Source organism: Leptinotarsa decemlineata, unplaced genomic scaffold (genome assembly GCF_025532065.1).
Source record: "Leptinotarsa decemlineata unplaced genomic scaffold, Ldec_3_MD MMD2_tig00003798_RagTag_RagTag, whole genome shotgun sequence".
NCBI classification, from domain to species: Eukaryota; Metazoa; Arthropoda; class Insecta; order Coleoptera; family Chrysomelidae; genus Leptinotarsa; species Leptinotarsa decemlineata.
In genome coordinates, this window is record NW_027412596.1 from 1,823,679 (window position 1) to 1,967,857 (window position 144,179).

Here is a 144,179-nt window from a genome sequence, read left to right on the forward strand (position 1 = left end):
AACACCTCACCACTAACTCGAATACCATCCACATCATCCCGCGATCATCCCAAACATCACCCCCACCACTCTCTAAAATTATAAATGTGAGTGAATACGGAGATCGCCAGCCAGTCGTTGCTAAGACTTCGAGATATAACCTTCGTCCTCGCAGTCAACGCATATACCACTGATGATGTCTGCCGCAGTAGCATACGAAACGTTCAGTACTATAAGTTCCATTCGACCACGGCCTACCAGCCTGGATTTAGTTCTCTCTAACCTGACCACGGCTGTGAAAGCCATGTTCTCATGAAGAATATTATTTAGATATTACATATTTTCAAGTAGAGAAAATCAAAAGCAAAACCTTACAGGTAATTTAGAAAATCTTTCTACTTGCCATTTTCATTTTATTCAATTAATTATAGTAAAATGTTTAAAGCAACACGAGAGAAGGGTCTTTCATTAAGCGCTTCCTATCTTTAAATTTAAATTGAACAAAGTGTATGGGAGATATCATCGAACTTTTCAGAGACCTATTGATGCCATTATGTATGGAATATAATATTGTTCAAGTGTCTGTCACGGCTTCTCTGAGTGTAGCGCATCCGAAACGTTCATTTTTTCATGACTCTGACGCATAAATCAGGCTCAATTTGACCGATGGTATGGGTTGTGTTGGCTTTGAGAACCGCTATAATTTGTGGCTTTTTCACATACACCTGCGACTTGTGAAAACCCCAGAGAAAAAGTCGAACGGGTCTAATTGCACGATTTCGGTGGCCAGTTCACATCACCTCCACATGTGATGATCATGCCCTCAAATCGCTCGTGTAGAATATCTAATGTGGCATGAACTGCGTAGCACGTAGCGCCGTTCTGTTTGTTCTCAAAGAAATATGGACCAATGACGCCGCCAGCCCAAAATTCATTCCATACAGTGACTTTTTCGGAATGCATTGAACGCTCTTGGATCTCATGTGAATTGGTATCGTACCAAATTAATTTTGTTTGTTTGCTTACCCATCCATCCAGAAATGGGACTCATCGCTGAAGATGATTTTCGATGAAAATTAGGGTCAGTTGTCAACTGCTCCAGAGCATATTCATTCAGAACACATTCATTCCTAGGTCAGTTGAATTTTGTACGGATGCAGGCCTAAGTCACGACGCAAAATTCACCAAGTTGTGGTGCGAAAGGCCAAGTTCTTGTGAGCAATGCGAAATCGACTGCATCGGATTCTCCTACATACTCTCACAGACAGTGGAAATGTTTTCGGCAGATCTTGCGGTTCGTCGACGTACGGGTGTTGGTCGATCGTTCACTGAACCAGTGGACTTGAATTTATCCACCACATTGCGGATAGTCCTCTCGGTAGGACGATTATGGAGACCCATTTTGATAAAACAATTTTATTATTTGAACGTGTTGTTAAATGCTATATTCATCCATGGTGATTTGGCAAAATATACTGAATAAATGACAACTAATTTGATAGATGTAGCTTCAACAAGATGTCAAAGATGTCAAATTGTCAAAGTTCGGAAGTCCCTGTTGAAACACTTGTTATATTCTGACACAATTTGTTGTCCAATTCAACCTAGCATATCGAATAATGTCATGATAACTAGTAAAAAACGATTTTGGAGAGGTTTTAGGAAGATAATATCTTCTGAAAATTACAATTTAATAGGTATTCAGGTACTACCAGCCATTGAAGTAAAAATGTTTTCTCTTGCACATAATGAGTTATTCATATGCGTTATATCAGAACTTACTATGGTAACTCGTACTCTATAATTACAATCCAGATGAGACTTACCATCGAAATATGTTGGTGTGAAATAATCCCAGACAGGTTTAACAACAACCTCATTCGGCCCTTTTCCGTTTAAGTATAATTTCAAGAAATGCAACCCTGATTTCCTACCCTGAGTATACAATAGCGTTTTGAAATGGTAAACCAGTACAAATTTAATATATCTCACTCTACTTATTAATTCACTAATAAAGGATAGAAATACACTAAACGTGTATTGATTTGTTTCACAAACGGAGAACGCTATAAAACATCTACTTTTAACAACAGACTCAGAGTGTCATGAACGAATGATGTAAAATCACTGATTCTTCTAAATAGTATGTAAGATTCAAAAGTATTCTGAAATCAATTTGTCAATCATCTTGACACTTTTTCAAATTCCTAGTGAAAATGGTCTCCTTTGAACGATGAATTTTTTAATTCATTTTGCATCATTTCCCGCCCTAAATTCAAAACTTTACAGAATGAACTTTGACCTGAATATACAAATGTCATACCTCAAATCTTGATTTTCGGGTTAAAATTTTTGACAAAGAATAAAATAAACGTTTCATTTTTTAATACAGATTAATAGATTAAGCAATTGTCACAGTGATCAGAATGTCCGACACATTTATTAAGAACGAGAAATTTGCCGAAAATTTAGCAAATGGAGACATACAAAACTCAGAATCTATCAGTGAGAACAGTGAAGACTGCAGTGAAAAAAACCAGGAGAAAAAAGTAGAAAATTCCGTCGATGATCCTAAAGAAGAATGGGTTGGAAACTTACAAAACTCTGAATCTATCAGTGAGAACAATGAAGACTGCAGTGAAAAGAACCAGGAGAAAAAAGTAGAAAATTCCGTCGATGATCCTAAAGAAGAATGGGTTGGAAACATACAAAACTCAGAATCTATCAGTGAGAGCAATGAAGACTGCAGTGAAAAGAACCAGGAGAAAAAAGTAGAAAATTCCGTCAATGATCCTAAAGAAGAATGGGTTGACCTTCTTGGAAGTGAGGCAATAATGAAAAAGATTATCAAAGAAGGACTTCCAGACTCAAGGCCAGAAAGAAATGAAATATGTAGAATTAATTATGTTTGCTGTCTGGAAGATGAAACAGTAGTTGAAACTGCCGATAACTTTGAATTGCAGTTAGGAGAATCAGATGTAAGATATTTTCAAATAAAAATTCTTAATTTGATACTATTTCGTCTTCAGGTGATACAAGGTTTAGATGTTTCTTTGGGATTGATGAATCTGAATGAGAAATGTAGACTGAAAATTGAACCTAGACTCGCTTTTGGTAAAAAGGGCTTGCCACCTCATATTCCTAGTGAAGCTGTTCTGATTTATGACATCGAATTGGTTGCTGTTGAAAAAGAGCAAGATATTGAGGAAATGACTATCGAGCAAAGAAAACTCAAAGGGTAAGTTTGCATTTACAATAATCTGTGAAACAAGAGTTAACTAACCGATTGGCTAAGGTCGAGCTAAACATAAGCATCAAATACGTGAATGGGGAACCAAAAATAACAAAAACCGTTAACTGTGTCTAACCAGGAGCAACACTCACTTCTTCATTGCTATTATCAGAATACCCGAGGCTTAAATACCAAAGGTCTTTGAGATGTGTCTGTATAACAACATTTTTCCAAAAGTGAGAAATAGTATAACTTTATATCAGCATGGTTTCATCATTAACGTTCAACAATAACTAATCTTATGTTTTTTACACAAATGGTCAGCACTGCGTTAGATAAACAGCTACAGGTGGATACAATCTATACAGTCTACTCAAAGGCTTTTGATAAATTGACCACCAAATTCTTCTGAATAAACTTTTTTCTGTTGGTTTCGATAGTCAACTGTTGAATTTACTACAGTCTTATCTTCAGAATCGTACGCTGTTTGTAGAATACAAAGGACACAAATCTAAAGAATTCACTTCAACTAGTGGTGCTCCTCAAGGAAGCTCCTCTTCTATTTTCATTGTTTATAAATGATATTGTTTCAAATATATCTAGTAACATATTACTCTTTGCTGATGACTTGAAGATTTTCAGACCCATTGAATCAACCGAGGACTGTCTTATTCTGCAAAAGGAAGTTAATTCGATACATGAATAGTGCATACTAAAAAAGCTTCCACTGAATATTCAAAAATGTAAATTTATGAAATACACCCTCAAGCACAACAATATACAGTTTTACTATGCAATAAATGATATCACTTTAGAACAAAGCACTGAAACTAAAGATCTGGGCATTATATTCAATAAGAAACTTAGCTTCACGTCACAAATTAATCAAATCACATCTTCTGCAAAAAAATGCTTGGCCTTATCTTCAGGACAAGTAGAGACTTTCAAAACCAAGAATGTTTTATAACACTCTTTAATGCATATGTCCGATCTCGTCTGGAATATGGCTCCCTAATTTGATCACCTATATACAATGTGCATATACAGCAACTCGAATCTTTTCATAGAATCTTTATGAAATACATGGCTTACAAACTGGATGAAGCTTACCCATCCCAAGGAATTGATAATAGAGTGTTGCTAAATAGATTTGCCCTCTTATCCTTAGAAAACAGAACATATTATGCCTGTATCTTCATATATAAATTGATTCATAATCTGGTTGACTGCCCTGATTTGTTATCTCAAATAGATTTTCACGTACCGAGACGAAGTAGTAGAAACGAAATTTTTTTTCTATTTGCCTTTGCCTAGGATCAAAGTGTTGATAAAATCTCCAGTTTATAACATCTGTAAAATTTATAATAGTTTCTGTTCAGAATGTAATATTTTTGTTGTTACATTTGAACGCTTCAAGTATATAATTCGTAACAAGCTATTTTCTATGCAAGTCGAACTAGAATCTAATTTCAACCCATAAGTGAAATACTGTGTTTCAACTCTCTGCACACTGCCAATTCTATTAGAATTCTACAGTATATGTTTTTTTATTATTATTATTATATGTATCAACATGGCGGGCCGAGCAGGTTATTCGTCGCCAGCTCCTACAGAAAACGAAAATTTTACTTGTAAACATTGCTCGAAAAAAGTAGTAAATAAAGTGAAGTGTATCAAATGTAATGATTACTTCCATCCAAAGTGTCTCAAGCAATCTAGTGACCAAAAAAAAGCGGAATGCAAGCATGAATCAGATAAACAAGCTGATGACCTACTTTATTTATCTGAAGAAGACTTCCTAAGAGAGGAAAATAAATTACTTATAGTAAAACCAATAATGATTGAGAGTAAAGCGCGTTGTCATATCTAAATTTTACGTTACCAGTTTATAGCAGAATCAAAATATAGTAAGCAGTAGAGTTGTAGGTTGTGGCAAATTATAGATAATACACAATACTAGTACGATTAAAAGGTATTATTTATGACAAAAATCAGTAATGAGCTTGTAATGAGTAATACTTATACATTTCCTGATTACCGATCAGTTAAAATTCATTATTTTCTGTATAGTGTTAGATATTTATTACAACTAGTGGCAACGCTGTACGTAACGATATTTCTGTCTTTGTCACTTTACCGTAACTTCCATCTCATCGTTGCAGTCCTCACTAATGTACTTGCAGCCATGAGCGTATCATTGGTTTGTAAATTATACAGCGTGAATTGTACGTTTTACAGTTAAGTTAGTCAGCAATCGACGTGTTGTGATAACAATTGGTGAAAATAATAGTGCTAATAAGTGTTTAAGCGTTACATAATTATATTTCTACACCGTTCTCAAACTACTCAAAAAATGGGAGACATGGTCGGGCCTTCCACGTCGAAAAAGGTAAAACGGTCGGAGTCTCGGTCAGTAAGAGAAAAACAAATTGTACTGCGAGTATTTCACTGTCTTGAAAGAGATCATCAGCCACCAAAAGATGACTTTGTGCATATGTGCTGTAATTCTACGTGTGTACCTCCGAATAACCAACCGGGCATTTCTACATCATTAAGTTCCACAATTACAAAAGATAAATTAGTTGATATGTGCTCTGATTATACCGGTGTACCAAAATCATCGATTTATAAAATACTAAGAGAAGCAGAAATTCATGGGGACGTACAAACGCCAAAAACTAGTAGCGGACGAAAAAAAAATCACAGTTGATGAAGAAGCCAAAACCAGTATACGCAGAACTATTCACAGTTTATTTTTCAGAAATGATCTGCCCACACTACAAACAGTTCTGGAGGCACTTAGCGATCATGAATTGGTCCCAAAAATGGGTAAAGAAACTTTTAGGAAACTTGAACACGAAATGAAATTTACGTACGGAAAAGTTGACAGGAAAAGCATTCTCATTGAACGTCAAGAAATAATAGCATGGAGAAGAAACTATCTAAGAAAAATTGACGATTTTCGGAAGCTCAAAAAAAAATTGTACTTCATGGACGAGACATGGGTTAACCAAGGACATACGGTCAAAAAAGTATGGCAGGATGGTAATATAACAAGTGCACGACAAGCCTTTATTGAAGGTTTGTCAGTTGGGTTAAAACAGCCATCTGGAAAAGGTAGTCGTCTGATAGTTACGCATATAGGAAGCGACAGTGGATTTTTACCAAATGGTGAATTAATATTTAAATCTAAGAAAACAGGCGACTATCAGGAAGAGATGAATGCGGAGGTGTTTGAAAAATGGTTTGAAGGCATCATTCAACTTGTGGAACCTGGGTCTGTCATCGTCATGTACAATGCCCCATACCATAGTCGACATTTAGAACCATTACCGAAACAATCATGGAAAAAAGCAGCAATTCAAGAATGGTTAATTAATAAGAACATCCAATATAACAAAGATAGTTTAAAGGCAGAACTACTTCAGCTAACAAAATTACACACAGACAAATATAAAAAATTCGCAGTGGATGAAATGGCGTTAAGTCGTGGAATTACAGTTTTAAGGTTACCACCATACCACTGCGAATTAAACCCAATAGAATTAATCTGGGCGCAAGTAAAAGGATATGTGGCACGAGAAAACAGAACATTTAAATTAGTGGACGTGCAACATCACCTACAAGAAACTATTCGAACTGTTTCTGCAGACGACTGGAAGAAATGCATGCAGCATGTTTTAAAAGAGGAGCAAAAAATGTGGGACGAAGACAACCGTATTGAACACAATATTGAACCAATCATAATTCACTTTGATGATAGCGGTAGCAACAGTGACGAATCTGAGGTTGAAGATTAGACGAAAATTTGTACATTTACATTATATTCTATTATCAAAAATTTGTAATTTGTATTTTCTAGTACCCCTGACGATGAGTTTGAGTTACTCGAAAGCTTGAGAATAGTTATAAAGAGTTCACTTATCAATTGCTGCAACCCAATAGTGAAAAAAAGTTATATATATATATATATATATATATATATATAGTTTTTTATTAATATTGTTAATTTATTTGGTACCTACTATAATTACCACGATTATTACTTCGTTTTCATAAGGCCCACCTAATGACTACAACGATTAGGTAAATTACGATATTGCAAAGTTTTAATGAAATAAATAAAAAATGTGTATGAATATTTTAACTAATTGTACTAAGAATTTTTCTTTCATTCTTAACCCTCTCAAAAATTAATAAGCACGCCCCCGATTTGCTGTCAACTGGGCTTACTTCTACTCTCAATCATTATTGGTTTTAGTATAGGCAAATTTCTGCTGATAAGGAATCCATCATTGTAGACAAAGAACGAGTCATTATATTACTGGAAGAGAAAATTGCATTTTTGGAAGACAAATTCATTAAAGACAGACCAACCCAAACCATAAAACATAGTATGACAATACCAACAAAAAATGAAGAATCCAATAAAGAAAAACAAATCCCCAAGAAAACCAAAATAAATACCCAGGAAAATCACATTCAATAACATATGGATGTATTAGACATTGTGAGAAACCACAACATACAGAGTGTCACAATTAACAAATCTAAAATTGAAAATAAGTCACAAACTGAAAATCAAATAAATGCTCTAGAAAATGAACAAAGGAGGTTTATGACAGATATTATTCATATGAATGATGATTATAATGAAGGTTTTCAAGAGGTCACACATAGGAGTCGTAAAAAAAAATAAAATAAACATTGGCAGTGGTGAAGGTGATAGTAATTTTCATGGGCATGATGATCAATACAAAAAGATATGGTTATTCATAACCAAAGTACCCGATAATATAAAGGAGGAAAACATAAGAAAACATATAGAAGCACAAACAGAACAATCACTAGAAAACCAAGTAATCGAAGTAAAAAAACTACAGACACTAAGTACAAGGCGTAACAATCAATCATTTATGATAGGTGTTGCAAAGAGTCTGAAAGAGAAGGTATATGATCCTAGTTTCTGGCCAAAAAATATAGGTTTTGAGCGATTTAACTTCAGGAGAGGCAATCATCTTCTTCAGAACCAAAATACAAAAAACAGAAATCCACACCAGCCTGTTACTTTTTTAGAAGGAAATCAGTCACAAAATATTCCCATGTAAAAGAATTTCTAATGCATCAAAATGTTCAGTCTTTAGGAAATAGCATCAACATGATGCATAAGGTCATTGAAGATCTGAATTGTCCTGTAGTGTGCATTACAGAACACTGGCAATCACAACATAATATCAAGAATTACAATTTCAAAGATTACATTCAAGTCTCTAGCTATTGCAGAAGAGAAGGCCAACACGGAGGCTCAGCTATATATGTATCCAAGGAGATCGTTAGCAGTCCAATCGACGAAGTGAACGTCTTAGCTGAAAACTATGTTTTTGAGTGCTCCAGTGCAGTCTGTAAAATTGGTGAAATAAAGTTCAATGTAGTTTGCATCTACAGGTCCCCATCAAGTGAAGTTAAATTGTTTATAACTAAATTTCAGACCATGTTAGATATTTTATATAGAAAAAACTGTATTTATTTTATAGCAGGTGATTTTAACATAGACTCCCTTTCTCTTACAAGCAATACCTGTAAAGATTTCATAAATCTGTTAGCTACTTATAATTCCATTTTAACCATCAACAAACCGACAAGGGTTACCTTCCATTCCAGTTCCTGCCTAGATAACATAATCACGAATCTCGAAGGTGATAAAAAAGGGATAGTTATCGAAATAGGTATATCTGATCACTCAGCGCAAGTGTTGTTATGTGACTTAAACAAAACCCAATCAGCAACAAAAGTTCAGAGACGATATTATGATTCCCAATCAATAAGTAAATTTTGTACAAACCTAATTTTCGAGAACTGGACAAATGTATACAGTGCGAAAGATACAAAAGAAGCTTTCTCAAATTTCAGTAAAACTTTCAATTTTTACTTTGATCAACACTTTCCAAAAACGCATAAACACCAGAAACGTATTGAAAGTAAAGTTTTCAATTCACCTGAGATTACACAAATGAAAAACCAACTTGTCTTTTATCAATCCATTTCTAAAATTGATCCTGATTATAAAAATGCATATAAGTAGATAAAGAGAAATTACATCAATCACTTGGAATCTGCAAAATATGACTATTATAGAAATAAAATTTTTGAGTCGGATAATAAATCCAAAACGATGTGGCAAATTATTAGAGAAGTGACAGGTGTATCCCAAACCGTACAATTTGAATACGATAATTCACGCGAGGTAGCCAATAGCTTCAACAAATACTTCATCGAATCTGCTCCTAAACTCTTGTCAACACAGAAGGATATTGGTAAGGTGAATGGCTTTGAAAGATCTACAGCTTATTACAGCAACACTCTGTTCTTGTACCCTGTCACGGAAGATGAGATACTCTCAATAATAAACAAAGTGAAGAACAAGAGAAGCACAGGTATTGATGAAGTACCCATACACATACTGAAAAGCTGTGCTCATGAGATTGTATGTATTCTGACCTTCCTGATCAATAAATCTTTTGAGGAAGGAGTTTTTTCGGATGAACTGAAGATAGTGATAGTGAAACCACTTCACAAAAAAGGGGATAACTCGGACATTTCCAACTTCAGGCCAATCAGTCTTTCAACATGTATATCAAAAATTTTTGAAATAGCAATGGTAAATCGATTAGTCAAATTTTTTACAAACTTCAAAATGTTTTCTAATAATCAGCATGGCTATCTGAAAAATAAGTCAATTGAAACTGCTTTGATGTATCTCAGCAATGAAGTCCTAGAAGCAATGGACAAAGGAGATCTATCATGTGGAGTTTTCATGGATTTATCTAAAGCCTTCGATTGCATAGATCATGACATTTTATTATGGAAACTCTATAAATATGGAATTCGTGGAAAATCGTACGACTGGTTCAATTCATACTTGAAAAATAGAAAGCAAATAGTAGAACTCAATCAAAAAGACAAAACGGCAAGATCTGATGCTTTAGATGTGTCTATGGGTGTCTCACAGGGTAGTATTCTCGGTCCAATATTATTTATTATATTTATCAACGATATTAATGAGGTTATAGCAGATATAAACACTGCTCACATGATCAATTATGCTGATGATACCAATCTTCTATTAACAGGTGCGAACTTACCTGATATTATAAAAAAAGGTAGCAAAATAATAGAATAATTCAAAGATTATTTTTTAGAGAATAAGTTAGTTCTGAACGATGGAAAAACAAATTGTATCATGTTCAAAGTCAATAACAGTATAGAAACACCACAAAACATAATTATGCACAATCAAAAAATCATTTGTAATACTTCAGTGAAGTTTCTAGGCATATACATTGATGACACTTTAAGTTCCTCGGTAACATACGCCATGAGAGTTCTAAAAAAAAATGTTGATCTTGAAGCACTAGTTGCAGTATATTATGCGAATTTTTACTCCGCTATGAGACAAGGGATAATCATCTGGGGCTCATGTCATGGGTTTAATAGAGTTTCCCTATGTCAAAAAAAAATTATCAGAATAATCTTTAATATAAATACAAGAGATTCCTGCAGAGGAGCCTTTAAGATCAACAAACTACTTACTGTGTCAGCAATCTATATATATGAATCGATAAAATTTATTATCAATCATCCAGGCCATTTTGACATACATCGCAAAACGCATATTTACGAGACAAGACAAAAAAAAGACTTCTCATATCCCATCCATGCAAAATCCCTATATGAATGTAGCACTATCTACGCTGGAATGAAATTTTATAATAATCTTCCGAAAAACATAAAAGATATTGTCGTTGCTAACAGATTTCTGAAATCGGTAAGAAAATTCTTATGTAATCTGGAGCCCTACAATACTGATGAATATTTTCTGGCCTGTGGAAATGTATGAAACAAAATTTTATTCAAAATTGCGCTATGTATTTATAGAAATTATCTCTACTTTCAGTAATCATGCGCAATATGACGCACATTTTAATATGTTTGTAATCGTGTTTGAAACTTGAAGCAATTCATTTTGAATGCTTCATTTTTAGATTTATATGTACACATATTTGATATCTTTACAATTTTCCTTTTGACGTATTTCTCAGACAAAAATTTTCTGCCACTCCTGTGAATGATTACAAAATACTCTGTTGAAATAAATGTATCTATCTATCTATCTATCTATGAATGTATCACTGTTTGTATATACTCTATTACTCTACTGATTTTATATGCTATTCGTTATATTCCATTGTACTCATACTTAGTCATAGCTGTGAACTTAATTATATTTGTTTTGTAATTGGGATTACTCCTGTTAGACAATTAACCCTTTTTTTTATCACTAAATGTCAAATTAATATTTATTTGTACATTTTAAATTTTGTTCGTGAATGAGTGAATAAGCACAATACAGGCATTTGTATGCCTAGGTGTCATTTACTCATTCAGAATGAATTATACAATATGAATTATTTTATATGTATAGTTGTACTTTAGAATTGAGTTGAATAAATTGAATTGAAATTGAATTGAATTGGATATAATATGAAAAACAGAATATTGAGTAACTATCAAGTATTCTATTTTAATAAAGTTATGTTAACTACCTCTGATTTGACTAGAATTTTTGGAACAATCATTGATTATAACCTAAGTTGAGAAGAGACGATAGTTTGTGTAATAAACTGTTATAAGTTTTTTTATATTAATAATTCTCAAAAATATTCTGAACATGAAATCCTTTTTACAATTATACTTCGTTTTTGTGTACTCTAATTTTTTCTGCAATGTTATGTTTGGGGTCAGGTATCGGGTATCTCAAAAAGATTTGTCAGCAAAAACCGTTTCACTTGCCTAAAGTTTGGTATTAACTATTCTGATTCTTGTAGGGCTATTTTTGAGAACAATGCCATCGTGGTGTGATATTGTGTACATTTAAAGTTGGCGGCACTCTCAAAGGCCAAAAAAACCAATACATAGAAATGAACCGGCTGCGAAATAGTCCACGTGGACTGCAGAATTGGCGGTTCGTATTAGATAATTTTTACTAACCGTGTTTTATGATTGGCCGAAGAGTCATAAAATTAACTTTGAAGTCATGTTACGAATAAACGAATAGAAATTGGGGAATGCGGGGGATGATTGTCGTGACTTGAGTGTTGAAATTCTATATTGGTGCAGTTATAATTACTTAAAATTTTTGTTACCTGTTTAAAATGTGGCGTCCTTGGACAAGTACTAATAGTAATAATGAGTGTGATAACAACGCAGACTTTTTCCAGTATAATAATAATACTAATTATAATAATAATAAATATGCTTCATTGTCCAAAGAGAAACTCTTATTTACAAAGCTTTGGTGAACATTGCATTTCTTAAGAAATAAAAAAACAGTAAAGTACATGAAATCAGAGTATAAGTTAGTAGATTAATAAAAATATCTAGAGTCCCAACATAAGAATAAAAAATAAAAATTTTGAATGTCACATTTTCTGAATAACATTTGTTATATGCAATATAAACAAAAATAACATACCTACACGAATATATAAACATATATACCTATATTCATACACACACATATACAGATACAAACACAAAAATATTTTTTTTAAATGCCAAAATGATTTATAAAAACACAAATGTATGTAAAAAATATGATTAAAAGGTATCAACATAAAATTCTTGCAAACTATAATAGGGCCTCTCGATAAGAAAATCTTTAGTTGATTTTCGAAATTCATTACAGTTTACTACGCATTTCAGGTAGTTTGGAAGATGATTATACATCTTGAGACCATTATACAATATAGAATTTTTAGTTAAAGTAGAGTAAGGTATGGAAAGACTTAAATTTAGGGTCTGACGTGTGGTGTAATCAGAGACAATTGAGAGAAGTTCTGTTCTATGTTTATGCACTAAACAAACTTTCCAAAACGAATAGAGCATACAGTGATAAAATTTAATGATCTTTTCTGCAGAATAAAAATCGACTCGAGTCGAGTTTGATTACTTACCCCCGGAAGGGGATCCCATATTTCTTTTTCTTGACTGACGACTTGTTTATTTTTGTAGAAATATCATTCCACGATATTTCTTCATTGTTGACTAGTTTCGGTCATTACATCATTTTCAAAACTAACTAGGTTACATTTAAATCTGAGTAATTTATACCTACCTTGCCTATCCTATCATAAATAATTTTATACCTACATTTTCTATACCTGTAATATCGATGAACATAACAAAACAAAGCTTTTGATATAATATGTAGGTTTTGGAAACTGTATTATAGGTTCAGGAGAGGACTATTGTTTGGATCAAGTTGTTCCTTGAGGATAATATAATTAGGATTTTTCTTTGACCTGTTTATTTCCATAGATTCCAACAGATTCATCATTTTCCCTTTTTCGCATGTGTGAAGGATCTTTAAATTATCTTTATCTATTCTATGTTTCAAATTTTGAAGATGTTCATACATTAATGATTTTTTATCTGAAATAACATGTTCATGGTACCTTGTATCAAAATTTCTACCAGTTTGGCCTGTACATATGGCGGGACATTCACCACATTCTAGTCTAGTCGACTATGATAGTCTAGTCTAGTCGACTAGAATGTGGTGAATGTCCCGCCATATATACAGGCCAAACTTGTAGAAATTTTGATACAAGGTACCATGAACATGCCATTTCGAATAAAAAATCATTAATGTACGAACATCTTCAAAATTCGAAACATAAAATAGATCAAGATAATTTAAAGATCCTGTATCTAATATGTCTAATGGTTTTTAAAATAGTAATATTAACACGAAGAAACTATTTTTCGGTGAGTAATTTAATTATGAACTCATTATTTCTTGTAAAATTGAAACAACAATAATCCTATAAGTTTTGTGGGAGGTATGTTTGTGAAAATTCATTGTTACAGAGCCTTGAAGAAGAATTTAATTGAATTCGAAACGTTGGCAAGAAAACAATTGTTTTTTTAAGAAAAAATTGATTGTAACCCAACCAATCTTTCTTCAGCTAAATATTTATGTTTTTCAACTTGGTTGATAAATTTGTTCTCAATTTCAAGATTCAGTTTTATATTGTTCAAAAAAGTTATTTGAATGGAGATATAAAAAAATTAATTGAAATATCCAAGGATCATTCACTCACTATCATTTGGAAGTAACGAAGATCATCAGAGGGCCATAGACAATATATTTTTACAAGTTGATGATCAAATTATATAGTGATGCAATAAAATGCTTGGGTTTGAAGATTGATCACAATTTCAAATTTATAAAACTTGTAAGTAATATTATAGGATGAACTCATCTCTCAATAACTTTTGTTTATTTTTGTTTTATAACCATATACCAATTTGTGAAATGTACATAATACTGGTTGAGTGGAAAATTAGTATAAATTAAGACAATTTATTATTATACTTTCTTGCTTGAAGATCATAAAAACTTGTCTTTTTTAAGTTGATCATTGAGCTGAGGCCATTTCTCAGTTCTCAATTTTTTTCATCTCCTTATTTATTATTTATTATCAGTGAATTCTCATTTTTCAGAATAAAACACTGCAAAGTCATCTGCAACCTATATTTTTAATATTATCAACGAGCAAATAGAAAATTGGGGCCAAAAATGAACCTTGTGGGACACTAAAAGTTGAAACTGTTTCAAAACGTTCACAATTGATCATCACTACATATTCAGATTCATACTAAGAATACATTTTTATAAGCACCGGTAATATCATTGAGAATTTTTAAGAATTCCATTATATTTACATAAGGTGGTCTCTAGATTATGCCAATTTTGAGCTTTGGATCTGTTGAAGTTATAATAACAATTAGCTAGGAATTCTTGTTTGATAATGTTGAAGTCTAAATATAAATTCTGAATAATCTTCAATTTTAATAAAAAGAGCTACATTAGGATACAGCCATGTATTGATAAGTGTTAAAATATCAATGACGTCTTTCTTTAGATATATATTCACCTGCATCAGTTCATTTCTAATACTTCTTATATTCACGTATGAAATGGATAAAGTCTGAAAGTTCATAATTTATTTGAAAATGGTATTTGTTTGGTTTGATATTTGATCATTGAGCCATTTTTGTCATTTGCAATATGGCTAACATTTTTCTACATTTCTTTCTACACATTTTTAATCTTCGTTATGGTGTCCACATAGACGGCAATTTGGTTAATTTCAGAAATTCTTTAAAGAGTGGTTGAATCAATAGCATTTAAAATATTACGTTAATCTGTTATTATTATAAGCATTCAAATTTTGCCAATTGATAAATAATTTTCCTTGGTTTTTTTCCCATAATCGTGTTGAATAATTTTCCGTTTACTTCCGCAAAACAGTATCTATATGATTGAATAGAATTGGCCGATACTTGATGAAAATCCATACTAAAAAAATAATCAATACAGGTTATTGTATGATTTTCACTATAAAGGGTTTTACAAAAACCGCAACACGTATTTTGCTATACAATAGCTTCCTCAAGCAGTTTATGCTTGAGGAAGCTATTATGCTTACTGCTACATCAACTCGATTTTGCACCACTTCATAACTTACTGAACAGTCTAAGTAAAAACTCACCTTCCAACAGTAGAACGAAAGACATGAGAGTGAGTAAAAATTCCAAGAACGACCAAGAAGTTATCATCAAAACGGGCACTCCATTCGGCCCGACGTGGTTTTATAAAATGTTACATACATGAGAACAGAATGGATTGAGGGTAGACAGCAAGATACGTTTTCTTTTGAACGGTCTTAGTGATGAAATGCTGGAGTGAATGGATTAAGGTCAACTAAAGTCGAGCATACATCGTGCCGGAGATCACATTACTGAGAATTTTCTTCCTTTCCCACGCGGCTTCTTAACATTGGAAAGTGAAGACTGTTAGGGAAGCACTTGACGAATTCATCTCCAAAAACAGATAAGATGGAATAATGTCTTTGTCTGTATATCGTACGGAATTTCTTGATCGAGTTTCTTACGATTTTTTGTTAGTTTTAGTGTATTTTCATTTCTTGAATCATTGTAATGGAAACATCTTGTGAATCTTTTAAATTATGCAAACATCAACAGCCATCTGCGATATGGTGTTCTTAACTGTGCTACATGTACCTTTTGGTCGCATGTTTTGGTTTCGTAAAAATTTGCTATGAGAATTGTGGCAGGACCAGAATGGAGGCAGTCATGTAGAGAGGAAAAAATCAATTTATTGTGAAATTTTTACTAAACAGTTTTACAAAAACGCAACACGTGTTTCGCCATACAATGGCTTGGTTGGACGTGTCTTTACTAACTATATTCTACATATTCAATGCTTTATATAACTGATTTTACAATTTGAAGTACCTACATTTCAAGTACCTGAGTTTTACATGACCATTTATTATTTTATGTGTACCTGTGTTTGTAGTGAATTAAGTTACCTGAGCTTATGTACTAGTTTCCACATTTGAAAAAATATTTAGTAATGAGGAGTTATTTAATTCTATTTGATCATTCAGTAAATCACCCGAATTCTTAAATCTATTGATTTCTCTAAACATTCTGGAAGATTGAGTTTCAAACTTTTCTCTACCAAATGTAACACATAGTATTCATGATTGTTACGTATTTATTTGTAATTTTCTACTACTATTGGTATTATTATTGTTGGCATGGAGCGACTCGATTGAAGTATGCTTATCCATCTGAATCATATCAATAGAGACCTACCTACGATCTCATGCTACTTTAATCACTATTTTTTGCTAATTACTTATTTCGCCGTGTGTGCTCTAGACTCTGTGCCATCTTCAACTGGTTGGTAACTCAGTTTAACTTCTCGTTTTGTGTACAATACAGTGAAGCTGAAGAAATAACACTCCAAGAAAGTGCCCTTTCAGACGCAGGGATTTGTGCGAGTAATTCGGTGAGTTCGCTTTATGTCACAATTTTAACAGTCCACTCTTCTTTCATTTTTATTATTTTTTCGAGTATTCGAAGACGCGACAATGATTGAACTGGTGTCCTTCTGTAGTTTGCAAATGTGGAATTGGTCTTTCTATTCACGAAACTACTTCTATGTTCTTTAGTTCTTTGGGAACATGTTCTCCCTGTTTAGCCAATATATATTTTTGGGCAAGAGCCACAAGTCAACTTATATACTCTTGATCTATCCGACACCGATGTTTTTTCTTTATTGTTTTTATTGAATTTACTTAAACTATTATTCGTTCTGTAAGCTAAGTCTACATATTCTTTCATAAAACAGCTGATATTATTGGTGGGTTCACCCAAATATGACAATATCCTATAGCTGCCGTTATCGTATCTTGAATTTGGGTAGACCTGGTCCATGGCTTGCTTTTGTAGTTTTTTGAAAAGAATGGAGACGATAATATTTACCTTATAACCGTTATTGACCGCGATTTGTTTGATCAAACTCAGCTCTCTCTGGAAACTACTCTCAGACAGTGGAATATTCAATAGGTGAAGCATATAATGCAGCTACATAATGCTAGTAAGGGTGTGTGAAGGATTTATGTATGATAATGTCCGTATAATATGGTTTGCGAAAAATTGCAAAATCATATTTATTGTTATTTTTTGTAATACTCAAGTCAAGGTTATTTATTGAATTATTTACCTCCCTTTCAGTGGCGAATTTTATTGACGGGTGAATGGAATTGACATATTCGACAAACTGCCTATCTGTACCAGTAAAACAAACTTAGATATCATCTTCAAATTGTAAAATCAGTTATATAAAGCATTGGATATGTATATTTGTTTTTTACATGTGTCTGTATATGTGCATGTATATATGTATGTATGTATATATTCATCTCATATTTTTATTTATTTTGATAAGGTGCTTTGATTGTGACATATATCTTGTAATTGACCTGCTACAAATAATTTTTCTTATAACGTAGTCAATAAATGAATTATTATTATTATTATTATGGTTAGTAAAGACACTCCCGAAGAAGCCATTGTATGGAGAAACACGTGTTACGTTTTTGTAAAACTGTTTAGTGATTTCACATTGAAGTATTTTTTGAATACACTAGTTATGTATTTTCATCAAGTATCGGCCAATTCCATCATATTTAAGTGATCGAAGATTTCAACTGTGACAGGCTTGTTTCTCTACGAACTTTGTATATATGTATACAAACATAAAGACTAATTCATCAACAGAACAGATCATCAGTATATGCCACAAGATCCACAAATCTTCTTGTGCCCAGAACTAACCTATATCATTTATATTTGGGATGCAAAGTTTTTAACAACCTTAATGACTCTAACAAAAAATCTCTAAATATTAATATTTTCAAATCCAGACTTAGGGCATTACTTATTGAGAAAAATTGTTACAATATTAATGAATTCATATCATAATTCTATCTACAAGAGGGTGTTCATTTAACTTGTTTGACAACCAATTTTTATATTTGTCCTATTGATCAAATAACATGTATCAATTGTATTATGACAATTTTAACGTTTTTCAAATGTATTCTTGTGTATCTGCTTTCATTTAGTTTCTGTCTTTTACAAGAATTTTTATGATTCTATATTTTCATAAATTTTAGTTTGTTTCCTCATATTTGTAACTTATAAATCATGTCCATATTCTGAAAATTCTTTTTAAAATCATTTTTTTTGTTAATATACTGAGATGTTTTTGTCAGTTACTGCTTGGATGCATTGATAAATCATGCTTTTCAACTGAAAAATGCAGATGTATTATTATTATTGTTAAAACCATTGAATTTAATCCTCCTTATAAATGCTGGATGTTGTTGAATTGTCTGCCAGACATTTAGTCTGGTTCACATGTACTCGATTTAGCTGTTTTTGGTGACATTTTTCAACCCTATCCAAAAATTACGACCAAGGTGTCATTCGATTCGTATTTTTGCCTAGAAAATTTAAGGAAAGGTCCGAGAACGCGCCGATAAAAATTACAAAAGTTATAAACAATTAAATGAAAAAAAGATGGGGCTTTAATTTTTTCTTAATATCTCGGAAAATTTTCAAAATTTTGGAAATTTGAAAAAAGATTTGAAAAGATCAATGAATTTGCGTAAAAAAAGTCCCGACTCCCGAAACTGTATCTCGATTATTTATAATTTTTACAGAGCCCTGAAAATAGAGCCAAAAGCGGGTAGTCTGGCTTCCGCGCGCCTTTCGTCACTCTGACATAAAAACAAAAAAAAAATATTTAAACATATTAAATGTAAATATTAAGGAATGAAAAAATTCATGTAATGTTGGGATTCATCAATAAACAATAATCCGCAGTCAAAACATTTTTATCCCAATTTTAACGTTAATTATAAATTTGTTAATTTATAATTAACTATATAATAATCTATAATTATTTAATTAATAACTAAAACCCTGGCATTTTTTTCCTTTGGTGAAGTTATCCTTGATAGGCAAAAAATAGATTACCGTTGCCAAAATAAAAAAATTTGTTATTTTCTATTTTTTTATTAACAATTGAAAATTATAATTTTATAAAAAATAACAATTTTTTTATTTTGGCAACGGTAATCTATTTTTTTGCCTATTAAGGATAACTTCACCAAAGGAAAAAAATGCCAGGGTTTTAGTTTAATAATTATAGGGATTTTTATATTAACTTTCAATTCAGAAAAAGTTATTAATTAACAAATTTATAATTAACGTTAAAATTGGGATAAAAATGTTTTGACTGCGGATTATTGTTAATTGATGTATCCCAACATTACATGAATTTTTTCATTCCTTAATATTCACATTTAATATGTTTAAACATTTTTTTTTGTTTTTATGTCAGAGTGACGAAAGGCGCGCGGAAGCCAGACTACCCGCTTTTGGCTCTATTTTCAGGGCTCTGTAAAAATTATAAATAATCGAGACAGTTTCGGGAGTCGGGACTTTTTTTACGCAAATTCATTGATCTTTTGAAATCCTTTTTTCAAATTTCCAACATTTTGAAAATTTTCCGAGATATTAAGAAAAAACTAAAGCCCCATTTTTTTTCACATAATTGTTTATAACTTTTGTAATTTTTATCGGCGCGTTTTCGGACCTTTCCTTACTTTCTAGGCGAAAATACGAATCGAATGACACCTTGGTCGTAATTTTTGGACAGGGCTGAATAATGTTACAAAAAAAAGTACATGTGAACTAGAGTAATTCTCATGAAAAAACTAAAGGGTGCGTTAGTCATTGAATGTTTTTCCTCCATAGATAATCGAAGAATATTTATCTAGATGAGATATCTGTTATTATGTTAAACTGTGTGCTTTTTTCAGTTTGAATTTGTATTCTCTATTTCTATATATCTTATGATCGTTTGTGTATCACTGATATTTCATTATTCGAGTAGTAATTTATGCGTTCAGTACTTAATGCGCGCCTCTCGTTTTGACTTGTCCTATCTATGGCTTAGGAGTTCAATAAACATTATTATTATTCTAAAGGAAGGTTGGTTGGGTAACAGGATCAATTTTTTCTTGAAAAAACAATTGTTTTCTTGACAAGAAAAAATTGATATTGGATATTTTTAGAGTCTTCAATATTATTTTAGGAATAAAAAGAGGCAGAGAGGAAATTGGTGGTACTCGAGAGGAGAAAATAATTTAGCCATACAATGTTATAGAAGAGCCTTGGACTATTTAGATGAAGTAGAGGGAGGTATTACTGGACCACTGTCAGAAAATGCCAAAAAAGAAGTAACTGATGCAGATTTGCAAAGTTTACTTGAGGATAGAGTGAGCGTTTGTAATAACATGGCTGCTGCACAAATTAAAATGGAGCTCTATGAAGCAGCACTCAACTCCCTACAGATTGTGCTAAGATGTCAGCCTGACAACTTGAAAGCACATTTTAGAAAAGCAAAGGTAAACTACCAATATTTAGTATCTAGTTTCAAAATGTTTCTCAAAGAATCCATTTGCATATTTTAATTTCCAGAACAGGTGGAAATAGGTATCTGCGAGTAATTGAATATATTCATTTGAACTTGGTTGTGTTATTCTAAACCTTTATCTCATTTCATAGACATACAAAACATTTAGTTTCCAAAAGTATGTATCGTCAACTTGGTTGGTTGGTGTTTCAGATTATTTTATGCCTTTCTGCCATGTTTTTACATTATTTTTAGTTTTAAGATCAATTTTTGCTGATCTGGTTCAATATCAGTGATTCGATCCTTCAATGGGGGACTAGCAACTAGTTTTTCATCTTCTATGTATATCGATTAGAAATGAAGTGCTATATCTATCTAACTTTTTGATTCCAAAGTTTCACATCATTGAGAAGAGTAGTAGGTTTTTACTAGTTTTAAATGAACAATAATGCAAGAGAGGACGACTAAAACTTCAACAGTTTCATTTAAATGTATTTTTGATGTTTTAACACTGTTTTCAAATAATGTTATGATTTCAGGTATATATAGGAAAAAATGATCTGCCAGCTGCAATGAAATGGCTCCAAAAAGCAAAAGAACTGGCACCAAATGATTCTGAAATTCAAAAAGAAATAACTGTAGTAGGTAAATTACTAGAAAAACAAAAAGCAACTGAAAGAGAAGTCGCCAGACGAATGTTCAACGGACCAAAAAAGGACAAAGACTTGGAGAAGATTATTTCTAGAAAAAGCAAGGTACAATTTTTTTGTAGACATCAATGCAAGTATTGTTTCCTCAAATTTTTTCAGGTTCGATATTGGGCAACTATAGGTGCTGTTATTGCCGTAGGTGTAGGGTACGCAGCCTATCGTTTTAAATAGTGAAAAGATTTTGCATTTTTACTTGTTTTAAAATTGTAGGTAATTTTATCTTGGTATTTTAGGTTATTTAGATTTGTTTTATAGTGATCTCAAAAAACTCTTTTTTCAAACGTCATAAAAATATTCACTGAGTTGATGTTTTTTTAGGTCACATATAGACAGATTATGTTTTACATTAATTTGTTATATCCTGTTATTTTATTACATTTTCATGAGACAGTAAGGTAGTTTAATTCTCCTGCAGTTTATTTTCATAGAATTCAGACAAGGTATCTGTAGAGTAGGGAGGGTGAGTGTAAGCCCACAGCACTTAGGCCACATGTGACCCATTGTATATCCTCCCGAGGAGTTTTCCTAGATCATCGTACATCCTGTCCTTTCCAGGAAGGTGGACAGGTCACTGGGAGACATCTCCTTCATATCGGCAGGTGTAGGCCAAGACTCGCCGAGGTGTTTCCTCAGTTGACAGTGGCCAGTCAAAAATCCTACTGTTAGGCGTAGATATTTCATGGTCATCGCCCGATATTTCTTCGGCGCCAGCTTCCAGGGTCGCCCAAGGTGATCCTGACAAGATTGCATCCTTTGATTCCATTCCATCTCTTTTCAGACAAGGTAATATAAATAATAAAATAAACATCGTTATTCATATATGTTTTTTGCTTACAAATATTTCGTGACCTCAAAAAAATTTATGAAATAGTTCTCTCAGGGACATTATCACTTCTGTTCAACCAGGGAAGGTTCTTAGAAAATGTCAGGCATTTAACACCTCATTTTCAACATTTTAATATGAAGAAACCTTCAACAAATGGAATCGCATTATTCAGTATTTTTATCAATTTTGTATTTTCATTGAAATGCTCCCTGTGGATATCAAAATGTACATTTGAAATATATTAAATTTAAAATGACTTCCCAGTAGTATTTTTAACATAATAATTATTAAGTGAAGATTTGACTGATAATTTTCTACAGTATGTCTCTTGATCTTCAAAAACATGTGAATATTTTTTAAATTGAAGTTGTATTCAAATTTTTTTCCTGTGAATACGTACTTGATTATAAAACAGTTTTGTGGTGCAAGTCATATATTACTGAAAACAAAAATAAACACGATTTTCACTTCAATCCCGATCCTCCTGTATATTTTTTGTTTGAAGTCCCATTAAATTTGTTTTATTGTGTATAGTTCTCAAAGACGTATAAACAAATGATTGCTCACTAGAATAACAAGTAATTCTAGTTTTTGAAAAAAACACATTTTTTTATTCAATAGAAAAATTTGAAAAAATTATTTGCAATTATCAGAATCCTCATATCTCGATTATTATTCCTTATTCATGAACGAATGATTTATTCATTTCATAGCTTAGTAGAATCAAAAATGGTTTTCGAAAAAATAGACATTTTTTTTGTTGAAAATTTATTTGAAAATTAAATCAGAACTAATATGCAGAATGTATCTTTAACTTTAACCACCCCTATATCTTTTGATTGAGAAGGTTTTCATAGATAGATATTCTTTAAATTGAATGGTCGGAGTCTATGAACATAGACTTACACAGCCAGAGTCGTGATTGAAGAGAAGAGAATTCGGACTGGGGAACCGTGGTTGAATGGAACCCGAAGTACCAAACTTCGTCTATTATTGCGGCAACATCAGTGATATGTGCGTTGACTGCCAGGACGAAGTTCATGTCTCGAAGTCTTAGCAATGAACATCGCAGGCCTTGCAAAAACGTTTTGCTCCAGGCTCTTTTCAATAAAGTGGCCCCACCCGAAAACTTCAAAAAATTCTCATGCAATAGTCTGTTTTAAGCATTTTTCATGAAGTCATTTCACCCCAAAATATGCCGATGTAAAGATTGAGACAAGAAAGAAATATGATTTATGATAATGGTCTAAACTCTACCACTTTAATTTTTCAATCAATGAATCATCAGTAAAATTATTGAAATTTAGGTGTATGTCTACAATTTTTCCCAAAGGCCAATTGTTTTTTAGTAGCTTATACATGACTATGACAATATCTTCTTTTACTACGTTTTTCTTTTCTTGAAACCACATGCATCTCTTAGTGAGTGTGGTATATATTCCCTAGGAAAGTTAAAACTTCTTGTTTGGCTGCTTATTCGTTAAAAATCTTTTTCAGTCATTCTTTCACCGATCGTACCACGCGCTCCCAAATTCCCCTATATGTGGGCTTGCTGGTACAATGAATTTCCAATCAATTTCCTGAGATACCATCTTTCTCTTGATCAAATCTTAGTCTAAATTTTTAATTATTATTTCAATTCTCGATTTGCTGATGTAAGATTTGAACTATTGTCGCTCCAAATTGATAAAAGCTATCCCCTCCTAGAAATGAATCTCCTAATTGCTAAAATCGCTAAATCTGTGGTGAGAGATTCTGAGAGCTCTATATGGATAGCTCTAATTGAAAAATATGTAAAGAAAACCCCTTATACTTTTTCTTTTTTTCGTCCAATTGAAACTTCCGTGGTTCCAAAATAATCCATTCTAGTATAGGTGAATGCTTCAGGTGGTTTCTGCAGTCGTTACTCTAGAAATTGTCCCATGCAGGAACTTGAGGTTTTGTTCTTATATCACAAAAATTGCAAAATTTTATTGTTTCAATTACTAATTTTCTGGCATGCAGTATCCAAAATCTTTGCTTTATTTCATTTAGAGTTTTTTGTAAACCTGCATGAATGTTTTTTGAATCGTAAAATTGAATAAGTAATTTAATGAATGTGTGTTTACTGTCCAGTTTGATTGGCCTTTTTGCTTGAGAAGAGAGTTCTGTAGAGTTATCTGTTCTTCCCAAACAGATATCATCCAGATAGGGTGACAATTGATGAAGTTTGCTTGATTTATGTATAGATCTATTTCTCATAAAAGACGGTATTCTTCTGAAAAACAATCCTCTTGCACTTTCCTATTCCAAATTTCTTCTGCTCTCTTCAATTGTCAATTCTTGTTTTTGGAGATTGTTTACCCCACATTTATTTTTGTTACGACAAAATTTCATTTTAATAGATGTTGTATCGTACCTGGAATATATAGATGTTCCCAAACAACAAAAACATATACCGTTACTTTTTACGAAATTCCATTTTTTGTATATTAAAAGATCCAAAAAAGTTTTGCATTTATCTATTATATGTTTCTTTTCACACATGATACATTTGTTAATTAAAGTAATCTTATCTTGAGAAGTGACAAGAGCTTTTTGGAATCTCTCTTTATGAGGCTGATTTTGAGAGAACTTACCAGATGCCTGATTTGTAGAAGGCTTACTCACATTCATAGATTGGGCGTAGCTTGCTGCGCTATTTTTTTCTGACTTACAAAACAGCCACTTTTTAAATTCTTGTATAGTGCTCTTACCATTTTTCTCAAGTTCCTTTTCACCCCATGAAAGCTGCATGTTGTAGGGTAACTTTTGTAGAATTTCCTCCAGAAGTTGAGGGTAATCCACATAGTTCTGCATGTCCATGATTTCCAGGGTAACCACTAGATTTGACACATCTTTCGCAAAATGTGTTCAAGACATGAAATCATTATTTTTCATTGTAGGAAAGTTTTTTGCTTTATTAACCAGACTCTTCACAGATCGCCGTATCTACTAATGAAAATGCCGATAATTGGTTTGATTAATGAAGTAGATAACAATAATTCCTCAACTGATCGTCTAGCATCCCCTTTCTAAACTTTTCTCAACCTACACATATTTTCCTTATATGTTAAACCTAATAACTTAGTTGTTGAAAGAAATTGTTGATAAAAACTTATCCATTCAATAGTTTCCCCAGAAAAATTCGGTAAATCTTTGTCAATTGATTGTCTCGCCAATAACTGCTTGATTTCTGCATCTGAAGCCTATTCATTTTTTCTATGATGTGTATATTTTGCCCCTGTGCTATTTTCAAACGAAGCCCTTGTACTTATGAATATTGTCAATTTGACTTATGTAAAACGACCTCTTATCCGACATATTCTTGACATGTTCTTTCGTATTTTGCAACCAATTACGCACTTTCACTTCATAATCAACTGAAGAAATCTCGTCACCTCCCAAATGAAATTTCTCACTTATTCTAGCTTTTTCTAATGCCAACCTATTTTCAATCGTTAGCTTTTCCATTTCGAACTGCTTCGACAACAATATAGTCATTTGTTCGTCATCTTTTGCCCGGACTGTCATGAGTTTTCTTCTATAAATACTTGCAATGTATCTCACAGATAAAGATTCTGAAACCGAGTTAGATTGGGCACCATCATTTTCACTGCTTCTACTGGACGAGAATACAGATAACTTGTCTTCTGTGGCATCACGTTCAGCATTGGCAACTTTCCTAACATCTCTGATTGTGACATCCTTTTCATGACTCTCACTTTCTGCTTTAGCAGTTTTGCTAAGTGTTTCTATTTTGCCGTTATCTAGGCTGAAGGACCAGCACAATGTTTATATTTACCTAGAAATGTGTTCACTATTCGTATATCTGCTCGAAGACCAGCACAATATTTATGGCTTCTGAATGTACTGTTATGAATAAAATGCAAGTTTTCTTCCTTAAAAACTTTTCTACTTGTCTACAAAAATTGTCATTCAACTATTTTTTACATGTCAAAAACATACAAAGTAATTCAAACTTAAAACTCGACATATCGGTACATTATTATATAATTTTCATTCAACCAAAACTTTTTACTTATTTTTTATCACAAGTGAGATATATTGGCGCGAGGCCTGGAGCGCCCACTCCACGGCTCTGTTTTCAATAACTTCTTTCGTCTTTTCAAGAAATTCAGGAAACCTTTCCTAATTGAGAGAAACAATTGTAATTTGATACAAACATCTGTGATTGCTGAAAACTGTGATTGGCTTGGGTAAGATAACTCCATGGATTGAACTTATTAGTCATACGCGAATTAAATGAATCGATCCAGTATTATATTTGGAAGACGATCACGTTTCATGGGTGAACTGAAGAGTCTTTTGAGACATCACTCAATCTCATCCAATAATTTTCCTTCTGGAACAATTTTCTATGTACCAAATGTATTGAGACTGAAATAACTAGCTGTTGCTTGTGACTTTGTTCACATGGAATTCAGTTTCCTCAGATCTACTAACAGCACAATTTTGTAATTTACTTGTTTTATAGGAAAATTTCTTTACTATAACTAGACTAGAATGAGAGGTAAATGAGAAAAACGTATTTGCTTGGAAAACTCTGTTCCAGTATATTTAAAAAAAAAAGTTTTCATAAAAGCATACTTAATGAAACATGACAACAGTTAATAAATTATTTTTTATTATATAAATATAGGTCTCTATTATTTTGAAAGGTGATTGTTATTTTAAAACATGTGGTGCAACAGTAGTCAAATAGTGAACAAAAAGTTAAAAATATTTGATTCTACACTCTTCAAGAAATAAGTGCATAGTGATTTGGCACATTGGTCTTATAAAAAACGACAGAAATCTTGGCGTTTGCCCTTATTTTTGATGAAAGATGAAAATATGACGATTTTGTGCATTTAATTTAATTAACTACAGCCATGTGTGATGTAATATCATGTAAAATGCAGTTATGAAGTACTAAACCTTGCATAATTTCTGTCATAACCATTTCTCACTTCTACTCATATTGGTCTTCATGTAGAAATTGTGCTCAGCGTACAAAATGATAAATATTTCAATATTTGTTATACTGTTCGGGTTGCAAAAAGTAGTTTCTTGAAAACATTTCAAATATCTTAGTATTTATTCCATGCAAGCATATTCTTTGTGGATTTGTATTTCAACTGGAAAGTGAGAAAATATGTTTTCATCACAAGGAACGACACACAGCTATTTGACGCGCCATTAAATTTCTTCCAGAGTTTTTAAGTGGCTGAAGCAGAAACTCTTCGAGTATCTGATTGACTACCAACCAAAATGACAATGAATGAAGAAAAAAGTATTAGCTTTCTTGATACCTCATCCCAAATCAAAACAAAATTTGGTTTCAGAACGTCCAAAAGACACAAAGACAATGCTCACTCAACTTTGAAAATTTTACTCACAGCTGAAATAGGTTTTTGAATGCTTCAATAACAAAATACTCCTACTAAAACTTGAAAATTATGGACTTAGGTACTGCGGTTCAAATAACTAGTTATCAAGTCTAAACGGAAGGTAAGTTTCAACAAACTTGTGGCCATTCCACAAGGTTCTTTTTTTCGGCCAACTACTTTTTTTACTGTATAATCTGGCTGATTATCCATTGGAGGAAATTTCACAATTTCTGCAGATGACACATCGATACTATGGTAAAATGATAATCCAAATACCTTACAAAATAGTTCAGAAAAGGACCTATTGAAAGTCAAAGGATTTTGTGATGAGAACTTCTTTTATTGTATCTGAAACCAATATAGTTATTTTAAAATGTGTGCGAGTCTCATTGTTTTTCAGCAAAACACGCCTTATATGGAATTGAAAATAAAAAATTCTACCATAACTACAACTTTTTCTAACAATTTGTAGAGGTCCGCTGAAACTTTTGAATTGTATAAATCATTACCAGCTGACTGACACTGTATTGTATGACGTTTCTTGTGAAATGATACTACATGACAAATAAAATTATCGGCAGTTTATTAAACCCTGAATAATTTCTATCAGATAAGTTCAATTTGAACAGAAACACAATATAAAATTCTCACAATGAAGTGTAAAGCTGATCGTTAATTTGCATTAATTATCATCAAGAATCAGAATCATTTATTCATCACAAAATAATACATATTGTGTGGTGAAAACTACAGAATATGTAACTTATCGGACTAGTCAAAAAGATTGTATATAAAATAGATTGACTAAAATTGATAAAATATAGACAATATATATATATGAAACAGCTGTCTACCGGTAGCTCTTAAATTGAAATCAATATGGGAGTGATCAAGAAGTACTTATCTATTTATTTTTTGATTTTCATGGAATTATTTTCCAGCAGCTTGACTGCACCTTTCTAGATTATATATGTATATATATAAATATATATATATATATATATTGTATATATATATAGTATATATATATATATAGTATATATATAGTATATATATATAGTATATATATATATATATATATACATAATATATAAAATTTGACAACGAATTCAGTTGAGGTTTGTACAACTATAATTTTAAAATAAAATCAGGAGCCCAGAAACTCTTTTACGCTATAGAAAGCTTTATCACTGAGATATGTTGATATTCTAGTCCTAACTGCTGACTTGCTACCGTCCATCAAGTCTATCAGAAAAAGGAAATATTATAACCAATCTGCTGAACAAACTTGAAAGATAAAGAAATTTATATTGTGTTCATCTACATTTCAATGCCATAAAAACAAAATTGCTTCCTGATATGTCTATGACAGAAAGTGTTCTATGCAAACATAAATCAGTTTAATCATATGATTTTATGAGTTATATGCTTTCTGATAAAAATAGAATCAAAATATTCATCTTTAATCAACAATTCAAAACTACCAATGATTACAGAAAGAACAAAATCTGGACTGCTAGGCCAAAGAAGGAGATAGTTACTGGAAGTTAACATATACACCACTGAAGATGTCTGCTGCGGTAGCAAATGAAATGTTCAATACCACAAGTTTATTTTGAGCACAGCCTACCAGCTCGGATTTTGTTCTTTCTATTCGTTACCCTGGCTGTGAGAGCCTATGTTCTTATATTAACAGTGACTATGTTTATCTTGACAGCATCATGAGTATAGATAGCGAGATTGAACCGTTCAGTTATATTCAACTAACTTGGAATTTCGAATATTTTTGCCCAATATGACAGTGAGAATGTTGAATAAAAAAAAGTAAGTCAAATTGAATTGAATACTGAAACCAAATAAATAGTAAGGCTTTCGGTCAGGTTCCATTAAACTTGTCGTTTTTTGGGATTGTTAACTATTAATTTTTTTGCCTCAAATTCAAATTCTCATAAGTTTTGTATTTCACACTACACATCTGAAACGCAAAATAAATAACATAGAGATATTGTTTTCAAATGGCAAACAAATGACAAAATATTTCAATATTGAAAAAAAACGTGGATACTTATTTTCCCATAGAGCTCTTTGTTTAAATCTATTTTAATTATAAATACCTAAATCATCTCCTGATGATGCTAATTTGGTTAGCGGAACGCGTGTCGAGCAACGTTCTTCGAGAAACAGTATTTTTATTCTGGTATGAGAAAAGTGTTTTCAATAGATTAATTTTACACCATAGATTACAAATTCCTACTTATCATAAATATAAATTACATATTCTCCACTAAGAATTACGGGAATACTGGAAATCAACAAAACATACAATTCGTTCGGAATATCAGTGAGTTGATATTCTATATATAGAGACTTTAGAACAGACAACACTTCAGATTTGAATAGTAAGACAGGGTGATCAAAGGCAACATTACTTTCAAAGAATGTAAACTTTCACGGCCGGCGATATCTGTGCCAAAGCTATTTTCGCTCATAGTCTGAAGATTTTTATGCCTTAAGTTTCGTCTATTACTGCGGTAGACATTATCAAAGGCGATGAAGTAACGGTCGAAATGCTCAAGTAGTTCCTAATGCGTTAACTATGATGCTGCTATTTGACTTTGGTTTTATATTATTATTAGTGTTTTTTCTTAATTGCATTACCTGACTTTGTTAATGTTCATTGCCTCCTCTTTTCTATTGAAATTATATCTGTTTTTGAATTTCTATTGCCTGTCTATTTACTTTTGGATAGTAATTTTGAGTTTTTAGAGTATTACTGTATCTTCAAATGAGACAATGTGAGTTCCTTCTTTAAGAGCATGTTCGGCTACAGCTGAAGTCCTTAGCTGACCTTATACTTTCTCTGATAGTTTTTCTTGGCCTGAGTAATAGTTTCATGTTGTGTTTCTCTAAAATTCTCCCAATCCCGTCTGTAAAATTTTTAACATAGAGAAGGAAAAATTATTCCCTTAACACGCCTAGCAGGGGGTCACTTTGGCGTTCTCTTTTCTGAATCATATGGCCTGCTTGAATCCTACTTCGCAGTACCCATACCCATTAAAAACATTTTTTAGATAATTGAGTTCCTCAGGAAGACTCTCAGGTTCACAGATGCATTGTGCTCTCTCAGTCATTGTTTTAATTACTCTTTCTTTTGTAGTGTCTGGTGGTTAGTTTTTATTCAGGTACCTGTCTGTGTGTATTGGTTGTTTGGTCCAATGTATCATCTTCACGTCTGTTCCCAAGAACATCCAAGAAGGCTATTATAGTCTCTTGGGTTTTACTTACCATTGTGAATTGGATTTTTGTGTTGAGAGAGTTTAGATATAATAGAAAGTCGTTTAGTGTCTAGTAGTTATCAACATGTATGTACAAATTTATTTGTGATATTTACCTTTCCAACTCTATGTCTGGGCCATGGTTTGTAGAGTTTGTGAAGAAATAACGCAGTCAAAAAAATGTTTTAATGGCCACTTGCTCTCTACGGTTCGTTGTTCAAAATTTTCCATGAAAAAGTTTGCCATCCCCAGATTTAATAAACTGCTCATTGCGGTACCATCCGTTTATTTGGCCACTTGCTCTGAGGCCCGTTGTTCAAAATTTCCCATGAGAAAGTTCGCTTATCGCCAGATTTAATAAACTGCTCATTGGGTTCCATCCATTTGTTCGTTAAAAACACCATCCTACTGAAAATTAGTTGATGATGAACTACAAGCGAACGGGGCGAATATATCTGCTGGGAATACTTCGCCGATTAGCCTTAATTTGAACCATCGTGTACAAGGAAACCACGTAGAAACTCTCTAGTATGTCTCCAGAACCTTACTTCCCGAGTCTTTAATAAATGACTGTTTTTTCTACGAGCAGCTGCAGTAGATTGTCAAGTATTTGGCCAGCTCATAAGTTGGTGAACCTATCACATTCACGATAGGTCTAAGTGTCACATTCTCTTTATGGTACGGAGGTACGAACCCGACTGAGTCTTTTATATGTCCCTGCAGATCACAACCAAAAATCCTGGAAAATAACTTCGACACAATATTACTTTCATAAAACAGTTGCTTTAATGCACGAAAAGGCCATTACAGAGTTTTCACATCATGTCTTAATTTTTATTTGCTAAGAGATTTTTTACATTTGTAACCTACAGCTTTTGAAATCATTGAATCATCAAATTCAATTCAATCACCACCACCCTTAAAGCGAAATATTGGAGAAGTATTCATACATATGGAATGGTATTACCTTTATCTTTTCATTAACAGACTTGCCAAAGAATGAAAAATTCTGTTTTTGAATCTGATAGGGGACACTGAATTGTTAAATTTTCAGTGAATTTATTTTATTTGAAAATTTAATTTTCATTTTTATATCCACACTTTTGTAATATAAGCTTTCTATTACATGTATTGTTTTTTTACAGTAAGTATGACACGAGTAAATCACATGAATTTAAGTAATTTTAGTTTTCTCTGTAATATTTCCTTCATGAATTTATTACCATTTATTCAGTTCAGTAACTTGTATGCCTCGAATAAATTGGATTGGATACAATTAAATCAAGTAGACTAATATTGAGAAGATAAACCTAGCCACTGCCTTCAGTTTTTTTGTCAAAAACCACTTTTTTCATAGTGACATGGAGATGTACATTCATTTAGTGGACTATGTGAATGGAATATTTGAATTCAATTGGATTTTTCAAAGAAAATGAAAAGAAATTACTTTTTAGCAAACCCTATTACAAAACACGATTTTTTCAGAGGCAACTTTTAACCTGCATTTTTATACTGATGTCTGGATATCAGTAGGTGACTGCTTTCTTTGAAGTTCTATGTAATTCACTAATTTTATTTATATTCTGTTTCATAAATATTTTAGATTTACAATGATACACACATTTATAGATATTAATACCAATGAAACCAATACAGTGATGATACGTGATACAATTTTTAGTGACCAAAACATGCGAAATTTATAAGTAGGTATCATTAAAATAGCGACCCACAGTTACTCATTAACGAAAGAAACACTTTCTCCCTTCTTACAATTGTATGCAAATAATTATACATACCTGCAATTTTAGAATTTGTGTTATTAGGTTAGTTTTGACTAGATAAGAACATATGACTTGAAGTTGTAAATATAATCGGCACCAATGCATATCAATACCTCAATTATTACCAGAACAAATTTATTATTGAATCCCATCATAAACTTTAGATATTTTTTAACGACTTTTAAATGCTTGGATACAAGTTTCACCTTGTATTTTTTGTTAATAGACTAGATAAAAAATAAGGCATCTTGACCTTCCCTTCAAACAGGTGGAGGTTCTTTGACAAATTCACTATACATTGTTTTACCAGCCATTTTCAGAATAGCCTTGCTCTCTACATTTCCATCAAGAATACCAACTCGTTCTCCCTTCTCTTGCGGTGTTGGTGGAGGCTGTCCCAATCCCCAAACTTCAAGGTGTCTGAATGTGAATTCCTTCGAAAGAGACATCTGTTGATAACCAGTATAGGTTGTGCACGATTGACTTGTTTCTCCTTTGCCATATTCGCTATCTATCCAAAGACCCCAGTAGCCATGTTGACCTCCCATTGCCTTGAGAAAATAAAGATTCTCATATAAAGTTCAAAAATACTATTTGAATGGTATGCATTCTTTCATCTAAATTTTATTATATATATGGTTAACAGAAAAACTCGATACTGTTTTTGAAATAGAACACCCTGTATATTTCCACATTTTTGTGTTGATTTTGAACAGTTTTTTAGATAAACTGTTTCAAACAGAAAATGATGTGGTTTCTTTGTCATTCATTACTTATTTTTGAAATTTAACAGATTCCATTCGATATTCCTTCATCAGTGACAAAACTTCTCTTCAAACAATTTTATTAACGCTGATACACGAACTGAAAAAAATTTCATGAATTAGTAACTCCCCTCTATTTGAAAATTTCATATCTTCCATTTTGTTACGGGGTTGGATTAAACCATATTTTTAATGAAACCCCCACACAAATCAAATCTAATGGATTGCCACCTGGTATTCTAGGAGGCCAATGAAAAGTTTCATTAGTACCAATCCATCTGTCTTTGAAGATTTCAGTTAAAGCTTCGCTTACTGAACAATAATTATGGTGTGGAGCACCATTTATTTGGTACCATTCACGTTCTCTTCCTGGTCTATTGAATTGTCAAGTAGGGTATACATATCTCCCTTTCAGCCTTGTGTAGAGAAGCATTTGGAAATGCATAAAAAAAAAACCAAAACTGTCATGCTATTGCTATCATCATTCACTCTAAAGCTTTCTAGCTTTCTGCCAATGATTTTTGGACGAAAGGTCCCACTCAACCTACAGTTTTTTAGTAGTCGATTTATAACGTTATTATTCGGCTCTGAAAGTTGTGGATATTTTTCATGAAATACTCGGCATGTTCTACTTGCAATTCTATTGCACTCACCATAAATAATATATAATCTATCTATCTATCTTCTTTCTTTTTCTATCTATATATATTTATATATATATATAGTGTTACACATAAAGTTCGCGACATATGGAAGCTTTTTTTATTAACAGATATAATGAAAATTTTACTTCACAGTTAGTTTGCGCTTGAAAAATGAGGTAAAAACAGCCTCTTTACTTTTGCCATGTGCTACCCTAAAAACCTGTCAAATTTGACATTTTTTTCGGAAATCCTCAAAATTTCGAAAAATGCTAAAAAAAAAGTTGCCCAGTTTCCAATTTTATATCCTTGCTCAAAATTTGAACTCTCTACTGTCACTTCGACTTTTTTCCAATTTTTTTAATTTTCAAATCTTTCGCTCTATCGATTCGAACGTAACATGATTCAAATTTCATAATTTTGACCAGAAAATACCTGCATTGTCCTGTTACAAAAAAAAATAAATAAATACACCTCCAAAAATTTGTCTCTGTTTTTGCAAAGTTCATCTAGTTTTTTCATTTCATTGTTAAACTGATTTGGATTTTCAATGTATGGACTTTAATATGTTAGTAATCGAATAAACGCATTTCTCTTCATTCTTATTACACTCGTATTCCTTTTTTTAGCAGATTTGCATCCCATTAGCTGCAGTTGAGTTCAAAATATTTTGATGCAGGAAGATAAAACTTATTTTCCTCTTGAAGATGATCACTTGGTGATCGAAACAAGTGTCGAGGTGTAAAAATAACGATTTGGTGCTGGGAAAAAACTCCAGTAATATTCAGCAATTATTAGGTCTAAAAGAGAATCATATCATTTCTTAGAAAATTCCAAAAACAAATATTTGAAAGTTAGTAAATCACGAACGAAATTCTGCTAGTAACTCAAATGTCACCCCAAATAGTATCAGCCCTGATGAATTTAATATATTCTTCTCCAATATAGCCGAGGATATAATCAGATCCTTGCCATCCTGTAATATCAACATAACAGATTGCTATTCTAACCTCCCTACACCTCGAGAATCTTTTTTTATGTTACCTGTGACCCATGAAGATGTAATGCACTCCATTAAAAAACTCAAGAGCTCAAACTCTTATGACATATATTATTTAAATAGCCTTATCATCAAAGAAACTCTAAATTATCTCATCGAACCGTTAACCATTCTTATAAACGGCTGTTTTCTTGAGGGTTTTTTCCCAGATGTATTGAAATTTAGCAAAGTTATACCTATTTTCAAAAAAGGAGATCCTTCATCACCTGACAATTACAGACCTAGATCTATTATACCCATCTTGGGAAAAATAATAGAGATCATAGTTAAAGAACGTCTGATGAGCTTTATGAATAAATATAGTATTCTCCACAAACATCAATATGGCTTCATGGAAAACAGATCCACAACTGATGCAGTTATGGAAATAATACAAAATGCAATAAACAATGTGGAACGTGGCGAACACATCTCTTTAACGTTGTGGGATCTGAGCAAAGCATTTGATTGTGTTAATCAAAATCTCATAATCAAAAAACTTGAATACTATGGAATCCGAGGAACATCTTTAAATTTCTTCATATCCTATCTCTCTTCAAGGAAACAAGCAGTTTATTTGAATAGTACTCTGTCGGATACAAAAATTATGTCTCATGGCATCCCTCAGGGGTCTGTTCTGGGACCTACATTATTTTTTATCTACATAAATGACATTTTCGACTATATGCTTCCCAAAACAATAATTTTCTTTGCAGACTATACGACAATGCTAAATGAAAGTTCAGATATTGACGTTATATTAAAAGTAAACCAAGAACTGGAAGAAAGGGCGGAAAAATGGTTCTCACGAAACAAGTTGAAGCTAAATAGAGATAAAACTCAAAATATTATTATATCATCAAATAATCGCTTAACAAATAACAATCATGTTAAACTTCTTGGCATAACTGTCAATGATTCACTAAAATGGGAAAATCACATTGAAATGTTGTGTAAAACAATCCAGCCAACTTTATCTACTTCTACTTCGTAGGCTGAGGAAAGTTCTGAGCACCCAAACACTAATAACCTCCTATCATTCATTATTCCACACTCACCTAACATATGGTGTACTCCTATGGGGTAGGTCTTCCTATGCTCTCAGAGCATTCCGTATGCAAAAAAAAGCTCTCAGGATTATAGCAGGTGTCCCACTTAATGAACATTGCCAACCACTTTTTGTAAAATTCAAAATCATGCCATTGCCTTGTATTTTCATCTACCACACACTACTTCAGATTCACAAGTATAAAAATAAATATTTGTCCCATTCAGACTACCACAATTACACTACCAGAAATGCACAAAAACTGATACAATCCCCGGTCAAGCTAGAAATGTCAGTGTGTAATTTGCTGGATATCAAACTCTACAATGTTTTGCCTTCTGATCTAGTATTGTTGTGTATATAACTGTATTCAAGAGGAGGGTGAAAAAATATCTTATAAAAAACTGTTTATATAATTTGAAAGATTATATGAACTGTACATATACGGAATGATTTTAATATTTTCATGTTTTAGATGTTGTGCTGAACCATCATAAATTTTACTGTCTTTTTTATTTATACACAACTTTGTACATTGTACCATTTTTTCCTGACTTGTTATAAATGTAATTTACATATAACATGATCAAATAAATCTATCTTTCTATCTATCTATATATATATCTTCTACCATTTGGTGGATCGGTGCCCCGTCAAATTGATACCACAAATTTCGTCTAACACTTTGAGGCAGATTATCGAAAACTTCAGACAAACTGATTCATAATGAAATTTCTGTACATGCCTGCGTTCAAATTTTCTCTAAAAAAATATGGTCCAATTATTTTGTTATGTAATAACCTACACCAAACATTTGTCTTGAATGAAAATTGGTGACGGCATTCTATTACAAAATTTGGATTATTAATGGACTACTAGCGACAATTTTGGAAACGACAGTTCTGTTTGACGTGAAGGTTGCCTCGTCTGTCCATAAAATCCTGTAGCGAAATGAGATGTCATCTTCTCTCTTACCTTGGAACCAAAATGAAAATCCTACTCGAATATCGAAATTTCTTTCTTTAAGAGTGTGTATGAACTTTAGCTTATAGGGATGGAATTTATTTTTGTGCAAAATTCTTCTCACAGTTTCTCTGCCAACCCCTGTATCTTCACTAATACTCCTAATATTAGTTTTTCGGTTTTCAACAACGCTCAAAAAACATTGAGTTGTTTTTCTTCATTATACTTTATTAGATTATGTGGTTTCTTGAAACGATTGTCCTCAGAGCCAGTTTCTTTGAATGTTTTCAATATCCCTCCCACGGTTCTAAAGTGAAAATTTCTTCCTGGATGCCGGTGATTGAAAATACAAGCAACATATCGATATGGCACATTCTCATCACATAAAAGAACGATTTCCACTTTGTCCTGTGTGGATGACATTGTACTTACTTGTGAATTATAATTGTACGAAAATCTGTACACAAAACAACTCGATTCATTAAATGCAATAATTTGACATTAACCAAAACTAAAAATTTGTTTCAAAAGCCTACTAAGGGAAAATTTTATTTCGATTTGATCAGTACCTACTATTTTCTTCCCGACATGTTGCATTAGTTTTGTAATGTTTAAAATCACGAAATTTGATATTATGATTATTACAAATCGTTAAAATGAAAGTCTTGAATAGTTATGAAACTGTAGGTCAATGTTTAGTTTACAGAAAAGTATATTTCGGGTTAGATTGTAATTAAATTATTGGCCAGGAAAATAATCAAACTGAATAATAATCAATTAAAACAAGGAATACGAGTGTAATAAGAATGAAGAGAAATACGTTTATTCGATTACTGACATGTTAACGTACATACATACATTGAAAATCTGAATCAGTTTCACAATGGAATGAAAAAACTATATGAACTTTGCAACAACAAAAACGAATTTCCGGAGGTGTATTTATTTCTTTTTTTAATTTGTACTCATTTTTCAAGCACAAACTAACTGTAAAGTCAAATTTTCATTATATCTATTAATAAAAAAAAAACTTCCATATGAATGAATTGTCTGGTTTTTCTTATAATGTTATCCATATTGGTACTGAGAACTAGGGCAAGTGTCTTACATCGAAACATTGATGTCTATCAGTGAGGATGACAGAGTACCATGTAAGTGAAATTTTTACTTTTCATTTAGTATATTGTTTGAGAATCCTGTGAATCATATGTAATTCAATTCCATAACGAATATTTGTAATACAAACTGAGTAGAGAAAAGTATTTTTGTATAATTCATATGAAAGTATTTGTTTTTTTTCTTTCGTGTAATTCAATGTTTATATGAAAGTAGGTGTTTCAGAAGGGTTTTTTCTTCCAGTTGGTATGTGAAAGTTACTTCTTTGCATGATTTACACATCTATGTATGTTGTTTAAAAAATATGTTGCTGTATTGTATTGAGTTACTTATTTTGCAATTGATTGCTTTCTTCCTTTCTTTGGAAGATTCCCACTTTTTTTGTATTAAGACGGAGTAGTAGTATTGAGTTGTAATATCCACAAATAATAAATAGTGAAATCATCTAAAGGATATGCGGTTGGTTACCTCGTTGACAGGCAGATGGAGCGATGAAAAACCTGTTGTTTGTTGTCCACTTCAGCTTAGTTTGAGGAATGATACTCTGAAGGAATTCGATTTTCAATGATAGACACTACCATACACTGACGAGTGGCCAAACAACCCAAAATCGGTCTGCAAGTGTGTTCCAATAATTGAAAATCTATTGCGGCAATTGTATCGCTAACAGCACATGCAGGAATAACTTCAGTGAAGAATCCTGCATTGACACCTGTCGGATATAATACAACGTCGTTCGTGGTATTAGCCAGGGGAGTAGTTGCTCTCTGATAGATCTCAGTTCATCAACCTACCGTGTAGGGAAGTGAGACTGGCCTGAACAAATTATTCCTTTAGATATGTGTTTAAAATATGTTTTTTCCGTTAACCAGCTATCGCACCCCTACGAACGACAACCCTCAGAAGTTGAAACTTGTGTGAGTGGACTAACGAGGTCTTACCTTTTAACGAGTGATTCCCAGTCTTCAAATATACCACTGACTATATGTGAAAAATAAATAGTGGTATGGTTTGGTAATTTAAAACAGAGAAAGGTTCCGAGTTGCTACGACCGGAAATCTGAATGACAAAGTAGATAACATATTGGAACACACAAATCCTTATTTGTAGGCACCGATAATAAAAATTGATTCTGGACCGATTCTATTTTATTTATATGTACAGAATAATGAGACCACACAGTTGATGTATATTTTAGAATCGATTCAATATAGGCAAGATATACCGTTTTCAGCGAGGTTATGTTCGGGGCAATATAATTACTACTAATAAAATCCAGTAGTTGTAGAGACTAACTAATTATAGAATTCATATGAGAAGTATAGGTTAGAGTTTTGTCAAATAAAAGCCAGCTCATGAGCCTCTCATTTGAACAAAATATTCAATATAGTGATACACACGTTTACATACTAGAATGTTTGAAATACAAACTGAGTAGAGAAAAGTATCTTCTGTATAATTCAGTGTTCATATAGAAGTATTTGTTTCGAAAAAAAAAATTCTTTCGTGTAATTCAATGTTTATATGAAAGTAGCTGTTTCAGGAGGATTTTCTTTCAGTTTGTGTCTGAAAGTTACTTCTTTGCATGATCTACACATCCATGTATAGAGTTACTTATTTTAAAATTGATTACTTCCTTCCTTTCCTTGGAAGATTCCCTCATTCCCTTGTTTTTTGTATCAAGATGGAGTAGTAGAAAGCCAAAAACTTTCTTTCCCAAAAAAAGCATCAGAAACTGTTGATATACATTCAATTTGTCCTATCTGCTGATAACCAATAAGTATCTGTAGTTAGTTCTATTGAAACACATAGGGGTCCACACTTAACTGAAAAGAGACAGATAGAACCACCTTACAAAAGAGAACATGTCATCTTTATCCCCCACTTTCCATAGATAAGACAAAGAAGGAAAATATGTATTGCTAAAAGTCTAGGCTCTAAAGTTTTATGACTTTGAACATCATATTTTTCTACTGAATTGATGTGTTTGGTTTTCACTTACTAATCCTGAAAAATGAGAAATTAAACTTTCTACGTTTTTTACCACTTTTATTTGTAACTCACGTTATTGCAGTTTCGTCCTATATGGACGTCCTATAAGAACGAAACTGCAGTAACATTAGTTACACTAGAAAGTTTCATTTCTCATGATGATCTTGTACCACATAGTAACGGCTACGTCCATCAATTTACTTACTAATCCGTTTGGTAAAGTCTGCTGATGCAAATTGAGATATTGAAAATGTTGATTGTACCCTGTAGATGGAAATACTCTCATTCGTGGCGCCAATGTGAATAAGAAGCTACTGTCGTCTCCATAAAATTTCGGACTCAACTCCCAGTTTGCTGGCGCAAATCCACCAAACATGTATCCATTCTTATCCTCTACTATCAAAACTGAAGGTCCTTGATTGACTATTCTTCCTGAAAGAAGTGAATTGAGTATTGAGAATGAGTTTATTGATACTGTAAAAATTAAGTTTTTTTCGTCTTCAAATGTTACAAATATTATATTCAAAATTTATAAACACAATTTTTACAATTTGGTATAATCTACTATCTACAAATTTGATATTAACTATCGATAAATAAATAATTATTTCAATAAATATTCCATGTGGGAATTAAGGAAACCTTTCAAAAATTTTAAATTCAGAATGATGCAAAAGTATCTGCCTGTTAAAACTTTTGTTAAATCTCTGTAGTTTTATATTTCCATTATTGACATCATACTGATATTCTAAAAATTTAAATGTACTGAAGTCATATGTAGAGGTCTATGCATCTTGCAAATGAAGGGAAAAGTTTCTAGGGATTGATACAAAAATAAACATTAAAATCAAGTGTTACTAGGAAAGTTCATATTTCAGATTTTAACAGAAGTTCCCATTCTCGATTTTATAATTCGAAGAAATAAAATAATAAAAATAACGAAATATATATATATCATTAAATTCAACTTTAGATAAAACGTAAATTTATGAAATAGTAGATTAATTGTTTTATATTTAATTCAACCCTACGTTTTGGTTAATAAATATTTAATCTATTTTATTGTAATTATGATATTGCACAAAATATATAACACTAATTGTAACAAAACGTTTGGTACCTAATACCAAAACAAGAAAATTTCAAGAATAAGAAAGAATGAATTATTTTTCTTATTCCTAAAACCATTTGTATCTTATTTATTCAGGCTTTTGTGACTATATTATTTGAAATTAATTACAGGGGATGCACTTCCCCGGCCCAGGAATTATAAATATCCTGAACAAACTCAGAACTGGAGCCCGCCAAAAGGACCTGTGAAAAAGAAGGTGGTGAGTTATGAAAAGATCAAATGGACTGTTAACTTGTTTCAAACATATATGTCGCTGGGAAAAGATGGCATGTATCTAGTGAAGCTGCAAAAAGGACCAGAACTTGGAGACTGATTAGGGCCACCGACATACCCCTGGGAAAATTGAAAAGGATTCGGCGAAGGCCTTAAGATCATTTGATTTAAAAACATCAGAAAAATTACTTAACAGACATATTAGGAACATAGCATTGGCTAAGAGACCACTAGACCGAGACCAATATGAGTACAGGTCACGCATTTCAACAAAAACGGCATTATGTCGTTTCTGTTGACATATCGGAAAAATCAGTATGTGCTTACAAGAACAAGGAAGTACTTGGGGAGGCGCATGCAGTAGGCCCTGAATATTATAACAAATTGGACCAAGGAAGAAGGGCCGAATATAAGCCGCATTCACCAAGAGAACCAAGACAGAAGGCCTCTAAACCTTTAAGGTGAACAGATACAGCTGTAGGAGGCGGTAAAATAGTTGGTAATTATAGTAGATCCCAAGCTGACCTTGAACCAACATCTGAACAGAGTTAAAAATAGGTGGAGGTAGCAATGATGCTGGGGAAGTCAGAGTCGCACAGGCACCGCTCTGAGAGCGCCTTAAGGATTTTTCTGTCCTGTAGTACTTGTGTTTTGTCCTTAAAAACAAAAAAAAATGGGCCTATTCAGACTGGAAAACCCACCGACCTATATGGGATGGGTCAAAACAGAAATTTGGGAATATGTGAAGGAACTAACATCCAACATGTTCTCAGACCATATGTCGCAACAAACTACGCCGTTGAAGTCTTAGAATTCGAATATTGGAGAATGAACAGTTATCCTGGCATAAACACCACGGGTCAATAACCGATCATACCAAAATCTTAGGTATGTAACCAGATTGGAAAACGGGCCTAAAAGAAACAAAGTGTTCTGGGAAAACACACCTGGGAAAACACACCTGGGAAAACCTTTATAAAGGGACCGTCCGAAAAAAGAACCGGAGAACAGCTTCAACAAAGCAGCAATCGTCTCAGAATAATTACAGGGGTACTCACAGGACATTGTTCATTAAGTGGATTCCTGAACAAAATAGGGTTGTACAACAGAGACCACAAAGCTTGTGCAATAAAATCCAAAACTTGCTGTGAGGAGATCATCAAAGAGAAATATTTTCCCGATTCGAAGATGACAGATGATTTGTTCATAACTGAAGATTTTTCTCTGCTGAAGCAAATTATATCCGACAAGTGCACTATTATCGAGGAAAAGGAAACTCTTAATAACATTATTGAATGAGAAAATAAGTTTTCTAGAAAAAAAGTTACAAAACTACGAAAATAATACCAAATCTATTACAAATAAACAAATGATATAGGACAAAGACTCGAAACAAATCGCAAGTGAAATTCTGACAGTTCAAACAATGTAGAAATGTAACGATATCATTAATTTAGGAGGCGATTTTCGAAACGGTGCAGGTGCAGTTTTCTACCATCCTGAATCAAGTCTTACTGGAAATGACAATTCAAACTGGCAAACGGTCCAATGGATAACATCTCTCAAGCGCAAGATTGGTCAGTCAGAAGATGATAGTAAATTCAAAGGGGCTAAACCCAGAATTTGGATGTATATTCATAGAGTAGACGAAGAAGTTACCGAAGAAGATATCAAATCATTTCTGAAGATAAAAACAGATGACAATAAAGATCCCTTCCTGGTGAAATTTGTCAAAAACGAAAATAAATTTAAATCTTTCATGGTAGCAAGTACCTACATAAAAAATCAAGAGACTTGAGGACAGATAATGATTATTTGAGTATATCTCACATAAATACACAATGCCCATCAAATAAATTACTGAAAATTTACTCATTTCTAGTTGATTACGATTTCGATATCCTGTGTGTCAATACACTGGCAATCGAAAAATAATCTAAAAACTATCATTATTCCTGCAGAAAACAATGGGCGCATGGAGGGATCGCAATTTATCTAAAACGAACAACGAAAGCAACATATTTAGATGTTTCTGCATTTTGCGAGAAGCTACATGCTGAATTTTGTGGTTTGAATTAGTAGATTCAAAATTATTCATCATAACCCTGCATAGACCCAGTGGCTCAGTTGTTGACATTTTGTTCATCGTGACAGCAAAGTCATATTTTTTTATATAATATTTAATAACGACTTCAAAATTAAAATTAACTCTTTACCTACAAATTAATTATTATGTCTTGTAAATTCTTATGGATTAGTATATACAATTGATGATTATATCAGAATTTCTATTCGAAAATCGAGTTGTTTGGACAATATTCTTACTAATTTTTGCTCAAGCCTTTACAAATCTGGGATCCTGGACCCCTGCCTCTCAGATCCTGTTGGTCAATTTATAATAATTTGATGTAATTCCCAATAATTCAGTAAATCACACTTACAGTAGGAATATTACAAACTCTGGACTGAAATTATTCAATGAAGAATTATCTCAAATAAATTGGAATGATTTAAATTTTAATTCTGATGTTGACCTTATAGCTTCCTTTTTGATCTAATGTTTTTATGGGCTAATAGAGAAAATATTTCCACTAAAAAAGAACAAATTTAATAAAACGAGACAGTTTGTGCCTTGGTTCAACAACGATCTGAGATCACAAAGGAACACACTGGTGAGTTTAAAAACTGTATGTGATTCTACCAAAACCCCACGGGACAACATATTTAAGCGTTACAAAAAACACTATGAAAAATAGTTAATTTTAAGTAAAAAAACAGATTATGATAAGTATATCTCAGATGCTGAAAATAAGGAACAATTCTAAGTGTAAACGCGACGTTGATTACGTTCAATTTTTTCCAACGGGACCGAAGATATAATTAAATCTTTACCACATATACCCACAACATTTTCGAGTTACAGACATTTTTCCCCTCCGTCTTCCTCTTTTTTCATGCTGCCTGTAACAATTTCTGATGTCAGAGAAGCTATATTATCTCTGAAAAACTTCAGTTGCCTAGATATCCATGAACTTAGTAGCAGAATATTAAAAGGAACTATCGATACAATTGCTGAGCCTCTAACAAACCTAATTAATCAAATCTTTGAAACTGGTAAATTTACAGATATTTTCAAATACTCCAAAATTATTCCACTTTTCAAAAAAGGGAATAGAGACGAAACTGATAATTATAGACCCTTTCTGTCATCTGTATCTTTTCGAGATTGATTGAAATTATCTTAAAACAAATGTTATCCAAGTATTTCGAAGACAACAAGTTTTTTAGTACTGAACAATTTGGTTTTCGTACAAATCACTCAACGGCAAGTGCAATAATGAGTCTTGAAAGAGGTAATCATATGGGCATTACTCTCTGCGATTTGTCTGAAGCTTTCGATTGTGTCTCCCATGAAATCCTTCTTGAAAAACTCAGCTACTATGGAATCAGAGGTATCACTCTCACACTTATTAAATAGTATTCGACAAATCGTTTCCAAGCTGTAATATTCAAAAACAGATTGTCCAGCTTTAGAGACGTTGGTGTCCTATACGATTCGGTCCTGGGCCCACTGTTGTTTGTAATCTACATATTTTAATATCTTCCTTCCTTCTTGTTCCCAAACGAAAGTGTTCTATATGCAGATGACACTATGCTAATTTATTCCAATGAGGAATATGATTCCCTAGAAACCATATCGGAAGAAATCAGTCGTTCATAGCTAACAAACTGAAATCAAATAACAATAAATCACAAACCTTGATAATCTCTACCAGGAAACCCATGGCAGAGAATGAAAATGTGAAGCTTCAAAATTTTTTTCGGATGATAAGCTAATCTGGACAATAAGCACATCAGGCAACTAAATTTGAAACTGTGGCATTCTCTTTTCAGTATGTGATAACTCAGACATTGCACAAATATAAGCACCCTGAGATCACTTTATTTTTCTTGAAATGTGAAATGTGTAAAGCAAGTTTTAACTATGCTCAGGAAATCATAACTTTTTAATAATTTTTCAATTATTCAAATAATTGATTATATGATTGTTGACTTATACTCAAGTTCGTGTTTGTGATGTCCATTATGTCTGGAATAACATATTAATGTATTATTCTATTTATGTTATTGATATATTTACCTGCTAAAGCAGGTTATAAAGATCATTGTCGTCCTCTTTTTATTCAACTCGACATTATTCCACTTCCAACACTCTATGTCTACAAAGTGTTACTGGAGATCCATGAAAAATGTTGACAAATATGAAAGACATGATGAAAATCATGCATATGAAACGAGATCCGCAAGTTTATTGAACCTGTCTAGACATAATCTGACTATCAGTCAAAGAAATTCACTGAACTTAAATCTTTATAATCATCTTTATTCATCTGTGTCACTCAACCTCACTAAATTTAAATTTATTATCAAAAGCTTTCTCCTCCAACAATGTTTCTATAATATAGAGGAATATATTGAAATGGCGGGATCTTTAAGTTACGAAAAGCCTCATTAAATCAACTAACCTACGAATTTCACTAGTTCGGACTTCCATTGTCTACTATATAAAATGATATGAAATCCCTGAAACAACTAAAAAAGAAGAATTAAAAATGAGATAACTGAAAATAATAATTATATTAACCAAAATAAACCTGAAATGAAATAATAGTGAAATAAAATACAAGTGAAAATAGAACAATTGAATAAATAAAAATAAAGAAATGGAAAAAGAAAGAAAATAAAAAGTGAAGAGATTCCAAGTCACGTTAGTTCACGACGTTTCGATTGTTAGTATCTACAATCGTCTTCGGGTGATGACTGGACTGATTCCTCCGAGAGATGACTATTTATAGGTCGTTCGAGTACTTTCACTTATCCCCGCTTTCCATTTTCCGCTTCACTGGTTCCGTGGCCAACTCCCGCCAAAACGGTCATCTCCCACGGAACCAGTGAAGCGGAAAATGGAAAGCGGGGATAAGTGAAAGTACTCGAACGACTTATAAATAGTCATCTCTCGGAGGAATCAGTCCAGTCATCACCCGAAGACGATTGTAGATACTAACAATCGAAACGTCGTCAACTAACGTGACTTGGAATCTCTTCACTTTTTATTTTTATTTTCTTTCTTTTTCCATTTCTTTATTTTTATTTTTTCAATTGTTCTATTTTTACTTGTATTTTATTTCACTATTATTTCATTTCAGGTTTATTTTGGTTAATATAATTATTATTTTCAGCTATCTCATTTTTTATTCTTCTTTTTTAGTTGTTTCACGGATTTCATATCATTTTATATAGTAGACAATGGAAGTCCGAACTAGTGAAATTCATCATGAAACATTGTCAATCACCTTCAAACCAACTAACCTACATTTTAATTTTAGCAACATATTTAAAAGATTTTAAATTTAGAAATCACACATTAAAAGGTAAAACCTCGTTAGTCCTTAGCTCGCACAAGTTTCTCAAATTCTGAGAGTTGTCGTTCGTATGGGGGCGACAGCTGATTAACGGAAAAACAGATTTTAAACAGACAGACAGATTTAAACTTATATTCTTTATTTATTTTTCATAGTAGATGAATTTTATCTCTGATCAAGGATTTCTGTATTTGTGACTTGCCTTAAATGTACAACTGTACGTAAAATGGTCAAGTAAAGTAATCTACTCTACTCTATTTTCACAAAAAACCTTTTCACTACTATTTCACCATTTTTTAACTGTGACTTGTCACAAATGTATTTTGTGTACAAGAGGCAAACAATATATGGACAACTCGAATTGTGTCCAGAAGAATATGACATACAGCCAGCAAGAGACTTGTACAGAGTAGTACAGGAAACAAGATCGTTTGAAAGGGTCTCATGAAAAAGATGAGGGAAAAGCTCAACAAGTCCTTGATGATGCAGTGTTTTCCTGAGACCTAAAGGAAACGGATATCAGACGGTTCTCAGGAAGCGAAAAAAGAATTACAGCAAGAACTTGTATATATAAGGTATAGATCAGTACTAAAAATAAGATTGATATTGATATTGAAATGTTCACGTTTGTTTCGGGATTACAAAATATTAACACAGATTTTTATTGAAATTTTTCCAAAATTTTGATTGTTTTATAATAACATGGACAAAATGTATCCATTCTTTCTGGCACCCATGCTTATGGTTGAATATATTCACAGAAATGACAAAATTTGATTAAAAAGTCCAAGGACTCTTTCACGACCCCACAACCACAATTTAACAATACATCATATGAGAAAAATATTTTTAGCATTTACTTACCTATGAGTGTTGAAAAAGACTCTCCATGAATTTCAGAACTGAAAAGGAATCTCCATTCCAACTGATACTGCTGAGGAAGATGCGCATTTATGAACACAATCTGATTCAAATCAAGAAGACTTGGGTAAGAAGGAATCAGATCCAATCCTCGACAAAATGGAACTAAGCTACGATCTTTCTCTTTTTCATTGACGTGAACCTGTTCATCGACAGGCACTGATCCTAAAATAAATAAGATACATGACAGAGGCCCAATGAGTTGAAAATTGTATGACCTAACTTGAAACATGAATTCTAGATTAAAGCTTCATTATTGGGATTTCAATTTATACATGCAGCAGATCTCAGGGTTTAGGGATTGTGTGTTGACTGATTAAAAAACGATGTACTTGTGTAGGTATTCTTTTTTTTCATCCAATACGGACCTATTTGATTCATCTTTGGAAAAATAATCAGCCTGTCACAGCCTAGTGTAAGCTGTTAACAGGTTTTTCGGTTTATATATATATATATATATATATATATATATATATATATATATATATATATATATATATATATATATATATATATATATATATATATATGTTTAATATACTTTTTTCCGTTAACCAGCTTACCTTTTAACGTGTGATTCCTAACACGGGTTGGATGATAGCAAGTAAAAAAATCCAGCGTTCAGCCTGCGGCTTGAACCATCGACTCCCACATCGGCCGATTGATTGAGTGAACAAAGCACCCACGTCGAACCGGCCGGCTACCGACCGACTATAGTTGCAAAAATATTTCTCCGAAGACATTGACAATGAAGGGAAGCTTTTGATATTTTATAAAAATCACGACTTGAAATATGGAAGTAGTTTGAAAACTCCAACACCATCATGTTAGCACTGAAAGTTTTCGACAAAAACATAGGCAAAAATTTTAAAAAATCTTTGAAAAAAAAATTTATCAAGAATATATAAAAATATCTTCACAAATGGTATACAACAAATGCGATTTGTTGTAATTATAGGGAATATATCTTTAATTAGTTTGAAGGTGGTTGACAATGTTTTGTGGTGTATTTCATCAGTTCGGACTTCCATTGTCTAATATAATATAAATTGATTTCAAATCCCTGAAAAAAATTAAAAAGATTAATCTAAAATAAAAATTTTATTAAAAAAAAACTGAAATTACAAATAAATAACATACAAACAACAACCAAAAAAAATTGAAATGTTAATAAAAGCTGAAAATTAAAAAATATTATTAAGAAAAATTGAAAAATAAATATTAAAAGATTCCAAACCAAATTACTTATTCCTCTGAGATCCATAAGTCCAGTTAGCACCCGAAGATGATTGTGAATACTAACAATCGAAACGTCGTGACGTAACTTGGTTTGGAATCTTTTAAATTTTATTTTTCAATTTTTGTTAATAGTATTTTTTAATTTTCAGCTTTTAATAATATTTCAATTTTTAATTTTTTTGGTTGTTGCGTGTATGTTATTTCTTTGTAATTTCAGTTTTTTGTTTAATAAAATTGTTATTTTCGGTTAATCTTTTCAATTTTTTTCAGGGATTTCAAATCAATTTATATTATATTAGACAATGGAAGTCCGAACTGAAGAAATATATCTTTAATTTAGATAGATAGATAGATAGATACATTTATTTCAACAGAGTATTTTATAATCATTCACAGGAGTGGCAGAAAATTTTTGTCTGAGAAATACGTCAAAAGGAAAATTGTAAAGATATCAAATATGTGTACATATAAATCTAAAAATGAAGCATTCAAAATGAATTGCTTCAAGTTTCAAACACGATTACAAACATATTAAAATGTGCGTCATATTGCGCATGATTACTGAAAGTAGAGATAATTTCTATAAATACATAGCGCAATTTTGAATAAAATTTTGTTTCATAAATTTCCACAGGCCAGAAAATATTCATCAGTATTGTAGGGCTCCAGATTACATAAGAATTTTCTTACAGACTTCAGAAATCTGTTAGCAACGACAATATCTTTTATGTTTTTCGGAAGATTATTATAAAATTTCATTCCAGCGTAGATAGTGCTACGTTCATATAGGGATTTTGCATGGATGGGATATGAGAAGTCTTTTTTTTGTCTTGTCTCGTAAATATGCGTTTTGCGATGTATGTCAAAATGGCCTGGATGATTGATAATAAATTTTATCGATTCATATATATAGATTGCTGACACAGTAAGTAGTTTGTTGATTTTAAAGGCTCCTCTGCAGGAATCTCTTGTATTTATATTAAAGATTATTCTGATAATTTTTTTTTGACATAGGAAAACTCTATTAAACCCATGACATGAGCCCCAGATGATTATCCCTTGTCTCATAGCGGAGTAAAAATTCGCATAATATACTGCAACTAGTGCTTCAAGATCAACATTTTTTTTTAGAACTCTCATGGCGTATGTTACCGAGGATAGTTTATTGCAAAGGTTATCTATATGACTACTCCAACTTAAAGTGTCATCAATGTATATGCCTAGAAACTTCACTGAAGTATTACAAATGATTTTTTGATTGTGCATAATTATGTTTTGTGGTGTTTCTATACTGTTATTGACTTTGAACATGATACAATTTGTTTTTCCATCGTTCAGAACTAACTTATTCTCTAAAAAATAATCTTTGAATTGTTCTATTATTTTGCTACCTTTTTTTATAATATCAGGTAAGTTCGCACCTGTTAATAGAAGATTGGTATCATCAGCATAATTGATCATGTGAGCAGTGTTTATATCTGCTATAACCTCATTAATATCGTTGATAAATATAATAAATAATATTGGACCGAGAATACTACCCTGTGGGACACCCATAGACACATCTAAAGCATCAGATCTTGCCGTTTTGTCTTTTTGATTCAGTTCTACTATTTGCTTTCTATTTTTCAAGTATGAATTGAACCAGTCGTACGATTTTCCACGAATTCCATATTTATAGAGTTTCCATAATAAAATGTCATGATCTATGCAATCGAAGGCTTTAGATAAATCCATGAAAACTCCACATGATAGATCTCCTTTGTCCATTGCTTCTAGGACTTCATTGCTGAGATACATCAAAGCAGTTTCAATTGACTTATTTTTCAGATAGTCATGCTGATTATTAGAAAACAGTTTGTAAAAAATTTGACTAATCGATTTACCATTGCTATTTCAAAAATTTTTGATATACATGTTAAAAGACTGATTGGCCTGAAGTTGGAAATGTCCGACTTATCCCCTTTTTTGTGAAGTGGTTTCACTATCGCTATCTTCAGTTCATCCGGAAAAACTCCTTCCTCAAAAGATTTATTGATCAGGAAGGTCAGAATACATACAATCTCATGAGCACAGCTTTTCAGTAAGTGTATGGGTACTTCATCAATACCTGTGCTTCTCTTGTTCTTCATTTTGTTTATTATTGAGAGTATCTCATTTTCTGTGACAGGGTTCAAGAACAGAGTGTTGCTGTAAAAAGCTGTAGATCTTTCAAAGCCACTCACCTTACCAATATCCTTCTGTGTAGACAAGAGTTTAGGAGCAGATTCGATGAAGTATTTGTTGAAGCTATTGGCTACCTCGCATGGATTATCGTATTCAAATTGTACGGTTTGGGATGCACCTGTCACTTCTCTAATAATTTGCCACATCGTTTTGGATTTATTATCCGACTCAAAAATTTTATTTTTATAATAGTCATATTTTGCAGATTCCAAGTGATTGATGTACTTTCTCTTTATCTCCTTATATGCATTTTTATAATCAGGATCAATTTTAGAAATGGATTGATAAAAGACAAGTTGGTTTTTCATTTGTGTAATCTCAGGTGAATTGAAAACTTTACTTTCAATACGTTTCTGGTGTTTATGCGTTTTTGGAAAGTGTTGATCAAAGTAAAAATTGAAAGTTTTACTGAAATTTGAGAAAGCTTCTTTTGTATCTTTCGCACTGTATACGTTTGTCCAGTTTTCGGAAATTAGGTTTGTACAAAATTCACTTATTGATTGGGAATTATAATATCGTCTCTGAACTTTTGTTGCTGATTGGGTTTTGTTTAAGTCACATAACAACACTTGCGCTGAGTGATCAGATATACCTGTTTCAATAACTATCCCTTTTTTATCACCTTCGAGATTCGTAATTATGTTATCTAGGCAGGAACTGGAATGGGAGGTAACCCTTGTCGGTTTGTTGATGGTTAAAATGGAATTATAAGTAGCTAACAGATTTATGAAATCTTTACAGGTATTGCTTGTAAGAGAAAGGGTGTCTATGTTAAAATCACCTGCTATAAAATAAATACAGTTTTTTCTATATAAAATATCTAACATGGTCTGAAATTTAGTTATAAACAATTTAACTTCACTTGATGGGGACCTGTAGATGCAAACTACATTGAACTTAATTTCATCAATTTTACAGGCTGCACTGGAGCACTCAAAAACATAGTTTTCAGCTAAGGCGTTCACTTCGTCGATTGGACTGCTAGCGATCTCCTTGGATACATATACAGCTGAGCCTCCGTGTTGGCCTTCTCTTCTACAATAGCTAGAGACTTGAATGTAATCTTTGAAATTGTAATTCTTGATATTATGTTGTGATTGCCAGTGTTCTGTAATGCACACTACAGGACAATTCAGATCTTCAATGACCTTATGCATCATGTTGATGCAATTTCCCAAAGACTGAACATTTTGATGCATTAGAAATTCTTTTACATGGGAATTTTTTGTGACTGATTTCCTTCTAAAAAAGTAACAGGCTGGTGTGGATTTCTGTTTTTTGTATTTTGGTTCTCAAACGAACTCAAACGTTCAAATATTGCAACAATTTTCAAGTTTTATGAAAACTAGATAGTCATCAAAAAATGTAAAATTATTAAACATAACTGAACAATCCATCATTAATGAAACGGGAATATTATTATTTCTTGCAGATGAATATAGATTTTTTATTATTTGTTCATGTAATAAATACAACTTCTGACTCCAATACAGCATGGTTTCCGGTGTAGTAAATCAACTCAAAGTGCCCTACTATCTTTGTATTATGACTCAGGCACGTGTCCCGCTGTAGTTTTTATGTGACTTGACCAGAGCTTTTGACTGTGTTAACCATGCCACGCTATTAAACATTTTGGATCGTTATGGAATAAGGGGAATTCACATTCATGGGTTTCATTTTTTATCAGCAACACAATGCAATATGCTTATTTGTTTTCAACATTAGAAATGAGGTCGGCCCAATAGGGAGTACCCCAGAGATCTGTACTTGGGCCACTCTTATTTCTATTATATATCAACAATAGAAAAATACCATATTTTGCAATTACTGCCTATGCAGATGATACAACTCGGAATGCTATGTTTGATTCCAATCTTGTTAACTTTATATTTCTAAATTCATTAGTTCCTTAAAATAATAGCATTTGTTTCAGATGGCGCCACAGTACGAGCTATTTTCATGGCAAAAACATCAAGAACGAGCGTCAAAGTACTAGATGGCGTGCGAAATGGCATCAAACGAGTTTATCACAGCCACTGTGTTACCATCCTTTTATCTTTATACTATGATATATCTGAATAGAGCATGCGATATTCTTACATAACTGGAAAAATCTCCTATTACAATGATTGAATCTGCAGTTAATTCAATTGCAATGAAGAATAAGAATGCAAGTGATTTCTATCGCAATAAAGAATTAGACCATTTGTTGTGGTCTATTTGCCGCGTCCATTATTGAGTTAAGTAGGAAACTTGAGGGGTTTCGATTGTTGGGTTCATGTCGAGCATGACCAAGATACCACAAAACACTCGGAACGTGCGCACATATTCCTAAAGTCCTGGAACCAGTTTTACAAGTACAATAATATCCTAATATGGGCTCGTTTGGTTCATCATGTGTTTTTTGTAGCAATTTTCGTTCCAGCTGAGCATTGGCACCTGTTATTGAAACTGGGGTGTGAAAGCTGTTAATGAGTGCACCAGCGATTTGATATGAATCGCTAAGATTGTAGACGTGTGGCATTTCGATCGTTTTAGCAAAAAAATTAAACATACTTTTCAAATGTCCATTCTCTAAACTCATTGAAATGGACATCACTAATCAGCTCTCATCATTCTTGTGGAGTCAGAGACTGTTATCCAGAAATCAACATGGATTCTGTAAAAATATGAGCACAGAATCTGCTCTGTGTGACTTTCAAAAATGTCTTGTAGGCAATCTTGATAAGGGAAAATATGCTCTGGGTCTTTTCATTGACTTTTCAAGAGCTTTCGACTTAGTCAATCATAGGCTTTTATGTAGTATGTTAGAATCGTATGGAGTTAGGGGGATACCGCTAAAATGATTTGAATCATATTTAAATGGCAGACGTCAGGTTGTTAGACTGAATGGAGTTCTGAGTAGTTACCGTGAAATAAATCGAGGTGTACCTCAAGGATCTGTATTGGGACCTTTATTGTTCAATATATTTGTAAATGATATAATCCGTCTGATGGAAAGAAACCACGATAGAAAAATAGTGTGTTATGCAGACGATACCAATTTACTAATTTTTAAAAAAAACAGACATGCTACTGAGTAAAACTGAGAAGATTTATGAAGATATCATTCGTTGGTCTGAAAAGAATTGTCTGTTACTGAATCATAACAAAACAGTCACAGTATTTTTTGGGCGCTCCAAAGAAAGATCACCTGTGTTATTCAAAAATACAGAAAAACAAATAACTTATAGTGATGAGGTGAAACTTTTGGGAGTAATTTTCGACAAACATATGCAATGGGCAAGTCATAGAAGTATTGTCTAATAAACTGAGAAGTAGTTGCTACAGCATAAAGTATATGAAAGACCACTGCAGCAAAAATGTACAGTGCATTGTAATGTGCAATGTACAGCTTACGCTGTACTTTGCACATTTTCACTCCCACATGAAGTATGGTATACTGAATTGGGGAAATAGTGCCGGTATGAATCGGATCTTCATTCTTCAAAAATACGCAATTCGAATTATGGAAAGTATTGATATGAGAACCACTTGTCGTCAATACTTTATAACTTTTGGTGTATTAACAGTTTACAGTTATTATATATATATATATATATATATATACTGGAAGCTTGCACTTATATCTATATAAGAATAAAAATAAGTTTGCAATAGATAACAATCATCGCACATCTCAGTATCAAAGAAATTTTTATTGTATTGGTTGAAAGCTCTATAATATTCTTGATGATCATATAAAATCATCCCCCAATGTTCACATTTTTAAATCAAGACTGAAAAAGATCCTACTTAGTAAGTGTTGTTGTTCCATAGACGATTTCTTTTTATGATAATCGTTTTATTTTTAAACTATATAATTGATTTTTTATATATATATATATATATATATGTACATATATGTAAATTTGTATTGTTGACATGTCTTTGCTCAATGTAATGATGTACCTAACTGAAATATTGACGTTATTCATCATTTATGTAACCTTTGTGCATTCAAATGATAAAATGAAGGAATATTATTATTATTATTATTGCTTCATGTATCCATGTAGTTGTCGTCACTAATTAAGATTTATTTGCTTCCTCAGTGGAAAGCCGTTGCTGCCCTCGTGGAACAATCGCTGGCATTTCATATTGTATGCCAAGATTATTCAGTAAGGATATGGCATCTCGATAACTCCGATCCACAACAAAAATTTCACCTTCATTAAACCATCCCCTTATGTCTTCCTAAAAACACTTTATTGTGAGATTTTCACTAAACAATTTTACAAAAACGCAACACGTGTTTCGCCATACTTGTCTTCACAAGAGTGAAGACACGCCCGAAGAAGCCATTGTATGGCGAGACACGTGTTGCGTTTTTGTGAAATTGTTTAGTGAAAATCTCACAATAAAGTGTTTTCAGAATATGTTAGTTATGGATTTTCATCAGGTATCGGCCGATTCCATCATATAGCTAAATATTGTTTTACAGGTATACTATTGGATTTCAGCAAATCCAATCAGTGATATGAAAAAAGGTAAGTATTTTAATTTTGCTATTTGGCATGTTTTACAAGTTTTTGTGTAGTCACGTTTTTCCATATAAATCTAGCTTTAATTTTGTAATAGGTTTTATAATATCCATCATGACCTCCTGAAGGAGCATAGTTGTGATACAATATTAGAATTTCGTTTATCATTTGCTTGCTTTTAATTTGATATCTGCCATCTTGAACTTTTTCCAAATTGTGAGTAACCAAATTACACCAAGAAAAGTATTGAATATTGTTGGGAGTTTCAATACGTAATCTTGATATGGAATCTTTCAGTTCTTTTCCATTTTTATGATTGACCTCCATATCGAAACTTCTCAAAAATATTTGCCATCTTGCTAATCTATCTCTCAGATCTCCAGTGGATAAGAGTTGGGTTAAGGCACGGTGATCGGTGTTACAGAATAATTCATTTCACATTTTGAAAATCTCTTCCAATAACTAGTTTGGCTTCCAGGTCTCCCTTATCTACACTGCTTCTATCATAATTGATCAGAAATATTTTGTTTTCTGGATCCCTACATTTTTACAATAAGTGTTTATTATTTCACCATAGCAATAAAAATATATAAAAAGAGGTGTACAGAGTGTTCATATACTACACCCAGTATTTGTGATCTTTATTTGATTACGATATTTACGTTTGTAGCAGGTCATTTTCAACAAGTTCAGTAAGTACTTACTGGTACGTATGCTTATATTACTTACACAGATTCAGTAAAAAATTTGTAAAACCAGGTAATATTCTTATGTTTTACCATTCCCAATTTAAAACTCACAAATATAAATAAAATTCATAGTTTAAAATTCACAATTTGAAATTCACATTTAAATTCGCAATAAAATTTACAGTTAAAATTATCACTTAATGAATCAATCAATCAACCATATATTTCATTCAAAGACCCTATTGGGTAAAGAACATGTCAATGACAATGAACAATAAAGGAGTTCTTATCCTAAAAAAGAAACCTATAGTTTTACAATCAATATGCACAATCACAAATATATAAAAACATACACTAATTCACTATTGTTTCATATCAAAATACTCAGCGAGGTCGTAAAACAAATTAATTTGTAAATATTTTTTCATGACGCTTCGGAATCTGGATAGTGTGGTCTCATTTCTAATATTTCCTGGCAATTTATTGCAAGCCTTTATATCCATGGAAATTGGTCCCTTTGACACCAGATCAAGATTGTCAAGTGTGGGATAGATATTGCTGCTAGCTGTAGTTTGATATGGGTGTACATCATTATATCTCGGAAATGTATTTCTGGTTCTGTAGATATAACATATCCCCATAGCTCCCCATAGCATTATGCCATACATCAAATTTGACTGAATGGGAGTGAGAATTCCTGTGTCAACAGCATGTAAGGTAATGAGTCGTGTAGATTCATAAAAAAAAATAACCATGAGAATTAGTCTAGCTCGGTTAGCGATACGCACATCGAGATACAGTATTTTTGTTCTGGTGACAAAAAATTGTTTTTTTTAGATTCATATTACGCCTGAGGTTCCAAATTCTACTTATAAAATTAAGTTTTGTTTGAAGGAAAATATATACCACGGCGTCACTCACAGAAATCTTTGCAATTTCTGTTGCAGTTGACAGTTGGATATGTTAAAAAAAAAATTAAAATACATAAGGTAATAGTTATTAGGAAAAACAAGCAACCACAATCTCTTTGCACCTATTCAATGAAAATAAAATGTCATATCCATGATAATTTTCAATTATCTCATTCTATATGCAGATGCTCCTAACAGAACATATTGCAGTTGAAAAAGAGGGGCCATTTTACGTTATGAGACGGTAGCCTTTCGGGTTGACGTGGGTGCTTTGCTCCACTCACTCAATCGACCGCTGTGTGAACCGGTGGTTCAAGCCGCGAGGCCGGACGATCGATTTTCACTTCTTATCGTCCAACCTGTGCTAGGAATCACACGTTAAAAGGTGAGACCTCGTTAGTTCATAGCTCGCACAAGTTTCGACTTTTGAGAGTTGATGTTCGTAGGGAACACAGCCGGTTAACAGAAAAACAGATTTCAAACAGATTTTTATTGGCTACAACTTGCTGTCGAATTTATTGCAAACTCAATTGGTGGATTTGAATTTTTGACATTTGTCATATGTATTGTTACGTTTTCCCAATGAGTATAAGCTGATAGGGTAACCTCTGGAAGAGTCTCGAAGCGACGTGACGCGAAGCGCAAGTCGAGTTGATTGCGAAGCGCTAGTCGAGTTGATCGAGAAGCGCGAGTCGAGTTGATCGAAATTTTCAGGGAAAATCGAGTGGTATGAGCCTTATCAAAATTGTTTATAAATTAACGTATTCAAAAAACACTTTGTGAGATTTTCGCTAAACGGTTTTACAAAAACGCAACACGTGTTTCGCCATACAATGCCTTCTTCGGGCATGTTTATAAATATAATTATCAAGTAATTTTAAAGACAAATTTCAATGTATTACCTGATTTCTCACTGCTGGTCACCCCTGACTTCTCCTTGTGACTAATACTAAAAAGGTACATTGAAACAAATAGTAGCAACTGCCCAAGTAGAGTTGAACCCTGGAGCCACACTTCAAGGCATCTTCTTGTTATAGTCTCCCCAGTTGCCAGTTCGTGGATAAGGTTTTCAGCTAAGCGTTGTATATTTTGAGGTAAGGTAAAACACCCCCGAGAGAACCAGCTCTTGTATTGTTTTGTATTACACAATTTTTGTATTTTCATATAGGAGGCAACTATACTTTCTACATACTGCAAGACAAAGTTCACTAAAGGTTATGGAATAATTCGTTTTTCTGGCATGTGCTAGCTTTTAAAGAATTATTAAGTAAACTTATGTATTTCTGTCTTCTGATCACAAACTTAAAGTCAAAACGTGCTGGCTAGTTTCCTTTCGTAGATATGGGTTCCTGAAAGTTGAGAAATCAACTATTTCAGGAACTTACTTGTTGGTAATAAAAATGACACCTTCTTTTTACGATCGTTTGACAAGGACATTTATTCACTGACCATTTATTTAACAAAAAACTCAGCTCCTGGCGAAACAAATATTGTCAGAAAAGAGGAGGAAAACCGGATAAAATATTGAGATTTTCTCTTCGAACTCCGCAGACTCTATCCAGATCACTCTGTCATGGTTATTCTGATTATTGGAGTCCTTGGTGGAATGATGCCCTCTCTACTCTTGAATCTTGGTCATTGGTTGATAATGCTGGCGCGCCCTCCCGAATGTATCGGGGCTTCAGGGGATATGGCCTGACCAGCGCACACTAAGGTGAAAAAAAAAATAGCCCTAAGAGTGCTATAGTAAAGTGCTATTTATAGTAAATCAAACAATTTTGACAAACACTCAAGAATCTGTCAGATTTCTTGGGGTGTATTTGGATGAATTTCTGAGTTTTAAAATCCACTGTGAAAAACTAGTAAACAAATTGAATTCCTTGAATTTCCTTCTTTTGAATCTTTGAGATTTTCTCAATAAGGCACAGTTACTGGCATTTTACTACGCCCAAATTGATTCAAGGCTGAGGTATAATATATGTCTCTGGGGAAATTCCACCTCGGCATCGGATGTTTTCATTAGCCAAAAACGCATATTGCGTACTTTGGCACATATTTCATTTAGGGACTCGTGTAAAACTATTTTCAAAATGTGCGGAATATTACCTCTCCCATGCATTTACATTTTTGAAATGGCTGTTTATGTTTTTAAAAGTAGACCATATTTCGAATTGAATGAAGATGTTCATGGTTATGACACTCGTAGTAAACAATTAATGTCCATTCCATTTGCGAAAGTGAATATTGCATATTTTGCTCCCAATTACATGGGGCCACGAATCTTTAACACACTCCCAGATACCATAAAACAACATAAAAATGTGATACATTTCAAAAAAGACTTGAAACAATTTTTATTAGACAAATGTTTTTATTCACTTTCTGAATTTTTAACACAAAATTAAAATCATTGCATGTGCCTGTCTTATCTTGTATCTGTATTTTATATATATTTATATTTTTTAACAGAACCCTTAGATTTAGTCTGGACAATTCCCATACATGTAACTGTCGACGGGAAATAAAGATTTATTATTATTATTATTATTATTATTATTATATTACCATCTACGGCACTTTTATGGTATTGACGAGACACCGGTGTTGCCCTACGCTCCGGGGGATATTTAATCCGTTGTGGGGAACGAGAAGCGCCGAATTTGTTGGAACTATTCGTTCCCCACCCTCAGGCTCATACAAGCTAATAAGCCTGATGTAGTCCTTCTCGACCAACAGAGCAAAACGATATTTGTCGTGGAGTTTTCAGCTCCTGGCGAGACGAATATCGTCAGAAAAGAGGAGGAAAAACGGATAAAATATCGAGATTTTCTCTTCGAACTCCGCAGACTCTATCCAGATCACTCTGTCAAGATGGTTGTTCTGATTATTGGAGTCCTTGGTGGAATGATGTCCTCTCTACTCTAGAATCTTGAAATCATACCGGCTTGCCGCACTAAGGCAAAAATCTTAGCCGCACAAATGCAGAAGGCTGTTATTCTTGGCTCACTGCGCTTGTTCAGGGCACATGATTCTCGGACCCAATGATCACTTACCCCACGGTGTGGAGAGTGGTCATTGGTTGATAATGCTGGCGCGCCCTCCCGATTGTATCGGGGCTTCGGGGGATAGGGCCTGACCAGCGCACACTACGGTGAAAAACAAATAGTATTAGTCTTTAGAAACACACAGTTTTTAGACACGTCAATATAATTTCCAAAATAAGTTTGAGAAGATAAGATTCATCAATACAGTTTCTAAAAAATGCTTGTAGATACATTAGATCTACAAAAAAATACAAGTTAATAACATAAAATTCCAATCTTATAAAAATTGACACAAATGTAAAGCCATGAGTATTTCACAAATTATAAATCACATAACTGACATCTATTAAAGTTGAGTACAAGTTCAGGAGGTGACCACAAAAGTGTCTCTTTCTTCTTGAATAACATCAAAAAAGTGATCAATTTCATATAATGGATGTTTGGTTAATATTTTCTTCAATAAGTTTTTGAATCTTCTAAATGGCAAGTTACAAAATTCGACAGATAAGGCATCACCTTGTGTATTAGAACTTTCCGTTTGTTTTGGTAAGCAAATTGTTATTTTTGTGGGCAGTATTAATCCCCTTTTTGCTAGTTGTTGGTATTATGTCCTCATTTTTTTCGTCCATTGTTTTTAATATTAAGTCAGAATATTGGTTTTGTGAATTGAATTTTCCTCCTTTTTTGTTGCATCTTGTCAATTTAGCCTCAACAGGAATTTTTTTCATTTAGTAGTGGAATTAACTATTTTTTATCTTTGATGAGTATCCATGTCAAATATGATTTATAATAATAATAATAATAAATCGACTTTATTCATCAAAAATAAATTAGATAAACAGGCGGATTATCAGCATAAGCTGTTTTTCAAATCAAATTTACAAAAGTATACAATAAAAAACTATAATAATAACAAGTATATTATTATAGAAGATAAATTAACCAATACAATAATAAACACAATAATAAAAGCTTGATAAAAATGAATAATGAGGGTTATGCAAAAATCGACATACAGAGCACCAATTACCAGGATTTAAGAAGTTTCAAGCGTTTTTTAAATGTCATTATCGTGTAAAGTCTGAAGTCACTGGGCAACTTATTATACAGTTTAGCGGAAATATAGGAAAAACTACGAGTAAAAAGTGCCGTGTTGTGTTTGGGAATGACCAAGACAGAGCCATTTCAAGTATAATAGTTGTTAGTCTGGGAAAAACTAACAAGTCTATTATATAAATAATCAGGTTTATTTGTTAATAGTAATTTATGTGTATTTGTGAGGATATGTAGAGTGCGTAGTGTTTCAAGCCTTAACCATCCGGAGTCATCCAACCTACTAATGATGTGATCAAATTTACGTATACTGAAGGAAAATCTCAAACAAGAGTTTTGAATTTTTTGGAGGCGAAGAGAGTCGTATTGAGTAAGTGCAGGTCCATATATGCAATCGCAATATGATAATTTAGAAAAAATTAAAGTTTCGCAAAGCTTAACTTTGAGTTGTGTAGAAAGAATATCTCTATTGGGAAAAATTTGTCTGAGAATGTTATAAGACGTTTCACAAAGATGACTGATATGTTTAGAAAATCTCAAATCGGAGTCAATCCACAAACCCAAGTTTTTGCATTCAGAAGTGAAAGGCAAGGCAACATCATTTATGTGGATCTTGATGAGGTTGGAAATCAGGCTCATTTTAGATTTGGACCCAAATAACATATATGATGATTTTTTAGCATTCAATTTCAAGTTATGTGCGCACGAGATGTTATACAGTGAATTGAGATCTCTATTTATCAGTTCTTCTTCATTCGAAGTGAGATACTGTCCGAACCTACAGCGTTGCTTCTGATTTTATTTAAAAACTTCTGTACAGTATGTTCGTCAACGGAAGAGAACCTGAAAGAATCTGCAGTGTTCTTAGTTTGGTACTTTTCAAGAAGCGATGATTGAAATTGTGTTTTGTCAGGGAGGGTAATATTGCAAAAGAACTGATTGTTTTTATCTAGATTTTTCAGGTTAGGTGGTAGTTCAGGGTTTGACTTCTGACGCAAGATGTCTAAATTAAGTAATGTGCTCCGCGTTGCCTTGGCATTTTTCTTCAAAAGAACAAATTGAAGATACGCTTTTTTCTCTCGACGAATAGCAGATGTCGTATAGTTCCTCAGTTCTTTATAGCTATCCCATGCTACAATGGTTTCAGTTTGCTTATATTATTTAAGCATTGATATCCGCCTAGTCGAGCACAAGCGGAGTTACCAACCGGAACAGACTGAGAAGTCTGCAATCGCTGACCGTACACTGTCCAACAGGGAACACAAGATCCTTTTCGAAAATACCGAGAGGCTAGCAACGAAGGCGCCAAAACGAAGCCATAACACCCAAATCACGCGGGAAATATGCGCAAACCCGCCATTACAGAAAAATCAGTACTATAAATGACATGACAGAAATGATAGCTTCAGGTTCAGTTGATACGTCAAAAATAGTACTTCGACCACGGCACTGAAGATGACTGCCGTAGTTGCAGTTGAAACGTTTGGAGATTGTAACTAAAGAAGACCCCGGCAAAACCTGGAAACCAACCAAAACATTTCTATTTTGTTTATATGGATCTCATAGGCAACCACATACATGAGCAATACTCCAATATCTATCTAACCACCAAGGAATAATAAAGGGCTCTTATGGAATTGACATTAGTGAATTCTCTTATGGTCCTGCACACAAAGCATTTTATTTGTCGTCCTATTGATAACCTGCTCATAATAGGCATCTGTTCTTTAACAATATTAATCAACATTCCTATGGAACAAGAAGAAATGACTTCCTGCTCCCTATACATAGGTTAACCATAACAGAAAAAACTCCTCATTACATGTCAATGAAGCTGTACAATAAATTGCCTAATCAAATCAAAGATTTGAGGAGCATAAAGAAATCTAAGAAAGAAATAAAAAAATATTTAATAGATTTAGAACCATATAGTGTTAGTGCCTATTTAGACTAAACCGAATTATAGAAATGTATATATTTTTTTTTTGGCATTATTTCATTCTATGTTGTCTGTGTACAAGCTGTAATAGTCGGCATATTTTTGAAATAAAGATTATTATTATCATTATTACTATTAATGAGGATGAAATCAATCTTGGTGTCAAAAAGAACACCAAGGTCCCGAACAATGTTTGCCCTTGTGAGAAGTTTGATCATCAATGTTGACCAAATTGAATATGTTCAAGTGATGATAAAAAGACATAGAATTGAATTTATTTACATTCAGCTCCATATAGTATTTGAAGCACCATTCGACAATTGAGGTGAGGTTCTTTTGAACATTCTCACAGTGTTGTTTAATGATAACACAGCTAAAGATTTCAAGATCATCTGCAAGATTAAGATATTAATCAAGAAGGGGCCTAGGTGGCTTCCTTGTAGCACTCCTGACGTAATGTACATCTCCTCAGATCTGAAACTCTTGACTTTCACATACCAATTTCTATCTTCAAGTTTCCTGAGCAATACTTTATGATTAACTGTGTCGTATGCCTTGGAAAAGTCTGTATAAATTACATCCACTTGGTACTTTTGTTCCAAGGTATTCAGCACAAATTGAGTTAACGTTAGCAAATTTGTAGTTCTTGATTTACCCAGAAAAAACTGTGCTGCTCTTGTATAATAAGTTGGTTCAACGGATTTTTTATTTGATCACAGGTCAAATTCTCTAAAAATTTTGGAATTGCACTTAGAATTGTGATCGGTCTATAATTTTGTGTATTTGCTTTATCCCGACTTGAATATTGGGGTGATAAAACTAGATTTTCAAGAACGTGGAAATTGCCCTGAGTTCAGTGATGCAGTAAATAGTAGGAACAAAGGTTTTGTCAAGGTAAATCTACATTTCTTCAATAATAAAGAGGCTATTCCGTCAGGTCCCTGATCTATGTTCGGATAAAATTGATATAATTCATTCAATGCGGTTTCCAAGTTGACGTTACAGATATTCATATTGATAGTTTTTTTGTACTTCGATTCTAATAAATAAGCATCAGCAGGAAATCTAATGAGCATTAGCGGAAAATCTCTTGAATACACATCTGCAGTTGCACAATGATCCAGATATAATTCCTGACGAGAGCTGGATGAAAGATAAACCCCTCTGATAATTAGTTAATTGCCGTAAGCATATACGTTGACAGAAAATTGTTCCACATTATCTTTGTTGATATCTATGAAGTTTTTGGAAAAATGCTTCTTCACCACTACAAGAACGCCTCCGCCGCGAAATTTTTGAAGCGTTATTATCGACCGATCTTTCCTATATATATATTGTATTGAAATGAACCAATTTTCTCAACATGGATATTTTCATAGAGCCAGATTTTAGTTCTAATAGAATAGAATAGAACTTTATTGCGCCCATAAAAAATACAAATATTTTGGACAAGTCACCTATTACATTGCACAGTTACATAAAAAAGCTGTAAATGTAACAATAAAATTTAATGTAGAGTATAAAATGCATTTTAAAAATTCTTAACGTATAAAGAAACAGGAATAAAAAGGGGAAAAGATGCACTAGGTATCTCCAAGCGAATCCTTAAGAGTAACATTGAACTCACTCAGAGTATACAGGCTCATTTTAGTGAGAAGTTTTTTCACTGTATTTCTGAAAAGTCTGAGTGGCAGATGTTTGATTTTTTCAAGAAGTAAATACCTCCAATACTTTGGTAGTATATGCGCAATATGTTCAATTCATTCTGAGAGCTACCTGTAGTTATTGAAAGGTCAGATTGTTTTCTCCTTTTTCCTTCCTATTATTGCCAATTATTGCCAAAGTTGGATTCAATGTCACTGATGAATATATTAAAAAGAAAGGGACCAAAATGAGGTTCTTGAGGGATTTTAGGTGTAGTCATAAATGTTTTTGAAATTAAACTACCGATTTTGACACTTTCAGTATGGTTTGACAAATAGCTCTGAAACCATTTTAAAATATTTCCAGTGATTCCTATTTCATTTGAGACAAGGGTGAATGAAATGTTGTATTTATTTGCTGGAATAAACAAACATATACTTTTTCTAGGGTAAAAATAAGTAGAAATCTTAAAATGTAGCAACATAATTTTCATTTCTTGACTTTGACTTTCAACGATATTGCAACAATAAAAAAATTTTACTGAAGTGATATTTTTTCCTGAAATAGTACATTTTTCAATAATTTCAACTTTTAAGTGACCCCATCGTTGAAAGTAGACCTGGCATCAAGTTTTGTCTTCAGACTCATGATCAGTAAACAGAAATACATAAGACTCAAGTCCAATTAAAAACGAGCGAGCTGGAAAAATTGATACTCACTGTTTGATACTATTACATGTAGGATTTGAAATGAAGTCTTAAATAAAATATTTCAAGAATGATTACAGAACTAACCTCTTTAACCAAAGTATAGGGAATGTCACTACCCTCACTCTCTGGCTTTCCGAGAGACATTAACAATACTTTCATTTTCTCATCCACTGTGCCCCTGGTACAAAAAACAAACAGTTCGGCAAATCTCTCCAAATCCACTGTATTTTGTCTTTGATCTCCTATTCCAAACAAGTAATTATTAAGGTATTGAAGTAGTCTTGCATCCATTTGGGAACCCCATATTTTCTTGAAAATAAAACCTATGAACTGAAAGAACATATGCACATTGATATTCTTACTGCAAGTTCCTCTTCTTTGATTCTTTCTGAGTTTTTGCTGGCCAGCTTGAATGAATTACTAACAATGAGTTGTTCATCTTTGGACAGAAAAGAGCACTTTGCTGCCAGTTTTTTACTGCTGTTCACTCCCATGATTTTTCTCTAATTGTTTTCTATATACATCTATAATTTACCATTTATGAAGATATATGTGGCCCTTCATCACTTATTGTAAATTACACGTAAATGATAAAATTTCTCAAATACAAAAATGATTTTTTGAATAAAGTACAAAAAGACCTGATGTCCTCAAGATTGACTACACTTAAGCATCACCGAGCATGAGCACTGAAAGATAAGTAGTTATGTCAGCTGATTATGAGTATGTTCAGTTTTTAAATATATAAGCGATCTCATCTGTTCACCTGGACTTTGACAATTATCCGGTATCGAGCAGTCGTACTTATAAAATCCGAACGCACCTATTATTGATCTAGGCACATTTTCGCGATATCAGAATATAAGGTGAATATACCAACAAACATGGAGTTCAGAAAAAAAAATAGTATAAAGACGCAATTTTTGTCAACCTGAATAAAATGATTTACAATTGATAATTAGTTCAAGACTCTGTACATAAACATTTTTTAAACTAAGTAACTTTCACAGAGCTTTATGTCGCACGCGACAGATCTACTCCAGCATCAAAACGTCGCCGTCTTTTGAATAATGCTAGAGAGCGATAATTTAGAATTAAAGATGAACTTGCAAAAAAATGCATTATTTTATGATATAGAAAAGTCCGAAGAAATATTAAAAGAAAGATGATTTTCATAATAGCCATGTATTGAAAAACAGCCTCATATACAGTATGTGTCACATATAGAGCTTACATTAGGAGTTTGACATGAAGGATATGGAGGAGTGAAGTTATGAAAAAGTTTCGTACTGTAATAATTGACGATCGGGTCTGAATTAGCGATCCCTATATAATGATATAATAATTATCTTAATTATACTCGCACAATAAAAATACACCCCCTGTATATGGGATCGTTCAGTCGAAGGTATTACTTTTGAATTTAGTTTGATAGATAGATAGATAATATATTACCTTTTTGTGCCATTTGTACAATGTATAGGTTTGTCACATAGAATAAGAAATATTGTACAGTAAATAAAAATTGTATCACGCAAATATCACAAGAAACAAAATACATTATTACATCATATTAAAAGATTAGAGTCATCAATTTTCATGTATGGTTCATATACTCATTCAGATCATAAAAACATCTATTCGAAAGAAATTTCTTCAATTCCACCTTGAACTTTTTTGGTGAAAGTTGCATTAGGTGATTTGGCAATAAATTATAGAGGTGAACACCCGCCCATTCTGGGGATTTTTGTAGTAAGTGTGATTGAGTTTTGATTGATATAAGTGATGATTGTTTCGTGTTCTATACTGATGTTTTTGAGCATTCGATGTAAGCTTTGTTTTGTTATTATGAACGAATATAAGTATTTTAAATAGGTAAATGCAAGTGGTAGTCAGAATTTTATTTCTTTTAAAAGTTCCTCTACAAGACTCACCAAAATCTAAGTCGAATATTAATCCTATTATTCTCTTTTGTTGCCTGAAAGCACGCACCCATTCGTTGGCTTGACCCCAAGAGATAATATTGTAGCTAAGTGTAGAATACACCATGCCAAAGTAAACACTCATGAGTGAATGTCTGTCAAGAGTGTCTTTCAAGGCATGGATAGCATAAAATGATTTATTGAGCTTGCCACAGACTGTGTTAATTTGTTCATTCCATTGAATGTTTGAATCTAAAACAGTTCCTAAAAATAGAGTTTGTTGGCTACATTTAACAGTGTAACCATCAAATTCCATCACATCCATTGTGTCAACTCGTCTTTTTGTGAACTCCATTATTTTTGTTTTTGAAATGTTCACCAATAGGTGATTAGCCAAACACCATCGGGAGAACTGTTCAATGACATTTCTGATTTTCGAAATTATTTCCTCAGGAGTGTGTCCGCTGACCACAATCGTTGTGTCATCTGCATACATGAATAGCCTTCCCTTCTTTATATAGTTGGGAAGGTCATTCACATATAGCAGAAACAACAGGGGTCCAAGAACACTCCCCTGAGGAGTTCCATGTTCTATTTCATGTTTTTCAGAGGTATAGTTATCAATTTTCACTACCATTTGTCTTTCCCTTGTGAATGACATGAGCCAGTCGTTAATATGACCACGTATTCCAAGAGAATTTAACTTGATTTTTAAAATTTCATAGTTTAGGGTGTCAAAGGCTCGGGATAAGTCAAAGAAAATTCCATATACTAACTTATTGGCATCCATTTGGTCATAAATATATTGTACGAGTTCAGTAGTGGCTGTTTCCGTACTGAGGTCTTCGCGGAAGCCATATTGGCATATTGTCAATGATTTGAATTTATAGTCTATTTCAAAAGAGTGTAGAGTAATAAATCATGAAGTGTCATAAAATTTGCCTGAATTTCGTTGTCGTCCATGGGCGTAGGCAAATCTTAGGATTATTAAACTTAATAATTAAAGTAAATTAAAAATTACAGACATAGATAATAATAAAAGGCCATTTTTGGGAAGTAATTTGGTCTAAAACTAAGTACCTACATGTATTTAGGTAAGTAAAATTTCTTAAAAAAAGATTAAGATTAATTTTAGTGGTTCTTGTAAACTTATTTAATATGCAATTTGGGTTCATATACTTGAGCATGATTTCTCAAAAAAGGGTTAACACTTAGTTCCGAGGTGCCATGTCATTATAATAATCCCTTTTTGACCCTGCCCACCAATCATGCAATACCTATTAAACCCAGGTAATTAAGAAAAAGGGTTTAAATATATTGTAATGGTGTCTTAAACATTCGAGTTATAATAGTAATTGTTACTACACCAATTAAACGTACAGTGATATTGTGATATAGAAATAGTGAAAAAGTTATAAAATGGGGACATTTACTCCAAAGAAAAGAAGTGTAAAAAATTCTCCGCTATCTGTTTGCGAAAAAGTTATAATTTTAAATGTATATGATTGCATAAAACACGATCAGCCTAGTTTGTCTGTGCAAGAAAGTGTTGAGCGATGTGCCCGAATGACTGGAATTGGACAGTCCACGATTTTTAAATTATTGCGAGAAAGAAAGATATCAGGCCAGGTAAGTCCATGCAAGAGAAAATCAGGAAGACCAATAAAAATCTTAGATGAAGACGTGGATAAACGAAGGTTATATAGTCAAAAAAATGTGGCAAGATAAAAATATAACAAGTTCTCGCCAAGCTTTCATAGAAGGCCTTTCGACGGGTATTAAAGTGCCTTCGGGAAAAGGGAAGAGGCTTATAATTGCTCACATTGGAAGCGAAGACGGATTTTTAAAAGAAGGTTTGTTAAGCTTTGAGTCGTGCCGGACGGGAGATTATCATGAGGACATGAATTCGGATGTCTTCGAAGACTACTTCGGGGAAATGTTAAAATTTCTTTCAGCTGATTCGGTCGTGGTTATGGATAATGCAAGCTACCATTCAAGGCGCTTAGAGAAGGTACCAACTTCAGCTTGGAGAAAGCAAGAAATTATTAACTGGCTGTCAAATAAAGGTATTCAGTTTGAGACGAATTCAGTAAAGAAGGAACTACTAGCCATAGTAAAACAACATAAATCTCGCTTCATGAAATATGCCGTAGAAGATGTAGCAGAAAAGTATAAAGTAACTGTGCTGCGCCTACCGCCATATCATTGCGAATTAAATCCTATAGAACTTATATGGGCACAAGTTAAAGGATATGTTGCAAGGCACAATACCACATTTAAAATGAAAGATGTCAAGGTATTGTTTGATCAAGCCATTATGGAAATCACATCAGAAAACTGGCAAAAAGCAATCCAGCATGTTTTAAAAGAGGAAGATAAAATGTGGGAACTGGACAACTTGGTCGATCAGGTGGTTGACCCTATAATTATAACACCAGGGGATGATGACAGTTCTTCGGATGAAGACTATACTGATGTAGAATAATTTAATTGAATTGTAAATATACTGTAGCGGGATAAGCAATCTGGACAGAGACCAGTGTATCAGTGACAGTGACACTTTTGCTTAGGTTAGGGTTTAGAATTAAGGGTAGTCTGAATAATTATTTTCTCGGAAGGTTCTCGAAAATTGTACCTAGTAATCTCTAGAACATTCAATTAGGGTATAAATAGAGTGTTGTTAAACGTTAAGGGAAGTTCACAGTTTTAGTATTGTTCAAGTGTCAAATTGTAATAACGTATCCAGTAAAGTTCTTGTCGTTTTTGTGAATAAATTGATTTAAAGTCCCCACAAGTGTTTCAATACGTAAAGTTCGTTCGTGTGTGTTTGTGAGTATTTCCCGAGTTCGGTTCGTATATATTTTATTGTTACATTTTATATTTTTTTAATAACACTGTTCTGCTGTATTAAATTTTTATTTCCTTTAATATAATTTTTATGAATGCATATTCTTTTGGCAATTATCCCACTAGCGCGCCTCTGGCTCAGTATTTATCCGTCGATAACAATGGACAAATCCCTTAAAACAGGGTGATACCTACCTGCTCTTTATGAAACGACATAATTTTGCAATGCGGACTAGGGAAGTGACAGAATTTATTGACGGATCACCCTGTAGCGCTTTTGAATACTTAATGAGATTTTATTACTCTACACTCTTTTGAAATAGACTATAGCCAAGAAGTCATTTATTCGGATACACATGCCCTTTTCAAATATTTTTGAAATTGGATTCAAGATAGAGATACCCCTGTAGTTTTCAATACTTTCTGGATCACCTCTCTTGAATATGGAATGATTTTGGAAATTTTTAGGACTGATGGAAATTTTCCACATTCTACAGAGAGGTTCAACAAATCAGCAATATAGGACGCTAGGAATTCATGGCAGTTTTTTAACAAAGACATTTGAACTTCATCTATGCTAGTGGATTTTTTATTTTTCATTTCCAAGATTATGTTTTTTATATCTTTCTCATCAAAAGGCTGGACAAAGAGAGAGAAAGGATTGAAGGAGGAAGTTGTGCAAATATTTTCCTCATCTGACATGTTAACAGTTCTGCCCACTAAGTTTTTTGTGAAGTATTCCGCAAATAGATTAGATATTTTGCTTTCATCAGAGATTTTTTTATCATCAATAGTCAAAGATATACTTTTTGTTGTAATATTATTTTGATGACTTTTGATTTTTACTAATTCCCAAATTTTTTTGGTTTTATTGTCCGAATCGTTTATAATATTCCGATAGAACTCTCCTTTCTCTTTTTTTATCCTTTTATTAAGTTCATTACGAATAGATTTATACCTGATTTCTACATTCTCGTCGTGCGATAATTTTCTCATCCAGTTCAATTGCCTCAATGAATCCATATCTTTTTGAGACCGTTCACTGAGATTGAATTTCATTCGGTTCTGAATTGTACCCTTACAGGCGGGGTACTTTTTTTAGGGGTGAGATACCTCAAAGCACCAATAAAAATGATTCCAGAAACTACCGAAAACCACATCTATGTCATTTGACACGGGAAGTTGTAAGGGCTCTTTATTGAATAAGTAGCTGAACTCCGATACCGTGTCAGAGTTCGAAATTCTTTTTTTTATGAAAGGTGTAGTACTTACATAATCCCTATGAACTGACCATTTCATGTACTGTGCTAGATGATCTGAGAATCCGGGGTCTAAGTTTTTGATGATCAGGATATTATATAAGTTTGATGAGACGTAATCTAGCCTGGTAGTACTAGTTATACCATCGGATCGGGTAATGATACGCGTTGGTTCGTTGATATGGTTGATAAGCCCATATGAGTCAAGTATGGCGAAAAGCGACTTTGTTTCTGAGCAGTTAGTGTTCAGAAAGTTGATATTCAGATCACCACAAAGAATTATGTGTTTGTACTTTTTCATAACTTTTGAGAAAGTTGAATCTAGCCTCTTTAGAAAATCTTTAGTATCCGAAAGAGGAGGCCTATATATACATAGAATAGCATAGTCCCCACCTCTATAACTTAATGCTGAACATTCAAAACATTGTTCTGTAGAAAGTGAGATATCTATCTTACATCATTCTGAGACAATAGAATTTTTCGCATAGATAGCAGAACCACCATGTAAAATGTTTTTTCTACAATATTTAGCTACTAGTGTGTAACCCTGAATATGGTTATATGGTAATTGAAGTTCATTCATCCAATGTTCGGTGAGACACAAAAAGTCTGGGTTGAGATTAGTACTGATATGTTCTAGTTGTGTAAGTTTGTTGCTAATGCATTGCACATTTATATGCAGTAAGGCGCATTCAGTCTCCTCAGCTAGGTGTTGCGAATTGGGAAATCCTGCTGAGTTTTGTGAAAATTTGTTTTTCTGAATTTGAAGCGTTGGACGGCTGCTCCCTCAGGCCATATGTTAGGATTGTATACCTCTTTGACATGGGCTAACGGAAACGATACTTTGAATGAGATGTAATTTTCAGTCTTGTTCCATTTTTCGCAATTGAAAGGTATATCAGGTGACGATTCTTTGAGAAAGTTTTCCATATCAGTTGCACTCATGTCAGGATGAATCCTGCACACATGGAGGTATCCAAATTTCGGGATAGTTTTGATTCGACTCGTGTTCATGGTGCTGTTCGTTCCGATTATTAATTTTCTGTTTATTTTGTTAGGATTGTGAGAGGTCAGTGCATTCTCAACAGCTGTTTCCACCTGAGACAGCGTGATTTTTTGTTGCTTCCTTTTTTGTATAGGGTCTGGATTTGTCGAGGCATCGACATCGTTCTGTGTTTTTTGTGAGATTGATGGGACAATACAGTGTTTGGCAGTGCTCTTTTCTGATACTGTTTGTATTATTTTAGCACTATATTCCTCATTGGTATCCTTCGTCACAGATGTCTCTACTGGTTTCATTTTATCGAATTTGTTTATTTGCTTCAAAACTATTATGAAATCTTCTTGTTCACTAAGCCTTTTTTCCATATGTATGTTCAGTTTCTCCACAACGTTCAATTGTTCTTGTAAGAAGTGGCACTTCACTTTATATTCTGAGCAAATTTTTGACTCGCACTGAATTGAGGTTAGAACTTGTTGTGCATCATTACTTTGAATTCCATTTGCTTTGTTTACAAAATTAATTAGTATATCACTAGTCACGGACACTGGAAGTTTTTTTGTTAGAATAATATCGATTAATTCACTTTTTTTGAGCTTGTTAAGCTCCGAAGTAACAGCAACAGTGTCTATGACCGGCGCCATGACATAGTGGATTGATAGCGCGAGAGTTGCTTCCACCAGATCAGAAAAGGTTTGAAATCCGTTCTGATCACACGGATTGAGAGTTAGTGGGTGACTTGGTCAACAGGTAAGATTTTTACCTTTCTATCTTCACAAAGCAACGGCTTGGTTATGTCACCAATTATGTCCTCAGAGACTGGATTCGGCTATGGCTTAAATGCATGGTCTTTTGAGGGTTTGAAGGAATGAAATAATATACCTAAGCAGAGTTTTCACAAACCAAATTTATTGATAAATAAAGTAAGCGGAATAATTGGATTACCAATAGATAAAATAAAATTAACAAAAATAATGACTGAAGTTCAAACCTAAACAAAGCAATATTGATACTCTTTCCTTATATCTGATTCACTAAACATTATTTGAACTGTGTGAAATTTGAAAGTAAATGAAATATATACTTATAATCATGTGAAAGCCTATAAACAAACAAGTTTTTACCTGAACTCTAATAAATCTGCTGTAAAAACAAAATGAAACATAACTATGAGGAACTATTACATTTTATCGCTTCTCCCTGTGTAACGTAAGATGAATGCTATAACCTAATAATGAAGAAGGGAACCCGATTCGTAGCATGCTAAATTTTCCACAATACCCTAGGAGCCTAGAGTCGCATGTGTTACCATAGAAAATCAAAGCCGTATCATCAGCAAATGAAACAATATCACCAACAATGTTCTTCAGGTTGTAAATGCTGTTAATAGGTCTTTTCATCACATTTTTGTGCGCGCATGCGTCAGTATCAGCCATCTTTTTCGTACATCAAGCAAATTACATATTAATGCATGTGCAAAGTGTGCGAAATGTGAATTATGGGTGAAAAAATGTGGCACGAGTGACCGAGGCTTTGAATCTATTGATGATGTTACCAAGGATACTTATTTTTGCTCACTACATTTCATTGGAGAAAGTGGTCCAACTGAGCAAAACCCTGATCCTTCAAGCTATCAGGAATTTCAACATACGTACATTATTTCTTAATACTTTTTTGACTGTAAATTTCATATATATTATGTTGTATTAAATATTTCCCTCTTATAAAAATTACTAAACATATTCAATCCAGTATTTACATATTTTTCCAATTAATAATGTCATATGTACAGCCTCAAAATATTAATGGCTTGATTTATTTATTAGTTTCATAAGTAATACTCTTGTCAACTGAAATATATTTTCAATTACATCAAATAAATTGACATTATTAATAAGAATAAAACTGTAAATACTATTTTTTATATGTTTTTAGATAGTAAACAAATGCTGATACCTAACCTGTCAATCAGCTCAGTTTTTTTTCCTTTTTGCGGACGCCCATGACGTTTTAACCACCTTTTTAATTGTTCACAATTATGAGCCTCAACTGAATTATAAACAAGTGAAGCACCATCAATGGTTTTTTCCAATAATTTATATGTTTGTAGAGATAATATTCCTTGCCCAGCCATTGTTGATTAAAACAGTACGAATGTTTTGAATTAATTTCAATATGACACCTACGCTTGCGCTCATCTTATGATGAAAAGGCCTATATATATCAGGAATAGAATTAGACCCATGACAGTGCTCTGGGGAACACCAATGGCGATTGGTTGTGTCTGGCTATGAGTGTCGTTTATTTTTATCCTTTTTGGGTTCGGTGCTTTGGCCAAATCTAAAAACACCGCTAGCTATTTTTCTTTTCATTAGCGTTATTCAGTATTTTATTCACTAGTGTAAAACGGCGTTTTCGGTTGACATGTTTTCTCTGAATCCATATAGGCAAGGTGATAGAATCTGATGTTTTGTCAGAAAATTCACAAGCCTATTTTTTATGCACTTTTCAAAGAGTTTAAAAAAGTTATTAACTACCGATATAGGTCTACAGTTTGTAGCAAGTTTTTTGTTTCAAATTTATTAGCCGTGTGGTCTACAGGTTTTTGAGCCTGGCATTGCGAAATCGCGATAAGCAAATGTCGCAGTTGCAGACGAAAAATTGTAGCGCTCTAAATTCCCGCTTCAAGATAAGTTCACAAATAAATAACAAAAAAAAAAATGACAAAAACAAAAAAAATATCTTCCCCTATGTCAGTATATTATTATTATTCTGGACAAATGCCACTAGCACAGTGAAGACGGGGTGGTCCATAAAAGATGTTCAAGGGCGCCACATGATTTGATTGCCCAGAATAAAAGATGGTTATAAGTCCCGACAAATCATGAAAGGTAGAATCTTATATATATATATTTATAAAAAAAGCTGATGACACTGCAGAATATATTGTATTCTTATAGTACAAAAAAAATATTCACCTAGTGAACAACGGATATAAAAATAATAACAATAAGGCCTATTTCATCACCAGGCCCTAAACAAAATAAACATTAAAAAATATATTTTGGATATGTAGCGGAAATTGTCGATTGAATAACCATGGAATCAAACCCCACTCTAACCCAAAGCTTAAGCTTAAACTCAGGCGCAGGAAAAATAAAATAATGATAAATACGTAATTTCCGCTTTCCATGAAATAATTAGTGGTATAGTTGATAAATGGATCTTAATAAGTATATCACTAGATCACAAAAAAAAAATTCTTAACCCTCTTATCTAGGTACTTGCGTGCTGGGGCATAAGACGCTGACTCCGTTTCCGGTAGGTATGGCTCAAGGTTATATCAAATCGTGTAGATCAAATCCCAAGCCAACCAACAAAAAAAACCCTTAAAAAGAAAAAAAAAGATGATCAGGAACTGACTCCCTTTTTGAATTTTCAGAGAACTAGTCAAAATACTGAGTCCCGTTTCAATGTAACCCTCTTAACGTAAGCAAATTATAATTAAAATTATAATTAATTGAGAGTTCCTTATTCCTTGTGTAAAACCCAAAAATTGCCCTATATAAATCAATCTGTATGATTTACTCAATAAACCCCTAAAGGCCCTATTCCAAACTGGGAAATTAAAAAAATACTATCCTTGTTCTTCTTACATACTTTCTTAAAATCCCTTCTGTGTTAACAAAACAAGAACAAATTATTCAATTATAAAACCAGTGATTGTTTGAAAAAAAAAATCGAACGCAAGTAAGAACGAAAAATATTAACATATTTTCCTTATATTGAATTCCCACCCTGTAAGTGAATTCAAATATGAAATCCCCAAAATGTTTCCCAATAATAATTAAATCAAAAACAACAAGAAATATCTGTATCACCCCATATGCAACTTGATCAAATATCGAAAAATATTTTGTAGATATTATTTAGCGAATTATACAAGTCATTATTGAGTAAAATTTATAATAAAAATCAATAAATATAATTGTACACTTAGCTGATCTTGTAATGAATCTCAAAAAAAAATCGAATACCCACAACTTCATATTATAAATAATCAAATGTTCACTATATAAATCATGTAGAGCTAACTCAAGAAGTTTGAACAAAAATGTTTATTTGATTCGTACTGTAGAAATTTCAAGGTCAACTAAATTCTGAAAACATTTACTTGGTATAATTCAATTAGCAAAAATAAAAAAACTTTATTATTTTTTCCTATAAATAGAAAATTGAAATAAAATAAAAGAACTTGATAATTTTTATTTCATATGTGGAACTGGGAAAAATAATGTAGTGAAATACTGTACTATTCTTACCTTCTCAGAAGGGTTTTTTTGTTTCTTCCAAAGAGGAAAAAAAGTAGACCAGCAAAATTCCTGGGCGTTGGTTTATTATTTTTTTTTTGTCCCAAATAACACCTCCAACTCACAATGGATCGTTTAAAAAGAATGGAGTAAATTCTCAACTTCCCTTCTAGTGATGTGAACACTTTGAGAAATCCGTCCCAATAGGTGTAACTGGAATTTTTCCACCTTTGTAGTTTTTTTTTTTTTATAGTAGCAGCAATTGAAATTGAACTGGATGAAGAAAGAGAAAACTAATGAAGGTTACGAATAGAAAAAAACGTTTTGGTGTGGCTTACCGGCTCCGGTCAAATAAATCCCTTAAACGGTTCGTGATAGTCCTCAACAATAACTACATCAATGACCAAAATCAAGGAGGCACTTCAATCACTATTTTGATATCAGAAGTAGAATCCCCAACGTGGGTAACAATAAAAATTGTTGCACTCCCTCAACCGTTAGACCTGCCTGTCGTTCATTTTGAAACACACTCCTAAAATAGATGATTTTCGCCTCCCTCTCACAGTTCCATTGAATTACAACACTCTCCTAAGAAAACTTCGCGAAATGAATATCATTCATTCACGATTCCTGCAGTACTATTTTCCTGCGAGTGCGATCACCCACACCTAGGTGTCACATATGATTAAAAGCAGGAAACCTAGAACATACCTAATGAGGGTACGGTCAATTGCTATCAACGATTTGGAAGGACAGTTACTCGTTTCCAGATGGCCCTACCGAATTGGAAAATATAAAGGCACGAAAATGAAATAAGAAAATAAACTTTACAGGGAATAACAAACAAGTATTATTAGCATTCAAATTCAAAAAAAAATGTTACAAATTCCCCCTTACTTCAAGAAAATTTACTCAGGTAAATTTTCATTAGCGCTAGCTGGCTTCAAATCCTTAATGTTCCAAACCCCCTTGAAGATTCCGTTGGAGTCTTCCAACTCGTACGTCCAAGGGAAAACTTTCTTTCTAACAAAAAAAGGTCCCACAAATTTTGGAGCAAGTTTACTGGTATAATATTTGGACGCATCCGAGAGTACAAAATTCTTTCTCCAAACTAATTGGTGGGGTAAGAGCTGTTCTGGTCACCGGCGTAAGTTATAATTTTTCATATTTTTATCTGCAGCCCTATCCAAGCGTTTCCTGACATCTGCAAATAGGTTTTTGAAATCGTCTTCCCTAGTCGTACCTTCTGGAATGCCATTATCTTCAAGATATAATTTTTCCTTCAGTTTCTTCTTATCGAATTCACTACCATGAAGTATCATGTTTCTCCCAAAGTTTATGAAATACGGCGTATTGCCAGTTGTCTCATGAATTGCGGTTCGGGTGGCGCAGGCCACTTTTGATAGACTGTTGTCCCACTTGCGATGATTATCAGAGACGTAAACTGCTAACATCTTCTTTAGAGTCCGATTGTACCTTTCAGTAGGATTAGCTTGGGGGTGATAGTAGGCATTATAGCGGATCTCCACTCCATATGCTTCCATCAAATTAGAGAATAGCTTCGACTTGTATTGTGGACCATTGTCGCAGAGAATGAGACGAGGAACACCAAAAATCAAAAATACGTTTTCTTCTATCTCCTTTGCGACAGCAGAAGCTGTGGCTGTTCTCAATGGAAACACCAAGGCGAACTTGCTGAAAATATCCATCACCACTAAGATAAATTGATTACCACGACTAGATCTGGGAAAAGGTCCCATTAAATCTGTAGATATTACCTCCCAAGGGTGAATTGCTCTAGGCTGAGGTATTATCAGCCCTCTAGGTCCGCCAGTATCTCCATTATGTGCTGCACAAACTGAACACCGTCTTACATACCTTGTCACATCACTCTTTAGCTTAGGCCAATAAAACCGTTCTGAAACTCTACCATACGTCTTCAATACACCCATGTGTCCAGATGTTGGGGGATCATGAGCCTCTCTCAGAATCGTATCACGTTGTTCTTTGGGCACAATCTCCTTCCACTTTTCCACTTCAGGTACCAAACTAGACAGGGAACTTTGAATATACTCATAGAGTCGTCCGTCGCAACTCCTCCACTGTGGATACTTTAGCGGTTCTTTGTTGACTTTATCCAACATTCCCCTATACCAGGAATCCCTCGTAACCACAGTTATGTCGTCTATTACCGGTACGGATCTGGAGAGAGTATCCGGGACTACGTGATCTTTCCCTTTTCGATGTATTATCTTAAAGTTGTATTGCTGCAACCTGACCGCCCATCTAGCTAATCTCCCTGTCGGGTCTTTCAGGTTTTGCAGCCATACTAACGAGTAGTGATCAGTAATCACGGTAAATGGTACACCCTCTAGGTAAGGTCTTAGCTTTTCGATCGACCATAGAACCGCTAAACACTCTCGTTCGGTCGTCGAATAATTTCTCTCTTGTCTGGTCAGAGATCGGCTTAAGTAACTGATGACGCGATCCATATCTGGGTGAGGTTGCACCAAAACTGCTCCAAGGCCATAGGCTGAGGCATCACATTGAACGACAAAGGGAAGGTTATAATCAGGACAGTTTAGCACGGGTGCCGCCACAAGGCATTCCTTGAGCTTCTCAAAAGAACGTTGACACTCAGGAGTCCAGGTGAATTTACGACCTTTCTTTAAGAGAGCCGTCATCGGAGAGATTAGGGTTGCAAAGTTGTTCACAAATCGCCTGTACCACGAAAAAGTACCTATAACTCTTCTCACCTCCTTTATTGTCTTAGGTTCAGCCAGTTGAAGCATACCTTGTACTTTTTCTGGATCAACATGCAAACCGTTTCGGTCGACAACATACCCTAAGTAGCGCAGTTCTGGTCGACAAAATTGGCACTTGTCAAAACTAACAGTCAATCTGGCCTTACGTAATCTGAGAAACACTTCTTCCAAAATTTTTAAGTGGTCTTCAAACGTCTGGGTAACAATGACTATATCGTCGAGGTACACGAAAACGTGAGGTTCAAGTTCGGACCCCAGGACTTGGTCGATCAGTCTTTGCCAGGTGGCAGGAGCATTGTGAAGGCCGAATGGCATCCGCTTAAAATGATAAAGACCTCGCCCCGGTACTGTGAATGCTGTATAGGGTCTCGATTGCTCTGCCACTGGAACTTGCCAGTACGCGGACTTGATGTCGATGGTAGACAAATAATGTGCATCGCGCAGTTTGTCTAGTGTACTCGAGATATATGGTAAGGGGTAGCTATCCCTTTCGGTGACGGCATTTAACTTCCTGAAGTCCACACAAAATCTATATTTGCCATCCTTCTTCTTCACTAGTAAAATAGGTGAGGACCAAGCACTTCTCGATTTTTCAATAACTCCTAACCTGAGCATCTCTTCAAGTTCTCTGTCGATGTGACTCTGCATGACCGGATTAACTGGGTAGTATCTTTGCTTGATTGGAGAAGCAGAAGTTACTATCTTATGCTCCACCAGGTCTGTACATCCTAAGTTCTTACCCATAAGTTCCAAATTACGTTGGACGAGTGCGTCAAGCCTGGAATTTTGCAAAGGGGTGAGGCGAGTTTGACTTCTAAGGTGGTCAACGATATCCACTGTAGCCGGCAGTTCAGAAAAACACCATTCATCATGACGAAGGTCAGGAACTATGCCCATAACTTTCCAAAAATCTGTTCCCAAGATGAGCGTGTGAGGAACTTCCAAAACAACTAACACATTCATTAGCCTCAGACGGTCCCTGACTTGAAATGGTATAGAACATCCTCCAATACTCTGGCAAGTTTGACCGTTGGCAACCCTACAGACAACTTTCCTATTGGTATCCAGTGGCAGTCCTAGTCCACTAATAAGCTTCCACCCGCGGCTCCCAAGAATTGTTGTTGAAGCACCAGAGTCAAGCAATCCCAATAATGTCACCCCTAGAATACTAACCCTCAAGTAAGGCCTCTCATCATTCTCAGCATGGTCTAATATGAAGTCAAGGATCGGCTGTAGTCTATCATTGGTCGAGAAGATGTTGTCGACGCGTCTTTTTCGACCAGTTAAGACCGTCGCACCTCGTTTCCCGTTGTTGAACACTTTGGGCAGGTTTTTGTAGTGAATCCCTCCTTTTTGCATGTGAAGCAATATAATTTCTTTGGCATTGCACAGCCGATTGCCCTATGTCCTACCTGATTACAGCGGTAACAAATAATTTGACGGCTGGTAGAAGAGTTTGAGGAGGTAGAAGCAATATCCAAGCGACTGATGCTCTCTGTTACATTCACAAATGCAAGATCTTTCTCCAAAACATTCATTCTTCGACTTGAAGGTTCTACGTAGTTATTTATAGTATCCCGTCTGGCCTCCATGCTCCTACATAATAACCTGAGTTCATCAATTGAGGTTGGTAGAGGGTCTCTCAATCTATCTTGGTAAAATGGATGTAAATTTGCCATAATTATTGATAGCTTCACTTCTTCCGCTACTGGACAACGCAATCGATTAAAATAGCTGGACATTATGGCCAAGTATACTCCAATTGACTCAGACGGATGTTGTGTCCTCTTCTGCAATTCTTCGAATAATGCCTGATTGTGGTTTGATGACAAATACTCATGTCTGAACTCCTCAACTAATCCTTCCCATGATGTAACCCTTCAACGACATTCTTTATAAAATTGATAGGCTCTCTCCCCAAACAAATCCAACCCAGACTCAAATAACACTTCTTTAGGGACATTTCGGGCCAATCTCAATTCCTCAACCTTTTCGAAAAACGCGGAAATGGAAACTGACTTTGAACTTCCTGTGAACTTTTCCAGGCTCCACTTGTGTGGTGGTACCATCTTCGAAGTAGATTGGGTGTGGTATATAGGAGAAACAGATCGCGGAGAAGAGGTTTGTGCGTTTTGCATCCCAGCTTGAAATGCTTGTCTGTCCGTGGTACCGTGCAGTACACTCAGCCCTGGTGGAACTTGTTGAACCGAAGGTAACCTCAAATTTGTCTCAAGCGAATCTAGTTTGGCGAGAAATTCATCATACCTTGTGAGAGCGTCAGCCAGTAATTCAGCCCTCAGTGCATTATCGTCTTCAAGTTCCCCAGCCTCCATATGGTCTATCCGTCCAAAAACATGAGCAAATTTTGTCTCTATCTTGACTGCTTCGCTGCTTCCTCTCCCGGTTGTTAGTCCGACGATCCTTGCTTCTAAATCTTCAGTCAGTTTCTTCTTCACCGCTTCTGCATCATCTTCAAATGCATACGGGTATGTCGGATACTTCAAACTTGCTCCGGACTTCTCAAATCTCAGAGCCGTGGCAAGACGATTCCTCATTTCATCACAATTTCCAGTTGCAATACCGCGTATTTTCAGTTCGTACTCTAGCTCATCCTTGTCCAGTCGATTTATCAACATTTTCCGAGCCATTTTAACAAAATGACTTTAACACTAAAAAATTATCAAATGTTTTTTTTTTTTTTTTTTAGAAAAAAAAAAAGTAGCCCCACGTTGGGCGCCAAATGTAGCGCTCTAAATTCCCGCTTCAAGATAAGTTCACAAATAAATAACAAAAAAAAAAATGACAAAAACAAAAAAAATATCTTCCCCTATGTCAGTATATTATTATTATTCTGGACAAATGCCACTAGCACAGTGAAGACGGGGTGGTCCATAAAAGATGTTCAAGGGCGCCACATGATTTGATTGCCCAGAATAAAAGATGGTTATAAGTCCCGACAAATCATGAAAGGTAGAATCTTATATATATATATATATATATATATTTATAAAAAAAAGCTGATGACACTGCAGAATATATTGTATTCTTATAGTACAAAAAAATATTCACCTAGTGAACAACGGATATAAAAATAATAACAATAAGGCCTATTTCATCACCAGGCCCTAAACAAAATAAACATTAAAAAATATATTTTGGATATGTAGCGGAAATTGTCGATTGAATAACCATGGAATCAAACCCCACTCTAACCCAAAGCTTAAGCTTAAACTCAGGCGCAGGAAAAATAAAATAATGATAAATACGTAATTTCCGCTTTCCATGAAATAATTAGTGGTATAGTTGATAAATGGATCTTAATAAGTATATCACTAGATCACAAAAAAAAATTCTTAACCCTCTTATCTAGGTACTTGCGTGCTGGGGCATAAGACGCTGACTCCGTTTCCGGTAGGTATGGCTCAAGGTTATATCAAATCGTGTAGATCAAATCCCAAGCCAACCAACAAAAAAAAACCCTTAAAAAGAAAAAAAAAGATGATCAGGAACTGACTCCCTTTTTGAATTTTCAGAGAACTAGTCAAAATACTGAGTCCCGTTTCAATGTAACCCTCTTAACGTAAGCAAATTATAATTAAAATTATAATTAATTGAGAGTTCCTTATTCCTTGTGTAAAACCCAAAAATTGCCCTATATAAATCAATCTGTATGATTTACTCAATAAACCCCTAAAGGCCCTATTCCAAACTGGGAAATTAAAAAAATACTATCCTTGTTCTTCTTACATACTTTCTTAAAATCCCTTCTGTGTTAACAAAACAAGAACAAATTATTCAATTATAAAACCAGTGATTGTTTGAAAAAAAAATCGAACGCAAGTAAGAACGAAAAATATTAACATATTTTCCTTATATTGAATTCCCACCCTGTAAGTGAATTCAAATATGAAATCCCCAAAATGTTTCCCAATAATAATTAAATCAAAAACAACAAGAAATATCTGTATCACCCCATATGCAACTTGATCAAATATCGAAAAATATTTTGTAGATATTATTTAGCGAATTATACAAGTCATTATTGAGTAAAATTTATAATAAAAATCAATAAATATAATTGTACACTTAGCTGATCTTGTAATGAATCTCAAAAAAAAATCGAATACCCACAACTTCATATTATAAATAATCAAATGTTCACTATATAAATCATGTAGAGCTAACTCAAGAAGTTTGAACAAAAATGTGTATTTGATTCGTACTGTAGAAATTTCAAGGTCAACTAAATTCTGAAAACATTTACTTGGTATAATTCAATTAGCAAAAATAAAAAAACTTTATTATTTTTTCCTATAAATAGAAAATTGAAATAAAATAAAAGAACTTGATAATTTTTATTTCATATGTGGAACTGGGAAAAATAATGTAGTGAAATACTGTACTATTCTTACCTTCTCAGAAGGATTTTTTTGTTTCTTCCAAAGAGGAAAAAAAGTAGACCAGCAAAATTCCTGGGCGTTGGTTTATTATTTTTTTTTGTCCCAAATAACACCTCCAACTCACAATGGATCGTTTAAAAAGAATGGAGTAAATTCTCAACTTCCCTTCTAGTGATGTGAACACTTTGAGAAATCCGTCCCAATAGGTGTAACTGGAATTTTTCCACCTTTGTAGTTTTTTTTTTTTTTATAGTAGCAGCAATTGAAATTGAACTGGATGAAGAAAGAGAAAACGAATGAAGGTTACGAATAGAAAAAAACGTTTTGGTGTGGCTTACCGGCTCCGGTCAAATAAATCCCTTAAACGGTTCGTGATAGTCCTCAACAATAACTACATCAATGACCAAAATCAAAGAGGCACTTCAATCACTATTTTGATATCAGAAGTAGAATCCCCAACGTGGGTAACAATAAAAATTGTTGCACTCCCTCAACCGTTAGACCTGCCTGTCGTTCATTTTGAAACACACTCCTAAAATAGATGATTTTCGCCTCCCTCTCACAGTTCCATCGAATTACAACACTCTCCTAAGAAAACTTCGCGAAATGAATATCATTCATTCACGATTCCTGCAGTACTATTTTCCTGCGAGTGCGATCACCCACACCTAGGTGTCACATATGATTAAAAGCAGGAAACCTAGAACGTACCTAATGAGGGTACGGTCAATTGCTATCAACGATTTGGAAGGACAGTTACTCGTTTCCAGATGGCCCTACCGAATTGGAAAATATAAAGGCACGAAAATGAAATAAGAAAATAAACTTTACAGGGAATAACAAACAAGTATTATTAGCATTCAAATTCAAAAAAAAAAGTTACAATATCAGATCTGAAGGCTTGCAAACCGCGGTTAATGAACCAGAAATCGGCAAATAATCTGTTAATTTCAATTTCAATTCTTTATTTATCCATTCAAGCAAATAGAGCTATAGGACAAGTCAAAAAACATATATACATACAACGAAGTACAGTGAGTGAAATTATAAAATAAAATAAATTATGTACATGCATAACAAGGATTGCAGACAAAATACAATTAACATAGGATAGTGTTAGACATCGATTAACGCATTTTACGCAGATCCCACAGAATTTAATTCCAACTTTTTAGGTACCACTCTCACTGGAACAAATTTTCCCCTAAGTTGCCAAATTTCAGCCTAAGATCAATGAATAGAGCGAAAAAGGTAGGTATTTAACCTTGTTCACGGTGGAATCTTGTTGTGGAAGCTGAAATATAACGGATTTGAACACATAAAGTATCAGATGGTTCGAAACATACTTTTTGCATCGAATGCAGTTTGTAACAAAATCGACAGGCTCCAATGTGGGAGAAACCAAAGCAGGTGTCCCTCAAGATTCCATCCTGAGACCCATCTCATTTTTATTATAAATTGATATCACACAACTGGAATAAACTGCTAAAATCACATTTGCAGATGACACCACGTTGCCGTAGCAATAATTTATAATCAAGCTAAATAAAAAACTCGCATCTGGCTGTTTTGTTATCAAGTCAGGTTCGAGAGAGCTGGGTAGAAACCTTCGCAAGGTTTGCTTACATTGCCTTTGTAGACTCACATATTAGATATGGCATTAGATTGGCATATTGGCGGGAAGAATGCATACTGCAGATTCATCTTATTTTTGTTTTACGTGTTAGGAATCACACGTTAAAAGGTAAGACCTCGTTAGTCCTCAGCTCAAACAAGTTTCTACTTTTTAGAGTTGTCGTTCGTAGGGGGGCGACAGTTGTTTAACGATAAAACAGATTTGAACAGATTTTAAACAAAAGCGAGCTGTTCGGTATGTGTGCAGTGCAAAGTTCCATGAATAAGGGTCCTACGGGCAAATCTCCATCATGCAAAGGCTGCATTAGCCATTGTTTTCAGAGGATTTGAATAAGACAAGGGCGTGTATAGGACATATCAACAGGGTGAATTGTATTCAAATACCGACGCTGCGCATTGACGATTTTCTTTCAGCACTCCTGTTTTAATGTCCACGGAACAAGGGAAACAGCTGGGCAGTATGCGTACTTATCTGGAGACGAAAGATATGTTCACCACAGAACAAGATATTGGCTTACTCGCCTACTGGTAAGATATAAATATCCAATTAATAATTTCATAAACTACACCTCACAATTTGATCTCCACAAACTTTATTTGATATATTTTTCAAATAAACTTTGTGGAGATCAAATCGTGAGGTGTAGTTTATGAAATTACTATGGATCTTCATCAAGTAACGGCCGAATCAATCAGAAAAAAAATCCAATTAATACTAGAATGCGATGTTAACGCTCACCACACGGCATGGGAAAGTACCGAATTCAAGAAGTGAGTTTTACTATTACAATATATCTCAGAGAAAGGGTTAGTTATAGTAAATGAAAGTGAAAATCCTACCTTTGTCACTTCTGCTCGAAGAGAAGTCTTGGATCTGACAATAAGTACGAACAGGATAAGTGATTGTATAGATGAGAAGTGGACGGTATTGGGTGAGCCATCGTGCTCCGATCACAGGCACATCCGATTCTAAATAGTAACACCATCCGTTGTGGTTGCGAAGGTCGGGAACCCACGAGAGATTGACTGGAAAGATCACATAGAAACACTCGACAGGAAAGTCGCAATCATAAGGGATGCCGAAAAGACCAAACATTATAGACGAAAAACCGTCTGGTGGAATCAACACCTCCAAATATAAGAATCGAGGTGCGAAGGTTGTTTACCAAAGGCAAAGGAAACCAATACTGGGGCACGTAAAATTAAATCAGTTCAACAAAGAAATTCGAAATGCAAAACAAGATTCATGAAGGCGGTTCTGTGAAGAGGTAGAGGAAACATCTACGTGTGCAAAAATCCACCGGGTATTTGCCAAGGATACTTCTGCCAGCACAGTTGGATTCCTCAAAAAAGGAGATTGAACCATCACAGAATCGGAGGAGAAAACCCTGAGGCAATACAGCGTCATCTGAATTTGAGGTATCTGTTGAAATGGGCTCTCTCCCAATACGGTAGAGCGGGCTTGTGGATACATTCAACATGCATGGCAACAGGTGAAAGTTGAAAGTAGCCTTCCTGCACAAAATTCACAAAGAACTAGACCGGACACCCAACTCATACAGACGCATCAGTTCAACTTCCTCTCTTATGAAAACCATGGAAAGGCCGCTAGACCAATATATAAGAGACGAGATACTCAAGAAAAGACATCTTAGTGCTCGTCAATATGCGTACCAGGCTGGAAAATCGGCAGATCTAGCACTGGACGATGTCAACAAGCTATCTATCAAAGTCTCTAGAAGACAAAGTAATTGCAGTAGCCACCTTTCTGAACATCGACGGGGCTTTAAACAGTGCCTCCACGAAGTCACTCATGAGCTCATTGAAAAGAATAGGAGTCGCAAACGTTATTTGCCGATGGATATAAGCTAGACTAAAAAAAAACACTCCTCTAGAAGATGCTACTGTACAGGCAAAAGTGGAAAGGGATTGCCCCCAAGGAGGAGTTTCAATCCCACTGTTGTGGACAACGACCTTCAAGAAGCTATCAGAAGATGGCTTTTATTGCCTAGGACTAGGATATGCGGACGATCTGGCGGTAGTCACAAAGGTCTAATCTGCTGACGTTTTATCAGAGCGCACGCAAAGGACCCTTATCATAGTCAAGAGGTGGCGTGAGTATAAGAATCTCTCAGTTAATGCCACCGTCGTTATGTTTACAAGCGAAAGAGCAACCAAAGGACTGACACCACATGCTCAAGAAAGTGGAGATTTTATTCGACCATAGGCTAACGTAAAATTTCCACATTGAAAAATCAGCCTATCAGGCCAGGATGGCCCTGGAAATGTGTGGAAGAATGTGCGGAAAAAATTGGGGGTTGAACCCAAAAATGACACTATGTCTATATACAAGAGTAGTGAGACTTATCATAACATAAGTGCCGTAACATGGTGGACTAGAACAAGCAATCGGGGACGACTAGGCTACTAAGTGGCAATCAAAGGTTAGCATGCACGAGTGTCACGAGAACGATCCTAACAGCAGCTTTTAAGGTTCTGCTTGGCCCTCTACATCTACATATCTATATTAAAAGATAAGATCGAGGTGACACACAGAGTGCTGCAAGGGCCAACTCCAATTAGCCAGTCGCACGGAAAAGAAACCTGAAACAGTACAACGAACTGGGTATGTCAGAGGATAATAGTATCGTAGTACAGTTTTTATAAAATCTTCAAAACTGTCACTCAAAACAGAGAACTGGCATATATTGAGGCAAAGCGAAGACGAGAATCGCACTCAGCCTCGGACAGAACGCAACAGTGTTTTAGGCAGAAGTTGTCTCTTGTCTCTATCCTTAGACAAGAGAAGGGAGAGGACGCGTAAATTGCAATCTAAGCAAACGTAATAAACTGTGCCGGTTCTCGATCGTCCGCCATTAGATTGGTGACTAAAGCTTGTGTGACACCACAACTATTTTAGCCATTTTTATTGTGATTTATAACTGAAAAGAACTTTGAATGGTAGTTTGTTACAATGGTTATTTGTGCTGCACACCGGTGTAAGGGTAGTAGTAACAAAAAGGAACCAGATATTACCTTTCATAGGTAAGTAAAAAAATCTCAAAAAATAGTTGTTCTGTTTTATCATATTTCAAGTTGTTTTCTATTATTAATCAATTTCGTACCCCAATGCCGGAATTATAATTATTACCAGTTGAGTTTGTTTATTTAAAATGTTCATTCAAGTTTTGATAATTAATCGGTTTCAAATCATCAGATGAGCTATGATTCCCAGAGGCGTGTAGTACGAGAATTTTTATGGACGTTAATATATATAATATATTATACTTTGGATTTTTTATTATTGTAATGTATTAATTAATGTATTTTGATTTCCAATATATCAAATTAATTTTGGTTGTTTTTCAGATTTCCTGCGGATCCTGACTAAAATTTACTTCATGTGATACTTTATGGTAGGAATTCAGAACACTTTTTATTTTTGTCGGACTCAATTAGTTTTTGAGATATAGCCTGTCAAAGTTTGTATGACGTCATATTTTACTTTTTTTAAAGCAAAAGACGATTGCAATTTACATATTTTTTCATTTAACACAACTTTTTCCATATCATCGCACCTTTTTCTATCCCTTTTCAATCACTTATTGCCAATTTTCCTGAAATTAGAATGAAATTTCATAATTTGTCACATGTTAACTTAGGTTAGGTATATTTACAAAAAAAGTTGGTTGGGTAACAAAAAAACAATTGTTTTCTTGTCGGCGTTTCGAATTTGATTAAATGCTTCTTTAGGTCTCGAAAAGTATATAGTTTCTCCGTATTAATATTATTATTTTGAGAGATTTTCGTTTGTTTCATGTCGTATCGTGTTGGTATTGTCTCGAAGTTGTTGCAATGTTTTTTTTTTAATGTATCTAATATGTCTGATGGTTTTTAAAATAGTAATATTAACACGAAGAAACTACTTTTCGAGCCCTGAAGAATAATTTAATTAAATTCGAAAAGTCGGCAAGAACACAATTGTTTTTTTGAAAAGAAATTGATCCTGTTACCAAACCCACCTTTCTTCAGAAAAATTATTGGATTACTAAATTAGTGTATTTAGTTGAAATTATGAATTTATTAGTTAAGTTTTAATTACTACTTATTATATTTTGTTATTTTCTAACAAGTTTATTATAAATTATGTAATTTATCTAGAAATAAAAAAAAATAGTCAAAAACATACATTAGAGTTGAATAAAAACTTCACATTTAATAACTTTCATTTATTGTTTCTTGCTGCTTATTTCCAACATAATGTTACGCCTCTGGTCAAACCATTTTGGTGCCTGAACGGAACACGGCGCTTGTCACATTACGAGTCCTGTCCCTTCTCTTGTCTAAGACTCTATCGAACACTTGTAGAAAACTATTCGACCCTTACTTCGGAACAACACATTGGGGCCAGTGTTGGCGCCAACGTTGGGCTATGTTGGCGGTATTCTTTTTAAAAGCATCCAGACATTGGAAGTTATTTAAGCCAAGCTCAGAGAGCTCCAAGCAGAGCCAACATGTAGGACTTATTGTGGTCTTTGACTGTTGGATTCCATAAAACTGGTTACGCTTGATAAAGCTCCAAAAACATTAAAACGTTTTCATTTGACCATAATATCTCCTGGGGTGACATTCTTTACTTTAAATAATAATAAAGACGACGCGCACTCTCACTTCGCAGACTAAACAAGTTAAAAGACTATTTATTACGCGCCAATGTGTGGCCGAATACACAAACATTGGGACAAATTCCCTTTGATATCTCGGCAAAAAACCAACACAAGACGGCCAACTCCCTCTTGTTTAGATGATTATCTGCACTCGTTACATTGAAGAGAGACAGCAGTACAAATGCGAGTCTTCTCAAATTTCTTAGATTTTGAGACCAACTGACGAATTTTCTGACAGTCAGTCGTTGCCGAGACTTTGAAACATAACTACACTGATGATGTCTGCCGCAGTAGCGGACTTCAGCTCGGACTTCCAGCCCGGATTCTGCATACTGAAATATTTAAATAGACAAATATCAAAGTTGGGACATTTTTATAATCAATTCATCAAGAAAATCTTTTTTAATATTATCAATGGAATTATTCACTGTGTTTCATTGTTATCCAGGTTTGTACTTTCAGCCCCTCCAAAATTCAGTAGAAGTACAGCAAATAAAATAGACTCTCATTTTTTCACTTCTGTATCCAAGTTGGTGTGGAATATTCAGCTTTTGCAAACATTTTTCTAATAGAACAATAATACCGGGTGAGTTAACAAGATTCGCAGTCATATCGGTTGGTAGCCGGGCGGTTCGACGTGGGTGCTTTGTTCACTCAGTCAATCGGCCGATGTGAGTCGATGGTTCTAGCCCCAGGCTGAACGCTCGATTTTCACTTGCTATGGATCAACCCGTGTTAGGAATCACACGTTAAAAGGTAAGACCTCGTTAGTCCTTCTGAGGGTTATCGTTCGTAGGGATGCGATAGCTTGTTAACCGAAAAAACATATTTCAAACAACATATTTTTAAAATTATTTTCTCGCATACTAGGTGATTCGGCCGCGCGTGGCCAACCAAACTTATATATTTTTAAATGGAATACCCAGTATATGAATACGTCATTCGATTCCATATTTTTTATCTCTCCAAGGAATTTTTGTTTTCGAATTTCCATTGCAGCATTGCCAAGTTATTCCAGAAAAACCTATTTTGCAGACAATATTTTTTCAATCCACCACCCGCATGTCTACAGCAATTAAGTGGATTGTTTTTAGGAATAGTTAGTCAACATCACTATGATAATTTCGGGAATCTCAACTTTCGGAAACAATATATGGGGTGCTCGGTGAAACCGAGCAGATATAATTCAACTTTTTCAAATGGAACACCCTGTATTTTTTCATTTGTATGAAATGTTTCAACATTCTACTACATTTTTATCAGAGGTATACTACACGAAAAACAGATATTTTACAAATTATACCCAGTTTTATTAATTAATTTTTCAATATGAACAATAACGTCTAAATTTTTTATTGAATAGAGGAGTCCAAAAGTTGTTCAAAATGGAGACCATTTTCTGCAACACATAATGTCAGTCTTTTTTTAATCAATTCAATATACCTCCATAAAAAATCCATTGTGGTCAGGTCAGGTGATCTGGGTGACGCCACAGGCCAACCCTTACTTATCCATTTTTGATTGAGGTATTCCCGTAAGTACATCTGGTTTAAAATGTTGCGGTGCACCTTCTTGTTGTAGCCATATGGAAATCCATCCAATAAATTCGAAAACAAATCTTACATTTTTTTCTTCCAGTGAGATGCCCATCAAAAAAATACGGACTGATAACTCTTTTTCCAAGAATTCCACTCCAAACATTCAGTGACCAACGATGCTGATTGTTCAAGCAACGAACAAAATGGGGGTTTTCCGTTGCATAATAATGCATGTTATGCCGATCACAGTTCCATTTTTATCAAAAGTAGCTTCATCAGAAAATAACACGAAATTGAAAAAATTATTTTCCTGATTGATCTTTTCTGAGCCCTATCGGCAAAACTACTGAATAAATTTAATCTATTATCCCTTCAAAACCGAAGAACCTACTACTCTATAATTTTCATTTATAAACTAGTGAATAATCTGATTGACTCTCCCGAACTACTCTCCCACTTCAACTTTCATGTTCCACGAATAATTCTAGAAAGGAACTGACTTTTTATCTACCAAATTCTAGAACAAACATATCACTCAAGTCACCAGTTGTTGCAATGAGTAAACTTTACAATCAACTCTGTGAAAATCTCTACATTCATTATGAACCTATTGGTCAGATTAAGAACCACGTTAAGAAACTTTTACACTCTAGTCAAAATACATGAGCCCAAATTGAATGTTATTCTACCATGTGAGCTTATTACTAATAATGTATTACTGATGAATTGTTTTTTTTTGTAATACACTTGAACTATGTTTTTACTTGTTAGCTCTATATCTGACTTATGGTTTTTTTTCAATTACTCTCCTATCTTGCTACACACAAGTTTTCCACCTAATTTTTTGCTTAACTCTCCTAAATGTTTACTTTATTTTGTTTTTTATTTACTCGCTTCAGGTGTTTCTAGTTGATAAATTAGTATTGTATTCATGTATATGTGTATGTATGTATGTATGTGTATTGTGTGTATATAGGCAGATATAAAACTAACATGCTTGTTAATAATATTAATGTCTTGTTATTGGGATTTATTTCTGTTACCTTCCTTTTTTTATTGAACACGTTATTCAAAATCTCTTCCTCTTAACTCTTGCATCAATTGCATGTTGTAAGGATGAAATTTGCTTGCTCGTATCATTTAAGACACACTGGTTTGAGAAAATCCTAATTCCCTGCTCAGGTCTCGGGTACTCACATGGGATTTTCAACAAGGTGAAGAGCAATTTGAAATGTATTCTCTTCATTTGTTACGGGGCAGACACGTTCGAACTTCTCGTTATTGACATTACCAGTTCTTTCAAATTTTGTTTTTAGAGCCTGAAATGCCCTTCCATCTGGTTGTCTTCTTTCAGGGAACTTTGTAAATCCTAGATGCAAGAGGCAGTTTCCGTCACTTTCCCCCAAAGCATAGACCATTGGCACCATATCTTCCAAAACATATAATTCATATTGAAAATGATTCATTCTACACGCGAAAGAAACTTCAACAAATGTCGTTATTGACAAATTCCGAGATTCATTTTTTGATGTCAGTCATGGATAACTGCAGTATAAATATTCTTTAGGGCATACATATGACTCCCATTGTTGTGATTGTATTTCATAGCTGACTTGTAGGTAAATAGTTCTGTGTTTTTAGAATTTAACATTCAAATAGTTATATTATAATTGTATTGAATAAATAAATTCAAGGGTATTTTCTCATTGAAAGGTTAGGTGTTCGTAGTAGTAGCCACATTATTTCCTTTTCATCATTTTATCAACCTATTTTGGATACACAAATACATGCATGTCTGATAATTGATTGACAATACTGTACTCAAACTTGACAGACAGACATAAATTTTCCCCATTAAGTATTCAAGGGACTAGATATCGAGTTCAAATAAGTGCCACATAAAATGGTATCATTTGGAGTATTTTTTGGTGAAAAAGACAACAATGTGACGCCACTCGTCGCCGAGAAAAGAAAATTGAGTTTTTTGTTTCCGCTGTCTGCAATACCGTAAGGTATGTTAACAAGTCAGTATTTTGTGGAAAAATAATAGTATTACCAAGTTTTATGAATAATTAAATCACTCCCCGTATATAGTTGTAGGGTAGGGGGTTGATCTTATGCTTTTACCACTCCATGAACAAACTAATTTATATTATATAGCAAATGAATGATACTTATTAATATAATGAGTTTCATTAAAGTCTTGAGGGCATTTATGAACCTTTGCATAAAAAAGGTAACTTTTGCGAAAATAAATTTTTTTCTGTCCCACTTTTTTTGTACAGCATTTTGTTGGGAAAGATCCCAATCGTAATTAGTATCCAAATTCATGAAAGTCTTACAAGATATTTCGACAAATTGTCCTCTACTTGATTTGTTGTTTTCATTTTCCCAAGATTTTCACATGCACTACTTTTAACTGATGGCATAATGCCTGCCACAGTAGTAGACAGAAGAAACTTCAGGTACAAAAACCTGCAGACAATGGATAATAAACTCAAAATTATGAAACAATCTGTGGAGACCAATATTCGCAGAAATTATGTCTGGTGTGAGATTTTAGGTGACAATAATTGGACCTATTTTCTTTGAAGAATCATTGAATGCAGTTTCTCAATAAGTATATCCTTTTGCTATGGTGAATAATTTCCAACCCGGGTTTCTTGAAGGTCGAAAAATCTGCTCCAGACTCAACAGAAATGGAAGCGAAGAATAACCATGATTTTTTCGGTTCAATATAAATATTACAAACATAAGCATACAATTAATATACAGTGTGTCACATTTACGTTGAAGAAAAATTTTGGCTATTTGATTGGAATACAGATTTGAATTTTTGCAAAGATATACAGGTCTTACATGGCCGATTTGTAAGAGTACTCAACAGAACTCTGACCTGCAGTCTTAAAGGTATCAAAAAAAATATTAAAAAATATTCTGTATAAATGTTACGAGTGCAGGGCCATATAAACTTTCATATGGATTTCTTCCTTTTCTATTTTTTTTTCAAAATAATGAACATTTATCATTATTCTATGTGGAAATTTCTTGTTAATTTCTTTATCCATATTCATAAAATTCATTTGTACGATGGAATATTAAACCTAGTATTTTTAAATCCAAAACACTTTTCCCAAACACCAGAACTACAATAATCCTATTTATTTATTTACGGCAATGCCTATTTTTTACAAGATAATTAACAAGTTCACACATATGTATTTAACAGTAATATAAGATAGGTTTAAGGAAATAATATATAAAATAAAATAAAAAAATGGTAAAAACAATAAATTACAATCTTTTCACAGTCTTTTAAATGTTTTCAAAGAAGAATTAAAAAATTCTAAATCTACATTGTATGTATTTGCAATTCTCAAAATTCTACCTACAGATTCATTCCGGCCATAGTTGGTGCGACAAAAGGGTACTTTGAAGATATCCAAATTTCTTGTTCTCCTTGGATTCACATTTAAAGTTATAAGTTCGACAAATTCCGGGGAATTGATGCTACCATTGATTATTTTATGAATTAGTGTAAGGTCTGCTTCTAATCTTCTATGAGCCAGAGTATTCAAGTTAAGAATGTCCAATATAGTTTTATAGTCATATTCACCAATATGATATCCCAGTTTATATGCAGAGTACCTTTAAAACTTATTTTGAACACTTTCAAGCATATCAATATCCACATGATATGAAGGGCACCAAATTGTGGAATTGTATTCGATTATTGATCTAACAATTGAACAATATATGATTTTTATTGAAGTGAGAGATAATTCATTTGCAGATCTAAGAGTGAAACCTAACATTTTTAACGCTTTAGAAGTAATATTTGCAATATGGGGGTTTAAATGACATTTTTGGGTCGAGAGTGATTCCTAAATATCTGATTGTGTTTGTTGTTTACAGTTCTGATTGATTGATTTTGTATGGCCAGTTAATGGGATTTTTGTTTCGGAAAAAAGTAAATTTTTGACATTTGTCTATATTTAATTGCAGTATATTTATATCACACCAGCGAACAGAGTTAGATAAATCGTACCGTAATAATTTTGTATCAGTTGAGTCATGAATAACTTTAAACATCTTCGGGTCATCGGCAAACAAAAGAAATTCACTATAAAGAATAACATCTTTCAAGTAATTGACAAATAAGTTGAAAAGCAATGACCCTAAATGAGAACCCTGTGGTACACCCGATGAAACTGTGATTGAGGAAGATACTGAGTTACCATATTTTACAAATTGTACTCTGCAGGCTAGATAATTTTCAATCCATTTAAGAATGTTTTCTTGAATACCCAGAGCGTTTAGTTTATGCAACAACAAATTGTGGTTTACTCGGCCAAATGCCTTTGAAAAATCTGTGTAAATAGAATCCACCTGGTGTCTATTTTCGAAGGTATTTATTATACAGTGTTGATAAATTAGCAGATTTGTGCTGGTAGATCTACCACTACTGAATCCATGTTGTTGATTAATGATTATATGTCTACAATCCCATGTTAGTTTTTTTGTAATTAGGATGTCTAACAATTTGGGTAATTCTGATTGATTACAGACTGCTCGATAATTTTTTATATCATTATGTGATCCACTTTTATAAATAGGTATCAAAAAACTGTTTTTCCAATAATCTGGAAAGATCGACAATTTCCAGGAAATATTGAATATCATGTGAATTGGTTTGACCAGGGTGAAATTACATTTTTTGATTAGGAATAGTGGAATTCCATCAGGACCTGTAGACAATTTCCCAGGTAATGACATGACTAGATCGATTATTTCTTTAATATCAAAGCTATAACTACATATATCAACCGTTTTACTAAATTTATATTCTGGAATTTGATAACTGTTTCATCACTGTAGACTGATGAGAAATATTCTGCAAAAAGATTCACAATATCATCACTATTTTCACAGACAGAGTCATCATAATACATTTTAGATGGTAAGGAGTGTGATTTTTTTTTGTTATTAATATAATTCCAGAAACTTCTAGGATTATTGTTGATGTTATTCTCTATTTTATTTATGTATGCTTGATGGCAAGTGTTTCTCAAAGTTTTGCACTTATCTCTCAAATAACAAAATTCTTCATATTTATAAAAATTTCCATTTTTGTATTCTCTGTGAACCGATTTCTTCTTGAAAACTAATTTTTCCAGCTCAGAATTGAACCATATTGGAAAAGTAGAAGCTTTATATTTTTTTAGTGGAACAAAGTACTCCAGACTGTATAGAGAATATTGTAAAAATTTGTAACTACAATATTTAATTCCTCATCCTTCAGTATTTCGTTATCCCAGTTGATACTTGCCAAGAAATCATTCATGCCCATATAACCTCCATTTACAAAGTCATAAAAGTATTCATCATATTTTAGATATTCCTTTGTATCGTTTTTTAAATCAAAAATACCGAAGAATGATGTAATGTATTTTAAAAAATTGGGTCCGATGGATTTTGAACAGACATATTTATGAATGATGAAAAAATTAAATCTTAGTATACTTTTCTTGAATTTGGAATATTATTGATTTGATATAAATTATGGAAACTAAAAGAATGTAATAAAGCTAGTGCAGGTGAGTTTTGTGGACAATCAACATTCAGACCAAGCTCTCCATTAAACCAAAGTGCGTCGGGTATATTATAGTCACCACAAAGGATAATCTTGCTAGTACAGTATTTTTCTAAAATATAATCAACAGTAGCAGTATGTTTCATATAAGTATTCACTACAGAAGAAGGAGGAATATATACACCACCGATAATGATTGTTGAAGCACCTATTGATAATTTAACATACAGATGTTCTATATTGTCAGGAGATATGTCGATTAACTCAGTTATTGAAGGTTAATGGCTATTAGTATTCCTCCTCCTCTTTTTTATCGCTATTTGTTTGGTCTCTATCTAATCTATATATGGTAAAACCTTTTAAACCCAGTTCACTATCGGAAAAGTCTCTATTGAGCCATGTTTCTACTAAAATTATAATATTATAGTTTGAACACATAACACTTTGTTGAAATTCTAATATTTTTGTTCTCGTACCGCCGACATTTTGAAAATACACAGAAAGCTGATTGAGTTTTACTTTTTTGCAGCCGCTTCAGTGATTTGAGGTACTCCATTCACATATCTTATTGTAACATTTTCTCCCCTCTGCTTTGATATCATCGACTTCTTTCTTCATATTTTGCCAGTTTTTTAAATGTAGTGGAGTTAGATCAGCATTAATGAATTTTTTTTCCTTGAGTGCATTTTTTTTTCTTTTGATTTAATTAACTTGTTTGCATCTTCTACACTGGTAAAAATAACTTCCAACGCACGGTTACCAATTTTATTCTTCTGTACAACTCTGAATATCTGTTTAATATGTAAATCCTCATGAGTTACTTCTTTAACTATATCCTTAACAGTATTCAAGTCTGAGTTGTAAGAATTATCTTCTGCTAGATTGAATATCATAACATTGTTCATTCTTTTTTGTCTCTCGTATATTTCATTTATGACTGTTTCTTCGGAAAAAGATGTACATGTTTCTTTTTGAATTTTTGATTTGTTCTTCAACCTCAGAAAGCAACTCATCAATCTTCTTGATTAAATTGGGTACTAATTTTACCCCTGTGAGACAATCACAATAAAACTTCAACAGCCGTTTTCCTTTCAAAGCCATGAGCCATGCATTTTGCGTTCACAACCATCACAACTCAAGGGCGTCATTTCCGGTAATTCTACATTTTAAACAATCCATGGTGTAGTATGTTTCTAGAGATATTTACTGAGTCAGATAGTTTGTGACGTTGAGTTTACTTGTTGATAGAGGCATGAACGAAATGGCTTGCTAGGTAATAAAGACATCGACATTGTTGTTATGGGTTTATTTCTAGAGAAACATTACTCCTTTCAATTTCTGAATCACAATCATATCAATCACCTGCTGTCTCCATCACTGATCAGAAATTAATAATTTACTAACCAATAATGAAATTACTATATCATTGTAATATTGAAATCAAAATTCAAAGTACAGCCAACCACTTCTATCCTGTGCTTAACAGTCCACAGGCTTTGGAAGGTGGGTGTAAAATGAATCCCATTAAAATATTTTTTTCTGTTAACCAGCTGCTAGGATTTCATGCACTGGTGCATTAAATTTTACTTTACATACAAATATTGATGCGTGAATATAAATTTCACACACGGGAGTAGAAAAATTTTTAATTTGTTCAATAGTGTCACTTATCTAAAAACAAATGAAAAACGAAAATTAATGATATAGACCATCAAAATTGTACAACATATATTTGGAAAATAATATAGGATTTCGGAATATTTAAATAAACAAAGTTATTTTTCACTATGTAATTATTCCAAACCATAAGATATAAAACTTTATATATACATAACAAAAACATTTCAGACCATTTCGACAACTATACACACACACCTACACATCACCTTAAAAATAAAAAAATCACCAAGATCAAGTTAAAAATTACAACAATCATCCCATATTTTTCACTTAAGGTAATCAACTGTAATAAAACATATTCCACCCAAGTTTTAATTAATTTCGCCTACTCAGAAACTTGCTCATTATGTAGTGTGCAACAAATGGCCAGGTTATAATAAATATGATGAGCTGTGTCGACATGCCTTGAAAATTTCCTTTCCTCCTCAAAGCCGCCATGTTCCTATTGTCATTTTCAAGTGAGGTGACCTTATTTGTCAACCTCTCAATGTCGTTTTTCAAACTCTGCACTGCCCTGGAAATTTCTTGTGATATATCTACATTGGAAAATGACCTAGTTCTTGCTCTTGATACATGATGACTTTGAGCACCTTGAATGTATCCATTAGGAATAACTTCACTTGATATGTAACTTGTAACAGGTTTGCGAGGCTCAGGATTCTGTAAGACATGTTATTTTGGATTACTTATATTTTGACAAATAACAGTATACTAATTTTACCAAACCAACCATATTGTTATATGCGACATATACTTCTCCATATTTCGAGCCATAAATAATGAATATCAGAAATGCTTTAAAATTTTGTTTTATTTTTAAACTCTACTAGTTCCAACTAATTCTTGATATAAGAATGAAAGTAGGCTGTCAAGGCTGGCGTTAATGTTTTGGTTGGTTTCCAAGTTTTGTTGTGGTCTTCTTTGGTTACAATTTTCAATCTTCTTGGCGTATCAACTGATACGCCACTGGTACTTCGACCACGCCACTGAAGATGACTGCCGCAGTTGCAGTTGAAACTTGGAGATTGTAACCAAAGAAAACTACTGCAAAACCCGGAAACCAACCAAAACATACTTCTTGATAGTTGACAAGAACTTATCAGATGTATGTGTTCAGGAACCCTGGGTAATTGATGAACTTCATGGGAATTTTCATACGATTAGATTATTCAGTATATTTTTAAACATTTTCTAGGGTTGTCTCAATGTAATAATGAACACATATAAGAACTAACTTCATTAGCAATCTTTGTTAATAATGTGTTTCATTCTTTCAACTTTCAGGTATTGTCCAGAGTGCTTAGTTATTTGATTCATAGTTTGATTTCTTCCAATTGAAAAAGGATTAGGGGTTGAAAATTGTAAAATGTTATCATGAAGAAAAGAGAATTGAAACTTTCTATGTTTTTACCACTTTTATTTGTAACTAACGTTACTGCAGTTGCGTCCTATAAGGACATTTTCAAACTTATACATTAAACACTAACAATGGTTGATTATTACCTATAGGAGTGCTATATAAGGGCTAATTTAATCAACCATTGTTAGTTTAATGTATAAATTTGAAAATGTCCTTATAGGACGAAACTGCAGTAACGTTAGTTACAAATAAAAGTGGTAAAAAACATAGAAAGTTTCAATTATCTTTTCTTTATTATAATCTACTAACACGTAGTAACGGCTACATCCATCAATTTATTAAAATGTTATCTTTTGAAAAATGACTTATAGCTAAGGCCATCCTACTGCTAGCCTAACTTAGAAAATAATTATAAAAATGAAACATACCTCAATTGTATCAATATACTCATCATCACTTCTATCAGAGTCATCAACTGGATTCTCTGGAGATACAGATGGGCTAGATCCTAAACTAGAATCATTTATAGATCCAAATCTGATAGGAGACGCTTCTCTTGAAGCTGAAAAGTAGAAAGTGAAGTTATATAACTTATATAATTCATACATTTTTCCGATTTAATTTCGATAATAGCTTGAGAAATTATTTTATTCAGCTGTGGCACTAGGGAACAACCTACAAGATATTTGATGTTAAATAAATGTTTATTGTCGGAGGATTGTGAATAACATTTTATTGACAAACATTTTGTTATTTACAATTTCTAGGTAAGTGAATAACAAACCAATAAATCACAATATTGCAAAATCAATGTCCTCAGGTCGAAACAGAAAAATTTAAAAACAAAATAAAACATTTGTACTACATGAATTTGTATGACCATCATTCTATAATATAAACAAATGAAACCCAAACACAAACTTGAGCTTTTTGCCTTCTTGTAATATGACATGATAAAAATATCATTCACTGAGAAAAAACTGGAGAGGAAATAAATAAATAAAATTCAAGTAGGTGTAACTTTTCACGAACCAAAATTATTTTCAGAATTTTTTTTTTTAGAAATCTCAAACGTTTTCTGAATTTTAATAGCATTTTGGTTTTTGTAAAAGAATAGTAGAAGAGCCTAAAGGAGCTAAGAATGGTTAGATTTGAATATTTTAGGAATAATAAAGGCCCTACAGCAGAGTTCAGCTTTCTGGTTTTTATATTCCATATTGTTTTGTGACCCACACTTCCCTCGTGACGTTCATAGTCAGAACAGAATATAAAGTATCTTAACATATGGTAAATGTTTTATGTAACTGTATGAACTAAACTTAGATCTCTACTCTGATTCTGTAGTCTTTGATGGCATACACTGATAAACATTCTGTGAAGTCAAAAAGAAAGCTATCCTCACTTTCTGAGTCACATCCATGTTTGCCCAAGCATTCTATCAAATTGAAAAATTCTAAGGACAACTTGTAACACTTTATAACTTTTCTCTATAGTAGAGAAAAATTACAGTTTCCAATTTGGTTTGGAACCAGCAGTAGGCACCTATCTTTTTTCAGAAAATTATTTCCAGAACAAGGATTACAAAGAAATTTTATTGTCTCATTTCATATCAGCATGGCTGGTATAGCAGAAATTGATTTTCACATTGCGGTCGACAGACAAACAAATTTTAAACGGTGTTTACAGTCTGCATCTCTCTCTAAAGTCAAATTTGAAGCAATGAAGAATTGAGTACTTCATGGCAAGATTTCCCAACAAGTGCTTTTCTATCGATCGAAGAATGTAAATTTTATAGGACTGGATATAACTGTGTCAAAGCTAATTGGGATAGTAGACACATTACCAATCAACAAAATTAAATTTATTCAATTTATTTTCATAGGCACAAGCAAACATATCTTCATTTTGCATCAAAAAATTATTTGACACTACAGTAACATTTATCTTGCAAATATCCTTTCAATTTTGATTTGAAGGGATTTTTATTCCGTAGTTCTCTCAGGTTTGTAGGAAGATGACTGGAAAAGTTTATACCTCTATATGAGGTATAAAATGATGAGCTATGTGCAGGAGTTCTGATGAGTTGGGTAATCATGGTGAGAAACTCTTTGATGCATGTCAATATGTTGCATAAATATCATTATACATTTGAAAATATAAATACATGGAATTGTTAAAATTTTAAATTTTCGACACAATTCATTTTATGCTGAAAATGAGTTGGGGAAACAAATATTCTGCTTGAGTTACTAGAGCATCCTCAGATGTTGATGTCATATGATACGAGTAGATTAAATCATAATATATATTAATGGGTTGATTGGTATTAATTGCAATATAGCTTAATAACTTGTGCTCACTTTTTTGCTTATGTCATCAATACTATTTTCCCAACCCAATTCACTCTTTATATATGTTTCAAGGAATTTTGTAACTTCAAAAAGATGAATAGTACTATTTCTGATAACTACTTGAATACCAGTTACAGATTTCCATCTAGAATGAAATGCATACAAACTGTTTTTTCTGCATTCACTGTCAAGGAATTTCTTTCACACCATTTTATGAATTCCTCTGGCAAAATCATAAAGTTTTTTTGGAAGTCTTCAGGACTATTTGAATTAGTTGCCAATGTAGTATTATCTGATCTGTATAGAGAACTAATAAGGTCAGGTAGATCGTTTATGAATAACAAAAAATAAGCGGTCCTAGAATCGATCCCTGAGGAACTCCCAGGTCTATCTCATAATATTCTGATTTATGATCTGATTCCAACTGATATTTTTCTGAAGCACACGTATGACATCAGCCATGACAAGAAATTTCCACCAAAACCAAGGGAATACAATTTACTTTCGATTATCTTTAGGTCAATGAAATTAAATGCTTTCAAAAATTCGAAGGAAAGTGCTTCCACATGTTTTTTTTTATCTAGCAATTCATAGATATATTTGACAAAATTGTATGAATCAGACACGAAATAGGTCAGTTTGTTTGAAGGTGATTGACAATGTTTCGTGATGAATTTCACTAGTTCGGACTTCCATTGTCTACTATATAAAATGATTTGAAATCCCTGAAACAAGTAAAACAGAATAATTAAAAAAGAATAGTTGAAAATAACAATTATATTAAGCAACAATAAACCTGAAATGAAATGATAGTGAAATAACCTACAAGTAAAAATATAATAATTGAATAAATAAAAATTAAAGGAATGAAAAAAGAAAATAATGAAAAATAAAAAAGTGTAGAGATTCCAAGTCACGTTAGTTCACGACGTTTCGATTGTTGGTATCTACAATCGTCTTCGGGTGATGACGATCTACAATCGAAACGTCGTGAACTAACGTGACTTGGAATCTCTACACTTTTTTATTTTTTATTATTTTCTTTTTTCATTCCTTTAATTTTTATTTATTCAATTATTATATTTTTACTTGTAGGTTATTTCACTATCATTTCATTTCAGGTTTATTGTTGCTTAATATAATTGTTATTTTCAACTATTCTTTTTTAATTATTCTGTTTTACTTGTTTCAGGGATTTCAAATCATTTTATATAGTAGACAATGGAAGTCCGAACTAGTGAAATTCATCACGAAATAGGTCATCTCTGAAGAAATTTTGAGGCAACATAACCTGACAGCAAACTGAAAACAATAAAATGTCTCACTTGCTAGGAATGGAAAATGAACCACGACAACGAATTCGCCAAACAGTATCATGCAAAGATTCAAGATTACATAAATGAAGGAAAATTAGAGATTCAAGAAATAACAGAAAATTCAGAGAACTGGTTTCTACTACATTTCGCAGTCTGGAAGTCCCTTTCTGACAAAATCAATTTTTTTTTAAAGCTGCAGTCAAATCGTCTAGATATAGCTTGAATGACTTCTTATTGCAAGGCCCAGACTTCGTACCTTCATTGGTATCTGTGTTATGGCGTTATAGACAGAAACGTTGTATTCAGTGGGGGAAGATTAGGGAAGTGATCCACCAAGTGATGATTAAAAAGAGTATGGATGTTGTCCACCTTTCCTATGGCGATATGAGAATCACATTGGAGAAGCCCCCCATGTATATGAATTAATGTATTGATTTTTGGCGCCATATCATCACCATCTGTTCATCTAGAAAAAAATGCAACAACTTTCATAAAGGCAAGAATACTTATGCAGAATGTCTGGAGAAGCAACATAGATTGGGATTTGGAGTAACCTGAAAATTTGTTTCTAGAATGGCAATCGTGGCTTTATGACTTTCCAAGTATTAGCCCCCATTGTTGTGAACAGGTACTCCAAGAATTCCTTGCATATAGAAGGTAGATTGATGTATGTTTTGCAATGCCAGCGATAGAGTACATTCAATAGTTGGATTCTTCACTATAAGACATAACAATGATAGTGAAATCTACACTTGTTTTGTCGTTGACAAGTATAAAGTTGCACCACTCAATCAACAAAGTATACAAAATTGGATTTACAAGTTTCTGAAGCTATCTATGAAGAATAAGAATATAATATAGAGGGACAGACTCGATGATAGTTCTCAGAATGAAGATTTCCCATGTTTTTATCTTGCAGATTGGGAGAAATTCATAAGAATAGTAATGTTTTTCAAATTGAATAATCAAATTTATTGTGGATCATGAAAAGTCAAATGAATTTTTTCCTCTGAATATTTCGAGGTAAATAAAGACTGTGATATTTCAAAGTCTAGCCGACTTTTCACACTATCCCCTCTTTTAGAAGAGAATGGAGTAATTTGTTTGAAGCTGGTCACATCGGTGTGGAAACTGTTATTGATAATAATCTAAGAGGAAAGTTTTGAATCCTACATATTCGTTGAGCTGTGATTTAAAAAAAATTGGCAGGGAGGTCGCATCAGAAAATGATAACCAGTTGCACCTGAAATGGAAATGTTATCAGTGGAGAGTCTAGTATTTCCGTTGACGTATGTTGGAATAGATTTTTAGTTAAAAGGAAAAGAGGTAAGGAGTGCTTTTTCTTGTGTCTCATCAATAGGGCTGCCCTTATTGAGACTGTTGCAACACTTAACATGAGTTCAACAAATCTTGCATTCCAATTATTTCTTGCCATGAACAACCTAAACAGTTTATCACAGGCAATAGAATAAATTTCATTTGAGCAGAAAGAGAGCTCAAAGAAGCTACTAGTCCGTTGGATTTTACGAAATTGGCAGAAGTTAGTTACCGGGGTACTTTGTGAAAATTCCACCCTCCAGCTGCTAGCTGGAGGGTTGAATGTATGGGAATGTATGATGCATTTCTTGAAAAAGGCTCTCAAAGTAACTTTAGAAACAGCTTTCCACAGAGAGAAGTTCTTCAAACTTTGATGGCCGAAATTGTATATAAATTAAGTTCTATACCCTTAACTCAAATCTCAGTATACCCTAATGACTCAGAAGCGATCACTCCCAACCATTTTCTGTTAACGAGTGTCATTATTTACAGTGAGAGCAAAAGTGACATATTTGAGAGAAAACAGTGGTGGTTGGCTGAACGTTTGGCCTATGCATATTAGAAAAGGTAGGTCAAAGAATAACGACCTACCCTGATTCCAAGAAGTAGGTGGCATTCCAGACGCGAGCCCACTAAAGTAGGAAACATGGTTGTAGTGATAGATGAAAATGCCTTTAGAAAGCATTTAGAAATGACTGGTTACCGAGTCGCGTCACTGAAATGTTTCCTAACAGAGACGGCGTGGTGTGCGTTCAAATCCTTATGAAAAAAAGGCAGTTTCGTCAGACCATTCACTAAACTGTTTATTTTACCTACTGATGTAAATGAAGACTTGAAATCTCAAAGAGGTGGAAGTGGCTTTTAAAGGCTATCAGAGAAAAAGCACTCATACTTTGTTATCTGTTCAAGACTGTATATATTGTTGTAAATCATGCCCGAAAGAAAATAACGCCGATCGCCACTGGTAACCATAAACCAAACGTGGCGTAGCTAAGAGCGCGCGAATGCACAATGTTTCCTGCCGCTCTAGAATAAGAAAGAATAATGCTACCGATTTCGACGGAACTTCGGCGGTACGCGAAACGATCGAGGAAGGCGATAGACATGCAAATAATAGTTGAAGTTTAGTTGAAGTGTTTGTTGTATTGAAAGTGAAATAAAGTTAAGTTTGATTATTCAGTGTAGTCAATTATTGGTCAACCCACGGGGAAAAACGTAACATTTGGTGTCAGAAGTGGGATAATTGACTAAAAATTTACTGTTTTATAGTGAAAACAAGGAGTGTCGATTACGATGAGATGGAAGAGTTTAAGAAAATGTTCGAGGCTTTGCAAGCGGGCCTGGCAGAGAATGAAAATCGCAGAAGAGAGGAAGAACAATTATGCCGAAATGAAGATCGTGAAATACTACTAGGTATTCAAGAAAAACAGGAAAAAGACAGAGATTTGCCTGTAAATATTCAGGAAAAACAGGAAGGGCAGGAAAAAGACAATCAGATGTACCTTCATTTATTGGAAGATTCATAATCTTCCCAAATGAGTAAAGGGGAGATACAGAAATATATTCAGGAAGAATTTGGAGAATTATTTCAGGAAACAAAGGAGGGATTGGAAAAAGTAGTTGATGAAAAGCTTGAATGAGTCGGAAGGAAACTTGAAAGAGTCAACAAAAAGTTTGAATAGATTTTCCGGGAACTTCGGAAAGAATTACCGCAACCGAAAAGGATTATTGTGGAAAAATGCAAATCGAAAACAATCTTCCCCTTCTAGCAGTAGTTTTATTAAAACTTCAACTTTCGATGGCGAATCTTCATGGGTTAATTTATAGGAGACAATTTGAGGCCGCTGCAGAAAATAATGAGTGGAGAGATGAGGAGAAAGCAACAGCTCTCATACTGGCACTATGAGGAAAGGCTTCCGAAATTCTGCAAAATATTCCAGTGAATAGGCAGAAGGATTATGAAGCAGTCGTATAAGCTTTGGAGGTCAGATATGGTAGTGAGTACCTTCAACAAGTCTACCAAGATCAACCGAAGGTGAGAACCCAATGTCCATCAGAAAGCTCGCAAGAATTTGGAGCTGAAGTTGAAAGGTTAGTGACTCGCCTACCTAGAAGCACCGGATAACTTCACCCACTGTATTAGTGCCCATAGTTTCATCGACGGGGTTCATATTACGGAGCTGCAGCAGTCATTGAGAATGGCAAGTCATAAAAATTGAATGAAGCTATCATTTATGCCCTACAATTTGAAGCTGCTAAAAATGCTTCACGACAACAAAGAAAAGTTCTAGTGAGGACCATCAATGAAAAGGAAGACGAAGGAACAGATCGACTCATGGTAGGTCTTGAAGAACTCTTTAAGAAAAATTTGATGAATGGAACTGCACCCAAGGCAAGAGGACGGCCTAAATGTTATAACTGCGGCAGAGAAGGATATTTAAGGCGGGACTGTCGATCTCGTTCAATATCCAACGAAAGAAGATACTGGCGTTCGGGATCACCCGAACTAGAGCGTCGGTGTTCGGAAAACTGAATTCAGCCGGTGTTAGGGGGGATACATTGGCTGCTGCATCCCAAGCCCACAGATATTCGATTTCCATGATTGGACGCAACACTAACAGCTTAGTTGTCGACGGATTTTTGAATAATCATTAGTGCATTTTCACCATCGATACTGGAGCAACGAGGTCAGTAATGAGAACCGACATTTCCAACAGAAGCAGTTTGAAGAAATTATCAGTAGTACCTGTTCTAGAAACAGCCACTGGAGATAGATTGACAGTCTATGGAGAAGCTGAAATGAGATTTAGGCTTGGACACTCCGAAATAGAAACTAAGGTATTAGTGGCCAACATCGTCGACGAGTTCATTTTGGGACTAGACATCATGTCCCCCTACGTTCGTGGTGGACATAAGGAACAAACTGCTGAAAGTTTGAAATGAGGAAATTTTGCTCGAAGTGATCTCTCAGTCTTATGACAGCGTCAAGGTGGTTATACTGGAAAATTCCAGAATCTCTCCTAACACCGAGAAAATTATTCAAGCGGAAATTGCTGGGCATGGCGGCTTGGGTACAGCATTGATAGAGCCATCTAATGGCTCTGAAGCAGGAATTATTGTGGTCAGATCCTTCGTGAATGGTAACAATCAGACCATTCCAGTAAGAATAATAAAACCTAATAATAACAGAGTGACTTTCAAGAAAGGGCAAGTAATAGGCACCTGCGAACTGATCGTGAAAATTGCCAGAATCGAAGAAGAAGTCCCTCTACAGCGCGCCCAACAATCCGAAAAGGAACTCGGAGACTTTCACAAGAAGACGTGGAACCATCTGTCTGAAGAAGAACGATATGTTTTTGAAGGGCAAAATTATTGGTCGAACGGATCTAGTTCAACATCGCATCGATACTGGCGATGCCAAGCCCATACGTCAACCACCAAGACGTCTTCCCTTCGCAAAGCAAGACGAAGCTGCATCCTTTGTTAAGAACGTGTTGGAGGAAGGAGTAATCGAGAAATCAAACAGCCCCTGGTCGTCACCTGTTGTGTTAGTGACTAAGAAAGATGGATCGATGAGATTTTGTGTAGACTACAGGAGGCTTAATGATATCACCAGAAAGGACAGTTACCCTCTCCCTAGAATAGATGATACCTTGAACATCTTGGCCGAATGCAGATGGTTCTCAACATTAGATCTGAAAAGCGGATATTGGCAGGTGGCCGTTCGCCCCGAGGATAAAGAAATTACTGCCTTTTCCACCGGCAATGGATTATAGCAGTTTTTAAGTTTATGCCGTTTATGCAATGCACCCGCAACATTTGATCGCTTGATGGAGTTGGTGATGAGAGGACTTACCTGGAAAACATGTTTGATCTATCTTGATGACATTATAGTCAGTGGAAAAAGTTTTGACGAACATCTGTCAAACTTGAGGAGTGTTTTCACGAGGCTACGGAATGTTCATTTGCAGATCAATCCCAAGAAGTGCTGCCTCTTTCAGGAAAAGGTGAATTTCTTGGGACACGTTGTGTCTTCAACTGGAGTTGAAACAGATCCAGAGAAAATCAAGGCAGTGCAAGAATGGCCAACACTGAAGAGCAAGCATGACGTAAGAAGCTTTCTTGGACTCTGTAGCTATTACCGGCGTTTCGTGAAGGACTTTGGAAAAATCGCCAAACCGCTGCATAGCTTAACTGAAAAGAAAACACCTTTCGTTTTGGTCCGCAGATTGCCAACAAGCATTTGCTACCCTGAAGAGATATTTGACCAGCGCACCGATCCTGGCATACCCAAAGGAGGAGGGCTTGTTTATATTGGACACGGATGCATCCCAACATGGAATAGGAGCAGTACTTTTCTAGGTACAAGAAGAAGAAGAAGTCATCATCAGCTATTTTAGTAAGTCCTTGGGAACGTCGGAAAGAAATTACTGCGTTAATAGAAAAGAACTCCTCACAGTGGTCAAAGCGATGGATCATTACAACTCCTTTTTATATGGCTGTAAATTTTTTATCAGGTCAGACCACTCAGCACTTCGATGGCTCTTCAACTTCAGAACACCAGAAGGACAAATAGCAAGTTGGATCGAAAAGTTACAAACTTACGACTTTCAAATTCAACATCGGAAAGGAAAGAGTCACGGAAACGCAGATAGCCTTACAAGAAGACCATGCCTGACATCCAGATGCAAATTTTGCCAACGCCAGGAAGACAAGGATACCCAGCTACCAGAAGAAGAACTTCCCACCAGACGTGATAAGGTAGCGGGCAGAAACTCCTTTACGGACAGCTCTGATAGGGAGATATGCTCCCCTACCTCCCGCCGCTTCGGGTTCCCTTGTCCAGGGATACGGACAGCCAATTTGAGGAGTCATTTGACTTTGGTGTGTGTGGTACGGTCGTTAACAGCCTCTGAGGTTGACACTACCTTCCTGACGGGGCAAGACATCATCGTACCGCAGGAGGATCCCGTCTTGAAAACTGTACGAGAATGGATTGTCAAAGGAGCGAGACCGTATTGGCAAGAGATTTCCAATCACGGCTTGCAAGAAAAGGGTTACTGGCTCCAATAGGACTCCATGAGCATTTGAGATGACCTACTCACTCGGAAATGGGAAAGCCCGGATGGAAGAACCCACAAATTCCAGATGATCCTTCCTAAGACGTGTATCCCGAGTATCCTCGAACAGGTTCACGATGGTTGCACCGGAGGGCATTTCGGAGTAAATAGAACTCTATCGAGAGTGCGTGAGAGGTATTATTGGGTCAATTGCTGTCGATACGTGGAAGAGTAATGTGAGCGCTGTGATCTGTGCTCTTCGAGAAAGGGTCCGAAGACAAGGCAGAGAGAAAAGTTCAAACAGTACCTCTGGGTGTCCTTTCGAGAGAATCGCAGTCGACATTTTGGGACTACTCCCTATGACCACATCCAGTAACAAGTACCTTATGGTTGTGATGAACTACTTTTCCAAATGGCCTGAAGTAGTAGCCTTACCCAACCAAGATGCAGAACGTAATTGCCAGGCACGGAGTACCCCAAGAACTAGACTCGGATCAGGGCCGCAACTTCGAATCGGATTTATGGAAGGAAATGATGACTATGTTGGGAAAAAAGAAGACAAGAACAACTGCTCTTCACCCACAATCCGATGGAATGGTCGAGAGGCATAATCGCATCATCAATAACTACCTCTTGATGTTTGTCTCTGAAAACCAAAGAAACTGGGATAAATTGTTTTTTTTTTCTGTTGGCATACAGGAGCTCCCAACATGATGGTGTAACCACAATCCATGTTGTTAAATGGTAGAGAACTGAAGCTTCCGATAGATGTATTGTATGGCAGTCCTTTCGATGAATCTCAAGAGGGTACCTCTTTCAGAGTATGTGAATGACCTGAAGGAGACACTGGAAATTGCACACGAATTTGCCAGGACCAAACTTTTCAGCGACAAAAAGTCGCAGCCAGTGAGCTTCAAGGAGGGCGATGCAGTGTGGCTCTACCAACCCCACCGTTGGAAAGGTTTGTGTCCCAAGTTGTAGAGACCATGGCAAGGACCTTACTTGGTTACCAAAAAAGATAAACGATCTGGTGTATACAATCTAATTTCCACCCAAAAGCAAGCCTAAAGTTGTTCACATAGAGAGGCTGAGTCCTTACATGGGTCGTGATGTCCCCTCTTGAAATGCTGTTCGGGACGAACAACTTCAGGGAAGGGGGTAGTGTTGTAAATCATGCCCGAAAGAAAATAACGTCGGTCGCCATTGGTAACCATAAACCAAACGTGACTTAGTTAAGAGCGCGCGAATGCACAATGTTCCCTGCCGCTCAAGAATCAGCAAGAATAATGCTACCGATTTCGAAAGAACTTCGGCGAAATTTCTACGTCATTCGATTACGATATTTAAACGCTAGCCACAAACATATCGGGACAGTCAAGTGGAAGCTACAGTGCGGTACGCGAAGCATTTTAGGAAGGCGATAGACATTCGAATAATAGTTGAAGTTTACTTGAAGTGTTTGTTGTATTTGAAGTGAAATAAAGTTAAGTTTGATTATTCGGTGTAGTCAATTATTGGTCAACCCACGGGGAAAAGCGTAACCATCCATAGGTAGATCGGATGCGTAATGCAAGTTGGGCTTGAGAAGAGTAGACGAAAACCCCAATATGTGAGTCAAGCTATTTGCAGGTAGGAAATCGAGTGTTTCAAATAAAATATTTCGATTTTCAGCGTATTTTTGTTCGGTTTGAGATAGAAAAATTCCTAACGGATTTTCCTTGTACGTTTTAGGCAAAATATATCTGCTTATTAAATTTTCAATATCACCAATTTCGTAAGATCCAAAAGGTATATCGATATATATATCGAGATATATATATATATATATATATATATATATATATATATATATATATATATATATATATATATATATATATATATATATATATCTATATATATATATATCTGGATATCTGGAAAAACTTAAACATCCATAAACTCAAAAGTCATAATTCACTTATTGAGGAACAAATACAAATCAAAACACACCAAGACCTAACATTCAATATACTACACAATACAATACACATTCCTAGAAACAGTGAACCTAGAGAAAATCCAACATAAAGAATATTACCTGATGTAACCCAAATACAAGCAAATTTACCTGCAGTACTTGCACTAAGGCATTCTAACCGCATAAAAGAACAAACAAAAAGATAAAACGTTCAGTTGGAGTAGAGCCAAGAAGAGGATAGCACATCCAGCTATTCGCAAGCACTCGCATATAATAAATGGAAGTTATAAAGCTTCAAATCCTTTTTGTGACATATGTTATCATATTGAATATTGCTATTGACAGATTAGTCACTTTTATGGAGACAATTCCATTTTGAGAATAAGTTACGTTTAAAACAGTATAAAACAGGTCTATTACCCCAAAAAGTTTCAACGTTTTATACTCTAAATTAACCCCTTTCAAGCTATTCTCAGTTGAAATTTGTATTTCAGTACCTTATTTGATTTTATTTTAATTTAATTCTTTAATTATAATTCAACATTGTAATTTATACTTTAAATGGGCTTGCCCGTAAATAAATACATGAAAAAGAAGGTCTTTTCCTAAGTATTTTTCATATGAAACTAAATAGATATAATTGTCATTTTACCTACCCAAAGGTGAATTAGGGAGTGACCTAACTCTTTCTATCACATCTCCAGCCACTAACTGCAAATCATCTATATTGATTGAATCTAATTCGTCTGTGGGGGCTTCCAAGAAATTTGCTACCTTGTCTGAGTAGCTCATTGTTTCAACAATCCTAAAAAATTACACTTTTTTAAACACTACTATTTGAGAAATAAACATTCAATAACTCATGATGCACTGTTTGGAACCTTTGGTGTAGTAATGATTATTACTGGAGTTTTTTTTCTCAACACCTTTAACACCTCAACATGTGTTTCGACCACCAAGTGATCATCTTCAAGAGGAAGATTAATCAGTGATCATCTTCAAGAGGAAGATTAAACAGTTTGATCTTCCTTTTGAAGATGATCACTTGGTGATCGAAACACGTGTCGAGGTGTTAAAATAACGGTTTGGTGTTGGGGAAAAACTCAATGAGAGCCTAAAGTATTTACGAGTTCTACAGTTTATTGTGCAAACAACTTAAGACATTTTGAACACAAACAATAAACTTGTATATGTTTAAAATCACTAAAATAAAATACAATTTTATTTTCCACAGATTAATAGATGCATGTTAATGGCTTCGTCAAGATTTAGTAAATCTACTTAACGACATACTATCTTTGATTTCTTAGATAAATAGACAGACACTTGAGGTAATCTATTGAAAATTCAAATTCCAATTCCCTCTAGAGAATTATAGTTCACTTTCAACTTCGAAAATGGAGCATATAAGTTACTTTTATGTCTAGTGTTCATATTGGCAATGTCGTGGACTGTTCCGAATTTCGACTTATTTTGAAATTTATTACGCATTAACCTCAAAAATGTACGTAAAAATTAAAGGCATTATTTCAAATTCCACAGATATGTTTCTGCAAGAATGTAGCTCAGAACTTATGCAATACTTCTGATGTTTTTTACGAAATAGAAATATCTTGAGCAAGTGTAGATGAACCCTGACATATTCCGTATCGAATACAGGAATCAATATAAGTAAAATACATACTTAACGGCTGCATCTTAGCAAGAATTTTACTAATGTTTCTGAACAAATATGTGAAAGAGGAAAATTTTGATATGAGTGTTTCACATGATTTTTCTTCGTACGACATTTATCAACTTGCACACTCAATATATTTACTGAAGTAGGCGAACTACTAATAGAACATTCTGTGGCAAAAGTCGGAGAATGACAATTTTTTATCTGAGAATAAAATCTTAATATTTGGGTTTCGTCATAGTTGAAGACCATATCCTGTAATAGGTAGTTGCTTTTTGTTATTTTCACTTCATTCCGATAAGATAAGGGTAAAGTCGTCGGCATATGCCACATAGTCATTAGTAATATTACTTATACTGCTGATATTTTACCAGTTGAAAATACAATGAAATTAAGACAGTGTTAACTGATTTCTTACATTGGAAATCGTTCCGATCACTTTGTGTGATTCCAAATGTATTCAAAAAATCTGTTCACTAAGGCATGTTCAAAAAATTCTGAAATCCACTAGGAATTTTGTTGTGTCTATGGCTATCACATGAAAGAGCATCTTTATTTTTTCTTAATACCTTTTTCTTATTAATTCAACATAAGATGCTATATTTATAAGTAACTATGTTGAGAAATGGAATGTGTCTGACCTGGGGAGCACTGACACCAATGAAAGAGAGAAGTTTACCTGGTAAAACACACAAGAAAACTTTCATAAAGACGATATTAATAGTTCTACTCACTGGACACTGTCCAGTGAGAGCACACCTGAACAAAATAGAGCTGTACAACGGAGCCCTTAGCTGAAGGCAATGCAACAAAGGGACATAGACAGCTAGTCATATTTTATGGATTATAGAAGACGGTACCCAAAAAGTAGGAAAAAATTTCGTATCTGATACGTTATTTTGTGAACAATTCATATCTTGGCTACATCTGGTCACAAAAATAACGATTTTTTACCGGTATTTTATAAAAGTAACAGTAGCAGTAACAGTAGGGCAGGGTCTTTTTTTCAAGCAAAAAAAAAAAGTAGCTGCAACTTAAGGTGTGGACTCATCTAAGTAAAATATAATTTAATCAGCATATGATGAAGTTGAGATTAACGAAACTCACGAATGAAGTTCGTCAACATATTTGGCCATAGACTCTTCTTTAGACATTCCTTGAAGGGCCTTCCATGCATCATACTTGGCTCTTCCAACAACATCCCAAAATGCTGGTCGAGAACCTTGACAATCCCCAAGAGTACCTTGCTTGAAGTAGGCATAAAACCTCAACATCAACTCATTGCTGGGCTGATAGGATCCTGCAAATATTTTTTTTTAAATATATCTAAAAAATGAAGATTCATTTGCTAAATTGCAAGAAAAAGTTGCCTGTTTGTGAATGTGTTCTTCATTCATTTTGTTTATTTTACAATTTTCTAATGTTTCTAGATGAATTTTTTCCACATAAATACTATAAGTAATTGATGTCCGTGGACTGGATATATGAAACAATCTTTTTCAATAAATTTCAACCGATATTATCAAATGATATTTTCAAATGTTTAATAGTATAATAATGTATATTATTTTTCGCCACTTCACATGGATTGAGAAACATTTAGGTATTCCTGACAACTGCCTATCTTTACCCAGCTTGTTAGGTGGCATGAAGGACCAAAGTAAAGTTTAACGTAATGACTATTATAGCTTTTACAAGGAATTAACATTTCAAGTATAATACAATATAATACAGGGTACAATGAGAAATTTACAATCATATTCATACCAATCTCTTTTAGCAAGAAGTACTGAAGTACAACATCTTAAAAACTTTTCTTGGACACATTCAATTTACATAACATAGCAGTCATATTGTAGAGATCAGACACCACAACTGTAATTAAGAATCAATCTCACATGTGAGCAGTAAATTATTTTCATAGCCTTGCAGCTAAAATTCACATATTCTAAAGGACAATTACATTTTTTAAGATTTTGCTGTAATTTTATTCAATGTTGGGAAAACCTCCCTGTTATCAAATTTTACACCCAGGTGTCTAAATTAATTTACAGATAACTGATTCTTCTTATAAGAACAAGGAAATACTTTTAACTGCTTTTTTCCATATTGAATAAAATGAAATATGAGATATGTGGTTGTGTTGAAATTCTTTGAATCAATCTTACTTAGACTACCTCGAGTGAACTACACTAAAACAATGAAGCAGACTGACTATCTACCAATTAAACTATATAACCTTATACCGGTGGATTGGAAGACATTCACTACAAAAAAATTGAAACACTACTTGAAACAATCACTTCTTGTGAATCCACTTTATAATATTGAAGATATTTTTTCCATATATGGACTTAATATTAAGTACTGTCTATTTAACGTACTACCTTACATAAAGCCTAGTTTCTAGGATCATCTCATTTTTACAGTATTCACTACTTCTATTTCTACATAGCTTTACAAATTTTATATATATTTTAATATCTACACCTCAGTCTTGACGCACCTACACATTTATGTTGTGAATTCATCTCATAAACATTTTTGTAATTTTTAAAGGTCAATAAACATCTTATCTTATCTTACAAAATAGACTATAAGTGACTAAAATAGTAGAGTCCGTATAAGATGAAATTCAAAATGATATCGAAGTATCCCAACACAGTGTGCTGGGAGCATTAATATAAATTATATAAATGATATGAATTACATCAATGATTTTGGTTTCATTAATTTGTATGCTAATGATAACCTTATTGCATGTTTTGGAAAATATCTATACTCAACTCTGACTTGCATCAATGTCGCACTGAGAAATATTAAAATCTTCCTAGGAACCAATGAACTGAAATTAAACGCCAATAAAAGTATAGCCATGATTACAAGTACCACACAGAGAATTAGAAATAAGAAAACATTCGATGATATATTCTTAGAATCTTAATAACCTAGGAGTTTAGGAGAAGCGGGAAAGGGAGACGAAGGAAGAAGGACCTTTTTTGGGAATGTGAATAAACAAGGAAAGACATTCATAAACAGGCTTCTGAGAAAAAAGTTAAAGAACTGTTTCAAAACAGTAGGGATCTACTCAAAATAATTACAGGACAACTTATTGAACATTTCCATTTAGAGGACACCTTAATAAAATAGGGCTCTATACAGACCTTATCTGCAAGCATTACAATGAAGGGACAGTCTAGCAAATTTTATGTGAATGTGAAGCACTGGATTGCAGAAGGAATTTATGGACAACCCAACTAAAGGCAATGAACCCTTGAACGTTTGATATCTGAAAATTAATATTCATAAAGCTTTTTCATAGAAAATTCATGCATTCATTCAGAAAAAACTATAATATACAGGTTGGGGCACCCCATACAACACGGTCCCTGTAAACCGAACCATAATTTTTTTCGGGAATTTCTCCATTTCATTACATGTATATTGATTAGGGCTGCAAAAGGGAATTATTTTCGAATCCAAAGGTGGCTCAAAATAGTGACAATATCGAAGTTGTGATTTTTCAATAGAACACCCTATATTTCGTTACAGTTTTAAATAGGTCAGGGAAAAATAATATGATTTCATAAAAGATACTATGTACCTAACTATAATCGTTCTCGAGTAATTTTTTTTTTCATTACAATAAATATTTAAAACATTCACAATTCAATTCCTGACAATAATGAAGTTTCTTTACAAATTAATTTCTTACATCATGGAATGTTTCTGGTGTAATTTTGTAAGAAACACTTCATATTGCCAACCATGAGCTCTGGAATAAACTTCGGTTGTGTAACATATACTTTAGATTTCACCACACAAAAATCTAAGGGTGTCATGTAATCTAGTGGGTCACTTTTCAGGACCAGGTTTACTTATCCACTGGTTTAGATAATTGCCATATAGCCACTTTTAAACCAGTATGTCATAATTAGGAGGTACCTCGTCTTGCTGAAACATAACATCAATTGAAAACTCATTTGGGTTTGTCAATTAACCAAATTGGTAGACTGGCAGAAGTGGTTTCTTAGAAGAGCCCACTAGATCACCTGATACTTTATTTATTTATTTATTTTTTAAGTGACTCAACACTTGTGTTATGCTACAAAGTAATACTAATTAATAGAAAATTACACTTGTGAACAGAGAGTTAGGAAACAATTTAGTGGCAGTGTATCTATTGATGTTCTAATATTTTGATAAATTCAAAGTAATTTTCGAAGATACATTTTTTATGATTCTATAGAGGTTTTATAATTTTTAATATGTTTTATCCTTAGGGGTAGAATATTACAAATTTTTGGTAGTGTGTAAGTTAAAAAGCGATGACAAATATTTTTATTGAATTTTGGAGTGGGTAGCATTTCGTTTGTTGTACTTCTAGTAATATAAACAGTGGGAACATAATTATGAAATATTTTGTTTTTGAATACATACATACATAAACTATGAAAGTATAATGTTCGAATATTACTAAGATCTTGTAAATATATAAGACTGGTGTGATATGATCTTTTTTTCTTCAAGATTATTTTCAGGATATAGTTCTGTATTACGTTCAGCGTTTGCAAGGAACTTTTATACATTGCTCCCCACACCAGAATACCATAACGAAAAAGTGATTCAGCTAGAGATTTGTAAATTAATATGAGTACATTTTTTTATAGAAACTTTTGTAGCTGATGAAATTTATATATTAGCTTCCTCATTTTTTTTTGTCAGATAGTCAACATGCTTGTTCCATTTTTAATTATTGCCAATAATTATGCCCGAATACTTGACTTCGTACATTCCTTTGACTTCCTCCCTCACACCTGGAACTTCAATATTAGAGTTCTGATGTTATAGAGAAAGCAAGATAGTGGGTTTTACTAGCGTTTAATGAAAGACAATACATTATTTTTGTTGAAAATAACAACCGTATCATCAGCGTATGATATAACTTTTGCTTTTACTTTCAAACAGAGTAGAGAATTTATATAGCGTTATTAAATGTGTTTACGAAGAGATCAGTTCCAAGTTGAGGGTTCCTTTGACTTAATACTACATCCCAGGTCTTATTTCGTAATAGGTTCCCTAATTTTTTAAAGTCGATTTTTGTTGTAAAGTAAGAATATATGAATTATAAATTAATTTTTTGTTTTTGTTAGGTTTTTTAAGGAAAATGTGATCAATGCATGATTTAGTTTCAGGAGTAATTCTTGTAGGATTCAGTATGTATGGCACAAATCCATATTTAGCTAGTAAAGATATGTATTTAAATGAATATATTTTTCATTTAATAAATTAATATTGATGTCACCAATAATAACAACCATTTTGTTGGTCTGGATTTTGTTCAGATATAAATCAATTTCATCGATAAACGAGACTAGGATAGTTGGGTTAGGCCTGTATAGGGCAATTATTCTACATTATCAATTGTTACATTTATGATACTTAGTGAGACACCATATATAGTCAATTTGTGATTGGAAATATTGTAGTTAAAGTTTGATTTGATCAAAATCAAAACACCATCGTTTCTTATGATGTACTGTTTGGAACCTTTGGTGTAGTAATGAATATTACTGGAGTTTTTTCCCAACACCAAATCATTATTTTTACACCTCGACACGTGTTTCGATCACCAAGTGATCCTCTTTAAGAGGAAGATGAAACTAGAAACTACTCAAAATTAAAGCTATTTATGCTATACAGGTACATCATACAGGTAGGTAATCAGTAATACCACCCATACAAGTGTACCACCCTAAATTAATTTTACAATTAACCTTTCTATTATTTTACAATATGTCCTACTGAGTAGGACATCATCATCGTTTCTATTAAAATCACCATCATTATGTATTGTTGTATAACCTGGTATATTGAGGTTACTTAAAGATACATTTCTAAAGCATTGACTTAAAACAAAAACGTCACAAGTTAAATTATATGTTTCAATGAGTGCCAGGAATTCATCAAAGTTTTTGTTAGCACTTCGAATATTACTTAAATGAAATGAATAAAAAGACTTAAGTGATCATGAGTTACCATAAACAAGTCATCAATCACACATACTTCGAATATTGAAGTGTGTAATGTTTGTTGAGCATTTTATGTTTTGACAATATAAAATTTTCAGGTTCTACATATTCCCCCAGATGGTCTTTTTCTAGTAATCTCAAATTTTCTAAGATAGTATCTTGATCCACTAGTACCATTAACTACTGTAGTCAATTTTACTTTTTGTCAGGTTGATATGGAACTGTAGAGTTGGACAATTAATGTCTGTCTAATGATGATCAACATTATTTTACAGTTTGTACTTATCATTAGATTTTATACAATTGGTATTTTTTTTTATTTTTGGACAGTATTTTTGTTCATGCTCTTCATTACATAAAGGACAGATCAGTTTATTAGGGCAATTTTGTTTTTTATGATAGAATTCTTGACACTGGAAACTGTAAGAACTGTATGATCTTCAAAGACTGAATACCTTTTTCAGTCGCATTAGTTGTCTAAAAGATGAAGGTGAGCATTCTCCAAAGATTGTTGACTGGTTATCTCTACTTTTTTAATAAATGTTATCTTGATTTCGTCTAGGGCTTCGTTTTGTTGTAAAATTGAGGTTTCAATTTCTTCTTTCGATAGATTTTGTTGAAACATGGATATTTTAACCCTTGGTTTATTCATTTTTGATGTTTCAATATTATATCTATTCTCTATTTTATTTTTAACTTCTTTCTCCATAATTTCAGATTCTATCTTGTTTTTGCATTTGATAACAATTGAGGCAAATGTCATTGATTTCATACTTCTAATGCCAATTTTTAAATTGGATGGTGTTGTATATGTTCATTTATATTTCACACTGTATAGGTCATATTTTACCGATGTGTGTAGACAGTGAAGTCTGTCATTCTGTTATCACTTTTGTCATATGCATTTTTGTAATAAAATATTACGTATTTCTTAACAAGAATTTACATATACAATAGTGGCGACGAGGACGGGATAAAATAAAATGGATTCTGAACAATTCAGTATCCTGATTAAGACTCTTACGGAATCATTACAATGTTCACAAAAATCCTGTTCCCCAGAAGTTATTCCTTTAGAACCTTTTTGCGAAGAAACGGAAACGTGGGCATTTTCATCAAGAGACTAGAGAATTTTTTCAATATGAAGAATTTCACGGGTACCTTGGCAGAGATTGACAATAAGAAGAAAGAATGGTTGATACATTCCATGAGTACAAAAACATTACAACTTCTATACAATTTGACTAGTCCTGACGATCCGAAAACCAAATCATATGATTCTCTCCAAATTCTAATTAAAGAACATCTCCATCCCAAACCCAGCGTAATCGCGGAAGAAAATCGTTTCACAAGAAGAATACAACAAGAAGGTGAAAGCATTTCCGATTTTGTAGCAGATCTGAAGAAACTATCAAGAAATTGTGACTTTCGATGTCTTTCTTGTAATGCGTCCACCGCTGATAAACATCTACGGCAGCAATTTATTAGTGGACTGAAAAACTCCAGTTGGTTGGAAAAACTAATTCAGCTGAAAAAACCCAACAATACTTTTTCGGATTGTGTTCAAACAGCACTAGCAATGGAATCGGCTCACAAAGATTCGAAAGAAATTCAAGCATTGCAATCATCTTCGATGTCAATATCTCAAAATCAACTGAAATTCAGTAAAAACTTCAAAAGGTCATCTCCGAATCCGTTCAAGCGTTTTTGTTTTCGATGTGGTGATGAATCGCATTTAGCAAATGTCTGTAAACACGTTCGTTCACATTGTGGAAGGTGTGGTCGAGTTAGACATTTAGATGCAGTTTGTAGAAATGGAAAACCAATGACAAATCATCCAAGTGTCAAACCTACCAAGAAATTTGTGAAATCCAATAATCAGAATCAGATACATCCAGTAACTCAACCAAGTTCTAGTGAGGTTATTGTGGAAAATGATTCTGATGATGAATTCTATTACATCAACAATATCATAGACTCTGTGTTACCAGAATCTAAGCAAAAACCGGATAAATTTCTCCTTGATGTTCAATTAGATGATAAACATGTAGAAATGGAATACGATACCGGAGCAGCAGTTTCTTCTATATCTTATGATATGTTTAAGGAGCTTTTTCCCAATAAACAGATTCACACAAGTGAACTTCCTTTGAAGACTTACACAAGAGAAATAAAAAAACCAATTGGATACTCAACTTTTGAAGTCATTTATTGCGAACAAAAAGTATTGGCTAACCTATATATATTACCTAGTGAGGTAGAACCTATTTTTGGTCGTGAATGGCTAAAGATATAAAAATTATTCCAACTGAAATTCATTAGGTACAGGACGGTATATATTGGTCAGAAAATTCGAAATCCCAAATTTTGAATGAATTACGAAAAGAATTTAGTGCAGTTTTTGAAACTGGAATTGGTAAAATAAATAATTATGAAGCCAAATTATTTCTTCAGGACAACTCTGTACCAATTTACTGTTCTGCAAGAAAAGTTCCATATGCAATGCAGAAGAAGGTAGAAGACGAGATAGACCGCCTGGAAGAAATAGGAATTTTGACAAAAATTGAATATAGCGAATGGGGTACGCCAATAGTTCCAATTGTTAAGAAAGATGGTACTATTCGATTGTGTACCGATTATAAGGTTACAATTGATAAAATTCTCAAAGATGATCGATATTTAATGCCTAATGTGGAAGATATATTTGCTACAAGTATGATTGGTGGTAACCTTTTCACAACTCTCGATATCAGAGAAGCTTACCTTCATATGCCTATGGATGATAATAGCGCCAAAATCCAAGCTGTAACCACAACGAAAGGAGATTATATTGTTAACCGTCTTATGTTTGTAACCAAGGTGGCACCAGCAATTTGGCAACGTTACATTACAAGAACCTTATTCGATATACCGGGGGTATGCGTATTTCTGGATGATATCAAAATACAAGGATCAAGTTTCCATGACCATCTTCAGACATTAAAAAAAGTTCTGAAACGTTTGCAAGATGTTGGCCTAAGAGTTAGAGAAAATAAATGTAAATTTTTCGAGTCCAAAATTACTTATCTGGGACATACTGTATCTGACAAAGGTTTAGAAAAGACTCCAGAGAAGATCAAGGCAGTAGTCAATGCAAGAATTCCAACAAACACATCTGAGCTGAAGAGTTGGCTGGGACTAGTAAATTACTATAGTAGATTTCTCAAGAATCTAGCGACGAAACTATCTCCACTGTATAATTTACTCCAGAAAAATGTTACTTTTCAATGGACAGAACAATGTCAAAATGCTTTTGATCTTATGAAACGGGAAATTACATCAAGTGAAATTCTCTGTCCATATGATTCTAAGTTACCATTAGTACTGGCTACAGATGCAAGTCCCTATGCGCTTGGAGCAGTTCTTTCCCATATAATGCCGGATGGCACTGAAAGACCGATTGCTTACGCTTCCAGGTCTCTCAGTAAATCAGAGAAAAACTATAGCCAAATAGACAAGGAAGCTACTTCGATATTTTGGGCTTGCAATAAATTTTTCCGTTACTGTTATGGGAGAAAATTCCGACTGATCACAGACCACAAACCATTAGTGTCCATTTTTCACCCAGAGAAACATCTTCCTAGTATGGTGGCTACTAGAATGCTTCATTAGGCTTGTAGTTTTTAAACTACTTTTAAAAAACGTTTTTGATTGAAGTTTTTATTAATTCCTTATTTTATTTTCCAAACAAAATCATCTAAACAAACACATCTCCTAGCAACACCTAGCATACTCCATTTGAAGGAAATTGTAGGGCACTACATTACACCCCCCCTTAAAAAAAAATATTAAACGCGAAAATGAACTCTTCTTCCAAAGCGGGTTACATAATTTGATTTTTCTGGATTTTCATTTTGATTTTCTGATTTCTTCTTGAGAATTCCATTTGGTGTATTTGGAAATTTTGCATTTTCAGGTAAATTTTCATTTGATGATTCTATAAAAGCTGGCTTCAACCTATCAATCGAAATATTCTTTCTTTTTCCATCAACTGAAAGTGTAAAATATTTTTCGGTTCTTTCTAAAACCTTGTAGGGACCAGAATAAGGAGTTTGCAATGGTTTCTTAACACAATCTGTTCTTAGAAAAACATGAGAGGTGTTTCGCAATTCCTTATGTACAAACATTTTTTTCTCTCCATGATGACTGGACTGATTGCTGATTTTTATGTTTCTCATGGTTTCTTGTAAAGTTTTCAAAAATTCTATATGCGATAATTTCTTTTCTTTTCCATTGGTTAACACAAAATCTCCTGGAACACGTAATGTAGAACCATACAATATTTCAGCACTACTTAAACCATTTAAATCTTCTTTTGGAGAAACTCTAATACCATATAGAACAGTGGGGATATATTCGGACCATTTTTCAATAGGGTGGCATTTTAGTGCAGATTTCATTGATCTGTGAAACCTTTCTATCATTCCATTTGAACTTGGATGGTAAGGTGTAGTATGTATATGTTGAAAACCCATGATCTTTGAAAACTCCTTGAAAAGTGCACTTTCAAATTGTCTTCCTTGATCTGATGTTACTCTGAAAGAAATACCAAAACGAGTGATCCAGCCGTCATAAAATGCTTTGGCAACTGTTTCTGCTGATATGTCTCGAATTGGAAAAGCTTCAACCCATCTTGAATATCTATCAATACAGGTGAGGCAGTAAGAGAATCCATTAGATGGGGGTAGTGGTCCAACTAAATCAATATTTACATGTTCAAATCTGGCATCAGGTATTGCAAAATACCCGGTTGGGCTCACAATATGTTTGGTTACCTTAGATTTCTGACATGATATGCAACACTGAACCCATTTTTTTATTTGTTTGTTCATATTTTGCCAAACAAATTTATTCTTCATCAGTCTCAGCGAGGCTTTGATACCTGGATGTGACAAATTGTGAATTTTATCAAATATCTCTCTTCTGAAAGGTTCAGGAACATATGGTCTGATATTATTGGTTGAAATATCACAAATTATGTTGAAATTAGTACCAGGAATTTCCATTTTCTTCAACACTAATGAAGTATTTCCTTCTAGCAAATCTTGTAGTTGGGCATCATTTGCTTGTTCTTTTTCCCATATTCCATAATCGATTGTGTTCTCTAAACTGATAGTAGAAATCCTTGATAAGGCATCAGCTACTATGTTTTGACTCCCAGAAATATACCGAATATCTGTTGAAAACTGGCTTATATAATCTAAATAACGAATTTGTCTTGGTGACAAAGTTTCGCTATTTTTTTCGAAGGCAAAAGTGATTGGTTTGTGATCAGTATAAATGACAAATTCTCGACCTTCTAAAATATATTGAAAATATTTGATAGCTTCGTAAATAGCCAGTAATTCCCGGTCATAAGTACTGTATTTGGTCTGAGAACTTTTGAGTTTCTGAGAAAAGAATCCCAGAGGTTTCCAAATATTTTCTTCGAATTGATTAACTGCTGCTCCAATGGATTCATTTGAAGCATCAACCATCAAGGCTAATGGACTAGTCATCGATGGGTGGACTAATAAAGCTGCGTTAGTTATTGCCTCTTTCATTTTCAAGAAAGCTTTCTCTTGTGACATGGTCCAACAGAGTTTGTCATTTTTCTTTGGATTTCCTTTCAGGAATTCATTAAGGGGTGCTTGAATTTCAGCTGATTTGGGTATAGATGTTCGGTAAAAATTGACCATACCAAGAAATCGTCTCAGTCCATTGATATCTTCTGGCTTTTTATATTCTATAATTCCTTGAATTTTTTTATCAGTTGGTTTTATTCCATCTTTTGTGACTAAGTATCCTAAAAACTCTATAGCTTCCTTGCCAAATTCACTTTTATCCACATTAATGGTAATTCCATGATTTTGTAATCTTTCAAACAAAAGATTCAGATGTGCTTTGTGCTCATTTTCATCCACTGAAGCAATTAAGAAGTCATCCAAATAGGGGAAGCAAAAATAAAAATCTTTTGTTATTTGATGGACATATCTTTGGCACGTCTGCGCTGCATTTTTTAGCCCAAACGGCATAAAGAGATATTCATAAAGTCCAAAGGGTGTAATTATGGCAGTTTTCTCGATATCCTCTGGAGCCATCGGAATTTGGTGAAAGGCCTTGACTAAGTCAATTTTTGAAAATATCTTTTTGTCCTCCAAATGAAAGGTGAAGTCTTTAATATTTGGTATGGGATACCTATCTGGGACAGTTTTAGAATTCAATGACCTGTAATCCCCACATGGTCTCCAGTCTCCATTTGATTTTCGTACCATGTGTAAAGGACTGGCCCATGGGCTTTTAGAAGGCCGAATTATTCCCTGTTCCATCAAATATTTGAATTCTTTCTTAGCAGCATCCAGTTTTTGGGGATTAAGTCTGCGAACTTTGAAGTGTGTGGGTTGTCCTTTGGTTATTATTTGATGTACAATATTTGTTTTTTCTTTCGATTCATTTAGACATTTACTTGTCAAATTAGGAAAATCAATTAAAAGTCTGCGATAAGGGCAATTAGTGTTTATTGTTTTAATACTGAAACATTTATCAACAAGTAATATTTCACCATTGCTCATTAAATTTGTTTTAGTATCAACCAAAATTCCATTTGATAAATTAACTGTTAATCCAAAATTCTTCAAAAAATCTGCTCCAATTATGGCTCTATCAACATCTGCTATGATAAACTTCCAGTTGAATTGTCTTTTCAATCCTAACGTTAATGTCAGTAGTATTTCTCCATAAGTTTTTATTTTAGATCCATTAGCAGCATATAGTGTTTTATTTAAGACTGGTAGATGGTGATCTAACTTTGGTATTAATGATATTTCAGCACCTGTGTCAATTAAATATTTTATCTTGGACTCAGGATCGAAAATTATGAGACGACTTTCATTCGGGCCATTTTCGCTAGTCGTCATTAACGATTGGCCTATAGGTTTTCCGAAGATATTTTGACGAAAGTACAAGGTTGGATACATTTTCTAGCTGAATTTTTGAAGAGTCTGTGGTAATAACATAGTTCATCGTTAGAGTTTGAATCTTGGAATTTTGATTTAGTCCTTGATTTTGATCTGAATCTTGATCTTGATCTAGACCATTCTCCTTCAAAAACTGGGCTGCGTCTTCTGTTACGAGATTCATCAAGTTTTTGAATAAGTTGCTCAATTTTATTTTCTAAGCGATTTTCTTTTTGACCAGTTTGAATAGAACAAACGTCCGTATTTCCAATTCCTTTCATCATTCCATCGGCCATAGTTATAAGTTCTTCCTCAGGAAGTTTCTCATAAAATGCCCGGATAAGTTGTTCCACTGTGTTTGGAAGTTTCTTCAGCCAAGATAATAAGATGAAATTTGGAGTCATTTGTCCTGAGGCAAGATCCTTCATTTGCCGATAGAGCTGACTAGGTTTTCTGTCTCCAAGTTGACACTCACTGAATAACTTCGTCATTTTTTCTTCGTCTGATATTTGATACATTCTAATGAGTTGACTTTTCAGTAATTCATATGAATCTGAAGAATTTTTGTGCTGTATTGAAAAAAGATTTGAATTTTCTTTAACAATACTGCAATCTAAAACTGTCAGTATCTTTCCAAATTTGATATTATTGGAATGTATGCTATTTAGGTTAAAAATTGTTTCTACGGTATTGAACCACAGTTCGGGTTCAGTCTTCCAGAAGGATGGTAAAGTGACAGATTTTGCACGATTGAATTCAGTTTCTGGCTCCATGCTGTAGTCTGGACTAGTTTGATAGAACAACGATCTTTTTCTGTGGAAATTGAAGGCGTAGTAACTGCTGGATTAAGTATAGGTGTAGACTCTCTACTCATTTGTTGAATAAGTTTTTCTATGCCTTCCATTCTCCTATTATTATTTTCGAGATTTTCAATCAGCTTATTACAAAGAATCTCTAGCTTGTTCACCTTTTCAATAACACTACCTTCTGCTTGAGATTCCTTAGATTTTTCCTGATAACTGATTTTGCAAAGAAGTTCTGTGAAATCAAAATCTTGGGAATTTATCATTCCAGGATACTCCTTAAGAATTTCAGCCTCCAGCATTATTTTCATGTCAGGAACAGTTCCACCAGGATTGACATTGAAATATCGAACTATTCACTTCTCGGGGTCACCAATTGTAGTTTTTAAACTACTTTTAAAAAACGTTTTTGATTGAAGTTTTTATTAATTCCTTATTTTATTTTCCAAACAAAATCATCTAAACAAACACATCTCCTAGCAACACCTAGCATACTCCATTTGAAGGAAATTGTAGGGCACTACAGGCTCAATTCTTACAAGGCTTTGATTACGAAATTTCATACAGATCCACAGAAAAGCATGCGAATGCAGACGCGTTATCTAGATTACCAGAAACCGCAAACACAACACATACTTCAATTGATACAGTAGCACATTACCAATTACAACAGTTGTTAGTTCTAACAGTAATGCATACTGAAATTGCCAAAGAAACGCAAGCGGATTCTATTCTAATGAATATCTACAAAAGTTTACTTGAAGGAAAGAGAATCACAGAAATTGGATACGTTGGTAATGATTTGGAATTTTCACTTACACATGGAGTTATTTTAAAAGGTTCAAGGGTGGTTATTCCGACCACACTACGGAGAAAAATCCTGGAAGAACTACATGAAGCTCATACAGGTATAGTGAAAATGAAAGCGCTAGCCAGATCTTACGTCTGGTGGCCAAAAATTGACTCCGATATTGAGCAATTAGTCAAAAGTTGCATACCATGTCAAAGTGCTCAAAATAAACCGATGAAGGTACCACCTCACTGTGGGGAATACCCAAGCTCTCCCTGGCAACGAATACACATTGACTTTGCTGGTCCTTTCATGGGTAAATATTTCCTACTAGTAATAGATGCATTTTCTAAATGGCCAGAGATCATTTCCATGACTTCTATGGTAGCTTCAGGAACAATTTCCATTTTACGTAATCTTTTTGCCCGTTATGGTCTACCAGTCATTTTAGTTAGCGACAATGGTCCAACATTTAGATCTCAAGAGTTTGAACTGTTTTTGAAAAGTAATGGTATCCTGCACAAGTACTCAGCACCATATCATCCGGAAACAAACGGCCAGGTTGAAAGATACGTCCAAACAATGAAAAATGCACTGAGGAAATTGACATCTAACCGAGACAATTTGGATTGTAAATTGGCCAACTTTTTAATGCAATATAGAAAAATACCAAATTCAACTACGGAAATGTCACCTGCCATGCTTTTTTTACAAAGAGAAATTCGTACAAAAATTGATTTACTCAGATACATTGAAAATGAAGACAACAAAAATTTAATTCGACCTCAAATGAAGTATTTCATCCCTGGTCAACGAGTTCGAGTTCTGAATTATGATAAAAGCTCGAAATGGAAATTCGGAAAAATTGTTAAAAGAGAAGGTTCACTGCATTATTACATCGAGGTTGATGGTAAGTTGTGGCGACAACATTTGGATCAAATAGCGCCAACGGAGGTAGATTGGTCGAATAATTACAGAAATATCCGATGTTGCTCTTATGGAAATATATCACCCAATGAAGACATTAACATATCTACCACTCAAAGCTCCAATCAGGAAACAACGGAAATGGACAATGAACAACAGGAAGGGATTTCTATTTCACTACCGGAGAATGAAGCATCAATTTCTGACTATTCATCTATAGAAAATTCGGATGGCAATAAAGATCAACAAACGAACACATCAAATACTGAGAAGAGCAATCAAGCAGTAAGGAGAGGTACGCGAGTGAGAAAACCTGTGCAAAGATTAAACCTCTAAATAAAGGGGAAGATATATGTTGTATATGTTCATTTATATTTCACACTGTATAGGTCATATTTTACCGATGTGTGTAGACAGTGAAGTCTGTCATTCTGTTATCACTTTTGTCATATGCATTTTTGTAATAAAGTATTACGTATTTCTTAACAAGAATTTACATATCGACGGCGGAAACGCAGGACCTCGTAACTGACAAAATTCTCAAAAATGAGTTATTTTATGTTTTGTCTTTAGAATAAGTAGCGGCATCTGTCAATCAAAGATGGAAGCTGATAAGATTCTAGAACGGCTGAAAATGAAGAAAACATTACCTCGTAATATTTTCGCGCTATTTTGTCTATGCAATACCTCGTAAATTGTATTCCAACGTGCGTAAGGGTGCAACGTGATAGTGGTGTGCATGAAATATTGCTTTTACGAGTTGATTTTGTTGACATATTATAACTTTACACTTTCAGTTATATCAAAAGTAAGTAAGAAAAGTTTATTTAAAAATTTTGTTATTATTTTCCTTCAGTGTCGGCTAAAATATATTATTACAATTTCAGGTTGAAGATACGAGGTCCTGTCTTAGGTTGCTTGAATTTTCAATACCTTTTAACTGTTCAACAACAGAATTAAATGACATTTTTTTATTTTATTGGTAGGTTGAGTAGTTGATTATTCGTCGTATTTAATATTATACAATGCTATGTTTTGTAATATTGAATACATATTTTATTTCAGGCTGAAACTAGAGGATTTTGCGGGGGATTTTCTAGTATACAAGGGTCATGCTGAACCGGACGAGAAAACTTGTTGAGTTGGCCAGAAGAAAGGCGGAGGATGAGGAAAACGAACGCAGTGAGAAAACAACATCGACTCCCGAGCTCTTGAGACCAACTCAAATCAATATTTTAGAAGATGCACTAAGCCCTGAGGATGTGGAGCATCTGATAAACAACGCCGAAATTATTTTTGAAGACAATACTTCTATATATTATGAATGTTTGAATCAACCTAACGTGAACGACAGCAGCGAAGTAGACCTAATTAGTACGAGTAACGAAGATCCGCCTAATGATATTCCATTCCAAGTTACACAAAACAATCTTGATTTGAATATTGCTATGATTTTTCAATCTCAAGAAACTGTTGAAGATATTAGCGCATTAGTTGAAAAACCACATGTTGATTATAAAACACTTGAAACTGCAGAAGAAATAAACAATAACGAAACGATAAAAAGCACTGAACAGTACCAGCCGCAAGAAGATTCTGATAATAGTAGTTATGAAGATACCAGTGACCATAGTGATGAAGGAAATAAAGATAAGAAAAGAAAAGTAGTCAAAGGAGAAAACAAAAGACACATGAATAAGAAGTTACGAATGAGCGGACAAAATTATTTGGGATTCAGGAAACCTAAGAACCAAAATAACACATTTCACGATACACCTAGGGAAGAAAGGCGCCTTAAACCTCGTTGTAACTGCAAAAAAGTGATTAGGAGAAAGTGCCAGGAAGTTTCTGAGCAAAACAGAGAGAAAATCTTCTCAAAATTTTGGTCGCAAATGAATTGGGATCAACGCAGGACTTTTGTAGCAAATACCGTCAGAATAGGCGAGAGAAGAAGGCATATTGAGTCAGAATCTAGGCGATCAATCACATTACACTATAACTTGATCGTGAATAATGTGGTCTTGCCTGTATGCAAGACAATGTATTTGAATACACTATCTTTAGGGGAATGGTCTGTAAGATCTTGGGCTATGAAGGCAGAAGAAGGTATTAGTTCCAGTACAGAGTTAGAGGCGGCCTCAAGACCAAAACGTAGGGACATTTTTGAGAAAGACAGAGACTTTCTAAAATTGTTTTTGACCGAATTGAATAAATTGCCATCTCACTATTGTCGAAAGACTACAGACAGATTGTATTTGGAGCAAATATTTCAATCATGGGTTGACGTGTACAAGATTTACGAGAAACGTTGCGAGGATGAAAACTATAAAGTTCTTTCTCTAAAATTATTCAAGAATGTGGCAAACCAGATGAAGATTTCTCTGTTCCAACCTCGCAAAGATCAATGCGACATTTGTTTTATGTATAAAAATGGCAATGTCGAAAAAGAAAATTATGACAAACATATTTCGAAGAAAAATTTGGCAAGATTAGAAAAAGAAAAAGACAAGGAGAAGGCACTGAAAGGAGAATGTCATGTGATAACCATGGATGTTCAAGCAGTGAAGTTGTCGCCACAGATACCTGCAAGCGCACTTTATTATAAGACGAAACTGTGCTGCCACAATTTTACTTTGTATAACTTAGCTACAAAAAGAGTTGTTTGCTACTGGTTCAACGAGACTGAAGCAGACGGCCAAGCTTCAACCTATGCTTCTTTTTTGCTAGAGTATCTAGAGGGGGAATTCCTGAAAAATGACAAGTTGCCTATCATCATATATTCGGACGGATGCACTGCCCAAAATAGAAATGCAATACTTTCTAATGCTTTACTCTACCTAGCGGACAAATTCACAGTATCAATTGTTCAAAAATTTCTTGAGAAAGGACACACTCAAATGGAGTGTGACTCAGTTCACAGTGTGATAGAAAAACGATTGAAAAACAAAGAAATTTACTTACCTAGTGATTACTTGAAAATAACCAAGGAGGCTAGACGAGCACAGCCATATGAAGCAAGAAATAGAAACTTTGACTTTTTCAAAAACTTTGGAGAAAAAAGTTTGATGAAGTATAAATCTATTAGACCTACAAGGACGAGTGACTCTAATTACCTAGTTACCGATATTCGCGCACTCCAGTATAAAGAAGGAAAAATTTTCTACAAAGTCGACTTTGGCGAAGATTTTCAGGAAATTCCAATCCGGCCGAGTAAAGTTGACTTCGAATCTATCATGTTTCCTCGTCTATACAGCTCCAGGAATCCAATAACAAAAACTAAATTCGACCATCTCCAGGCAATAAAAAATTGTCTTCCGCGTGACTGTTGGGAATTTTACGATTGTTTACCATACAGTACCAAAGAAAAATAGAGCAATTCTAAGAAAGAGAAATAGTACATTGTAAGAAAAGTGATAGATTTGATCTCTTCATAATTCTATTTTATATTTAGTTGCTTTTAGTATACCTGCAGTCCTAAAAAAATAATTATGATTTTAGGCTTTCAATGTTACAGTAGAACCAGGTCGCCTGGTGACTGCTTGAGCATCATGTAACCACGTTTTCTAAGAAATTTTCCCAATTTTAAGTGTTTATTTATACGGTAAATCAGGTTACCAGGTGGCTAAGTGTTTGTAGATCATCATGTGACTGGTTATTACGTTGGATGTTCATATTAATTTTAATTATAAGAAAATATTGCAAGTACATTCTTCAGTGTATTAAAGTTGTTTCATATAAATATTTCAAGATTGACATTAACTCGTAAGTGAATTTTCAGCAAAAGCATTACCACGTAACTACCCTCATTTATCTAAAAGTCAAAACTACTATGAAAATTAATTGCTCATTCCGTTTTTCCAACAAAAAGTAATCCTAATTCACGAGATAATTAATACAACACGTCTTGAATGTGAAGCTGTACGGTTTTTTGGCTCTCCTTTGAAATCATCACATTGTCACTTACGAGTTCCTGCGTTTCCGACGTTGATATACAATAGACGGATTGATTTTATTTATTATTTCCTCCTTCGTTTTTTCCGTATCTTGGGTAGTCTTAGGTTTTATTATTATATGGGGAACGTTTTGCAGAGTTGTGGTAGAAAATGTGTTGAAGCTTCGTTGTGTAGCCTCGGAGTAAGTAGGTACTGTGATATGGGTACGTTCTGTTTCGTAGTTGTTAAGTTTATCTTGTAACATTTTTATAATTTCATTCTTATTATTTATTATTTCTTCCTTATCTTTTATAATGTATTGCAAACTTTCAACATACTCATAGTTCCTGCATTTTTTACAATTGAATTTCAATGTACGTTTTTGTAGTGGCATGCATTTCAATTGGGATGCTGTTAGGTCGGAAGACTCTGTACAAATGAAATTTTGGCACATATCACAAGAAAAACAAGGAGATTTGATCTCTTTTGTTGATTGTTTTGTTACTTTGATTTTTAAATGAAAATGCTAGTCACAATTGGAAACTAAATAACATTGAAATGTATAGAAATCATCCCTTCGAATTCTGACCAAGCATAAAAGAGGTTTTGGCTATTGATTTTCATAAAACCCGTTTCTCAATATTATACAGAATGTTCGAAAATCATTGTCACTTTTTTATAATTTCGGACAAAGATAACTTTGTTATCTTATACAGGGTGTAACCCTGTATTTTTTGGTCTGAACAATATAAAATGCATTTGTTTAAGGTGGTTGCAATTACAGTTTTTTGTTTAATAAAATTGTTATTTTCGGTTAATCTGTTTAATTTTTTTCAGGGATTTCAAATCAATTTATATTATATTAGACAATGGAAGTCCGAACTGATGAATTAAAATGCATTTATCTTTCATTTCATTTTGGGGTTCCCTATATCTAACCTAAATAGTTTTTCAGATATTGGCTTTTTCAAAAAATAGTTCTTATTTCAATGTATTCTTTGAATCAAGATAGATTACAAACGACATTTCTTGAACTTGTTGAATGAATTCTTATTGACAATTATTGTGTTTTACATTATTCAAAACATTTACTGAATTATTATCGTTGAAAATGAAAACTTATTCCATTCAAGAGCGGATAGATATAATTTTAGCGATTGACGAGTGTTTAGAGAATTGTCTTTTGGCTTCGAGGGTGTATGCCCAAAAATATCCAGACCGGAATCATCAAAACAAGTTGATTTTCTAACGATTGCTACATAAATTTCGTAGGACTGGAAAAGTAGCTTATGAAAAGGCAAAAAGACTAAAACCTATCATTGGAAACGAGGAAAATGAATTCCTTATTATGGGATCAATCATAGAAAACTCTCATACAAGTCAACTGACTGAGCATTTCTAGGGTAATAAAAAATTTGAATTTCACCCGTACCATATTCAGATGCACCAGGAATTAAATGAAATAGACTTCCATCGACGAATCAATTTTTGTCTATGGGTTCTGGATAAGTTTAGTGAGGATGAACATTTTTTGGATTCCATTTCATTTTCTGGTGAATCCACTGTTCATAACAATGGCTTGGTGAACAGACACAACTTCCATTATTATAGTGATGTAAATATTCATTTTTTCCGCACTCTGGATAACCAGAATATGTAGATGATCTGTTAACGTGTGGGGAGGAATTATAGGTATATTTGTTATAGAACCATAGGTACTTGTTGATGGAAACTTGAATGGTCAAATATTTTTACAATTGTGTACAAGATTATCTGCTAGAGCTTCTGGAGAATGAGCCGCTAAAAATCAGGCAACGGATGTGGTCTCAATTGGATGGAGCTCCAGCATATTTCAAATTCAGTGTAAGACAGTTTTTGAATATGTGCTTTACGAATAAATGTATTGGTAGGGGAGGACCACAATAATGTGTTGTGTTGGATAGAATCGTACATGGAAATTGTTATGGAATTACATCAGCTCCTTTTGATGTGAAACTAGGTGTTCCACAACGATTTGTTCTGGGTCCATTGTTATTCTTAATTTTTATCAATGACTTGCCTGAATTTATATCATATTATCACATAACTATGTATGCTGACGATACTACAATCACTGTAGTAGTTGGTGTCAATGTTACTAACTGATTGATGAAAACATTAGTTAGGAGTGATTTCTGTTGTAATTTATTCACTTTGAATGACATGGAAGTATCAAAAGAAGTAAATTTTCTTGGAACTATTTTAGATGGATAGTCACATACAAAAAGTGTGCAGTAAACTTAATTCAGCTTATTATTCAAACAGTTGAAACAATTTTTATTTTTGCGAATATATACTCCCACACCAGTTTGAACATAATGGGTTGGAGATGTGCAAAGGAATTTTCTAGAGTTTTCATATTTATATATAAAATAATATGTGTCATTTTTGTTTACAGGAACCATGACTTGAGCATAACAAACTTGAGCATTCACGGTGAGGATACTCGCCATGTTACTGTTCTCAGGGTCTCTTGGCATAAGAGTGGCAATTTTCAAAAAAATTTATTATATAATGACATCCATTTTCATATAACAGACTGCAACTTTCATAAAAAAAGATTAAATTCTGAAACTATGTTCAGTAAGAAAGTTGAAAACTTATTACTGGACAAATGTTACTACAGCCATAAGAAATATTTAGAGGACACTCTCACAAAGGAATAATAAAATTTTTAATTGCTGTAATGTTTCACTTATTGTTTTTGCTTCAGTTTCAGTGTTCTGACTGGTGATTTCATTTTATTTTATATATTGACATATGACTACAGCAAGCAAAACTACCATATTTTCATTAATTATATTAATTTATTTGTATATATAAGTTGGCGAATATGTATACCTTTGTATACGTAAATATTAATTATAATTTTTTTATTCATAAGTGACGTACTGTAAAACGGGTTAGTTTTATTATTTTATTGATCATTTTTGACCTACCATATATACGCTATGTATCACAAATGGTAAATAAATATTATTATTATTCAGCATAGCTGCTTTACATTTTCAGGCACTGAAAAAATGGGTTGGTAAATTTCTATGTCTTTGACTGAAGACAATGATTAGAAAGATATTATTGAAATAAAATACCTCCATGGTATTCAAACAAACAAACAAACCAATTTTCAAGGAAATCAAAGTTGTCATCATGAACAATGAATATGGGATATCATAACTACAAAATGATCTTCAGTTGATTTTGGTGTAACAAACATTCAATTCAGACTAGGGGTAGATAGATCGAAAATGCCCTAGGTGACAACCTACACCTTTATTTCTTTTTGCCATAAAAGGAACAATCATTAGGAAGGGACTTATTTTCAATGGTTAGCCAGGCATCTACTACCATGAAACAAATATTGCCATGCAATACATATATTCAAAATTATTAATTAGTCCTTGAACTATGTACCACTTTATGAAAATATGTATGAGATAAAGATAAAAATTGATGCATTAAATGTAGTAATAATTCAAGAATATGTAATTGTTTAACCTTTGAAATATACTAAAGTGTATATCATCATAATACAGCAAAATATTGCAGGAATATATTTGTCAAATCTAATGGAAGTATAGAACAGATTGCAACTAATTATTGAGCAACAATAAGTGTTCTCACCATTTTTTGGTAAACTTCTTATTACATTCACAGCTGCGTTAAATTTTTGCTCGGTTGTCATGATTAGAAAAAGAAATTTTTACACTTATTCACTATCGACGATAATAAAAAATAAAAATACATCACATGAACGTTTTTTAAAAATGTTGTTTTTCCCTTTCCTACTCTTCACAATATTCATTAACATTCAATCACATCAGAAAATTCACGAATCACTCATCACTCATTCCACTGTACAACCACAGAACAATTTGCTTCTGTTCTGTCACTTGTGGTGTGGTACTTCTGTTTCTGTACGGTGCCATACCAGAATGTTTTTTTAGACAACCTCAGAGTTATAAAAAATAAGTAGAGATACCCTCCGTATATAAACACAACATATTTGTAGACAACCAGGATATCCATCTCTCTCACAGTAAAATGTGGACAAGGGGACTGAGGGAATTGTTTACATAATCCTCTGGACTGGATCCAGGAGCGTGCGGAAAATATGTTAAGAAAATTCTAATGACTATCAACTATTAATTCGATCGAAAATTCTGGGTTACGCCCATGCTCCATTTGTTGTTTACCTGTGAAATTAACATGCGAGGATTGCGAAAATCCACAAACAACACAGAACAAAACCAAATCAGAATTTCTGGTAACTCTGGGAAGGGTAATAAGGTTCGTGCATGGGACTGATACTTATAGCACGACAGTTACGTAATGAGGAAAACCATGAGAATTCTTGCCGCGAAAGGACACTGAGGGGCTTGAGGTCTATTTCCCTAGTTCTTTCGTTATTTACATATGGATAAATGAATTTATTCGAATGATCCGGTGATGAGTGATAAATATTTTGAAGAAGGAAGGTTTGACACCAGCGATACTAATACTGAAGGTATTAAGCAGTATTTTGACGACTACTGCCAGTTTAGAAGCTGACGTGTCATTGACCTGAACTTATCATTCAATCCATTTAACTATTCCTTTTCCACTTCAGATCACAATAATTTATTTTCTCCACAAATTAGTGTTTCTATATTTTTTAAATTCAGTACTCATTGTCCATTGAGTAGAGTATTGTTTGAAGTTTCAGTTGAATGTTTGTATTGTACGAGTATTGTCGTACAATACAAAGTTGAGTTTAATTAAAGTGAATTAAATTTGAGTTTAATTGTTCTGTGTGGTCAATTATTATCGAACTCATGGGGAAAACGTAACATTTCGTGTATGAAGTGGAATGATTGACTAAAAAATTTCTCGTTTATGGTGAAAACAAGGAGTATCATTTACAATGTACACACAGGAGGATCTTAAATTATGGGTAACTATCCAGGAGAAAAAAAAGATACAATCAAATATACCCTCATTTACTTGAAGAATTGGAATTTACTCAAAAGTGAGTAAGCAGCAGCTACTGAAATTTATTCAGGAAGAATTTGAAAAAATATTTCAAGAAACAAATAAGAAATTTAAAAAGTAATCTACAGTGTGACCCATTTAAGATGGAAGCACCCTTATAAAACTTACATTTCTCAACCGATTGGAATGTTTTTTTTTGTTAGGTAGATATTCAAAAAGTCTATTAGGACACCAAATATCATGAATAAATCTCAATTTCCAGGGCCAACTAATCTTATTTTTCAAGGTCAAAAATCTAAAAAAATTACTAGCGATTTTTTTAGAAAAACTCTGACTACACCACTGGATTTGTGACATTTTCAAATGGGTAACATGTAAATTACGTTGAAATGCGTCAATCAATAAAAAAGTTATAAAGGAATGAAATTTGAAAAATATGCCGTTTAATCAACCCACCAATTCATGTTCAGGAATTTTATGAAAATTCTGAATACACCACTGGATTCAGGATGTCTTGAAATATCACTGGTCACAGTTTCATCGAAATCTGTTCAGTAATAAAAAAGTTATAAGGGAATGAAATTTGAAAAATATGTTGTAAAATGAAATTTTAACAACGTTCTTACTACACCACTGTTGATTATTGAAAAAATTATTGGGGTGATTATTGCAATGTCGTACAATTATAACATCTGAAAATCATGATGGTAAAAATAGTCTATAGGTATTTCTCGAAGTGGAGTGGATACATAAACAAGTACAATCAGGAGAGAACTCCTGGTTAATCTTCATGAAAACCATTTCAACAATATAAGACAAGTCTAATGTACTCCCAATAGAAATTATAACGAAAAAAATATGCAATGGATAATAATTATTATCATTCCAGTAGGTAACATCAGCTGTGATTTCTTCCTTTTTGTTGAATAGCAAAAATGAGATTTGCAATTTTAACTGCCTGTTATTCAGAATGCATTAATGAAATAAACAAGTTAGCTGTGACTTACAGTTTCTCATCTATTTATTTGCGCATGAATTGTCATTTTGTTAAATTGTCATTTTGTTACGCACCATTAGTGAACTGAATAATTTGTGTTTCAAAATAAAAACAGATAATGGCTCAATTGTCAATTCAAAAAAAAATCGAAATTATGCGTCTTTCCGGTGATGATTACCGGAGTGAAAGAGAAGTAACTAGAATATTCAATGAAAGACACCCAAATCGTCCAGCCATAAGTAACAGCACGGTACCACAGTATTTCTGTACGGTACATAAAATAAACCAAGTTTTCAATCGGACTGGAGCAGTAACCACATATGTGGTTATTTTAAAGAACAATATACGAAGAAGGAACGAAAATAACCAGACTATATTAGATTACTTCAGAAATAATCCAAATAGTAGTTTGAGGGATGCCAGCTTAGATTTAAACTTACCTAGGGAGAAGCTGGATTTATAGTTCAAGTAACGCAACGTAAGACGTACCGTAACGTAATCATTAACGCAAAAAAAGCAAATAATCGTTTCATAGATGACGCACCGCAACGCAAAACAGTAGCATCCGCATGCGCATTCACTCTCAAATTCTGTTGTGTGTCAAATACATAGAGATTTGTTTTGAAAGTTTCAAAATGTTTGTCAATAATTATCTTTTATTATCCACCTGTTTATTATTATTGACAAGTGCGCTGGTCAAAAAAAAAGGAAATCTAGGAAATTTAAAACAAAACCTTTAAATGTAGACAGAAGAATTCGCGGATTCTACACAACAACATTTTTGCTAATGAAAAATGATCCAGAACCATTTTTTAAATATACAAAAATGAGTGTTCCATTTTTTTAACGTTTGTTGGCACAAATTGTTCCAAAAATTGGGAAACGAACAATTTCTGACAGAATTACCCCAGAGGAAACACTAGAGATTACCCTTCAGTAAGGTTGTCTCTAACCAAATTATTTTTAAAATTTCTATTGGATTTATCATAGAGGTGTGGGAAGGACTGAACCAATGGTATTAACAAATCATAATCTACTAGAAATATTAATTTAGAAAAGAAGATATATTTCATACATTTTTAAAATTTACCCATGTTTATAATAATACAATATCCTCGACAGCAAAAACCGTAAAATATTTTAAATAATAAACAAACTAACCACAAAATCGATACATGACGCAAACTGTCAATTGTTGAAAACAGAAATTTCGTGCTCTGATTGGTTGTCCGTAAGGAATAGTCCGCAAGAGATGAAACATGACCATCTCTTACGTTACGGATACGTTGTTGCGTTTGCGGAGAAGCATTTATAAATGAAAGCATATTAATCTGAACCTTTATGTTTTTACGGTACGGTGGGCGTTAGCGGTACGGTTGCGTTACTTAAACTATAAATCAGCCTGGGGAGAATGTTAGGCGATGTCTGAAGAAAAATAAATTGAGGCCATTTAAACCAAAGTTTTTACATACTCTGGAACTAGGTGATCAAGAAAAACGATTGGAATTTTGCTTATGGGCCCAGGGCGAGTATCTTAATGACAGGCAATTTTTAAAGAAAATTTTATTTAGTGATGAAGCTAGTTTCACAACAAATGGAGTGGTTTCATCACAAAATATTCGCTATTGGGCCACTGAAAATCCTAACTGGGTGATAAACTGTAAAAGGCAGTATTCAGAAAAAGTGAACGTTTGGTGTGGAATACTGAATGAAAGGATAATTGGACCATTCTTTTTCGACGGCAACATGAATGGCGCAATTTTCCTATAATTTTTAAGGAATGAATTTTCGGACGCAATAGATGAACTTCCCCTTGCAGAAACAAGAAATTTATATTTTCAGTTAGATGGTTGTTCCATACATAATGCGGGAATTGTGAAGAGTTGGCTGAATCAAAATTACCCTAATCGTTGGATAGGAAGGGGGAGTACATTAATTGGATGGCCACCAAGATCGCCTGACCTTACTTCACTCGATTTTTTCCTTTGGGGTTATGTTACACAAAAGGTTTACAAGGACAATTTGAGGCCGCTGCGGAAAATAATATGTGGAAAAATGGAGTGAACAGCTCTTATACTGGCACTTATGAGGTCTCTTGAAAATTCTGTAAAATATTCCAGTGGAAAAGCAGTAAAACTATAAAGCAGTCGTATCAACTTTGGAGGTCGAGTCTACCAAGCTAAACTGAAGGTGAGAACTCAAGGTCCATCTGAAAGTATGCAAGCGTTTGGGGCTGAAGTCGGAAAGTTGATAAGGCTAGCCTATGCAGAAGCACTCGATAACTTCACCCACTGAATTATTGTCCATAGTTTTACTGACGAGGTTCGTGTCACGGTCTAGCACTTGCTGAGGATGGCGCGTCATAAAATACTAATGCATTAGAATTCGAAGCTGCCAAAAATGCTTTGCGCCAAAAATAAACAGTTATATTGAGGGCCATCAACGAAAAGGAAGATGAAGGAACATTCGATATGTTCCTGGCAGGTCTAGAGGGACTCTTCAAGTAATATTTGACGAATGGAATTGCATCCAGGGCAAGAGGGTGGCTTGAATGCTATTGCTGTGGCAGAGAGAGGTATTTAAAGTGGGAACACAGTATAGCAAAACAGTTTAATTGAATTATTAATTTATTTATCTATTAAGTTCTGGATGAAAATATATAATTTGTATCTGCTATAAAAATATAAATACACCTCTTGATTATATTTAAAAGTATACGAACAAAATATTACATTTTCAACCTTTTTAATTTCTCATGTTTCAAAATTGGCCACAAACTAAGGAATGTTGAAATCTTTATTTGCCATACCTTTGCAAACTTCATTATATTGGTAACATCTCTGTTATTGTTGTCTTTTAAAACTTTCAATTTTCTAAACATTGTTTTCATGTCTCTTAAAATACGAATACAATATGAAATAAATCAGAACTTGGAATATTTCTGGCGAAGTGGTAATATTAGCCACAATAGAACGTCTCTTTATCATGATTCCACAAGGGAAACGTCGTCAGTCTGAGAGGCTAAAAACGGTCAATTCCCTAAAAAATTTTAGACATGAAAATGTTGCCGATTATCGAAGCAATTCACGACACTTCTCTCTACGATTTGATCATGCGCACTGTGATTTATTAATAAAAAGTGGGGATGGTAATGCTACTGGGTCTTTCAGCATTCTACTGTGATGGGATTGTCTAGCACCACAGAATATTGCATATACTGTGCTAGCACGTTCAGGACTTCAGGAGAGAAGAGACTGCTACTTGAAATGACCCGAACGGGAGCATCGGAGTTTGGCGTCGATGTGTACAAAGTGTGACAAAATACATAATTTAAGGAAAAAAATATGTTGGTTTAAAGGTATAGTAGCATTTCAACGTGCGATCCCAATGAGAAACGTATTTATATTCAAAAGTATTGTGAAGTTAACGTTCAAAAATAGGGCGACGGGGGGAGTATTCAGCAATGACATTTCAAAATATGTTGTTTCACATCCGTTTATTCGTTTTTTGATACATGTTATTTGCCAAATGTTAGATGGAAAATGGGAGAGGGGTCAAAGAAAACACGCAGCATTGGAGGTATGAAGGAACTTCACAACGTTTCCGTAAAAGCGCAACGTTTTCGTATAACGTTATTGTAAAAGCGCAAGGTTTTTATCTAGCCGTTTTCGTTTCCACCATCA

The 144,179-nt window shown here is 33.7% G+C and overlaps 3 protein-coding genes across 5 annotated transcripts; 1 reads left to right on the plus strand and 2 right to left on the minus strand.

Annotated features, from left to right (window-relative positions):
- The first annotated feature begins 2,115 nt into the window (after window positions 1-2,115).
- On the plus strand, window positions 2,116-22,237 carry zda (zonda). 2 transcript variants are annotated; one of them, XM_023159269.2, is made up of 5 exons: window positions 2,120-2,957; window positions 3,009-3,217; window positions 20,817-21,129; window positions 21,677-21,892; window positions 21,947-22,237. In XM_023159269.2, the coding sequence occupies exons 1-5, from the start codon at window positions 2,406-2,408 to the stop codon at window positions 22,016-22,018; spliced, it is 1,362 nt and encodes a 453-aa protein (XP_023015037.2). In that variant the 5' UTR covers window positions 2,120-2,405; the 3' UTR covers window positions 22,019-22,237. The 2 variants fall into 2 exon arrangements, with proteins under 2 accessions (XP_023015036.2, XP_023015037.2); XM_023159268.2 differs by having other exon boundaries at window positions 2,116-2,957; window positions 21,677-22,237.
- An 8,532-nt stretch (window positions 22,238-30,769) lies between these two features.
- On the minus strand, window positions 30,770-67,120 carry LOC111514492 (MTOR-associated protein MEAK7). 2 transcript variants are annotated; one of them, XM_074178447.1, is made up of 6 exons: window positions 66,736-67,117; window positions 66,458-66,682; window positions 58,886-59,174; window positions 48,339-48,560; window positions 40,912-41,138; window positions 30,770-33,694 (listed from the first exon to the last, which is right to left on the minus strand). In XM_074178447.1, the coding sequence occupies exons 1-6, from the start codon at window positions 66,865-66,867 to the stop codon at window positions 33,404-33,406; spliced, it is 1,386 nt and encodes a 461-aa protein (XP_074034548.1). In that variant the 5' UTR covers window positions 66,868-67,117; the 3' UTR covers window positions 30,770-33,403. The 2 variants fall into 2 exon arrangements, with proteins under 2 accessions (XP_074034548.1, XP_074034549.1); XM_074178448.1 differs by lacking the exon at window positions 48,339-48,560 and having other exon boundaries at window positions 66,736-67,120.
- Window positions 67,121-100,022: 32,902 nt separating this feature from the next.
- Window positions 100,023-138,410, minus strand: LOC111512282 (uncharacterized). Its single transcript, XM_074178449.1, has 5 exons — window positions 138,153-138,410; window positions 116,139-116,331; window positions 114,010-114,158; window positions 101,778-101,911; window positions 100,023-100,649 (listed from the first exon to the last, which is right to left on the minus strand). The coding sequence occupies exons 1-5, from the start codon at window positions 138,211-138,213 to the stop codon at window positions 100,305-100,307; spliced, it is 882 nt and encodes a 293-aa protein (XP_074034550.1). The 5' UTR covers window positions 138,214-138,410; the 3' UTR covers window positions 100,023-100,304.
- Window positions 138,411-144,179: the final 5,769 nt, after the last annotated feature.

What these genes read in the sequence shown, in the direction of transcription:
- LOC111512282 (XM_074178449.1), bottom strand. Translation starts at nt 138,213, where the DNA reads ATGACAACCGAGCAAAAATTTAACGCAGCTGTGAATGTAATAAGAAGT. An exon ending in AAGAAGTTTACCAAAAAATG is followed by an intron (nt 116,332 to 138,152) that starts GTGAGAACACTT and finishes AAATATTTGCAG; the next exon opens with GATCCTATCAGCCCAGCAAT. An exon ending in AGTATATTGATACAATTGAG is followed by an intron (nt 100,650 to 101,777) that starts GTATGTTTCATT and finishes CATGTCTTACAG; the next exon opens with AATCCTGAGCCTCGCAAACC.
- zda (XM_023159268.2), top strand. Translation starts at nt 2,406, where the DNA reads ATGTCCGACACATTTATTAAGAACGAGAAATTTGCCGAAAATTTAGCA. An exon ending in GAGCAAAGAAAACTCAAAGG is followed by an intron (nt 3,218 to 20,816) that starts GTAAGTTTGCAT and finishes ATATTATTTTAG; the next exon opens with GAATAAAAAGAGGCAGAGAG. An exon ending in CACATTTTAGAAAAGCAAAG is followed by an intron (nt 21,130 to 21,676) that starts GTAAACTACCAA and finishes TTATGATTTCAG; the next exon opens with GTATATATAGGAAAAAATGA.
- LOC111514492 (XM_074178447.1), bottom strand. Translation starts at nt 66,867, where the DNA reads ATGGGAGTGAACAGCAGTAAAAAACTGGCAGCAAAGTGCTCTTTTCTG. An exon ending in GACCAGCAGTGAGAAATCAG is followed by an intron (nt 48,561 to 58,885) that starts GTAATACATTGA and finishes TATTTATTTTAG; the next exon opens with GATCAGTGCCTGTCGATGAA. An exon ending in GTCTTTTTCAACACTCATAG is followed by an intron (nt 41,139 to 48,338) that starts GTAAGTAAATGC and finishes CACTTCTTTCAG; the next exon opens with GAAGAATAGTCAATCAAGGA.